Below are 144104 nucleotides of genomic sequence, written 5' to 3' on the forward strand. Positions count from 1 at the left end.
AACTTCTTATATTTACTTCCACCTTTTCTAAATGCTCTTTTGAATCTCTTGACTATCATAGCCATATCTTCATCATCATCACTTGAAGCACTTGAATCATCACTTGAACTAGCTTTGAAAGCAACACTTTTCTTTTTCTTATCTACCTTTTCGGATATGAAGGCTATACCTTTCTTTTTCTTTTGATCACCTTCTTTCTCATCTTTCTTGTAGATCATCTCATGTGCAATGAGAGAACCAATTAGCTCATCATAGGTGTATTTTCTGAAATCCTTGGTGTCTTGAATAACAGTGGTCTTTGCTTTCCATGACTTTGGAAGAGATCTCAAAATTTTTGTTACAAGTTCCTGTTCCTCAAATCTCTTTCCAAGAGCTTTAAGAAGATTAACAAGATCTGTGAATCTGGTACTCATTTCAGCAATAGTTTCACCAGGTTTCATCTCAAATAACTCATAATCACGGATGAGGAGATTTGCTTTTGACTCTTTCACCACATCGATTCCTTCATATGTGACTTCTAGTTTGTCCCATATTTCTTTTGCAGTTTGAAACCCTGAAATACAATTATATTCATTAATATCAAGAGCACAATGAAGAATGTTAATAGCTTTGGCATTTGTAGAAATTTTCTTCCAATCATTGTCATCAAATTCAACTTCACCTTTAGGAATTTGCACAGTTCCTTCACTAGTTTTATAGGAAATATAAAGACCATCTTTAATTATTCGCCAAGCGTCAATATCAACAGATTGTATAAAGTTTCTCATTCTAGTTTTTCAAAAAGAGTAATTTGTGCCATTAAAAAGTGGTGGTTTAGTGATTGAATAACCTTCAGCTAAGGGGGCAGGTATACCAGCCGAGTTTCTAGATGAACCAGCCATGTGAATGGATCACTCTAAGGTATTTAATCCTCAAGCAAGAGAGACCAGCTCTGATACCAAATTGATGTCCTAAAATATGTCCAAGAGGGGGTTAAATTGGACTCTGAAAATAATTTTTCGATTCTTGCTTAAAATCTTTGAAAAATTGCAGCTTGGTTCAACCTAATTTTCTAATATGAAATATGAACAATACAACTCAATTGATAAGTTGATTCAAAGTTGGGTCATAAGCAATTAGTATATTGATCTAATAGAATATATTGGCATTCAGTAAAAATTTCAGTAATCTGAATAAGTTCACAACACAGCAAACAGAGCAGTACACCAGATATATTAGTTAACAACAAATAAAATAATAAGCAAATTAAATCAGATATCAGCAGATTCAGCAGTAAACCAATTTTCTCAGTTTGCAGCAAGGTAAATATTAAACAGTATCAATTTTTATGTCAACAAAGACACTTTAATCATAAAGTTAAAATGCATAAACGTAAAGAGTAAGGGTTAATAAAATTGAACACTGAATTTTTATAGTGGTTCGGCTCAACTAGCCTACATCCACTCTCTCAAAGATCTCACTTTGAGTCTTCACTCCACTAATCTTCTCTTTTAAAGGTAAGAGACAAAAACCCTTTACAAATCTTCTCACCAAAGCTTTTACAAGTAGCTTCACACTTCTACCAAGTGTTATCCCAAACACTTTTCACAATCAAGCTTCATAGGTGCTTGAATGACCTCTCATAAATGATAAGAAAGTGTTTAAAACTCAATCTCACTCAATACAACAGAATCTATAAAGAAGAGATGAGTAGGTAAGCCAATGCTGAATAATAAAAGCAATTTTGAGCACTTTGAATGAAAGCTTTAATGATCTTAAATGGTTAAGAACAGTAGAGAGACTTTCATTAAGTGCAAAATGGCCAAGGATAGGTGTATTTATAGCTTTGGAATGTTTTTTACCGTTTGAAAACTCATTTGAACGTTATAATTTCAAATTTCAAGAAAATAACAGTTATTTTGTCTTTTTCTGCGATGTTGTGCAGAGTTGAGACAGTTAGCATACCAGAAAAAGTAGTAAACCAGTTAGCATACCAAAACATGTAGCAAACCAGTTAGCATATCATGAAAACTTTTCTGCATAACTTTGAATACTTTAAAACTTTACACCAAATCATAATCAAATACTTTTAGGCCATTGATGATATTTAAAAGAAAATAATTGAGGGACTAAAAACAAGTATCATTAGCTTCTACTCCTCAATTCTTTTCACAAGCAATCCTAAAAGTTTAAAACTAACTTCTATACTACATGTACCTTCAAATTTGATCTTCAATTCAGCTTTGAAAGGTAGCATTTTCTTCCTTTATCTCCTTTGATTCGTCATGTGTTATCTTAAAATGTTATCTTTTCTTTAAAAGCACGAATCCATCATGAATTCATTGAGTATTTTTTTTTTGTTCTTTGAGAAGCACAACACTTAACACAATGTTAGTTTGATTCTAGTTGATTTTTGTTATCATCAAAATCTATACTCCTTTGAGCTCATGGGGTCAACATTATGATATATATATTCTCTTAATGAGAAATACATATTTGATTAAGAGTGCAATGATTGGAAATACATATTTTCTCTTCATGAGAAAATCAAAATTTAATAATTTCTAGATTGGACTCGTAAAAAGAGTATAAAATCGAATAATAATAGATTCCAACCAAACTAGTCAAACCCTAACCCTAAAAACTAAAGGACCCAAATCAAGAACCCCACCTTCTGGGGCGCCACGCATCGTCGAGTTTGGGTTGCAAGTATTGCCATAAGCCAGAGAGGATGATTTCTCTTGTCAAAGCCTTACTAATTAGAGCAAAATCTGCCAATGACCTTAAAAAACCCATTAAACCAAAAACAATCATCACTTCGAGCAAAAATTCAGGCTCAAACTAACCATTAATCAAGAGGAAGAGGAGAGCAGTGGACATGATATTTTAGCCATAGAAAAACTAGTCATAGACCCTTAGGCGTCGGCTCTAAACCTTAAAAATCATCTTCCTTGATTCAACTCTCGAGTCAACGCCTGCTTAATGTACACTAATTAGATTTTACGTTCTATGATTCACTTTTACTCGCATGTCTTCGTTTTTACCTAGATTATCATTTCATGTAGAATTATTTATATGAAATCATAGTTGATGGACAATAATGCCTCCAACACATGCGGCGCACTCCTATTAGTGCGGGTCCCTTTCTCTCAATGTTACGTGTAAGTGCAAGCAAATTATACAACTGATTCTATAATTAAAAAAAAAAAAAAACTAACTAATAGTAAAGTAGTTTAATTTCGTCTCAAACATGGAAGTTGTTTCGTAATTAATGCAAACGATATCTATCTAACATTTAACTTTTCTTTTGAAAAAATGACTTTAATTATTGTAATTGATGTGCAAATTTACTCTTATTTTAATCTAAATATAGTAATTAAATCATTAAAAAATAGACTTTGTATATAAGTTTTGTCTTTTACTTTGATTATAATTAATTATTAAAATTTAATTTAATTGATAAAATAAATTAATAAAAAATAAATTGAAGATGGAATAATTATAAAAATAACATTAGAAATTAATTATAAATATTTGATTAAATTTTTAAATAATTAATCTTGCTAAATTTTTAAATGGTAAAGTGGTGACGGTAATAATAGAGGTGACTAGGTGGTGTTGGTTTGATGATAATATTAATAATAAATAAAAAAATAAAATAAATAATCATAATAACATATAATTTTATATATAATAATAATTATGTTAGCATAATTACAGTAATTAGCTTGATTATAGAATATTTGTGTAGCATAATTACAACAATTAGCATGATTATAGGAGATTTGTGTAGCATAATTACAACAATTAGCATGATTATAGGAGATTTGTATAGCATAATTACAGCAATTATTATTATTGTCTAAATTAGCTCATATTCTCATGTATAAATAGATGTAATATCTCTGTAAATCATACACAGATAAATACACAATCCTTTCCTTCATTACTTGTATTATTTCTTCTAACATGGTATCAGAGCAGTAAAGCTTTTATTTCTAGTTTCTAGGGTCTCTCTTTTCTCTCTACAACCTGTTCTGGTTCATTCTTTCATTTATGTTATTATACCATTTTTTTTTCTCCTCATCTTGTTATTAATGGAGAAATCTGATATTTCAAAACCTATTGCAACAGTTCTGACTGGTTCCAACTATAATCTTTGGGTTCAAGGAATGAAAAGTTTTTTGATAGGTCACAAGTTTTGGCGTATTATTACCGGAGATATCACTACGCCGATAAGAGAGAATGATGAAACTAATGTAAAATTTGCTGACTGTCTTGAGGATTGGGATAGTAAAAATCATCAGATCATCACCTGGTTTCGCAATACCTCTGTCTCGTCCATCCACATCCCACATCCAATTTGCTAATTATGACTCTACAAAAAAAATCCGAGATTTTTTTGCTAATCGATATCAGACCACTGGACTTGCCCACTATTATCAGTTGTGGACTACTATTCATAATCTGAAACAAGAAGCAGGTCAATCTGTGAATGATTTTCTTGCCAAGGTCCAACCCATTTGGAATCAAATATCTCAGGCCAAAATCAGTGAAGATCATCTTCATCTCATTCAAGTTCTAATGGCTCTTCGATCAGAATATGAGGCCGTTCGAGCGTCCCTGCTAATCGAAATCCACTCCCATCATTGGATACTGCTATTCAAGAGATTATTTTTGAAGAGACTCGTTTTAGTTTGGATAAAACTCCTCAATTTAAAACTGCTCTTGCAACTACTCAATCCTCACATCAGAAATCTGGCAATCAACTCTGTAAGAATTGTAATCAAATTGGTCATGCTTTTGCATATTGTCCTACTATAGAATGCAGATATTATCATGGTTACGATCATATTCTTGAACATTGTCCCACACATCCTCTAAGACCAAAAGAAGGATATTCTAAATTCAAGAATGTCTCAAAGCCTGGATCTTCCTCTATCACTACTGTTGCTGCTACTGAGGGTTCTATTGCCACACCATGAGTGATCTTGAGGTACTATTCAAACATGTTATCTCTTCTAATTCTCCTGCTGCCATGTCTGTTACTCCGGGTAATTCTTATTGGCTTTTTGACTTTGCATGTTGTAATCATATGACCACTAATTTTAAATTCTTGTCTTCTGCAAAACCTGTATCTTCCTTACCACCAATCCATATTGCAAATGGTACTAAAATGAACATCACACACACTGGTCATGTGTGTACCTCAAATCTTCATCTCTCTGACACCTATTATATCCCTAATTTGGCACTCAATCTTATTTCTGTTGGTCAGTTGTGTGAAAAAGGACTAAATATTATTTTTTCTCCCTATGGTGTCCAGGTACAGGATCCACAAATGGGACAGATTCTTGGGGAGGGTCGCAGAGTGGGTTGATTATTTGAGTTTGCATCTTTACATCTTCCTCAGAGATTTGTGTCTGCAGCTACAATCCCTAATTCCTCCATTCACCAATAGCGTCTTCGTCTTAGTCATGCTTCTGCCAGTAAAATTCAACCTTTAATTTCTCGTGGATTATTAGGATCTACTAAGTTTGAGTCATTTAATTGTTTAAACTGTTAGCTTGCAAAATAACCTGCATTATCTTTTTCTCATAATAATACTACTTCAGATACTCCTTTTGGTTTAATTCATTCTGATATTTGGGGTCCTTCTCCTATTTCTTCAATAAATGATTTTTGTTATTTTGTGATATTTATTAATGATTATTCTCGGTTTACTTAGATATATTTTTTGAAACATCGATCTAAGTTATCACAAATTTACATCACATTTGCAAAAATGATTAAAACTCAGTTCTCTTGTGACATTAAAATTCTCTGAACAGACAATGCCATAGAATATCGGGATTCTTCTTTACTTCAGTTTCTTAATCAACAAGGCACCGTTGTTCAACTTTCTTGTCCTCACACCTCTCAATAGAATGGGCGAGCCAAACGCAAGCATCGCCATATTCTTGATTCTGTACGTAATCTTCTTCTTTCTGCCTCATGTCCAGAAAAATTTTGGGGAGAAGCAGCTCTTCATGCTTTTTATATTATTAACCGTCTTCCTACCTTGGTTCTTCATAATTTATCTCCTTTTGAAAAGTTGTTTGGACAACCTCCTGACTATTCCATCCTTAAACCTTTTGGATGTGTTTCTTTTGTTCTTTTACAACCTCATGAACATACCAAATTAGAACCCCGTACTCGTCTATGTTGTTTTCTTGGTTATGGCATTGAACACAATGGGTATCATTGTTGGGATCCTGTTTCTAATAAGTTACGCATCTCTCGTCATGTTACCTTTTGGGACAATACTATGTTCTCTTCTCTTTCCAAATTTCATCACTCTGTCAATATTGACTCTCTATTTTTCACTGACTCCTCCAAAGAGCTGTTTCCAAGTCCAGATCCAGGTGATTGTGATGTGCTCAATATTAGCCCAACTACACCTGCCCCTGTTGAATCTACACCAGTTGTTGATCCAGTACCTGCGCCTGCATCTCCTCCTAGCACTACTCTTCGTCATTCTACCCGTGTAAGAGAAACTCCTCATTATCTTTCTGATTTTCGCTGTTACTCTACTATTGCAACCCTTCATGAGCCTCGTTCTTATTGTGAGGCAAGTACTAACCCTCTTTGGCAGCAAGCTATGACTGACGAACTTTAGGCTTTAGAGAAAACTCATACTTAGGATTTGGTTAATCTTCCACCAAATAAGACCCCTATTGGTTGTAAATGGATTTACAAAATCAAGACCCGTTCTGATGGAACTATTAAATGCTACAAAGCTCGTTTAGTAGCCAAAGGGTACACTCAAGAGTATGGTATCGACTATGAAGAAACTTTTGCTCTAGTGGCCCGATTAATATCTATTCGCAGTCTCTTAGCTATTACTGCAGTTCGTAAATAGAAACTTTTCCAGATGGATGTCAAAAATGGTTTTCTTCATGGTGATTTAACAAAAGAGGTTTATATGCATCCTCTTCCTGGTTGTCATTCTCCTCATAAGGTTTGCAAACTTCGGCGAGCCTTATATGGATTAAAACAAGCTCCCAGGGCCTGGTTTGCCAAATTTAGTTCCACTCTTGCTCAACTTAGTTTTCTCTCTAGTCCACATGATTATGCATTATTCACTTGCCCAACTGACAGTGGTATTGTTCTTCTGTCGCTTTATGTTGATGATATGATAATAACATAAGATGATTCATCTGGTATTTCAGAGTTACAACATTATCTCAATCAGCATTTTGAAATGAAAGACCTGGGTTCTCTCAGCTATTTTTTTGGTCTTGAAGTTTCTCAAAATTCTGATGGCCATTATCTATCTCAAGCCAAGTATGCATCCGACTTACTTTCTCGAGCAGGCATCACTGATAGCAAAACAGTATCAACCCCATTGGAGCTCAATTGCAAACTTACACCTCTTGATGGCACTCCTCTTGATGATCCTACTTTATATCGACAGCTTGTCAGGAGTCTTGTTTATCTCACAGTTACTCGACTTGATATTTCATATGCTGTTCATCTGATCAGCTAGTTTATATCTACTCCTCGCTCAACTCATTTCTCTGCAGTACTTCAAATCCTTCGTTATATCAAAGGCACTCTTTTTCATGGTTTGCACTTTTTTGCTACCTCCTCCCTAGTATTATCTGGCTACTCTGATACTGATTGGGCTGGTGATCTGACAGATCGTCGCTTTACAACTGGTTATTGTTTCTTCTTGGGTAATTCTCTTATCTCTTAGCGTAGCAAAAAGCAAACTGTTGTTGCACGTTCTAGCACAGAATCTGTTTATCGTGCTCTTGCTGATGCTACATCTGAATTACTTTGGTTACGGTGGTTATTAACTGATTTGGGTGTCACTCATTCTTCTGCCACAATGCTTCATTGCGATAATAGAAGTGCCATACAGATTTCTCATAATGATGTATTTCATGAGCGTACCAAACACATCGAAATGGATTATCATTTTGTACGTCATCATGTTGCTCATGGCACCATATATTTGATTCATGTCTCCTCTGTCAGCCAAACCGCTGATATATTCACCAAAACGCATCTTCCCGCTCACTTTCAGGATTTCTCAAGCAAACTCAAGTTGGCACCTGTGCTACCACCTTGAGTTTGAGGGGGGGTGTTAGCATAATTATAGCAATTAACTTGATTATAGGAGATTTGTGTAGCATAATTATAGCAATTAGCATGATTATAGGAGATTTGTGTAGCATAATTACAACAATTATTATTCTTGTCTAAATTAGCTCATATTCTCATGTATAAATAGATATAATATCTCTGTAAATCAGTCACAGATAAATATACAATCATTTCCTTTATTACTTGTATTCTTTCTTCAAACAAATTAAATTATTTAAAATATAATTAATTATATTATATAATTATTATTTTATTATATTATATTTTTTATTACGTTATACCTAATACACTATAAAAGGAGCGGGCTCCTAAATGAGAAACACATGTACTGGGTATGGGAGGTCACGAGTAACATATCTTCATCTCCTGCCAAAAGGACACCAACTTTGAACACTAGCAGGGAGGACACACTATGACCATGGGGAAGAAAAAAAGTCGGTTATCACTTTTTCCTTAAGACTCGACCTACGGTACCATCACTAGAACTGGGGCATTATCTCCTCCCAAGTCAGCAGAGGACCTGCTCCACGACTTAGAATTAATGGCTGTTAGATAGAACGAAGAGTGGAGTATATGCGCGATCCGATCATAAGGAATGTAACGGAGTTCTGCACACAATAATAAATTGTTATGACATATATGATACAAAATATCTGTAATAATGGATGACTTAACCGGTTCCCAACGTAACAACCCAAAACAATATGAAAATCTAGTGAACTCAGTCTAAGGGAGTATAATTTGATAATAAACATAATTTTTGACTTGAGTTCATTCATGTTGACCGATTCAATTATAACCTCTTTAGTAAATAGGTCAATATAGTCAATTAACTCAAATAAATTAGTCGAATAAAAGATTCACAATGACTAGCTGATTGAGAGTCGATAATAGTGCACACAAAATATCAGACTTATTCCTACTCAAACTAAATTACATTTTGAAATGGGCATCTGTGATGGAGACAGTTCACTTACGAGAGCTTTACACTTATCAAGTAAATATCGATTACTTAGCACTATAAGTAAAAGTCCTCCCCCAGTGGAAGGAATTAAAATTTACTTGCCCTTATTCTGTCCCAATTGAACCCCCTAGTTAAAACTTCAACAGAGTCATACAGTTGTAAAGCAATCGCAACAAGCCAAAGAATTTTCACTTATTCATATTGATCCCATATCTCTTAATCACATGTCAAAATGACATATGGCAGTCAAATTTAAATTTATTATATTTTTTTTATAAATAACTTAAATTTATAAATAAATAATATAAATAAATTATTATATATGTATATTTTTACTCATAAAATTATATTGTAATACTCTTAAATCCAATAGAGTAAATAAAATTGTAAGAAATGTAATTCAACCAAATCATCGAATTAATTAATATTCATTCAAAGTGAAATTATTTAATACATTCAATGTATGCGTTTTTCATTTATTTAGAAGTAGAGTGCACTTTCCTTATTTACCCATTTTTAAGCTCCGACTGCACTCTAGAATTATCCTACCCTTAACAAGACAAAAAAGCAATAAAACGTTTACCAGATAATGCAAACATAAGCGTCGCTCTATAATTGGTTGGAGAGTTCGCAATTTTCCTACAACCCATCCTTGTAGTATTGCTGCGGGCTGTACAGTCCACGTGTCGATTCTTTTTGGCCGATTGATGGAATGCTCACGAGTTTTCATTTTTGTCAATTTAAGAAAATTTTTTTTAATAGAGATTTTTCTATTTAATTTAACTCGAAATGACCATTTTAGTCCCTTCAAAATTGAAAATAATTGGCCTTTATCGTAACTTTACATGCGTTACCTTTTCCTTCCTTTTATTAAACTGCGAGCGAGCTGGGCGTGAACAAATAACGTGCCAAAATAATGACCGTTGATCTTACTCGACTAACGATGAAAGACAACTTTTGGACGTGGCAATTTATCGTTTGCTTTGTGTAATTATTATTAGAGGTTTTCCTTATGGCAAATCATACATGGTTTAGCACATTTGGAAGAAAAGTCAAATTCTACCTAATGCAGCAATGCCCACACCCCGCTTCTTTCAAACCCGCCACGTAGCTCCTAATCAAGGCTACGTAGTCTGTACCATTTGCTTGGGTCCACCTAACGCTTACCTTATAGATTCCTCTTACGCAAGAAACATCTTTTTACCTGCAAGGCTGCATTTTTATATAACAGCCCAATCAGAATCCGCCGCGTCATCTGATTAAGGCTTTTCTGTTCTTTTGCATAAACTGAGCTATCATATAGATCAAAAGGGTCGTGACACGTAACGGCTTTGTTGCCGGTGCAGGATCTTTATTATGAGCAATACACTAGACCATCTATTCTCGCACAATAATTCTATTCTCGTCCGCAAAGTCCACCAGAGTGGCACCGCCAGATCATGAACAGACACGTGGCGGAGCCGTATCCGAAAAAGAAATTGAGTACGACCTTACATAAAATACAGTGGATTGTGCCTGGTATTTTTCAAAATTTTCCAATTTCGCTACACAAAGAAGCGTGTATCGACTCAATATCCCTCACACGTGTCAATCTCCTGTCTGTCCCTTCTCCTTCGCTTGCCTTCTTTAATCTCCTCTTTCTTCCCCCCTTTTTTCTTTTCTCTTGTCTCTCACTAGTAACTGAATGGAACATTCAGAGGACGAGCAGCTCCAGCGAGTCGACTCACTTCCTGACGCCGAGCTAGCATCAACGAGCTCTGGCTTCTCCTCAATACTAAGCACTGAAGATACTCAAAGTGCTACGAGCCCTGGAGACATCTCTACCATTAGCGGGAGTTCCGGTGAGATTCCAGCCGCGGTGGTGGCGGATGCTGTCGTGCCGAGGTACATGGAGCCTGCGAGAGAAGGGGAGCTCACCGCTGGGACGGTAAGGGACAGGTGTGTGGGAAGGAATAATAAAGGAGTGAGCTGGGGGTTCACGTCGGTGATTGGGAGAAGGCGGGAGATGGAGGATGCCGTTTCCGTTATACCGGGATTTATGTCACGCACGTGCGATCACGTGGGCGGATGTACGGCTCCTGGTTCAAGAACTTCCGCCGAGATCTCGCCAATCCATTTCTTCGGCGTCTACGATGGTCATGGTGGCTCCCAGGTATTCTACAGTATTCTCTACAGTGTACACTTTACGCTTCAAAAACTTTTACATTCCTTCATGTTCTCTAGTCTAAAACTAAAATAATTAGGTTAAGTATGCTACACAAATTGATTGAAAGTTAGCTAACGATCGGCGAGGGATGGCATTTTTTTTTTATCTGCGGATTAGCCTACAATTAAGATCAAATCAAACAAATAACTAATCATTTTTAAAATAATAATTTTTAATATTAAAAAAAAATACAATATAAATGGTTGATGCAATGCCATTTATTTGATGGAAAAATTAAAATCTTAGATTAAATGGATGAGAAAAAAAAATCAGAGTACGGAATTTATTTAATGATCTATGATTATAATAATTACTGACAAGGTAACAGTCAAGACACGCGTCTTCCCTGCACTGGTCCACATCTCTAGGCTTTATGGACTACTTCTCTAATTTTTATGTATACGTGTCCTTAAAGACCGTGAAAAAATTTTCTTTGCTGGAAAACGTTTAAGCGTCCGCTATAATCGTCATCACAGACGCATCATCAATACGTTTACAATTATTTGCGAGAGAATAATATATTTTATTATAATGTAGTGGATGATTGATTGAGGGTGGGTGTCGTAGTGAGATGTTTATGCTAGCTGGGGTTATTCTTGGAACAGTATGAACCATGAGTACATAGTTCTTCCTTCTTTGTTGGAAGCAACAAATGTATGTGGGACCAAAAGATGTATGATTGCTCGCCACGTGTAGGTTGTGTGCAGGAACGGTGGTTCCTTAGTCCCTTTATATTCTTGTTTGACTATGACAGCTTTGCTGTATCATGATGGATCGGACTCACCTAAAACAGAATTTTTATAGTGGTCACAGGGATGCCTCCTGTTTTGTCATTATTGGCTTTCCTCCATTACGCCATTCTTTGTCTCTCTCTCTCTCTCTCTCTCTCTCTCTCTCTCAAATTATTTACACATTTTTACTTCTAAATCAACCTCATTGCTTAATAATAGTCTGTCTTTGTGTTCAAATGCTTGCTTGCTATGATTGTTGACTTCTATCCAATGCTTAACACAGCATCTTAGAAAATAACCATTTTCAATAATCATGGGATTACAATACTAATAACGTTAACTTCCACCAAAGTTTTATTTGCATGATTGAATTTTAGTTTTTTTTTAATCATTTTTAATCATGTATTTATGGCCAGAATTTCTCACCAGAATGTTGATATGAATATATTAAGGTCGATCAATTCTTTTTAGTGCAGAGCAAAACTTATTCTGTTAAAAATAATCTTTCACTTTTCCAAAATTCGGAGGGGCATTTGATATTTTGTGACTTGTGAGTTCAGTTCTTGAGGAGCAACATTATGTTTGTTCTGTTTATTGCTTTACTATTAATTAGAAGGTAAAAGTTACATAAATAAAAGTTAATCATATGCAAACATAATCTATCAAGAAACATTTGAAAGCCCTCCATCGTGTTGTTTTTGGTGATTAATTAGGTGGCTAATTATTGTAAAAGGAGAATGCATGAAGTTGTAGCAGAGGAATTGGATCGTGAAAGTACAATTGATGGCAATGAATGGCAGAGAAGGTGGGAAGTTGCTTTTTCCAGTGGTTTTGAGAAGGCAGACAATGAGGTCTTGACAGAGGCACCGGAAATGGTCGGATCCACAGCAGTAGTGGTGGTTTTATCCGGTTGCCAGATTATCACGTCAAACTGTGGTGACTCAAGGGCGGTGCTCTGCCGTGGGAATCAAACTATTCCCTTAACTGTCGATCACAAGGTCATATATCAAAATCTCTTCTAATTCTTTTTGTTACTCTATCCCCTTTTTGGAATGTATAATTTTACAAGAATTTAATTCAATTAAATTTTTTTTTCAATTTTCATATTTAGAATGAAAGAATTTAATTCATTTAATTTAAAAAAAAGTACATTTTCAATTGAATTATTTGTTTACAAATAATTTATTTCAAAGGAAGCCTATAATTATATTTAAAGTTCATTCAAATAACAATGGCCGGTGAAATTGAACTCAATTTGTTTGTTGCAAGAAACATGGCCTCCAACAGCTGAGGTCAATAGTGTAAAATGTTGAAAATGTCAATAAGAAATATGGCATGGGAGCTCGATCTATGAAATTGCATGGCCAATTGCTGACAGCTTATTGACGCTCAATATTGTCTCTTGTAATTTCGTTCTTAAATATTCGTTTGATATGCAACATCAGTAGTATGTGATGTTGTTTCTTTTGCAGCCGGATAGACAAGACGAACTCATGAGAATTGAAGGAGTGGGAGGGAAAGTCATAAGCTGGAATGGTGCGAGGGTGTTTGGAGTCCTTGCTATGTCCCGAGCCATAGGTTTTCTTCTTTCTCTACTTCAAATCTCTTCTCAATTTTTTCTGCTTTCGCAAACTATTTACCTCTTCCAATATGTAATTTATACTGAAGTTTTGGAGATAATGTTGGATTTCTTAAGACTAGAGGAATATTGTTTGATTGTTAATTTGTATGCTAGAGCATTATAATTTGCATTACTTGTTATTGATCAGAGAGGACTATGAAGATAAATTAATATGCATGTTGAGTCATTACTTGGTCGAAAAACTCGAGAATCAAACCAATTTAAGTTTTGCCAGTTAATAAGAAGAAACCCAGCATGCGTAGGAGTTACGAACGCCACTGAGATTTATGAAGAACTAGATAATTGCAATGGTACACACTTTGGTGCATCCTCAATATGTTGGGATTTTCGTGGTCCCGTTCTGTATGCCATTGTACATTATCTAGGGCTTATTCATATATGGTGCCCATATGATGTATTCAAATATTATCTTTTTTTTATTTTTTTATTTTTTATATGTAGTTTTAGTTATTAATTAACCCAGAAACACATGTTTAGATATGAACATGCACATTTGCTTGACACTATCAGATTGGTAAGTGTTGGTAGGAATGATCATTGCTCAAGGTGTGGCGTGGAGGAGGAATTAATGGTCAAGGTTTCGGCAATCTTCAAATTGTAAGCTCAATTATGATTTCCCCTAGCATAGATGTCGCATATAGGAAAGAAGGATTATAACCCCTTGCTTGAATAAATAAGCCATGATGCTACGTATCGGTTACTGCAAAAGTAAAACCTTGCCAAGTGTAGGTGTGCTTTTTAATCTAATCTACACCCATAGATTCTTGAGCAGCAAGAACATTATTGGATACTGGCCTTACTCTTTAATTAGATTCTTTCGTAAATCATCCGGATTCCTATTATTTACGTTCCACAGAATTAACAACACAACTGCACTATATAATTTTATGATTTTTTTGTGGTTGTAGACTTTTGATATCTTGCATTATTTACTTCATGCATCATCCTGAAAGTGAAGCACAACATTATTGTTGGTATTGTATTATTATATTATAGTTATGATGGTCATTTTGATTCTTAACCCGTCATTATCGCCGCCATGAGAATTCTTAAAGTATTGTCTCTGCCTTACTGTTTTGTTGTGTAATTGCTTGACTATAATTTAACATTAGGTGTTCTCATTTGATGTTTTTTTTTCAATTAATCCTTCAGAAAAATGGAACTTCCACATTAGAGGAAAATAATTCTTTTTTAGATTATAGGAACATACTTTCTGCGTTTAGGTAGTTTAAAAGGTTTAACTTGCAATGAAACCATTCTAGTTTTATTTTTCATATTATGTTTTGATTTCCTTCGTTTGATCTTTTATTTCTTATTTTTCGTTATAAGTCTATATAAATCATGTACATAATGAAAAGACTGTCATAATGCTTTTATTTCTTAGGCATGCATTGTTCAATGGTCGCTAGTAAATGAATCTTAAAACATGAGCACTTCCGTTTGAACTGCTATCGGTATGACGATAATTACTCTATGTCACTCTAGCTCTTTTTTGGTGTTTTAGGTGATAGGTATTTAAGGCCATCGATAATTCCAGTGCCTGAGATCACTTTCATGACAAGGACTGATGATGATGAATGCTTGATTCTGGCAAGTGATGGTCTGTGGGATGTAATGACAAATGAAGAGGTAGGGGATGTGGCTCGCCGACTCTTAAGAAGGTGGCGCAGAACAATGGTGTCCGATGAAATTTCTCCGGCACAAGCTGTGGCTGATAATCTCACTGAAATAGCTTACAGCAAAAACAGCTGCGACAACATATCTATCATTGTTGTTGATCTAAAACCCCAGAGAAAGCGCCAGGTGAGGCAGTGAATTAAAAAGGGGAGTGGAAAGTCATTATTTGTTCTTCCTCTCCAGTTTTCCCTGAATTATCCTATTGTCTCTCACCCTTTTTAAGTCGGAGATGATAAAGGCAGGGATATTATACTTCTGATGTGACTCAAATAGACAGCTAGAAGCAACTACTACCCCTGACCACTGGCAACTGGCAAGCAAGCAAACTGCTGCTCCATAACAGCCTGAATCTGTTGTTATTTGCAAGAAGGCTAAATCCTTGCCTGCAAGTGGTTTGGGTTATAAAAAACTAATTTGAAGAACAGGAAAAAAAAAATTGTTGCATAATATATACGTCCAAGCAAATAAAGGAAATTAAGGATTAAAAAAAAAGAAAAGGGCAAGGAAGATTATTTTTATTATTATTTTTTAATTTTTCATATGTACAAGTATCTTTAATTATTACATTTTTTTTTCTCTTATTTTAAAGCTGTTGCATTTCCTATCCTTCCTTCAGTGCTATAGTGCAAGGGAGACGAAATACAGTTGGGTAAAAATTCGTCTCAATTGTGTTCATAGTTTTCTTTTCTGTACCCTTAGAAAAGAGAGATTGTATGAAAGTTGTTGGCATATTTTATGTTTATATTTTCTTCTTCGTGTTTTAATCCACCTCCGGCACGGATAATTAAAATAATGCAAATTTTTTTCCTCTCTCTCTCTCTCTCTCTCAGGGGTTATATATTTATATTCTGTCACTTGCCATGTTGAATCAATTGTAAACAAGACAGTTTGCCTGTAAGGAGAATATTGTTCATTTTCTAATTCTCTTCCTCCCTCCCCATCAGTCCAGTAGTAGATTACCAAATATCAAGAAATCATTTCGTGCTGTTTGGTTTCAGGGTTAAAATTATTTTCCGGAGAAAAAAAATATTATTTTGAATATTTTTTAAAAAATATTAAAAAACTTATTTTATCATTTTAATGTTTTAATAATTAAAATTTATTAAATTTAATTTTAAATTATTTTTTAAATGATGCTCTGGAATTAATATATTTAAAAGAATAAATTTTTTGAATAGCAATTTCAACAGTGTCAAACAGAGCTTTAGGATAAGAACTCAAAGTTATAAATGAACCTTAAAAGTAGTTTGTATTCATTCTTGGACAAATCTAGGAAGCTCAATTTCTTTAATATTTTTAATAATAAAAAATATTAGTATGTATTAAGCAATAAAAAAAATTAAATTGATTTCCAAATAATATATAATCAGTCGCACTATTAAATAATTTGTAAATTTTAATATTTTGACATCTTTATTTGTATTTATATTATTTTTTTATTTTAATTATAATATGAAATATATACAAAATATTTATTCTATTAAATTTTTTATAATATATAAAAAAGTGAAAAATAGATTAATGAGATGGAAAAAATATTATTTTTTAATTAATAATGATAAATTATCTTCTATTTTGATAGGCTATAATATAATGTAGAAATTTGTTATTATTTTAAAAAATTTTTAATGAAAGTAGTTAGATTAATTTTCTATATTAAGAATGTAATTATGTTAAGAGTTTTTTTAACCCAATTAAAAATTAAATTAATTAATATATACAGTTAATTAAATTTGATTAGCTCAAATTTAAGTAAAATGGAAACATTAAATTAATAATGACCTACAACAATGATGATTCATTTTAATAATATCAGACATATTCTAAATATAATACTAATTATAATTAAAAATGTACTATGAAATTTAAGAGTTCCTTTAAATTATTATATACATAACGTCTAAAGTGCAAAATTAATAAACTAGCTGAAAGCAATTAAGAAAGCTAAGACCCATAGAATTCTAATCCTAAGTGCAATCAAAATGATACCTGAAAGAAACTATACTGATAAAAAAAATAATTTTTTTAAAAAAAAAAACTACTTTACAAAATTATGTATAACCTTATGTAAAATGACAAGATAAATACATAAATTTGTTAAAATATAAATTTATTTATAAAATGAAAAAATTTTACTTTATATTAGATAAAATAATCAGAAAAATTATCAAACATAAATATAACACCATATTTTTGTGACATTAATTTCTATTTTCACTTTTTTAAACGTTTCTTAAAACAATTTCTCTTTGTTAAAGTTTTACATAAAAAAAATAATAAAAAAATTAAAAGCAAATATATAGTGAGAAGAGTTAAGCTAAATTGACTTAAGTCATTTTGGTAGAAATAATCCTAAACTAAAACAATTGAACCGTACTCATAGTGTTTTAGTACTCTCTCGAATGGAGAAAATTTCACAAAACTACCATTTAAGAGAAAAAAAAAAAATAATTATCCTCATTTTGAGTGCAGGATCAACCATTCCTTTATTTTAAAGCAATTATTGTAATTTGCAAACAAAATTTATCAACAGCACAAACATGGTTTAATTATGAATCTTCATGCATTCATTCCATGATCTACACCAAACATGTAAAATCCACTCACTCCCATCAAAAGTTATTGTGCATGGATCGATCGCACTGAATTATTTTCTGCACAGAGAATGGTTTTCTTGCTTTTAGAAATAGTTAATGCATGTTCATGTTCATACAAATGTTGTGTTGGTTACTATATATATATATATATATATTCTCCGTTTTGGTTTCTCAATTTCGTATCCAATTTCTCTTGTTTCTTTGAAATGGATAAAAATACCTTGACACAGCAAATTGCTAACATGAGGCAATCTCTTCTCAATGAGGTTTTTTCCTTTTCCCAATATTTTAATTTAAGAAAAAAAAAATATCTTTTAATTTTATTTTCTTACAAGTCATTTTATCATTATCATTATGGATAATTTTTCCGCTCATTTTCAATGCAGGGAACTCTGGGCTCAAACTTTGTTCATCTGGAGCAGCTTCAAGGCCCTAATAACCCAAACTCTCTAGAGGTGTCAGTTGGTTTGTTCTTCAGAGATTCAGTGAACAGTATAAATAAAATAGAGCGGAAGATGTAAGTAGAATATATACATATAATTATTCTGTTTCTTAATATTTAAGTTTAAATATTAATCATTTAACCCAACAAGACAATTGTAATTATTTTTCCATTTTCTGGGCAGCGACAATAGCCCTGTTGATTTCTCATCAATCTACAGATTGATCCAGGAGTTAAGGGCAGAAAGCACTAGGTATATATAACGTTAGTGATAAACTTATTTATTCATGAGCTAAGGTTATGGATTCCTGCTACAAGAATAGTTTGCAATCTTATGCAGAATAGGGGCCCCAAAAATTACAGAGAAGGTGTATACAGTGTGGGACGACTGCAACGAAGATACTATGGAAAGGTATAAATTAATAATGTTCGACTCTATATTTCACTTTCTTAAAACAAGAAAACTATATAGCAATCCACTTTTTGTATATATATATACATATATATGTGAATTGTTAAACAGTTTCAAGGCATCTCTCGAGGAGCTGAAGCTGGAGATTGAGACCCTCAGGCGAAAGCTTGAGACTTATTTTGCGGTACTCACACAACGGGGAATTTAATTAATTTTTTCTCTGTTTAACTGGAGATGTATTGATTCTTCTGTCTTTTTCTTTGGGCAGCTGGTGAGGCAAGCCCGCCCTGCTAATGGAGCAGGGCCTTCACGATGAAGTTATCACTGGAAGTAGAAAGAGTGACAAGTTGGTGGGCATGTTGATCTGCAAATCCTCTATTTTTATCTCTAACTTAGCAATTAAATAAACTCCAATGGATCTGTTTCCTTGTGTGCTCCTTATTTTCCCTTTTTAATAATTAATTAAAGGGTTGTTTTCTCTTGGGAAACTCCTCTTAATTGCTTTTAAGAATATGTAATCTTTTAATTCATATTATAAAATTAAGTTTGCTTTTCTATTTTTCTATATATATATATATATATATATATATATATATATATATATATATATATATATATATTAGTTTTATATCTATTTTATATATTAGAATATAAAATAAATAAATTTACTGAAGATAATGTGAAATTTAAAGAAACTAACCTTCTAATTCAACAATCTTGATTGCCATTTTCATGGATATCATAATTTTTATGTAAAAACACGACTAAGATCAAATGGAATCTTTAAATTTTATGAAATTATAAAAAATTTAATAAAATAAAAATTCAAATATTATAAAATTTTAATTTCATAAAATCTCTTATGATATGCAAATGCAAGTCAAATTCACACATGAAACTGAGAATTATTGTAAAATAAAAAGATCATAAGATCCATCATCCATTCATTGAAATTTGAAATGGAGAATTTCACAAAAACTCATATTCTAAATAGATGAATAAGGGATTTTTTTCATATTTACATGAATATGAGTCATTTTATAAATTATATAAAAAAAGGTTTTATATGTATATTAGTAAAAGAAAATATACATTAGATGTGTTCTATAATTTATCAATAGGAGCAATGTTATCAATAATTTCTTTATTTTAAAGTAATTATTTTAAGGGGCATCTATTTCCATAACCTAAGTTATTAAGGCATCAACCAATTTAATAAATAATACATAAAGAGTCTGAAACACCTTTATATAATTTTTTTAATAAATTAAAAAATATTTAAATCCAATTCAAAATAGTTCTGCATATATTTATATCTTTAAATAAAATATTAGTAAATTAAAAAAAATAACGACATAATTCTCAATATATATATATATAGAAAAAAAAATTAATATGAATATGTTAAAGAAAATATGTAATTAATATTTAAAAGTTCTATTTTTCAATGATTCAATACTTTTTTGAAAAATGTTTTTTAATGAATCATTATTTATTTAAAAATAATTGATAATTTTTTTTTAAAACAGTTGATAGTGGTAATTTAAATAAAAAGGATAATCTAATTTACTTGGAGATTTATGAAGAATAAAGGTGTAAAACTTTTTAATAAGTTGCAATGTTTTTTTTTTTAATAATTCGCTATATTTTAAAGTTGACTGTAGGAAACATAGGATATAAATATAATATCAATTTTAAATGAGGTTTCCCTATTTGTTTTATTTAATTTATAAATAATAAATATTTAAGGGTGTTTTAGTCTTTTCCTTATTTTAACTTTGACCCTAATGGAAATAGGGATTCCCTTCTTTTAAAAGTTATTAGAATACTAGTCCATAACTCAACTAGGAAAATTTCAATGTTGTGATTGCACAGATTTACATAATATTACCATTTTACCATGTATTATCATCTGTACCTTTATTTGTATGTGATTTAATCATTAGTTATGATTATGCAACATAGTATTTTGGATTATTTAATATAATAATAAACATTAATAATAGGTTAATAGTATCGGCAGCACTGAATTATTTTTTACACACAGAATGATAATCTTGTTTTGAGAATGGTAATCTTGCTTTACAGAAATAGTAAATGCATGTTGATGCTCATTCAAATGCTGTGTTGGTTACTATATATATATATATATATATATATATTGTCCTATTTGGTTTCTCAATTTTGCATCCAATTTCTCCAAAACCTTGTTTGTTTGAAATGGAGAACGATCCCTTGAGACAGCAAATTGCCTCCGTGAAGCAATCTCTCTTGAATGAGGTTTTTTATATATATATATGTATCTATTAATTTTATTTTCTTAACGTCATTTTGTCATTATCATTATGGATAATTTTTCTGCTCATTTTCAATGCAGGGAACTCTGGACTCAAACTTTTTTCATCTAGAGCAGCTTCAAGGCCCTAATAACCCAAACTCTCTAGAGTTGTTAGCTAGTTTGTTCCTCAGAGATTCAGTGAACAATATAATTAAAATTGAGCGGAAGATGTAAGTATTATGTTTCTTAATATTTAAGTTGAAATATTAAACATTTAACCAACCAGACAATTTTAATTATTTTTTTTTTTGTTTCTGGGCAGCAACAGTAGCCCTGTTGATTTCTCATCAATCGAGAGATTGATCCAGGAGTTAAGGGCAAAAAGCTCTAGGTATATATAACGTTAATGATAAACTTATTTATTTATGAACTAAGGTTATGGATTCGAGCGACAAGAATAGTTTGCAATCTTTCGCAGAATAGGGGCCCCAAGAGTTAGCGATAAGCTGTATGCAGTGTGGAACAACTGCAACGAAGATACTGTGGAAAGGTATAAATTAATAATGTTCGACTCTATATTTCACTTTCTTAAAACAAGAAAACTATATAGCAATCCACTTTTTGTACATATATATATATATATATATATATATATATATATATATATATATATATATATATATATATATATATATGAATTGTTAAACAGTTTCAAGGCATCTCTCCAGGAGCTGAAGCTGGAGATTGAGACCCTCAGCCTAAAGCTTGCGACTTATTTTGCGGTACTCACACAACAGGAAATTTAATTTATTTTTCCTCTCTGTTTAATTGGAGATGTATTGATTCTTTTGTCTTTTTTTTTTTTTTTTTTTTGGCAGCTGGTGAGGCAAACCCATCCTAATGGAGTAGGGCCTTCTCGCTAAGCTATCGCTGGAAGTAGAAGGGTGACAAGTTGGTGGGCATACAACACTAGTTGATATGCAAATCGTCTATTTTTATCTCTAAATTGGCAATCAAATAAACTCCAAAGGATACTGTTTCCTGTGTGCTCCTTATTTTCTCTTTTTAATAATTAAGGGGTTATTTTCCTTTAGAAGACTCTTCTTAATTGCTCTTTAAGGATATATGAACTTTCAATTCCTATTGTGAAATTAAGTTTGCTTTTCTATTTTTCTATATATTTCATTTTTATTCTCTTTTTTAGCTTCATATGTATTTTATATATGAGAATATATATTAAATAAATTGATCGAAGATAATGTGAAATTGAATCAAACTAACTTTCTAATTCAAAATTTTAATTGCCAAATTCATGCTGATACCAAGATAAGGTGAGATTGACAATTTCAGAAGGAGAAGGAGTCTGGAGATGAGTTTCAGCAACAGAGTTAGGTGTTTGACAAGCCATGTTTGGTACGTGGCGTTGTGGCTAGAGATCGCTCTACCTTCTAGGAAGGAATTAAGCAGTTACTCGTTTCCAGCCGATATACCAAGATAAGAGAAGATGGTAGAAAACAGTGATACAGAAGTTAAGAGAAATACCAAAGGTTGAAAGCTTCTCCCCTACTCACCAATGAAGTGTGTATAATACAATCATAATCAGGCTTTGATACCAGTTGAACCGAAAAGGATATCCTGTCCAGTCAAGGCACCGAAATCCTCTTAAGTCCCATCCACGGGCCCAAACCAAGACAAAATGTACCATGATCCTCCTCCTCAGCATATGGTGTCTATACCCCCCTGAATCAGAAGACAACTCTTCAGATGACTCATCTGGAAATGACAGTGAGGATGGACGAATGGATATCACGTAAAAGCATAATTAAGATCAAATAGAGTCTTTAAATTTTATGAAATTATAAAAAAAATTAATAAAATATAAATTCAAATATTATTAAATTTTAATTTCATAAATTTATAAAATCTCTTATGATATGCAAATGTAAGTCAAATTCATACATAAAACTGAGAATTATTTTAAAATAAAAAGATGATAAAATCCACCATTCATTCATTGAAAAACATATCACTTTAAGTCAAATTTATGAGATAAAAGACATCAATTTTATAAAGTTTAATTTTTTATAAAATAAAATATTTTTTCTTTATTTTGGATAAAATAATCATAAAATTATCCAAACATAAATATAACCGTGACATTAAATTTCTATTTTCACTTTTTATTGACTTTTTTTTTCAAAAAAATTATATTTTTTTCTACAAGGTAAAGACGGCCATTCAAGGGCAAAAAAAAATTATATAATTATTCCAATACTACGTTTGGGTGCTTTGACAGCTTTTGTTTAAATTTTTAAATGTCAAGTTAAGGAGAAAATTACCGAATTTATTCAGAGTATTAAATTTTAATATTTTTTATACTAACATAAATATGAATTATTTTATAAATTATAAAAAAAGTAAATCTTATATTTAAGTGAGTAAAATAAAATATACTTTAGATGTAATCTAAAATTTATTAATAGGAGGAGATTTAATTGCCTTTGGTAAATGGCAAAGAAGGATTTGTAAAAGCGATGATATCAATAATTTCTTTATTTTAAAGCAATTATTTTGAGGGGTATCTATTTTCACAATCTAATTTATTAGTACCTCAATCAATTTAATAAAAAATACATAAAGAGTCTAAAACTTTAACCTTTAATAAATTTTTTAATAAAAAAAAAATTGAATCTAATTTAAAATAACTTGTCATATTAGCAGTGTCTATTATTTTTTTATTTCTATCTTTAAATAAAATATTAATAAAATAAAAAATAATAAATTTTCCTTTATTTATTTATTTTAGAAAATCTGTTAAAAGTAGTTTTTGTTAATTAATATAGATCATTTTATGTTCATATTTTATAAAATATCTATATCAACTTATAACTTATTAATGAAGTGTGTGCATATATATATTTATTATTTAAAAATTTTATTTTCAATGATTCAATATTTTTTTGAAAAATGTTTTTACAGGATTATTCTAAAAATTATTGACTCATGAATAATTAAATATTTATTAATATTAAAAATAATTACATATAAAATAATGAGTGAATAATATATATCTTAGTAATCGTGTGTTATTAACATTTTTTCTGATAAGAGTCAATGGATGATCATTTAATATTTTTGTAAGTTATTTAAAAATAATTAATAATTAAAAAAAATGAATAGTGGTAATTTAAATAAAAAGGGTTAATTTATTTAGAAAATTATTAATTTATCAAGAATAAAGGTGTAAAATAATTTTATAAGCCTCAATAATTAATATTTAAGGGTATTTTAATCTTTATTAATTGCAACCCTAACATATTTAGTAGTCCAAATAGGGATTTGACCAATAAAAAATGGTTTAATTATGAATCTTCATGCATTTATTCCATGATGTACATATAACATGTAAAATCTATTTATAGAAAAATTCTTATCTACACTCGATTTATTATGAAATTAAGACATAAAAATATAAAATTTATATATTTAATATATAGATCTCACTGTACATCTTATGTCGTTAAGACATAAGATTAGGTTGAGGCAAAAAAATTCTAACTCTATCAAAGTTATTAGGATGCTAATCAATAACTCCAGCAGGAAAATTTCAATGTTGTGATTGTACAGAATTACATATTGTTGCTGCTAAATTGACCATCATTTACTTCACGAATTATCACCTGTACCATTATTCATATGTGGTTTAATAATTGGTTAAGATTATACAACATAATGTTTTGATTATTTAATATAATAATAAACACTAATAATAAGTCAGTAAGCACTGAATTATTTTTTACACTAAGAATGGTAATCTTGCTTTATAGAAATAGTAAATGCATGTTGATGCTCATACAAATGTTGTGTTGGTTACTATATGTATATTATCCTATTTGGTTTCTCAATTTTGTATCCAATTTCTCCTAAACTTTGTTTGAAATGGAGAACGATCCCTTGAGACAGCAGATTGCCACCATGAAGCAATCTCTTTTGAATGAGGTGTGTTTTTTTTTTCCAATCTTTTAATATTAGAAATTTTACCCCTTCAAGTGATGGGTATAGTCCAATAATTACTGTATATATATTGACTCTGAGAAATAAAATCAATTATCTCCTTATCTCTTCTCGAATCAAAATTTTTTTAATTATTTTCTTCGAAGACAACAAAAATTGCAATACGTATGAATTTTTTTTTACTATTTAACTTTATTTAAAATAAATTTTGTATGGGTATTTAAAAAATTATATATATATATATATATATATATTAAAATTAGTTTCTTACGCATTAATTTTCCCTTTGATGATGGATTCTTTTTGTGCTCATTAACACAGGGAACTGTGGACTCTCACTTTTTTCGTGTGGAGCAACGTCAAAGCCCTGATGACCAAGACGTTCTAGAGAAGGCAATTAGTTTGCTCTACACCGATTCAAAGAACACTACAAATAATATAGAGCAGCAGCTGTAAGTTGAATATATAATTATTCTGTTACTTAATATTTAACTTTAAATTAATCATTTAACCAACAAGACAATTATAATTATTTTTATTTTCTCTGGGAAGCGAGAACGACCCTGTTGATTTCACAGCAATTATGAGATTGGTCAAGCAGCTAAGGGAAAAATGTGGCAGGTAAATATAATATTGATTGTAAAAGTTATTTTATTTAGAAAAATTTACAATTTAATTTTTAAATTTTATTATTAAATACTATTTAATTTTTATATTTTAAAAAATTAAACAATTTAATCTCTAACTCATTCACTGTCTTCCTTCTATGGTATGATATTTATTAAAATTTTCAGGACATGCATGTATGATGGTTAGTCGGTAAGCTTAAATCCCATTCCAGCAGAGCCTGAATTTTGGGAAAGGCTTGGTTTTGCTCTTTCTTAGAGTACATACGCGATCACCAAGATATAATAATTGAATAATTGAAAGGCCCACTTCCTCTCTTTGGCGAGAAGAGCTTTCGGAGAAGAGAACGGAAGCGGGCACGGAGCTGTTGAAGAGAGATGGGGAGAGGGAAGAATTAGGGCTTCTTTTTTTTTTTTTTTCTAATTATTTACTCGAACTTAAAAATGGTAGATTTGGTTTTTTTAGCAATGCACTGAAGGCAAAATAGACCGAAGTAACTTCAATTTTAACACAAACATAAGTCAGAAATTAAATTGTTTAATTTTTAAAATATAAAAATTAAATAGTGATTAATAATAAAATTTAGAGATTAAATTATAAATTCTCTCATTTATTTACTATTCATATTATTAAAGATTGCAATTTTTTGCAGACTAGGGGCCCAAAAAGTCATGGAAAAGGCGATCGCATTGTTGGGCAACTGCAGCGAATGTCATGTGGAACGGTACAAATTAATAATGTTCTACTCTATATTTCACTTTCTTAAAACAAGCAGAAAACTATATATCAATCCACTTTTTGCGCATATTAAATCATATATATCTTTATCTGAATTGGTAAAAACAGTAGCAAGGCCTCTCTCCAAATGCTGAAGCTGGAGATTGAGACCCTCAAGGCAAAGCTTGACCCTTATTTTCAGGTGAATACACAACAGACAATTTAATTTGTTTTTCCTCTTTGTTTAATTGGAGATGTATTGGTTCTTTTGTTTTTTTCTTTGGGCAGCTGGTGAGGCAAGCTCGCCTTGCTAATGAAGTAGGAGCAGGGCCTCCACAGTGAAGTTATCACTGGAAGTAGAAGGGTGACAAGTTGGCGGGCATACAACACTGGTTGATATGCAAATCCTCCATTTTTTTCTCTCTAAATTAGCAGTTAAATAAACTAGAAGAAGAAATGTTTCCATGTGTGCTCCTTATCTTCCAATTTTGCTTGGTTATGGTTTCCTATGAGAAACTTTAGGACTTGTCATCTGTTCCTCTCTTTTCAATAATTAATTAAGGGGTTGTTTTCTTTTGAGAGACTGCTTTTAATTGCTTTTAAAAATATGTAAGCTTATAATTTCTATCATCAAATTAGGTTTGTCTTTCTATTTTTCTATATATTTTATTTTTTTAGCTTTATATCTATTTTACATATGAGAATATAAAATAAATAAACTTACCAAGAATAATGTGAAATTAACCAAACTAATCTTCTAATTCAAAAATCTTAAGCCAAATTGCCAATGTCTCAAATATCAAGGAATCATATAGGCTAAAAGCTTAGAGTGTGTTAGGTAGATGGTTAAAAAATTAATGATTAAATGTTATCTTTATAAGTTATAACTTTTAAAGAGAATAATTATTAATTTAGACCTCTCAAGATTAACATTTAGTCTTTCAAAATGTATAAATATTAATGAGATAAAAAATTAATCTTGCCTTTCAAATATTCAAATAACATAAATGAGAGATTAAAAGTTATAAAGGTAACAATTACCTCTTATTAACCTCATACTAAACATCCCTTTTAAGGTTGTAAATAAAAACTTACAAGTAGTTTATATTCATGGATGAATGAAGGGCCCTTAGCCCAAGCCTAATTTCTTTTAATATTTTTAATATTAAAAATTAGTATGTATTAAGTAAGTCTTCCATGCATCGTGTGTGTGCATTTCTTGAAATTAATTATAAAAAAAATAAAATTAAATTGGTCTCCAAATAACGTAATGCCAATCGAACTATTAAATAATTTATAAATTTTAATATTTCAAAATCTTTATATATATATATATATTTCAATTTCTCTTTACTTTAATGGTCATATATATGAAATTTATAAAAAATTTCCATTCTCTTTAATTTTAAGAAAAAAAAAGAAAGAATGATAAAGAAAACAATTATATACACTTTTTATGAGAGGAATAAAAGTTAGAATAATTGCTCTAAGATAGGGTGGCTTTGTTTTAAATAACGTCGAATTCTAATTGAATTATAACTTCAATTTGAAAAAGAGTTGAACTATTTATTTCAATTTAAATTTAATTATCAATTGTAATACTAATTTAACCAGAATTCAATAAATGTGCTTATAAAAATAAGTTCTTTTCATTATTTTTATTATAATTATTCTCAAACAAATATAGTATTAAAAATAAGATTCATGAAAGTTTATCAAAAAGCGATTTTAAATTATGAATATATATACTCTCAATCTGTTTTTTTCATATTAATTTATAAGTAGAAATTTTAATTAAAAAAATTAGTGGTGTTATATGCAGTCAAACTTTTTTCTTTTGGTGATTTCCTTTACATAGTTGATTATTTTTCCCATAAGCAAAAGCAGTTGATTTTAACAATAAGAAATTTAATTTAAAATTTAAACACAAGTGAAACGGCAGGTGCTTCTTATTTTGCGTAATATATATAAAAAAAAATAAAAACAATTTAATAGTATAATTGTAAATAACTGATCCTAATTCATTGGGATAAGCCAAGCCACATTCACTTTAAATGAATTTTAAAAATTTAATTAAATTTTATGATTTATCTATTTATTTTTAAAAATTTAATTTCATTAATTGGATATAAGTAAATAATTTTCTATTAATTTCATGAAATTTACATAAATAAATTATTTTGACTATATTTTATTCTCATTTATCTATCCTTTTTATTTATTTCTTCTACCATTCTGCCTCTTTATTGTTAAAAAAAAATTATATTTTTTAATATCTATTATGAAGCATATAATTTTATTTTATGAATCCTGCAAACATATATATATATATATATATATATATATATATATATATATATATATATATATTATGAGATGCGTAGATTTGTTGTTAATAAATGACTAATTGATTCATAAAAAATTTAGTTAAATTTTATAATTTATGTATTTATTTTTTAAAATTAAAAGTTAATTTTAAAAATTTAATTTCATTAATTGGATATAATTAAAATAAATCTTTATTAATTTCATGAAACTTATATAAATAAATTATTTTGGCTATAGTTTATTCTCATCCATCTGTCTTTTTTATTTATTTCTCTTACTGTTCTGCCTTTTTATTTTTAAAAAAATTATATTTCTTAAGATATATTGTAAAGCATATAAATTTATTTTATGAATCTTGCAGATATATATATATATATATATATATATATATATATATATTATGAGATACGTAGATTTATCGTTAATAAATGACTGATTGATTCATAAGTTTATTAATTATTATAAATTTATATTAGATCTAAGATGTTTTAATAAAAAAGAAATTATAATTTTTATTTTGTTATTTATGATAGTATAGTAAACTAAATAAGAATACATGAATTCCAATTATGAAATTATAAAATTATATATGAAATTTAATTAAATTTTATATTTTAAATTATATTATATGATTAAATAATAATTTTCATTTTTAAATAATTTTATTTTAACTGAATTATAAATTGGTAATTAATTTTAACACTTGAGCAATTGTGAAGTCATCTTCCTTCGATCTCTAAATTTTACAATCTGGATTTGGATATGAACAATCTGGTGTCACATTCATATCATTTGACTATCAAGATAATCAAATTCATGTGTACATACTGTGAATTACATTTTTTAAATTTAATTTTGAAAGTGCTAATACTAAATTAAAAGAATTATTTTTAGTTTTAAGTAATAAAATTTTATGTTAGTCCATATAGTAATTAATGTAAATATAGCCAAAAAAATAATTTGAAAATATGAATATTTAATCTTAAAAATATGAAATTTTAATTATAAAAATGATATAATTTTAAAACTTTATAAAATTTTAATTATAAATTCAATATTATCATAAATTTTAGATTTAGATATCACCTTTTAGAGCTATACTAATGATTGTTTACTACATGCACCATTAGGTTGTGTACTAAAATTCGATTTTTTGGCTTAAAGTTGATTTATTTTCCTTTAGGCTTAGTTTTATCAATTGTCTCTTAATTTTAAGGTTTTTTTTTTTTTATCACTCTCTCTTAATTTTGATTTAATATATCTAAAATTCCTCTGGTCAAATTATGTTTATAATAAAATAAGAAACTGACCTAAATATGCCTAGAAGTATTAGACATAATAAAAAATATTTTTCTATCTATCACATGAAGAGAATAGCTTCTCTAATTGTAATTGAAATATTACTAACTCTTTCATTTTATCTAATTTTTTTTCCTTGTCTTTAGACAAATTAAAACTTGACTTATTTTTTTATTGTATTTTTAATTATTTTTTCTCTAAGGCTAATTTTGCAAGTAAATTAAGTTTGACCTGGGAATAACAATAAGTAGGATACCTGATGAGTCATATTTTAAAATATAACAACAGGCAAGGTTGTGGCGAAGACATAGGCATGGCCATGGACAATGAGCTATCCAAATTCTGATTATTAATCTGATTGGGTTTTATTCCCTATTTGGAGGAGAGTCTCCTAAGGCCAAAAGAACTCTAAATAAGGCAGAGATTACCCTATTTAAGCATCATGGGAGGCGACACCTAAGGAGAGGGAGGAAATCAGCATAAAATTGGCAAAGGAAACTCAAAATCAAAGCTACAAACTGAGTTTGATTTTCTTTATTTCAGTTTCTTAGATGTATTTTCATCTTGTTTTCTTTGATTTTCCAACTCCGTGATGGAGTAAACTCTTGTTTTTTATAGAAAGAAGAATCCTAACCTTTGATGTGAATACTTTAATCTCAATGCTAGTTTTCTTTCATTAGGTTATTCAATATTTGGGTGTAATACTTTATTACTTTGGTTGTGTGATGATTCTAGTAAGATTCGAACAAAGAAACTAGGGTTTCATTGCTCAATTGAATGAATAATTGATTTTGAGTTTAAATATCGAATTTCATAATAGGACCAGGTTACCTGAACAAGGACCCTATAAATAGTGTGGTTTGTTTAATTCATAAGTCGAGTTAACTATGAAGAATTCTTATTCTTATGCATCTAGATTTCTACTTACATGAATAAGGATGTAGACCCCTATTTTTGTGACTTTGTGGGTATGTGCATTGAGGCCGTGAGAAACCTGATGATGAAAAAATTGTATGACTGTGAGATATATTTAGAGGCATTAAAAATGAATAATCATATATATGGCATATTTCTTGAAAAAAAATTTTTTTTGAAAAGTAAAAAAGTGTTTAATTAAATTTAAATAAAATTTATATGTTGTTTAAATTTAATTTTGAAAATTTGTTTTATAAAAAAAAATCTAATTAGACTTAATTGGACTTTCTAAGGCCAATAAAGCCCATTCGAGAATTTTGATTAAATAAATAAAAGCCCCTAGTTCCTTTTTAAAAGGAAAATACAAAAGATTAAAGAAGAGGTTTCCTATTTAAGACTCCTTAAATCTTCTTATTTAGGAATTACATAAACTTTATATATAATATTTTAACTTAAACTCTATAAATACCTCATAGAAAAAAAAGAAAAAAGGGATAGAAAAGGAGGAGAGGAGGGAACAACACAACACAACACATTAAAAAACTCTTACTCCATCTGGCCAATTTGGTAAGCTTTCCCCATCTCTATCTTTCTTTCTTCTTCTTTATGTCTTCCTTTTTTTTTCAAGAAACTTTCAATATTTCTTTAAAGTATGTGTTCTAAATTATGAATATTTAAGAAATATGTCATACATTTATGTTTTCATGTTTATGTGCCTTTAGATGGTCTTATATGTTCGCAATATTTATGTATATGTGAAAAATTTGAGAGTGATAACAACTCTGCGTGTAACACCCCTCACCCGTCTACAGTGTAACCGAGCAAGGTGTGCTACACTCGGTGCCGGAGCACCCTATCCTGTCTTATCATGTACAATAATAATTTAATTATATTATCTTACGTATAAAAATTTTTTTTTTCTCATTTTATTTTTTTTATAGAGACTCGGGTATAGTCTCTTCTATTCTTAATTAATGTATGGCAGGTTTTACTGTTACCTGTTAAAATAATTTATATCCATTTCATCTATTCATTCATCACATCATGTCCCATTTGCTTATATAAATTTTTCAAGAAAATAGAATAACTCATTTCATTCATATAAAGTCAAGTACCATATTTACAATTTATATACAATCCACAAATGATTTACATCATTTAATTACATACAATACCAAAATGCAAAATCTAGCTATACATGAGCCTTACCAAAATGACAGATGAGGTGACAATCTACACTGTAGCAGATATGCTCAAGTCCTGTCTAGGCTCTACTGCTTTGTTGTGGGTCTCCTGCACCTACATGATGGAAAAAATTAACGCGCTAAGCATAACGCTTAGTGGTGCATATATAAAGAAAAATAACTAAACAATTTAAAATAATTATTTTAAGTATAACCTTACAAGGTAACATACAATTATATAATTTACAGTCCTCTTTTTTTTTTTTCATGCTTATCAAACTTTGTAAGCAATTAAATTAATCGGGATCTTTTTATTCATGTAATTTATATTCGGTCTTATATAATTTATATTAATGGTTCTCTCATGTACTTGTTTGAATTTAAAATTTTATTTCTCATAACTGTGCCCAAGTAATCTATGACTGACTATAAAGACTGGATACTCGAGAGTATACTGGTTAGACATCCGTATGTCAATCCAATATACAACAGTCATGTCAGACACAAGGCTAGTGGGTAGGCATAAGCCAGTAATAATGAAAATTGACACTATGGCCATCAGGCAGGTATAAAGCCAGTAGAACAATCATCTTAGACATTATGTTATCTGTAAATGATTATCCCTGTGGGTAGTACTGTATTAAGTAGTCCCTAATTGGTATACCAATTGATCCAAACTATATAAATGAGTCTAGGTGTACTTTGGGCAGAATAATATTATTAAGTATTTATAATTTCATTAATTCATGTTATTTTTATGTTTAACAATTTATTCTAATTCATTTCATCTCATATAGTCAGTTATTTTATGGACCTTTCTCAAGGTCCAGATTTAGTGTCTTCAATTCATCTAACTAATTGGTCAAGATGTGGTCACTGTTTGGCTATACTTCTTTCATGGAAGTTGTCCCTCCATGTCTTATCTTTGTTTTCCTTTTTGAATCATGTCATTTGAAGTTTTAGAACTCAAGTTATGGTCAAATAACTATAACTGATTCACTGTCCCTTTCTGGGTCCAGAATTAGGTGGATTCTGGAGTCTGTCTTGGTCTAATTAATTGTACCTATTACAGTCATTTTTAGGCCTAATATTCTCCATAAAAGTTATTACCCTATATCTTATGGTCACTCAAAAATTTTAATCACAATTTTTCAAATTTTGTAGAATTATTTATGGCCAAATCATTGGCCTGGACTCAGGTACCCTGTGTCTTCAGGGTCCAAGTTCAGGTCACTCATTTTAGGGTTCTTATGTTCATAAGTTGAGGACCATGTCTGAGATAAAGTTTGAGCCCTGTTTCTTAGGGTTCCAGATCAGTATGGCTCATCCCTATTGGAGTTTTCTAGTGGTAGATATGACTAAATGAGTGTTTTGGGGTCAAATGGTCACTTAGGTAATTTTCAAAATTCTTATACTGAATTAACCTAGTAAATTGACCTAGTTTCCTTCATTTTTGGGTTTTGGTCAAATCATCAATGTTGTAGATCTATGTCTTGTGGAAATGTTGCCACTGGTTTTATTGGATTTGGGTTTTTATAGACCAAGTTACTACCATTTTGCCAAAACTGGTCGAGTAGTCTTATGTCCAGAAAATTCTGGGCAGAATGGATTCTGGTAAGTTTGGTGACCTCACTTAGGCAAGAAATTTCATTTATTTAGAGGCATTTCTGAGCCTGATGTTCTTAAAGAGAGTTATAGTCCTATAGACTAAGCTTTCCAATGGTATAAAATTCATGTCATTTGGACCTGTCTAGAGGGAGTTATGGTCAAATGAATATGTACTGTTCATTTGATCATTTTTCTGGGTTCAGTGTATGGATATTCGAATTGAGACAGTAAATTGGTTAAGATTTGGACAGAATTCAGGCATATTTTCCTCATGAAAAATGGGGTATTTTGAGTCTAGTTTTACCTTCAATTAGCCTCATACCAATTGGAGTCACACGATTTCAGTTATAGCTTAAACAAGACACTAGACTCATAGGTCCAAATTTCCTAAAAAGAACATGCACTCCCTATATTCATTCCTCCTTACTCCCAAACTACAATTTATTATTCATAGCACTTCAATTAAGCAACAATCAGTCTCAATTTAATCAATTCAAGCACATAACATAAAAGCCCTAATAGTTAGGTCAAACCCTAATTCAATTGTCCAACTTATGCAACACACTTCATTCAACTTCTAATACACTTAATATCATTAATCATCATCACTAAACAAAGTAAAGTAAATCAAAATAATCAAGATCTTATGGTCACCAAGGCTGCCAAAAATTTAATTTCCCACATACTTAAAATTTTCTTTTAATTTCATAAAAATTATACTTAATTTAGCATGCTTTAACTAGTTAAGGAAGAAAGGAAGGATGTTTAGTGCACTAACCTTGATCAAGCAAATTCCAAGCTCTCAAAACCTCAAATTTTCCACTTCTTTTTGGTACTAGTAAACTTTTCAAGGTATGAGGATAAATTTTTGTGAAGGACAATTAGGGTTTTGGGGTGAAGAAATGAGAGATTTCAAGCTTTGAAAAGCTTGAAAATGGGAGAGCTTCTTTCTATGGAGGTTTGGCCACCTTAAAGAAAATGAAGAAGATGGCTTTTTAATTGTTAATTTGTCTCTTTCAACTCTCTCTTATCTCTTTATATGTATTTGTTGAATTTCCATTGGTCAAACTTTTTAATTTTTTGTATTTATGACATCATAAATCTTATTTCTTTTCTTATTTCTTTCTTTTATTTTCTTTTACTTTTTCTACCATCATTCATCATTTTAATTTACTTTATGTATTTTTTTTAATTTATCTCATTTTAATTGGCATTTAGGTCAAAATTCAATTATGGGGTTGAAAATGACCAAAATGCCCTTCATTAGGCTCACCAGGTTATTTTTGGTCTATACCGATAAATAAAATTTCCTGAATTTTCTTTGACATTTCTAATATCATTTAAACCTCAATAACTATTCATTGGAGTCCCAAAAATTATTTCCCTAGGGTTTCTCGTAGGTCTGGGGTCAGCAATTGTCTTCACAGTCGCTTCCCCGTACAATCACCCATCGCCGCTGTGACCCCGGCTCGTTTAACTCATATGTAATTCATTTCTTTTATTTTTCCTTAATTTTTCTTGGTCTTTATTCGGTTAATTTATGCTTTCTCACTCAAGTTTGAGTATAGTTTCAGATATCCTAGATGTCCAAACAGACGTCAGTCGTCAAAACAGTAGAATGTATAGACTACTTAAAGTGAGGGCGTTGCACTGTACATGTTCAGTTTTCTGTCTTCCATGTTTTTATTACTTTTCGTTATTTTCTAAATCTGTAAAAATTTTATAAAAATTATATTCATATTCGACACAAAATTTTATTAATTTTAGGCTCAAGAATCTCTGGAAAAGCTTTTATATTTTGTAAGTTATGGCTATTTAAAATTAGGGTTCCTATAAAATTTGAATTGTAGGATACCAAAATTTTGAAGCCCATATCTCCCTTGTTTCCTAATATTCTTATATGAATCTTGTGTCTAAAATTAAGTTCGGAATCTTCCGAATCTTTTTCAATTAGTTTCGCATTCATATCTATTGTGGTCGGTGAGTTATTAACTTTACAAAAAGTAGTGTGATTCTATCACTGGGAAAAGTTATGATTTGTGCAGACTATTCAGTTAGGGTTTTGTTTGGTCTATAAATTTTATGATCTCGTATGATGTTTCAGCTATCTTCTGTAAATTTTTCATGACTTTTAGGCATGCCTAATTATTTTTCAAAAATCAGATATTTTACTACTATCAATCTGTCAGAATCTAATAATTGTATATTTATACATGTTCTTGTATGTTTTTTGATTCCAATTGATATTTGATCTATTTTTCTGTATTTTTTTAATTCAATAAGTATTATAAAGTGTTTGAATTATGTTAGATAACCTGGACCCTAGGTAGCTGTAACTAATTAGGAATTTTAACCCTTTAGGAGACTAGAGTTAGAATTCAATGTGAATTGTTATTAGTATTTTCTTAATTTTTTTACTTCCTTTATTTTCTTTATTTTTTATTACAAACAAAACTGATAAATAGCCCCAAGGTAAGTACCAAAGAGAGCATTTGCGTGGAACTTACGTGGAGCTAAACAGGAGGAAGCCAATGATATTATTGCTATACTAGAAGAGAAGATAATTTTTTAAGGGTAGCTTGTCACAATGGCAACTGCAATTACTAACAAGTAAGTAATCCTAAATCCCTAGAATAACCATTGGCATGAAATTGTAGTAATAATAGGATTTTTATTTGATAAATTAAAATTAACTTTGTTTTTAATTTAATCGACTTTTGCATGTAATTAATTTAAATAACTACTTGGCAAATTAAAATTAATATTGTTTGTAAATTAAACTAACCTTGGCATATAAAATAAATTTAATTAAATACTTGGTAATGGTAAAATAAATTAACATATTAGAAATCTTTATTAAGTTATGATTGTTTGGGCCTTATGTGATATTAGAATAAATTATACATGTATATAATTAATTTAGTTTAATTATCCTTAGAGTAACTTGGTAAAAAATTAATTAATTAGGTTAAATAGAAACTTAAGGTTATTTGAAATTGAATTTATTTGTAAATTAAATTCTCAATAATAAATTAATTTTAGTCATCTAGTAAATATCATTTAAATAATTAGCAACCCCATAGATGATAATTATTTGTGCATAAAAACTGTTTGTAAACAATAACCCTTCTGTGAATTACTTGCGTGTGTAGGATTAGAATTGTATTTTTAGGATAAAGTTTAATAGAAGAATAATAAATAATACTTCTAGAAACATTAGTAGAGAACTAGCACTCGAATTAATGAGGTTAGACCACGCGTAAGGGGTGCCTAACACTTTCCCTTTATGTACTCACTATCTCAAACCTAGACATTGAGCTATGGTAATGATGGTCGTAGAAACTCTGTAAGGAGTAAATTGCCATCCATGACTCTCGGAAGAAATACTGAATATGTCTCAGTTATTACCTGGGTGACGACTCCTGTCTATCTATGCTTTCGTAGCATAAATCCTTAGTACCGTGATAGTGTTATAAAAAGACGGTACTTACTAGTGGTTCGATTTTATTAGGATTGTATAAAGTGCATGTCAAGAAAATGTTGTCTAAAGAGGTAGTACTTAAGTGAAACCAATGTAACTCCATCATCTTTCTTGGGTATTACCTAGTGCATTTTATATAATTCTAGTGAATGATATTTTGCCTCACGCCTTACTACGATCTAGGTTAATATTTTACTTGCAAAGGAAAATTGGCCTTTGTGAATTCTACCAACTGATGAACTAAAATTGCTTTGATTTGGTATTCATACTTAGGTGAAGGTAAAATCTGATTCTAATGCTTTTCACTTTATAGAAAGTTTCTCTAAAGAATTGATTAGTTTGCTCTTATTACTTAAATTTAGTTATTTCTTTTTATTCAATTGTCAAGTTTAAATTTTAGTTCAATCAAAAATTTGTTTTTTCAAATAACATTAAGGAAATTTTAGATTGATGACAAATTTATATTGATTCCTCATGGGACAATCTCTTTTTCACTACTTTATTAGTTGAACGACTAGTGCATTTCCTATTGTTAACTAGAACGCATCATTACTCGTGAAAATCATCATACTCAAACCCATACCTAATTATATTCACATTATTTGAACACGATTAAATTTTATCATCAACCATCTTGAATTAGTTCCAAACCTGATTATTATTACTTGAATAATACCCAAACTTGTTTAGTTTTTTTTAATTAATAATCTACATAAAAAATTGTATTTAATAATTTATAATAGTTCAATAAAATATTTAAATTCTATTTATTCAAAATATAACATAAAAAATTATAAGTATTATTATAAAAATATATATTTTATATTTAATTAATTATTTATATACATGGATTTGGGTAAATGGGTATAAAACATTCAAAATCCGAATCCAACATGAATCTGCAATAGGTATTATTCTTCAAATTCAAACCTAATTATATATTACCAAAATCTATCCATGTGAAATCGACGTACGCATAAAACCACAAAAAAGAAAAAGAGATATCATAATTATATATGCAAAATAAGTACAATACTATAATTTTTCATCAAATATAATATTAAATATTTATGCATGCTATTATTCAATTTTGTTAATGTTTTATCTTTTCAAATATAGATTAAACAAGATATCATTAGTGCATGGAGAGATTTAGTTGATAATGATGAAGAAGTTCTTGAGGTTCTACCTAATAAAGTGATTAATGAAAAACACTCTCTCAAATATTATGGCTTTATTTTACAATGGTATATATACAAGACACATATATATTATTAATATTGAAATACTAACTATACTTCAAAAATTACAGTTAATATTCAATTGAGTATGACTACAACTACTATAATAGAAATTAATCTAACTCTATATGAAGTTGAAATCCTACAAGAATTATAATTCATTATTGTTGTGCATTAAAATTTAAGAGGTCTAACTTAGCTTGATCCAATGCCTAAAATTATATTACTCACCTGATAAAGTTATATTTAAATATCCAATCTACCATTTCTCTCTATTAAATAAACAAATAAATAAATAAAATTAAGACTTAAAAGGAGTTGTGTCAAAAGAAGAAGTAAGTAAGGAGGAATTAGAAGAAGAGGACGCTTCCAATGAAAGTAAACTAAAAGATTTTATTTTTACTATTATTTATATAATTTAACTACTTTTTCTTTTAAACGAAGGAATGAAAATGAAAATATAAATATAAGACCTTTTCCTTTTTTTTTTTTTAAAGCACAGAAATGTATTAAAAAATATGAGAATCTAATATATTGTAGCATGACATTAAATTATTAGAAAAAAATGCATAAATTTTCTTATTTTATTAAATAATTTTATAAGTTAAAATTATCATAAATTCATGAGTCGTGCAATTAAATTATAAATATTATTAAAAAAATAAAAATAATTATATTCAAATATTTTTTAAAGAAATTATGTACACACTTGCAACACACGTTAAAAAAATTAGTAATTTTAAAAAGTGTCATCAACTTTTTATTATTTTAATAATTTTTTATAATTTATGAAAAATATGTCACTTTAAGTTAAATTTATGAGATAAAATACATAAATTTTATAATTTTTTTTATAAAATAAAATATTTTTTCTTTATTTTAGATAAAATAATCATAAAATTATGACATTAAATTTCTATTTTCACTTTTTGTTACTTTAAAAAAAATAATAAGAATTTCCTCTGCGAGCTAAAGACCACCATTACGGGAAAAAATTATATAATTATTTCGATATTACATTTGTGTGCTTTGGCAGCTCCCCAATATGGCTTAAATTTTTAAATTTCAAGTTATTGAGTGTATTCAGAACATTAAAAATTTAATATTTTTTATACTTACATAAATATGAATCATTTATATAAATTATAAAAAAAATAGGTCTTATATTCATGTGAGTAAAAGAAAATATATTTTAGATTTATTTTATAATTTATCAATATATTGAAGGAGATTTAATTGCCTTAGGTATGTGAAGGAGGGTTCGTAAAAGCAATGGTATCAATAATTTCTTTATTTTAAAGCAAATATTTTGAGGGTTATCTATTTCCACAATATAATTCATTAGTACCTTAACCAGTTTAATAAATAATACATAAAGAGCCTAAAACACCCTTAAATAAATTTTTAATATATATATGTAGATCACTTAATTAATTGGTGCCTAAAGTTCTCAATTTTTATATATTTATATAAAAAAAATTAATATATGTTAAAGAAAATGTGTAATTAATATTTAAATATTTATTTAAAAGTTTTATTTTCAATGATTCAATATTTTTTGAAAAATATTTTTAACAGGATTACTCTAAAAATTATTTACTCATGAATAATTAAATATTTATTAATATTAAAAACAATTATATATAAAATAATGAGTGAATAATTTATATATCAGTAAGAGTATATTATTAACATTTCTCTTGACAAGAGTCAATGAATCATCATTTTGTATTTTTGTAAGTTATTTAAAAATAACTGATAATTAAAAAAAAGTTGATAGTGATAATTTAAGTAGAAAGGAATAATTTATTTGGAGAATTATTAATTTATCAAGAATAAAAGTGTAAAATTTTTTTTTTTAAAAACTGTAATTATTTTTTATAATTCGCTATATTTTAAAGTTAACCAATAACTTTTGGAGGAAACATAAGATATAAATATAGTATTAATTTTAAATGAAATTGTCATGTGTTGTTGAAATATATAGGGACTCCCTTCTTTTAATTAAAAAAAAAAAAAGAAATTATGAACAACATAAAATGGTTTAATTATGAATCTCCATGCATTTATTCAATGATCTACACATAAAATGTACAATCTATTCATTTCTATCAAAGTTATTAGAATACTAGTCCATAACTTAACTGGGAAAATTTCAATGTTGTGATTGTACAAATTTACATATTGTTGCTGCTAAATTAACCATTCACCACGTATTATTTTAATTTAAAAAAAGAAATTATAAACAACATAAATGGATTTATCATGAATCTCCATGCATTTATTCCATGAACTACACCTAACATGAAAAATCTATTCATTTCTATCAAAGTTATTAGAATACTAATCCATAACTCAACTGGGAAAATTTCTTACAGATTTACATATTGTTGTTGCTAAATTGATCATTCACTACGTATTATTATCTGTACCATTATTCATATGTGGTTTAATTATTGATTATAATTATGCAACGTAGTGTTTTGACCATTTAATATGGTAATAAACACTAATAATAGGTCAGTAGTATCATAACTGAATTATTTTTTACACTAAGAATGGTAATCTTGCTTTTTAAAAATAGTTGATGCATGTTCGTGTTCATGTTCATACAAATGTTGTGTTGGTTACTATATATATTCTCCTATTTGGTTTCTCAATTTTGTATCCAATTTCTCCTATAACCTTGTTTGTTTGAAATGGAGAACGATCCCTTAAGACAGCAAATTGCCACCATGAAGCAATCTCTTTTGGACGAGGTTTTTTTTTAATCCTTTAATATTAAAAATTTTACCATTTTAAGCCATGGACATAGTTCAATAATATATATATATATATATATATATATATATATATATATATATATATATATGCCGAGTCTGAGAAATCGGATCGACGATCTCTTACCTCTTTTCCTATTAAAATTTTTTAATTGTTTTGTTAAAAAATAGTAAAACTCAAAAAATAACTTTTTACTTTATTTTTATATATATTGCAAATTTGCAATAATTTATTTTTTATTTAAAAGGATTAAATTTTAACACTAAAATAATTAAAATCAACTATATAATTTTTTTTAACCATTTAACTTTATTTAAAATTAATTTCGTATTAAAATTTAAAAAATTTTATATTTTTTAATATTACTTTATTTTTCCTTAATTATGGATCCTTTTTCTGCTTATTAACACAGGGAACTGTGGAGTCACACTTTTTTCATTTGGAGCAACTTCAAAGCCCTGAAGACCCAAACTTTCTAGAGAGGGCAATTGGTTTGCTTTACACCGATTCAATGAAAGTTACAAATGATATGGAGCGGCTGCTGTAAGTTGAATATATAATTTTTCTGTCTCTTAATATTTAAGTTGAAATCAATCATTAACCAACGAGACAATTCTAACTATTTTTGTTTTCTCTGGGAAGCGAGAACCACCCTGTTGATTTCGCAGCAATTATAAGGTTGGTCCAGCAGCTAAGGGGTATGAGTGCCAGGTAAATTTAATATTAATGATAAAAAGTTATTTTATTTAGAGAAATTTATAATTTAAATTTTGTGAAAGGCTTGGTTTTGCTCTTTCATAGAGTGTGTACGTGATGATTAAGAAATAATAATTGAATAATTGAAAGGCCCACTTCCTCTCTTTGGCGAGAAGAGCTTTCGGAGAAGAGATGGGGAGGGGTACAGGGAGCCGTTGAAGAGAGATGGGAAGAGGGAAGAATAGGGCTTTTTCTTCATAGATGGTAATATTGTTTTTTAACAATCTACTGAACTCAAAATAGAAGGAGGTAACATAAATCAGGGATTAAATTGTTTAATTTTTAAATATATGGATCAAATAGTGATTAATAATAAAATTTAAGAATTAAATTGTAAATTTTTTATGCATTTGTCATATTATTTATTATTCTTATTAAAGATTGCAATTTTTTTGCAGTCTAGGGGCCCAAAAAGTTAAGGAAAGGGTGCTTGCATTGTTGGGCAACTGCGAGGAAGGTCATGTAGAACGGTATAAATTAATACTATTCCACTCTATATTTCACTTTCTTGAAACAAGCAGAAAACTATATAGCAATCCACTTTTTGTACTTATTATAATCATATATATCTTTATCTGAATTGGTAAACAGTAGCAAGGCCTCTCTCCAAGTGCTGAAGCTGGAGCTTGGGACCCTCAAGGCAAGGCTTGACCCTTATTTTCAGGTAATTAATTACACAACAGGCAGTTTAATTTGTTTTTCCTCTTTATTTAATTGGAGACGTATTGACTCTTTCGTCTTTTTCTTTGGGCAGTTGGTGAGGCAAGTCCGCCCTGCTAATGGAGCAGGAGGAGGCCCACCGTGAACTTATCACTGGAAGCAGAAGGGTGACAAGTTGGTGTGCATGCCACACTAGTTGATATGCAAATCGTCTATTTTTATCTCTAAATTAGCAGTTAAATAAACTCTAAGGGGATATTGTTTCCTTGTGTGCTTCTTATTTTCCATTTTTGCCTGGTTCCTATGGGAAATTCTAGGACTTGTCGTTTGCTTCTCTCTTTTGAATAATTAATTAAGGTGTTGTTTTCTTCTGGGAAACTCCTCTTAATTGCTTTTAAGAATATGTAAGCTTTTAATTTCTATCATGCAATTAAATTTGCCTTTTTATTCTTCTTATGTATTTCTTTTTTTTTTCAACTTTATATTTATATTATATATAAAAAATAAAATAAAATAAAATAAATAAATTTACTGAAGATAATGTTAAATTTAACCAAACTAACGTTCTAATTCAAAAATCTGAAGCCAAATTACTAATGTCTCGAATATCAAGAAATCATAGGGGGTAAAAGCTTAAGGTGGCTTTTAATCTTTATACAAAAATTTCATTCTATTTAATTTCAAGAAAAAACCAAGAATGATAAAAAAAATTATATATATGTTTTATGAGAGGAATTAAAGTTGGATTTCCATCTTTCTAATATAATAATTGCTCTAAAATATGGTGGCCTTGTTTTATATAGATCACTTAATTAATTGTGTCTAAAATTCTTAATTTTTACATATTTATAGGAAAAAATTAATATGAATATGTTAAAGAAAATGTGTAATTGATATTTAAATATTTATTTAAAAGTTTTATTTTCAATGATTCGATATTTTTTTGAAAAATATTTTTTATAAGATTATTCTAAAAATTATTTACTCATGAATAATTAAATATTTATTAATATTAAAAATAATTATACGTAAAACAATGTGTGAATAATGTATATCTCAATAAGAGTGTAATATTAACATTTTTCTTGAAAAGAGGCAATGAATTATCATTTTATATTTTTGTAAGTTATTTAAAAATAATTGATAATTAAAAAAAGAGTTGATAGTGATAATTTAAGTAGAAATTGTTAATTTATTTGGAGAATTATTAATTTATCAAGAATAAAGGTACAACTTTTTTTTTTTATAAATTGCAATGTTTTTTTAATAATTCGCTACATTTTAAAGTTAACTAATAAATGTAGAAGGAAATATAGGATATAAATATAGCATTAATTTTAAATGAAATTGCCAGTTTTACTTAAATTATAAATGATTAATATTTAGTTGTTGAAATATATTGTAATACCCTGAACCTCCGAATAGTACCATTTTTTGTCTATGACTAGTACTATTCAAAAACACTCTGAGGAACAAAAATAAAAGGAAAATTAATTAAGATAAACACAATAAAAATTTAAGCGAACCAAATACCTAAGAACTCATCGAGTATTATGAAAAAGAAGGATTATGACCCGATGAGGGGCATTTTGGTTAATTCACTTCAAGAGTTAATTTTTTACTAAAATATCAATTAAATTAAATAAAAATAATATATTGAATTATGAAGAAATTTCGAGGAAAAATTAAGTGTAAATGTAAAAAGAAAATAAAAGAAATAAAAATTTATGGCACAATTAAAATTTTAATTTAAATAAACTAATTTTTGGAGATAAATATATAAGAGACAAGACAATTAACTAAAATTTAAAAAAAAAAAAAAAGCTATTTCCCTTCTTCTTTCCTTCATGTGACGCCACCCTCTCCCACACTCTCTCTTTCTTTTCTTCAATCCACCATCAACAATCCCTCTCAACCCTTGATTTCCCACCTTTCATCCATGGGTTTTCCACCTAATTAGTAGAAAATAACAAAGTGCTCTTTGATTGAAGGATTTAAGCAAGAAGAATAAGAGATTTGGAAGAGAAATTGAAGATTGGAAAAGCTCAATTAGAGGTAAGTCTCCCTTCTAACCTAAATTAGCTTATGCTCATGGAATTAGGGTTGAACTAGTGAAAATAACATGAAAAATGAAAGAATTGTTAATTGAAATTTACACCATGAAATTTTGGTCCACTTTGGGAAAACTTAGGATTTGATGTGTTTTAGCTAAATTGATGATGAATTCAAGTTTAATTGAAGCAGTATACATGCTTGGGGTAGTGATATTTCACGGAAATTTCATAAATTAGAAAATGGAAGATTAGGGTTCATGGGAAATTAGGGCTTTTATGTAGTGCTATGCAATTGAGGTTTATAGGACCTAATTATGGTAATTTGAGGTGCCTTGAGGCTGAATTGACATTTATAAGATGAATGGAAGTAATGAAATGGTATGGATTGAGGAAATTACAAACTAGGGTTTCAAAAAATTTGGAGGTTTTGGAAAATGATGTATTAATATCAAATTATAGTCATTTGGGGTGAATTAAATTTAATTTGATGTTGGTGAGTGAAGTGCTGCTTAGCTCTCTTCTTTCATCTTTCAAAGCATGTGGAATTGAGTTGAATTTCCATGAAAATTTAAGAAAATGAAAAGTATTTAGGGAAGGTGAAATTTGGCAGCCTTGATGTATGAGAGTATGATGAGTAATTGATATTAAAATTGCTTAGAAATGGTATTAGATGTATATATGTTGATTTGGTATAAGTTGCATGAAATGTGATTATGGAGGTTAGGGTTTTGCATGAAAATTTGTAAACTTCCTGATATGCTACTCAAATGAGGTAGTTAAGGTCAATTAGTGATCATTTGAGATAGTTTGACCATGTATTAAAGTTGGTTGGTGGAAGGAGTTAAGGGAATTAAAAAGGGATAAGTTGCTGAAATTTCTGGACTCTAAGTCCAGCATGTTTAGACAGTCATAAGTTGAGTTACACAACTCTAATTGGTGTGAAACTAATTGGAAATGACACTTAAGACATAAGACTAGAATTTTTATGAAGATACCTTGATCAGAAAATGACCATAAGCTACCCTAAATGAGCCTTGAACCTGGAGGTGGAATTCTGGACACTGGTAGTGTGACCACATAAATAGTAAATTTTGCATTATCATAACTCTCTCTAGAAAACTCCAATTTAGCTAATTCTTGAACCGATGGAAATTTGAAACATAGAAGAATATTTCATATGAAGAACTTAAGACCAAATTATGAACTTAATCTAACCAAATTGCTGCGCAAATTTGGGTCAACCAATCTGCCAAAACCTAGAAGCTGCAGAATTGGTGCACGTGATAAGTAAATTTTGAATTATCATAACTCACTCTAAAAAACTCCAATTTAGGTGATTCTTAAATTGATGGAAAACTGAAACATATTAAAACATTTCATATGAAGAACTTAAGGCTAAATTATAAACTTAACTCAATCAAATTACTGAGCAAAATTGGGTCAACAAATCTGTCAAAATCTGCTCACGTAAATAGTAACTATTGATTTAATCATAACTTGAGCTACAGAACTCCAAATTAGATGATTCAAAAAGAAAAATAAATTTGAGACCTAGAGGAACAATTTTCATGAAGAACACCTAATCAAATTATGATTGAAATTAGGTAAAAATTTGATTCAAATATTGGGGCACCAAGCTATCCAAAATCCAAAACTGTTTAAAATTTACAAAGCTAACTTCGGATGCATTAGACATTCATGCAATGAGTACTTGGCAATAATTGAGATGAGTATTGAGGTATTCTATTTGTGTGTTTTTATTAGAAAAAGAAGTTAGGACGGACAAGGAGAAGTAAGTAATGAGAAAAGAGAATTATTGAAGGTTTGTGCACAATTAATATTTTTCTTTATTTTAGCTTTGTAAATTGATTTGAATGAGTTTATTTTGAATGAGATATGGTTTTTCTCTTGCATTTGAGAAATTTGTATGTTGCCACATCTATATGAATTTTATGATGATTTGAATGTGTTTATTGGTTTGCAAATGTTATTGTTGATTGAGAAATTTTTGAAAATTGTTTTAAAATCATAGTTAGCATGACAGTCCCTTTTGAAACTCTCCAGTACTAACGGCTACTTGGGGTTTGATATTTGATTATGATTATGTCCCCCATTAATAACGGTTAGTGGGGTGAGACTATATGAGTACTCATTAGCTAGCTAGCCCTTCCCTCATTAATAACGATTGGTGAGGTTGATTTGCTTTGTCGTGGAGTACAATACGGCATTGATCGTGAAATTTTGTGTCATGGTCTAAACTGTGAGTTGATGTTGACAACACTTATGATTTGTGAATTGTGATTTGTGAATTATAAGCTCTTCATTGAAAGGTGATTTCAAAAAATGGTTCTTATGGTGATGTTTTCGTAATCATGGAAAATGTGATTTGTTATATTTTGATAAGTTGTGTTTTACTTTAAGTTTTAAAATTATGGTTGTGCACCACTGAATGATATACTCAACGATAGCTTATTTATGCTGTCGCAGATAAGGGAAAGGATAATGCTGCCGAGTGAGAGACTTGGGAGCAGCTTTTGTATTGAATTTGGATATTTACATTAGGTATACCCCTGTAATTCTTTTGATGTATTTTATAGCTATATGTATGATGTACGGATATTGAACAGTTTGTATTAAAAAGCATTACATTGCTAAAGCAATTTGAGTTTATAAATATTTGTACTTCATTTTGAGACTTACGTAAATATAACTTTTGTAATATTAAGTTTATTTTCTCTAATGAATGTCTACTTGAAATATAATTGAATTTATTATGCTTGTGAAACGGGTTGTAGGAAATCTTTTACTTGATTTATTTTATGATTTCAACAGGTTATAAATTTTGGGTTTTGCTAAAATTTTAACCACCACCATGTAGTTTTCAGCAATATAAGAGTAAAATAAAATGTTATGTTCTGTTTAAAATTTTTTGTAGTATATTTAATGGGTCATCGGTAGGTGTAGTTCGATAATTCATTATAAATGCTGCGAGAACATGTCATACCTTACAAAAGATAAAGTGTAACATATATAGGGATTCCCTTATTTTAATTTGCAACAACACAAAATGGTTTAATTATGAATATCCATGCATTTATTCCATGATCTACACGTAAAATCTATTCATTTCTATCAAAGTTATTAGAATACTAATCCATAACTCAACTGGAAAAATTTCAATGTTGTAATTGTACAAATTCACATATTGTTGCCACTAAATTGATCATCATTTACTTCACTACGTATCATCATCTATACCCTTGCTCATATGTGGTTTAATCATTGGTTATGATTATGCAACTTAATGTTTTGATTATTTAATATAATAATAAACACTAATAATTGGTTAATAGTATCGACCACACTGAATTATTTTTTACACAGAATGATAATCTTGTTTTGAGAATGGTAATCTTGCTTTACAGAAATAGTAAATGCATGTTGATGCTCATTCAAATGCTGTGCTGGTTACTATATATATATATATATATATATATATATATATATATATATATATATTCTCCTATTTGGTTTCTCAATTTCGTATCCAATTTCTCCTAAACTTTGTTTGAAATGGAGAACGATCCCTTGAGACAGCAAATTGCCGCCATGAAGCAATCTCTTTTGAATGAGGTTTTTTTTTTTTTTCCTCCTCCTTTAATATTAGAAATTTTACCCTTTTAAGTGATGGGCATAATTTAATAATAACTGTATATGTATATATTAGAAATCCTATCCTGTTTCTGCTGATTAAAACAGGGAACTGTGGAGTCGCACTTTTTTCATATGGAGCAACATCAAAGTTCTAAAGACCCAAATATTCTAGAGAGGGAAATTGGTTTGCTTTACACCAATTCAATGAACATTACAAATAATATAGAGCAGCAGCTGTAAGTTGAATATATAATTTTTCTCTTTCTTAATATTTAAGTTGAAATTTATCATTTAACCAACAAGACAATTCTAACTATTTTTATTTTTCTGGGAAGCGAGAACCACCCCGTTGATTTCACAGCAATTACAGAGTTGGTCCAGCAGCTAAGGGGTATGAGTGCCAGGTAAATTTAATATTAATGATAAAAAGTTATTTTATTTAGAAAAATTTATAATTTAAATTTTGTGAAAGGCTTGGTTTTGCTCTTCATAGAGTGTATAAGTGATGACTAAGAAGTAACAATTGAATAATTGAAAGGCCTACTTCCTCCCTTTGGCGAGAAGAGCTATCGGAGAAGAGATGGGGAGGGGGAGAGGGAGCTGACGAAGAGAGATGGGGACGGGGGAGAATATGGCTTTTTTTTTTTTTTTTTTAAATTATTAAGTCTAACATAAAAATGGTAGTTTTGTTTTTTATCAATCCGTGAAGGTAAACATAAATAGGGACTAAATTATTTAATTTTTAAATATATATATTAAATAGTGATTAATAATAAAATTTAAGAATTAAATTATAAATTTTCCATATTATTTATTATTCATATTAAAGATTGCAATTTTTTGTAGGCTAGGGACCAAAAAAGTCATGGAAAGGGTGCTTGCATTGTTGGCCTGTTGCCACGAACGTCATGTGCAACGGTATAAATTAATAATGTTCTACTCTATATTTCACTTTCTTAAAACAAGCAGAAAACTATCAATCCACTTTTTGTACATATTATAATCATATATATCTTTATCTGAATTGTTAAACAGTAGCAAGCTCTCTCTCCCAGTGCTGAAGTTGGAGCTTGAGACCCTCAAGGCAAGGCTTGACTCTTATTTTCAGGTAATTAATTACACAACAGAGTTTAATTTGTTTTTCCTCTTTGTTTAACTGGAGATGTATTGATTCTTTTGTCTTTTTCTTTGGGCAGCTGGTGAGGCAAGCCCGCCCTGCCAATGAAGCAGAAGCAGGGCCTTCACAGTGATGTTATCACTGGAAGTAGAAGGGTGACAAGTTGGTGGCCATAGAACACTAGTTGATATGCAAATAAACTCTAAATTAGCAGTTAAATAAATCTAAGGGGACACTGTTCCCTTGTATGATCCTTATTTTCCATTTTTGCTTGGTTATGGCTTCCTATGAGAAACTTTTGGACTTGTCATTTGCTTCTCTCTTTTCAATAATTAATTAAGGGGTCCTCTTCTTTTAGGAGACTCCTCTTATTTGTTTTCAAGAATATGTAAGCTTTTAATTTCTATCAAGAAATTAAGTTTGTCTTTCTATTTTCTATGTATTTCTTTTTTTTTTCTTTTTCAATTTCATATTTATTTTATATATGAGAATATAAAATAAATAAATTTACTGAAGATAATGTGAAATTGAACCAAACTAACCTTCTAATTTAAAAATGTGAAGCCAAATTGCCAATGTCTCGAATATCAAGAAATCATATAGGCTGAAAGCCTAAGGTGGCTTTTAATCTTTATACAAAATTTTCATTCTATTTAATTTCAAGAAAAAAGCAAGAATGATAAAAAAAAAAAAACAATTATATATATTTTTTATGAAAGAAATTGAAGTTGGATTTCGATCTTTCTAATATAATAATTGCTTTAAAATAAGGTGACTTGGTTTTAAAAAAAGTCGAATTACTTTGATTTAACAAAAAATTAATTTCATTATATTTTTACGTTTTTATTTCATAAATTTTACGCAAAAGAATACTTAATTTCTATAAAACAATAATTTTACAAGAAAAAAAATTAAATCAGAAAAATGATAATGTATATTTTAAAAATAAATAAAAATAAATAATTTTTTAAATTGATATATTGAGACATTATGTTAAATTAATTGAATTATTTACTTTTAATAATATAAATATAATTAATACCATTATTATTAATTTATAAGAAATGCTTATAAAATAATTTTTCTTTATTTTACATAAAATTTATCCAAAAATAAATATAACACCATATGTTTGCGACATTAAATTTTTATTTTCACCTTTTGTAGACATTTCTTTAAAAAAAAAACAATTAACAATTTTCTCTACGAAGTAAGTAAGACTACCATTTAAGGGCAAAAAATTATATAATTATCCAATATTACATTTGTGTTTTTCGGCAGCTTTCTTCAATGGTTTAAAATTTTAGATTTCAAGTTAAAGGACAAAATTATTGAGTCTATTCAGAGTATTAAATTTTAATAATTTTATACTTACATAAATATGAGTCATTTTATAAATTATAAAAAATAAGTCCTATATTTATATGAGTAGATAAACACATATGTCAGAAGTATTTTATAATTTCTCAATTAGAGGAGATTTAATTGCCTTGGGTAAACGGTGAAGAAGGGTTTGTTAAAGTATCAATAATTTCTTTATTTTAAAGAAAATTTTAAAGCAATTATTTTAACTTGCAAACAAAATTTATCAAGAACACAAACTTGGTTAAATTATTAATCTCCATGCATTCATTCCATGATGCACACAAAACATGTAAATTTTATTCACCTGTTCATGTTCATATAGTTAATGCATGTTCATGTTTCATTCAAATGATGTTCATGTTTCATTCAAATGTGGTGTTATAGATATATATATTCTCCTATTTGGTTTCTCAGTTTTGTATTCAATTTCTCCTAGCTCTTATTTCTTTGAAATGGAGGACAATGCCTTGACGCAGCAAATTGCCACCATGAGGCAATCTCTTTTCAATGAGGTTTTTTTTCTTTTTTTCCTTTAATATTGTTTTTTTTTTAACATATTATTTTGTCCTGATCATTATGGATCCTTCTTCTATTCATTAAAATAGGGAACTCTAGACTCAAACTTTGATAATATGGAGGAACTTCAAGGCCCTGATAACCCAAACTTTGTAGAGGAGGTAATTAGTGTGTTCTTCACACGGTCATCGAACAATATAAATAATATAGAGCAGCAACTGTAAGTAGAATATATAACTAATCTGTTTCTTAATATTTAAGTTGAAATTAATCATTAAACCAACAAAACAATTGTAATTAGTTTTACGTTCTCTGGGCAGCGAGAACAGCCCTGTTAATTTCGCAGCAATCGAAAGAGTGGTCCATCAGCTAAGGGGAGGAGGCGCCGGGTATATATAAAAGATTAATTTATGTTTTTTTTTTTAATTACACATATAAAGATTGAAATTCTTTTTGCAGCATAGGGGCCCCAAAAGTCAGGGACAAGGCGGCTGCATTGTTGAACAACTGCATGGCATGTAATGTGGAAGGGTATAAATTAATAATGTTCTACTCTAATATATTTCACTGTCTTAAAACAAGAAAATTATATAACCTTGTGTATCTTTATCTGAATTGTTAAACAGTTGCAAGGCCTCTCTCGAAGAGCTGAAGCTAGAGATGGAGACTCTCAAAGGAAAGCTTCAGCCTTATTTTCAGGTGCTCACACAAAGGGCAGTTTAATTTGTTTTTTCCTCTCTGTTTAATTGGAGATGTGTTGATTCTTTTATCTTTTTCTTTGGGCAGCTGGTAAGGGAAGCCCGCCCTGCCAATGGAGCAGTGCCTCCACAGTGAAGTTATCAATTGAAGTAGAAAGGGTGACAAGTTGGTGGGCATACAGCACGAGTTGATATGCAAAATCCTCTATTTTTATCTCTAAATTAGCAGAATAAACTCCCATGGGATGCTGTTTCTTTTTGTGCTTCTGGTTTTCCCTTTTTGCTTGGTTCTCTATGAAAAATTAGACTTGTCATTTGCTTATCTCTTTTCAATAATTAATTAAGGGGTTGTTTTCTTTCATGCGACTCCTCTTAATTGCTTTCAATAATGTGTAGTCCTACATTTATTTATCATAAAATAAACAAATTGACTAGAAATAATATAAATTTTTTGTCTAACCTCACTTTTTCCGGTAATTAAAAGTATATTATCAGGGGTGAAGTCAGAAAATTCAGAAAATTGATCCAATAAGATCAAAAAATTTTATTTTACTCTATTTAATAAAAAATATATATATACAATAAGCTATCCATAATGCATTTAAAATTTTAATATATAATATTAATTGAATAAAAAATAATTTCATAAAATAATAATTGTTACTATAATTCTAAATTTACAATTGTCTTCCACAAGTTTTTCGTTATTAATGCCATCAAAATATCTTTCTCAATGTATGTAATTAAAGAATTATTTAATAAATTTTCTTTTGTTCACTTTAATTATTAAGGAGTTCTTTTATAAGACAAATTTCTAAACTAAAAGGATGTGAGTAATCCTTTTTAAATAGGGATATTGTATATTACATATATCAACACTTAAAAAAAATAAAAGAATAGGCTCTGCTAGTATTGAAGAATCTGGTGAGTAAGGTCCATTGTAGACCCTTTATCATTAAAATGGCAAAACCTACTCTCAATTCAACAATTAAAACTTTAATATATATGCAAATTTAAAAAAAAAAAAATTGGGTGAAGTCAATTGACCCCACTCATATGAATGTGATTTTGCCTTTACATATTATTTATCTGACAGATGTTATGTTTAATTTTCTACTCCTCTAATTCTCTGAAAAAGTCTTAATTGTCAATTTTATGTTATTTTGAAATATAGAGATGATAATTTATATATGAACTGATAATTAAGATGGAAAACAACCTTTAAACTTTATAAAATTATCAATTTATCAAAATAAAAATTCAAATTATAAAATTTTAATTTCATAAATTTATAAAGTATCTTATAATGATGTGCAAGACGTACATGATCATAAAAGAAAAACTTATAATTATTTTAAAATAAAAAAGATTATAAAAATCCATCATTCATTCATTGAAATTTGAAATGAAGAATTTCACAAAAACTCATGTTCTAAAATAACAAATAGGAGGTGTATATATATATAATGAATTTGGCACATAGGTATTAGGGAGCTCCTCGATTGCTGGTATATGTGGTCAGCATTTTTTTTTCTCTATATCCAAGAGCATTTTGGTTTGAGCCGTGGACTCATTCAATGAAGAAAAAAAAAAAAAAAAACATTATAAATAAATTAAAAATAAAAAAGGCATTGGGATTCAGAAGTATAAGAAGATAACTATCTGCTGCCCGAATTGAACCAACTTTCAATTTTGAAGGCCTTCTATGGAATGGTAACAAATAGGGTGTTTACGAGTATCTGACTCAGTTGAATGCCAAAGAAATAAGTTTAAATAATATGTAATTAAATTTGAGATAAATTTAAATTTAAAAAATAATATTTGTGATGATTTGGATTTACAATTTTTAATATTAATTGTCTAAATTATTTATATAAATAATTAACTAAATATAATAATATATATTTTTATAATAATATTTATAAATTTTATATATTATATTTTAAATAAATAGAATTTAAATATTTTATAAAATTATTAAATTTTTAAAATATAAATAATTAATAAATTTTTTATATAAATTATTAATTAAAATATATAAAATAAATTGGTTCGAGTAATTTTTCACATAGTAATAATTAGATTTAGAATAGATTTAAATTGTTGAGAATAAAATTTTAATTGAGTTTGGGATGAGTTTAAGTTTGACAGAATAATTTTCATGGATGCTCTATTTATTTCTATTTTCACTTATATTTAATTTGGTTCAATTTAATTTTATTGCCTCTTTTATTTCGATTTCTTATAAAATACATTTTCATTTTTCTTTTTTTTTAGTAATAATTTGATTTTGGAACCTAATCAATTGATTGTATATCCTATTAAATTGACAATTAAGGTTATCATTATTCAATTTGAATCAAATTATCAAATAATCTCCGTAATTAAACTTTTTTTTTATTTTTTAAATTATTCGATTTTATATTAAATTTGAAAAAATTCAGTTTATTTGATTTAATTTTATTTTTTATAAAAAAAATATGTCAAATTGAAAAATGTTTGAATGAGTCTTTAACGTAAATGCTAAAAATAATAATAATAATAATAATAATAATAATAAAAGACCCCAACAATTCATTTCATATTATAAATATGTCTTATTCAACTTTGCAACTCTATTCTCTCCTCTCTCCAGCGAGAACAAGAAATTATAAAGTATTATTGTGATTTTATGTATCATTTAATATGGACTAACAAATCACGTTCTGTTTATTTTTCAAAAAATAATTTATATATTTTTTACAAATAATATTTTTTTAAAAATTATTTTTCTCCCACATGAAATAAACAGGTTGAAGGAACGGAAGCGTGAAAAACACAAGATTATACCATTGAATTCAAAAATTTTCACCTAGGGTCACAAGCACCATGCAAGATTTATTTTTATCTATTTGATTTCAATGATAAACAACATATTAAAACTCTTTTAATATGTTTTTGGATCTGTATTTGCCATTTAAGATTTTAAAATTAATCAGATTAATTTTAGAACCCTAGATTAAATCAAGAACGATTACACTAACCTCTTGATGTATGTTGTCCTCTAGCTTGTCCACACCAAGAACACCTATGGCAGTCTAAAGCCTTTTCTATTAATTAGAAATTCAAGTTTTTAAGAGATTAGAGATACACTAGAAACAATTTCTAGTGTTCTTAATTCAAGAGATTGATGGCTAATCTCTTTGAATTGATGAGAGATGAAGAGAAATAGCTGAGAGGCTCAAAGTGGCGTGACATATGAGAGGAGAGGCTGCTGGTTGTGTTTTCTTTTCATAACCCCACTTAAATAGCTAGGTTAACACATTAAACCCTAGCCACATGTCACCTTTTGATTAGCTCTAGGTTTAAGTGACCCAATCACATTGTGCCAAGTGTCAAACCTATATTTAATCTTGATTTTAATCATCTTACATGATTAAAATTATTTGGCAAGCTTATGTGTTATGCCATGTGTAACCATCTCATGGTGCCACGTGTCAAATGACCAAAATGGTCTTAATTTTGAGTTCTTAACCCAAAATAATTATTTTCTTCTTCTAATTAATTTAGATCAAATATAAATTAATTAATTGATCTCTAGTCCGTTAGTTCTCTTCAATTAAATTCATAGGTAGACAGTTTAAATTTAAGTGTAGTTTATACTACACATCCAATAATCTAGATTTGGTTTCAAGTCATGCTAGGACTTTGCAATTTTATTGCAAACCAAATCTATTTAATTAATCAATTAAACTCTTTAATTAATTAATTAAATCATATTTAAATAGGTGATAACTTGTGTATGTGTGTGACTTACTAGGCTCATCACTAATTGGCAATGAGACATGATATCAACTCTTAATATCATCTGAACTCTTTCTTACCATAAATGATTTCTCTAAATCATTTTATGAACCTCATAGACCATGGTTAACACCTAGCATAGCATGCCATGGCCACCCAATTAGTAATAAGATTTACCTTAAATGAACCTATAATCATATGTTACCATGCACTAGAATCTCAAATCCCAACTCAGTCATGGTTTATGTCAAACTCCATTTGCTATGAATATTATGTTCTCTTTTAATTCCAGTCTTGATTAAAAGATTTTTCTCATCAACTCTTTTATAAATCTATCGAACTTGAAACATCAAGAACAATTAAATGAACATAGGATTTTATCTCTATTTACTTAGAGGAACAGATTCCATCTTGATCAACACCTACCTCCATATATAACTAGTAGGAGCCAACACATGCCCATATACCCATACATAGTACAAGTATGAAAGCAGTATCAAACTCAAACTACCTATATACAAGATAAAAGATTATATGTATGATTTATGACAAAATATTGACAAGAGTAAACTCCATGTGCTTGTCATACTTATCATTTATAAGTGCCTATCATGTTTGTTATATGGCATGAGACTCACCATTCCATCTTATTTATATCTCATATAAATAACTTGGGAACAAACATGAATACAATCTTTCTGGATAAGTCATGTCCTTATTATGAAGTATCCTCGATTGTGAACCTATTTATGATACTGAAATATTGTCACTCATATTCTTAACAACTTAAGAATAATATTTCTAACAAAATATCAATGGACCTTTTCTATTACACATAAATATATTATGTAAACGGAAAAGTGGAAATGCCTTTATTAATAAAAATATGTACAAGATACATACTAAATGATATGCTCTAGGGCATATTACTAACACAGGTAGCATATAATTTCTCCTTCATAGCAACCTTATATTTCTCTTTTCTGATTTCTTACTTTCCATCCTTTTTTTTTTTAATTCTACACTACAATCTCTCTGGTTTTTGGATTACCTCTTCCTTCATTGCTAGCAACGCACACAAAGTCCAACAGAGTCTCATGCCAAAATTCCCTTAAAGGGAGCAAAACCCAGAAACCATGAAAGTTCTACCTCTCTTGCATGCAAGACACTTAGCGAACTCAGCACTATCGCACAGAGCATCGCCATGATCACCTCGTCATTCAGTGCCTTTGCCTCCCTTCATCTCTCTCCTTGACAAAATTGCATGTTGGTTATCGCATCATAATCCACTCAATTGTCTCCACAAAGACTAAGAAGAGGAAGAGAATGCAGCTGCCGATGATGGCATTAGAGCTTAATTAGGTTACCCCCATCATCAAGTTCAAAGAGGTCGCTATCACCACCAGTGAGAAACACAAATTGTATGGACTTTCACTTTCCTTTGTATACTCTTTTTCTAGGTTTTTCCTTCTTCTCATTGTCAAAAAAGAATTTTTTTACATCGAGTTTCTTGAAATTCATTAAATTTGCTGAAGCATAATAAATGTGGCAAGGTTCCTAAAATTGAAAATTAAAATTGTTGCTCTCCTGTTCGTTACTTTAATTTGTTTTTTTAATGTTTTGGGAATTAAATTGATTATAGTTATTTATATAATACACGGATAGCACTGACTTTTAGTATTTCTTTAAACATAATTCTTACCTTTTTCATATTTAGAAATTGAGATTTATAATTTTATATGAAAAAGGACGTGCTACGGTAACATACAATAATTTTTCAAAATTAATAATTGAATATATATTATTTTATTAACTTTTTTAAATTTACAATAATTATGATAATTAATTGAAAGATAGAATTATTAAATATTACAGCACTTAATATTTTATAATAAAATTATAAATTATTTTTATTAATTTACAAAAAAAAATGTGACGAAGCCGGTTTTTAAGATGAAATCTGCATGCTCACTTTTGATGTGAGAGAAAGAGATTGTAGTCTGATAATTGTAATTTTCAAGGAATCATTAGCTAAGCGTCAAATCAAAATCCAAATCATTATCAGCAAACATTTGAGCACTAGATGATTTTGATGTGACTGTCTCAAGAAGGTGCAAATTATTATTCCCAGGCTTTCTACCAGAGAAAGTAACTTTTTTTTTTTTATCAGAAGAGAAATTAACTGAGGAATTAAAACTTATCAACAGTGGCATTAGGTTTTTGCTTCATAAATAAATGTGTCAGAAATTTATGTTCAATCATATAATATTATAAATTCTACAATTGGAATTTTCCATTGATGAAGGGATGATATTCCATCATTAGAACACCAATCTGGACTCTTGAATCACAAGCAATGAGAAAATTCTAACAATAGTTCAACACAATTTCAAATTTCTTATATTTCTGTTACTTACCCTTTTCCACACAGGCATCCAAGAGATCACCAAAAACAAATACCTACCTTTCACCATACCTACCTTTCACCACCACGTCTGCAATTATTTTCGCTCTAGTTCTCTTGCAAATTCTGTGTATCTATCAAGCTTACCCAACACCGCATTCTTGAAATTTACAGCTTCTTGAAATTGTGAGCAAGACCTCTGGATTCTAACCCCACTTGTACTATTTCTTGACTCCATCAACTCATTGAGTGACAGCCTCTTTTTTGGCCCAGGTTCAGGCCTCTGCTTTGGAGCACTATGTGATCTCACTTTAGCCTTGAAAGATTGAGTATTAGCCATATAATTAGGTGAATTCCCATATTGTCTAAGGAGATTATCCGCACACATAGTCTTAGCAGGTGTAATAGAAGCATTAGATCCTCCTGAATTGAGAAACCGAGGAGTGCTTTGTGCAGTAGAGAACCTACATTCATCACCCGTTAAGCCCCAGTATGAATCTTGATAGTTTCGGGCATGAAGCATCGATAAAAGTGGTGGAATTCCTGATGGAAGTGGAGAGGAGAGGATTTGGTAAAATGGGTCATCGCCGAAATCAGAAACTGAGGTGTTAGTTCTGCGAGATCTTGATTTTGGCCTGCACCCTGTATCAACCTCCACTATCTTTGGACTTTCATTAATGGGGCTTATTAACGTGGTGTCTAGTGATGTTGAAAGCCTTCTACTGTGGATTGAAGCTGTGTGTTCACTCCTTGTTTCGTCAAATGTCTCCTGCAAATCAATTAAAGAGGAGAACATGTAAGACCGGAGAGTGAATTAATTAATTAAAGATAACAAGATAAAGATATTCAATTTCTTGCTACAAAAGTTTTTGAATTTGGGCCTTTTTACCAAGGATTTTCGAGCTCGAATCTCGAATCGGTTATCAGTTCTTGTGAGATTTCTGGCTCTGTGGGAACGGATGGTGGCCTGTGCTCTAATAAGAGCCTCCATACTTTGAAGTGTTGCAGTTGCTTGTTTTCTTACCAGGTATCCTCTAACACGGGCTTGTAACTTCACCAATCCTTTTAATGCTCGCAATGCCTTTCTGGCCTATTTAGAATCCAAAACCAAATGAAAGAAAGTTGAATTTACTCGAATGCAAGCAGAATTAGAAGCAGAGATAGATATAATATACATTACTACTAAGCCAAAACCTTTCTATTTAGATTTTCATCAAGCAAGCAAACTCTCCGAGCACAACCCTCTCGGCACCCTCCCCTCCCCCCACCCCAAACCAAATCCTGTTTAAAAGAGAAATTTACAAGTTTTTGTGGTACAAAATTTCAGACAGTGAAAACCAGAAAGGCATATGCCGTTTGAAACGTTTATAATTGAAAGGAAACCCACTCACCAAATAACCCCTGAAAACAGTTTGAATCTTGACAGCAGCCCACCTCTCCCGTCCACCACCAAACATGGTACCTCTGCCATGGCTAGTTAGCCTCACCACCGCCACCGCTGCCTGGGCTGCAGCAACTGCCGCATCAGCTGCAGCAGCTGTGGCTGCTGCCACCACTATAGCGTGCTTGTTCTGTTCCTTCTCAGTGTCATTGTAATATGACCTTAGCCAAGCAGCTTCTGCTGGGGAAATATTGGGTGGTATAGTAGCCGGATTGTGACATAGCCCTGTTGAGTCCCTAGCCGAACTACAACGCTTCTTATCTCTCCGATCACAAATGTCCTTATTGCTGTTGTTCTTTATCCCAAACAGGCTCTTTAGCCATCTTGTAGCTCTGCCCATTTGTTGGTTGTTGCTCTGCGTACTAGAACTACAAAGTGGGTAGAGAGACAGAGTGAGAAAGCGAGAGAAACCAGGAAACGTTAACCGTTACAAAAAGAAAGAGACCCATTTGGACAAAAGAAAAGAAGAGGCTGTTCAGCTTGGTAGCTCACAATCTCAAGCGATGATAATATTTTGTAGAAAGACTTGGAAATCTACTAATAAAATAGGAAAAAGCGGCAATGTTTCAAAAGATGGAAATCAAAAAGGCAAAGGAAAGGAATAAAAATACTGTCGACTCCTCGTGAAGATGTGCATTAGCTGACAAAAACACGCCGCTGGAACATGCAGAGAGGTTGTGGGAATTTATTATATTAATTGAAACAAGAAAAGCATAATCAATATATAGGAATTAAAATAATCAGAATATGTGGGAACGTAATCATAAAGAAAAGGCTAAGTTGCTGTGATAGAATCAGATTCTTGTATACGAAAAGAGAGAGGAAAAAACAAAAGAAGAAGAAGAAGAAGGATGAGGAAGAAAAGTAAACAGAAAGGCAGGGAAAAAGGGAAATTTCTTTGAATTTTCCATGCTCCAATGAGGAACGGAAATACTTTATTTCCATTAAAATTTTCAATTATTAAAAAAAAAAAAAAAAGAGAGAACACTCGCCAAGGCCTGGTTATCGGTCTGCTCCGGATCAATTTTGAGCAAGAATCGAGGGTTAGAATTTAATTAGGAAATTATTAGAATCGGATTGACTGGTTACGATTTTAACCGTTCGATATCGACTTTAATTTTAAACTATATTAATTTTAATTTAAAAATAATTTAATTTATAAGGTGCTTTTTAAAGCTGATATTTATTTTTTTTTTAAATAGTTTGACTTCAATTGTTAAACCGAAAACAATTCCTTATAGCGAGTTTGAATCTAATTTAAGTCCTTAAATGATTGACTCAAAACAAATTTGAAATGTTACTCGAGTCTGACCCAGTCCGGTTCAATATATAAACCGATCCCCGGTCTACACTCTTTCATTACATTTTGGTCCTTTTGGAGGGATGTGTCCAGAAAAAGAAAGATACCTCAGAGTCTGACAATATGGTGAAGCCATACATTTTTATAAAAAAACCCACTTAATTTCAAGCATTTATTTTTCTCTCATCAAATGAAATATTTAGTAAAGTACTAAATTTTCCTTCTCTAGCTCTCAATAAGCAAATAATCGAAGAAAAGTGTGTGTGTTGTGCAAATTGCCTTTAAACTGTAAAAAGAAAGCAAATCATATGTCACTGTAATATTTCTTTTTCTCTCCATAGCCTTTAAAGGACACACCCAATGAAACTTGCTTTTCTTGATGAGTTTCCTGTTCTTGCTCGACTCTTTATTGATAATAGCTATGGAGGAGGAGGAGGAGGAGGAGGCCCAGCTATATATTGCCACTATGCAACCCTTTCTTTATTCTCTGTGCTTATGTGTGTGTGTCTTTTTAGGGTTTGACAAGATCTTTCAGTTGGTTTTGCAGGATTTAAACTGCGATTTCACTGAGAATTATTTTCACTGTTTCCTTCTTTTTTCAATTGTTCTTCATTTATTTGGGCACTAAGTCCACTCTCTCTTGTCAATAATTTATTTTATTTTTTCACTGCGGCTCCTTTTATCTGCAACTTTGTTACACAAGGCTTGAAGATTGAAAACAGTCTCTTCAACCTTGCTCGTACTTTTTTAACCAGACCTCAGTCACTTCGTTATCACAAAAATTTTATTATCTCTGCCAAGTTATTTTATTTATCTAGCAGTAGTTTTTTTTGTTTTATCATAATGAATCAGACAAAAGGCAGAGAAATGTCCATTTCCACTGAAGGGTTAATGGGGATAAAAATGTACGAAAGAGGTTGATAAGAGCTATGTGTGTCTCTTAGATAGCTGGCTGGCTGGCTGGCTGGCTGGCTGGCTAAGAAGCTTTGCCAAGAAAAGCGTATCTAAGGCTAGGTTTCATTTGATATTGGAATGGCAATTGAAAGAGAGGTTAAAGCAAATGAGAAGTACATGTTAAAAAAAGGTTAGGATGTTGCGTCATCTTGTACGGATTCCACGAACCATTGGTCTTTGCGAATCATTGCTTTGGCCGGCGGAGAATTTGCCTTCCAGTGATTTGTCAATTTTTGGAAACCAAAACTAGCATGGCTCGATTAAATCGATTTTTATTAATATGATGATAGCATATGATTGAATTTTGATTCTGAGATTGCACTTGATTGTGTTTTCCGGAAAAATGGCAAGTGGGGTTGACTGGAGGGAGATGGAGAGTGAGACGAGTAAATGAGAGAAAGGTTGATGGTAAGGGTATTTTAATCCTTTTATTTAAAATAAAATTTAAATGATACCAACCCAACATATTATTTAGAAACTGATTATAATAGGTAATAAAGAGTTTTACTCAAAAAGTTTAATGATATAAATTAAAATTTAAAGACGATAATGTTATATTATTTAAAATTTAAAGATAATAAGTGAAATTTATTCTATGTTTTATAGTTAATTATATTCATGTGAAAATAATGGTAAAAAAGACTATAATTATATAGCACTATTTAGTTAAAAACAAAATTTATATTCTATTTGGATAAAAAAAATAATTTTTATTAAATTAAAAAAATACACATTACTTTAGACTTTTGAGTGATAAACACAATATATTGCACTGATGAAAAATGTTGCACCATTTTTTGTCTTATTCAAATAAAAATAAAATTACCGTCTTAAATTTATTTTCCAATAAAAAAAAACAGTGGTAAATCAAGCAAATTATTGGTGATATAAAGAAATTACCAATACTAAATTTTAGTTCAGTTATATTAGAATCGTCACGATAATGTATAATTTCAAAATTTTTAATATATATATTCTTTTTTATTTTTAATATTCAATTAATAAAATTGATATTTTAAAAATGCCTCTCTTAAAATTAAGTCAATTTCCTAACTACACATTTTAATTTACTTTCTATTGAAGTCATAAAATTATACAAATAAAACGATTTTTTTTTCAATTAAAACAATTTTACTTTCTATTTTTAATTTTTAATTAAAATGTATCTCATAAAATTAAATCAATTTCCCTTCAAACTAAATTTTTTAATTATATATAATCTCAATTGGAGGCCTATTTCCATTAAAATGATTCCAATTCTGGTACTATGTCGAATCATATATATTTACACCCATATTGGATTTAAGATTAAAAAGGTTACAAAAATTATTTCAGATGATATTTAAAAAAATAATTTTAAAAAAGTATTAATTGTTTTAAAATTAATATAATTAAAATATGTCAAATTTAATTTTAAATTAAATTTTAATATTTTTTAATTAACATATTTAAAGAAATAATTTTCTCAATAATAATCCTAATATTAATGCCGAACGTTTCTTATATCTTACATTAACTAATAGACGTAAGTGGGAAAAATAAGGTCAATTAAATTTAATTATTGAATTTTTTTTATTGAATCTTAAAAATAAAGAGGAAGATTTTTGTTATAGGATTAATAATTGTATAATTTTTAATAATTTTTAAGTATTAGATAAAATTATAAAGTCTGATTATAAAATATTAATATTATATTTTTTATGTTTTATAGTATTAATTTATTTTTTATAAAGTTGAAAAAAAAAAGCACCACAGCATACATAATCCACACGAGAAGAAAATGGCTTAAACTATAAGGATCGTAAAAAAATTAAAAAAGAAAAACTATATAAGATTAGAATATGATCAGTAGCACGTACAATCAAGACCATTATTTAGCATAAATGTAATTAACTTAATTTACACCACATTAGGCTAATAATCTAATTTATCAAATATATCCACCTTATAATGCAGGAGTTATAAACTCTAAATAATAATAATAATAATAATTAACCCTACGCGCCATGCATTTGATAGGCATAGATTAGGTGGTGGAAGTTATTGCCTGGAATTTCTCTGAAGGAAAAGCTTGTTTATTATTATTAAATAAAAATAATTATAGGTTTTCTTCGCTCCTACATCTCGCGTTTTCATTGCAGCCTCTTTGCCATTCATTCACGGGTTTATCTTCATTTGTGACGTCACCATCTCCAGCCTCCACTTCTCCCAAGTGCCTCGCCATTACCGTAGTTGAGGAGCTCAACAAAAGCATGCAAATTGAGAAAACTATCTATCCCTTAGTTAGACTCATTTTTAACAATTGCCAATTTGTATATATTTTCTTCTTCTTTTTAGATTGTGTTCAGGTCGTAATTAGTAGAGATATTTATAGGAACTCTGATTGAAAATATTGAGGTGTTTGCGCTAATTAGGCATGATTTTTAGTTGTTTAATTGTAAAATATGTATCCTGCAATAATGTCCATGAAAATTTGCGTTAGCTATTAAGTGCTTTCCGAGTTTTAATGTCATTTCCTCATTTATCCAACTACAAGGCATGCCCAAGTAACGTTCAATTTTATTAATATGATAAATATGATAAAATTTGTAATAAATTAGGTTTAAAAAATAATTAATTATTTATATGGGCCTAATTATTTTAAATTTTTATTTAATTTAATTATGTGAATTTTAATTAATTAAATTATTAATATTAATTAATAAAAAATATGACTTTCGAAGGGAAAGAGATTAATTTTGATTTTAAATCTAAAAGTTTGAGTTAATTAAATAAAAATATAAAATTGACAAAATTAAAATAAATAAATAAAAATTAGGGGGTAAAAAAGGAATTTTACTGCAAGTAAACTAGGGGCGAAATGGATGATGGCCTGTGTATTCGAAAACACACAAATGGTGTAGCCACTAATTAATCAGGACAGCTACCTCATGATATAGGGTCCTATAGGTGCAGGGCTTTTGCTCGATTTGTCATGTCCCTCTTCGACTTTTCCTTAAACCACAGTGCCTACTGTGGCACCTAGACATGGCTCTTATCAGGGCTTGGGACAGGAATCGAACTGGATCCAGAAAGAATAGGACCGATTTAGGTTAAATTTATTTTTTCCTTTTTTAATTGGAAATTAGGGGAGGGACTCAAACGTTTAAAATTTTCTTAAATTTTGAATTAAATTAAAATTATTGGTCCAATCAATTGATTTGATTTAGCTTGAATTTTATTTTTTTTAATTTTATATAAATCTTAATAATTAAAAAAATTTAATTGTCTTTCCAAATAATATTGTATATTTAACTAAAATTGCAAAACAAAATATTTTGATTATATTTTTTAAAATTACATAATTAAGTCGATTTTTATTTTTAATTTTCAATCAATAAAATCGTCATTCTATTCTCAATTTTTAATTAACATGCCTATCTCAAAGTTAAGTCTATTTCTTAATCACATGTTTTAATTGACTTTTCTATTAAGATATGAATTACAAAATTAAGTCAATCTTTTTTATCAATGAGGAAAAACACATGACTATTAATATATATATATATATATATATATATATATATATATATATATATATATATATATATATATATATATATATATATATAAAAATAATATAATGTTGTAAAATTTTTATTAATTATTAAAATTTTAATTTTATTATTTTTATCTTTCAAATTATTTTAATAAAAAATTTATAATAAAATTAAATAAAGTTTATAATAACAATAATTAAAATCTATCTATATATAATATAAATATATGTAATTAATATATGTTACAATATATTGTAAGTTATCTTATAAGAATTTTTATTTATTATAGTATTAATGGAATAACCATTAAAGAACTTATAACTTATATATGATAGAAAATGTCATTTGACAATATTATAAAAAAAAATGTCACATGTCAAACTCTTAAAAATACTTTTCTACTTTATATATAGATAAATTAATATATATATATATATATATATATATATATATATATATATATATGTAACACCCTCCTCCCTATAGCAATTTCGTACAGTCTACTGTTTCGGTGATCAATGTCGGTCCGAACAGCTAGAACGTTTGGAAAATTATTTAAACTAAAGTGAAGAACCATAATTAACTCAAATATTAATAAGAAAAATTTAGGAAAAATTTTAGAAATAAAATACAACCAAGTTAAATGAGCCGGTGCCCTAACGATGGGTAACCTAGTGAGAAGTTGCGGTTCTCGCAACTAGGAGCCCTAGACCCAGGAGAAAAATTATAAAATAATTATTGGGACTCTAGAGAAGGGTTATTGAGGTTCTCATGGCATTAGAATGCCAAGAAAATATTTAGAAAAAATTTTCAATTGGTACAGACAATTTTGGCTCGTTAAGCCAAACGGAGGGCATTTTGGTCATTTCATTTTCAGAGATGATTTTTGGCCAACTTGTCCAGTTAAATAAATAATTTATATAACATGAAATATGAATAAATGTTGTTAAAAATTTAATTGAAATTAATTAGATAATAAATGAAAAGAAAAGGAAAGAAAATGACATTATGACATCATAATGATGTCATTAAAGTTCTCTCAACCTATCCCATATGGACACATGGCTTAACTTTATTTAAAATAGACTTAATGGGCTGGAAATGGAAGAAAAATCAGAATTCTCTCCCTTCTTCATTTCCTTGCCGTAAACCATTCCTTCCCTAACCTTCATGAATAAGCTTTTTCAAGCTCGATTTTCCCTAGCTTCCACACCATAAAAGCCCTAATTGTCTTTACAAAAAATTCACCCCACACCTTGAGGAAGCTTTGGGCAGCAAAATTTTGAAGAAAAACTGAAGTTTTGCAAGACCCAAACTTAGTTCCAAAGAGGTTAGTGCCAATTCCTTCTAGAAATTTTATGTATATCATTTGTGGAGTAGGAATTAAGTGTGAAAATTAAGTGAAATTAAACAAAAGTTGCATGATGAATTTTTACAATTTTTGGCAGCCATGAACTTATGAGAGTTTTGATGATTTTTTTTAGATTAAAAGAGTATATAAGATGTCCTTTGATATGAAATTAACACTTAGCACCTTATATTGTAAGTTAATGGAAGAATAGAGGAATTGAGGATTTAGGATTTTGACCAAATTAAGGTTTTAATCCTATAATGGTGCAGGAACATTTTAATGGTCAATTAGTGACCATTTGGTTATTGGTAAACAAAAAATGAAGTGTGTTTAGTGATGGGATTTGGGTTTAGTGTGGCTGCCCTAGTTGACCTGCAGAATTGGACATGAGTCCAGCAGGTTTGGGCAGCCATAACTTGAATTGTAGAGGTTCAATTGGTGTAAGGCCAATTGGACATGAAACTAGACACATAATGGCACAACTTTGGTGAAAAAATCATGCCCATAAGACCAAACCAAGTGGACCAAAAGCTTGCCCCAATCCGGGTGACCTGCAATCTGTTTCTGCAGAATGATCAAATGAATAGTATTTGGTTATTTGGCCATAACTCAGTGTAGAATGGTCCAATTGACCTGAAATTTTACCAGAAACAAGCTAAGATATAGACCAACAACTTTCATGAAGAAACCTACCCCAAATTATGACCAGAACCTATCCAACAAGGGAGTTGCAGTCACTATTCACTGTACTGTAGATATGGTCAGTCCAGAAAAATTCCAATCCGGCCAGTTGTGGTTTTTGAACCATAACTTGAGTTACAAAACTCCAAATGGAGTGATTCAAGAAAGGAAATTCAACTAGACAAAATAAGGAACAACTTTCATGTTGATTATTTTGCCAAATTCCCACTGCAAAAATGACTAATGGAATAGTAAAGATAAGGTATGAAAACTGAAAATTCTGCTCAATTAACTTTAAGCTTAGAAATGGTATTGGCAATCAATACCAACAAATTTTGAATGTAAAATGTGGTACGTTGGGAGTATTAAAACCAATGTACCTATTTTCTATGCAAAAGTCAATATTTTGGTTGACTAATGAAGTGAATAGTAACACCAAAACTTGAAATTCAAAAATTGTAAAACTCAAAAGTGTAAAATGCCCTAGTATACCTAACAAGATTGGTTTGGATAGCTTGGCATGCCAATAGGGTTCGATTAAAGATCGCACATGGCATTATGCCATTCTATGATTTTATGGCTTTTAGCCATTCGACATTATGTTGATACTTGGCCTTGTGCCTAATGTTATTACACTTATTAGCCGCATTGCACACCGGGAGATACATATGTGACCGATGGTGTGACGGCCCGAGGTACTTGACACCCAGTACCAGTTTACCCGTTTATCCAGTCCAATCGTCCAGTATAGGTTACTTGGGCAACCAAAAATGAAAGTGGATAAATTTAATGAAATAATGAATATAACAAGTACAAAATAAGTAAGACTATAAATACTCAACGAAAATTTATTTGCAATGAGACATCAATACATTCACTGCATATTTATTTTCTGTTATTTCTTTTTATTTTATTATTGGCACCACTAAGCATTATTGCTTAGCGCATTGCTTTTGCCACGCGTAGGTTCTGGAGAGACCGATGGAGAGTCCAGTAGACCACAGACAGGGTGAGACCATCTGCAGCTCTGCATAGTGTCCGTGTCACCTCACCGTCATCAGTGCATTGGTAGGACACTAGGTTTTATTTTGATATTTTGTAATTAACTTTTATTTTCTCATATGTAATTGAAACTTATGTAATGTATCTTGGTATTAATGTAAATAGTGGAAATTGTGTTTATGAATAGAAAATTTGAGTATTTATTTATTGCTTATATATGAATACCATGAGAAATGAATGATTGAGAAATGGAAATGTTGTGGAAAATATTGAGATTTTGATAATTATTGGAGTTTGAGAATGATTGGAAATGATTATTGGAAGTGTTTTTAACAGGTTCCAAAGAACTGTTTTCTCCATTTTTAGCCAGTACTCTGCCGGATTTTCTATAAAATTTGTGGAACCTCAAATAAATTTATGACTTCAATAAATGACTTAAATGAATTATATTTCACAAAATATATTCAAAACTATGATAAAAATAAATTAAGGAAGAATAAAAATAATTGAGATAAAATACAGTGTTCCGGTACACTGTGTAACATATCTTACTCGGATATACTGTAGACGGGTAAGGGGTGTCACATTTAGTGGTATCAGAGCACGGTTTAGGAGTTTCTGGGCCTAGATTGAGTCCATACCATACATTGCATTTGTAAGAGTCGAGGTGACACTAATGCATATCTGTTTGTCTTTGTTATTTTGATTAGGATATGAACCCCACATCTCAGAGGGCAGTTGAGGAGGAAGTGGAGAGTCATGCTCCACTGCCGGCAGAGGCGGGGTAGGGGAGAACCTGCTCCACCAGCTCCAGCAGAGCCTACTTAGCCTCCACAGGTCGTGTTCCAGCAAATAGCAGAATTCTTCAAACAAATGGCTGGGGTAATGCCACCACCACCACCACCTCCACAGCAGAAATCACACTTGGAAAGACTAAGAAAATTTGGAGCAGTGGATTTCTTTGGCAAGAGAGAAGATGATTCTGTTGCAGCTGAAAATTGGTTAAACAGAACAGGAAGGATTTTAAAACAACTCCACTGCACTCCATAGCAAAACCTAGAAGCTGCCATATCTCTGTTGCAAGATGATGCATATGAATGGTGGGATATGTTGTCTAGTGAAGTGCAACCAGAAGTAATAACTTGGGACTTCTTCCTCTTAGAATTCAAGAAGAAATATGTGCGTAGTGTATACCTGGAAGAGAGAAGAAGAGAGTTCATTAACCTGAGGCAGAGACAGCTGATAGTAGCCGAGTATGAAAAGGAATTTATCAGATTGAGCCGCTACGGAAGGGAGATAGTCCCTAATGAGGCCGAAAGGTGTAAGAGATTTGAAGAGGAATTAAATGACAACATAAAGATCATGATTACTGCCTTGGGAATCACCGACTTCACCAAGTTAGTGAAAGTTGCAATAAAAGTTGAAAAGGTTAGAATAAGTGAGCAGACCAGAAGAGAGAAACAGCAGAAGAGGGGCCCGGGTCAATCTAGTTCATCTCCTACACCTGGGAAGAAGTTCAAAGGTGCACAGAGTTCAGGTCAACCACAAGGTCAAGGTCAGGGTCAGGGGCCCAGGCCACAGTTTACCCCTAGGAGAGGTCAGTCCACACCATCAGTGGGTAGCTCTCCAGGGATGGGGTTCAGGGGACTAGCCCCAGCATCTTCTGCATATCCACATTGCCTGAAGTGGCATAAGGGGGAGTGTTGGAGAGTGACTGGTGCCTGCTTAAGGTGTGGGTCGACAGAGCATCAGCTGAGGAACTGTCCACGCAGAACTACTACAGCTGCTCCAACACAAGTAGACAGACCTGCTCCTGCACCACAAAGGGGAAGGAAATCTGGCAAATCTGAGGCAGTGGGACCATCACAAAGGCCTACATCTGAGCCAGCAGAGAGGCCTGAGGGCAGACTACCTGCCAGAGCCTATGCCATGAGAGCTCAGGAGGAGCAAGATGCTCCGGACATCATCAGGGGTACGTTCTCCCTCTACAATACATCTGTGCATGCATTGGTGGATCCAAGATCCGCTCATTCATACATCTGCATCAACCTACCCGTAGAAAGGGGAATACTAGTAGGGGAGAGTGACCAAGACATTCTAGTCACTAATCCATTGGGCCACAGTGTAGTGGTGAACAAAGTGTACAAGGGTTACCCGTTAAGGATTCAGGAGTATGAATTCTTAGCAGACCTAATTGAGTTGCCTTTCCATGAGTTTGACGTGATTTTGGGAATGGACTGGTTGTCACGTCATCAGGTAATGGTTGATTGTAAACCGAAGAGGATTCTTTGAAAACTCCTGAGGGTAATGAGATTACAGTTATAGGGGAAAGGACAGATTTCTTGTCCAATGTCATCTCAGCCACAGTTGTAAGAAAACTGATGAGAAAAGGCTGTGAAGCCTACCTAGCACATGTGGTGGATACTAGGCAGGCTAAGCCAGATCTGTGTGACATACCCACAGTAAAAGACTTCCCAGATGTATTCCCTGAAGAATTGCCTGGTTTGCCACCAGAAAGAGAAGTTGAATTTGCTATTGAGACACTGCCGGGTACAGCACCAATCTCTATTGCTCCTTATAGGATGGCACCCATAGAATTGAAGGAACTGAAAATCCAGTTACAGGAGTTACTGGATAAGGGATTCATATGCCCCAGTGTGTCACCATGGGGAGCTCCAGTGCTGTTTGTGAAAAAGAAGGATGGGACTTTGAGGTTATGCATTGATTACTGGCAGTTGAATAAAGTGAAAGTGAAAAATAAGTATCCATTACCTAGAATTGCCTCAGACAGACAGAAATCCTATGCTGACTTGAAGAGAAAAGAAATAGAATATGCAGTTGGCGATAAAGTGTTCCTCAAGGTGTCACCGTGGAAGAAGGTACTAAGGTTTAGAAGAAAAGGTAAGTTAAGCCCTAGGTTCATTGGCTCATATAAAGTCATTGAATGTGTGGGACCAGTAGCTTATAGGTTAGCTTTACCACCATAGCTATACAAGATCCACAATGTGTTCCACGTGTCTATACTAAGAAGATACCGCTCAGATCCTTCACATATCATCTCCATGGAAGAAATTGAAGTACAACCGGATTTGACATATGAAGAAGAACCCATAAGGATTCTGGCTCAGGAAGTGAAAGAGTTGAGGAATAAGCAGATTCCACTGGTGAAAGTGCTTTGGAGGCACCACAACACCGAGGAGGCAACTTGGGAAAGTGAAGAGACGATGAGGCAACAGTTCCCTCAACTGTTTGCATCAGGTAAATTTCGAGGACGAAATTTAAATTAGAGGGGAAGAGTTGTAACACCCTCCCTGTAGCAATTAAAATGCATCTTTGTTTGATGACCAATGTCGATCCAACAGTTAGAACGTTTGGAAAAATATTTAAACTAAAGTGAAGAACCATAATTAACTCAAATATTAATAAGAAAAATTTAGGAAAAATTTTAGAAATAAAATACAACCAAGTTAAATGAGCCGGTGCCCTAACGATGGGTAACCTAGTGAGAAGTTGCGGTTCTCGTAACTAGGAGCCCTAGACCCAGGAGAAAAATTATAAAATAATTATTGGGACTCCAAAGAAGGGTTATTGAGGTTCTCATGGCATTAGAATGCCAAGAAAATACTTAGAAAAATTTTTCAATCGGTACAGACAATTTTGGCCCGTTAAGCCAAACGGAGGGCATTTTGGTCATTTCATTTTCAGAGATAATTTTTTGCCAACTTGTCCAGTTAAATATATAATTTATATAACATGAAATATGAATAAATGTTGTTAAAAATTTAATTGAAATTAATTAGATAAGAAATGAAAAGAAAAGGAAAGAAAATGACATTATGACATCATAATGATGTCATTAAAGTTCTCTCAACCTATCCCATATGGACACATGGCTTAACTTTATTTAAAATAGACTTAATGGGCTGGAAATGGAAGAAAAATCAGAATTCTCTCCCTTCTTCATTTCCTTGCCGTAAACCATTCCTTCCCTAACCTCCATGAACAAGCTTTTTCAAGCTCGATTTTCCCTAGCTTCCACACCATAAAAGCCCTAGTTGTCTTCACAAAAAATTCACCCCACACCTTGAGGAAGCTTTGGGCAGCAAAATTTTGAAGAAAAACTAAAGTTTTGCAAGACCCAAACTTAGTTCCAAAGAGATTAGTGCCAATTCCTTTTAGAAATTTTATGTATATCATATGTGGAGTAGGAATTAAGTGTGAAAATTAAGTGAAATTAAACAAAAGTTGCCTGATGAATTTTTACCATTTTTGGCAGCCATGAACTTATGAGAGTTTTGATGATTTTTTTTAGATTAAAAGAGTATATAAGCTGTCCTTTGATATGAAATTAACACTTAGCACCTTATATTATAAGTTAATGGAAGAATAGAGGAATTGAGAATTTAGGATTTTGACCAAATTAAGGTTTTAATCCTATAATGGTGTAGGAACATTTTAATGGTCAATTAGTGACCATTTCGTTATTGGTAAACAAGAAATGAAGTGTGTTTATTGATGGGATTTGGGTTTAGTGTAGCCGCCCTAGGTGACCTGCAGAATTGGACATGAGTCCAGCAGGTTTGGGCAGCCATAACTTGAATTGTAGAGGTTAAATTGGTGTAAGGCCAATTGGACATGAAACTAGACACATAATGGCACAACTTTGGTAAAGAAACCATGCCCATAAGACCAAACCAAGTGGACCAAAAGCTTGCCCCAATCCGGGTGACCTGCAATCTTTTTCTGCAGAATAACCAAATGAATAACAAGGGAGTTGCAGTCACTGTTCACTGTACTGTAGATATGGTCAGTCCAGAAAAATTTCAATCCGACCAGTTGTGGTTTTTGGACCATAACTTGAGCTACAAAACTCCAAATGGAGTGATTCAAAAAAGGAAATTCAACTAGACAAAATAAGGAACAACTTTCATGTTGATCATTTTGCTAAATTCCCACTGAAAAAATGACTAATGGAATAGTAAATATAAGGTATGAAAACTGAAAATTCTGCTCAATTAACTTTAAGCTTAGAAATGGTATTGGCAACCAATACCAACAAATTTTGAATGTAAAATGTGGTATGTTGGGAGTATTAAAACCAATGTACCTATTGTCTATGTAAAAGTCAACATTTTAGTTGACTAATGAAGTAAATAGTAACACCAAAACTTGAAATTCAAAAATTGTAAAACTCTAAAGTGTAAAATGCCCTAGTATACCTAACAAGATTGGTTTGGATAGCTTGGCATGCCAATAGGGTTCAGTTAGCAGCACTGCACATGGCATTATGCCATTCTGTGATTTTATGGCTTTTAGCCATTTTGACATTATATTGATACTTGGCCTTGTGCCTAATGTTATTACAGCTTATTAGCTGTTCTGTTGCATACCGAGAGATACATATGTGACCGATGGTGTGACGGCCCGAGATACTTAATAACCAGTGCCAGTTTACCCGTTTATCCAGTCCAGTCATCCAGTATAGGTTACTTGGGTAACCAAAAATGAAAGTGGATAAATTTAATGAAATAATGAATATAACAAGTACAAAATAAGTAAAACTACAAATACTCAACGAAAATTTATTTGCAATGAGACATCAATACATTCACTGCATATTTATTTTCTGTTATTTCTTTTTATTTTATTATTGGCACCACGAAGCATTATTGCTTAGTGCGTTGCTTTTGCCACGCGTAGGTTCTGGAGAGACCGATGGAGAGCCCAGTAGACCACAGACTGGGTGAGACCATCTGCAGCTCTGCATAGTGTCCGTGTCATCTCACCGTCATCAGTGCATTGATAGGACACTAGGTTTTATTTTGATATTTTGTAATTAACTATTATTTTCTCATATGTAATTGAAACTTATGTAATGTATTTTGGTATTAATGTAAATAGTGGAAATTGTGTTTATGAATGGAAAAATTGAGTATTTATTTATTGCTTATATATGAATACCATGAGAAATGAATGATTGAGAAATGAAAATGTTGTGGAAAATATTGGAGTTTGAGAATGATTGGAAATGATTATTGGAAGTGTTTTTAACAGGTTCCGAAGAACTGTTTTCTCCATTTTTAGCCGGAACTCTGCCGAATTTTCTATAAAATTTGTGGAACCTCAAATAAATTTATGACTTCAATAAATGACTTAAATGAATTATATTTCACAAAATATATTCAAAACTATGATAAAAATAAATTAAAGAAGAATAAAAATAATTGAGATAAAATACGGTGTTCCGGTATACTGTGTGACATATCTTACTAGGATATACTGTAGACGGGTAAGGGGTGTCAAAAAAAAAATATATATATATATATGTATTAAGACGATTAACTTTCTATTTTGATTTATAGTTAAAATATCTCTCACAAATTTAAATAAAATTATATTTAAATTTGAAAATTTTAATTAATGACCTCAATTAAAGGCCTATTCCATTAAAATTAAACATTTTAATTTTTTTAAGGAATTAAACATTTTAATTGACTTTCTATTGTAATTGAATACAACCGAAACGAATTATTCATAAACTCAAATTAGAAAAGTTAAGGTTAGAACCATGAGGAATTGGGCTTAGCCGGTCCAATCCAGCCACTCCCCTGCCTAAATCGAAATCACCTATCCGATTTCAATTCCGATTATGGCCTAAATCGGACCGCAACTATGTCGAATGTAATCGGCTTCCCATTTGGAGTTAAGATTATAAGGTTAAAAAATATATATTTTATATGATATTGGAAAAAAAAATTATTTACTAGATTTGTTATGACTAAGATGTGCCAAATTTAATTTTAAATAAAATTCTTATACTCTCTAATTAAGTATTTAGAAATACTTTTCTAACAACAACTTCAATAACAAATATATCCTACATCCAATAGCAGATGTAAATCGTCATATATATATATATAATTATTAATTTTTTTATAAAATTAAAAATAAAAAGTAATATTTTTTATAACACTAACAATGATATAATGCTTGATAGTTTTTGTAATATACTAATATCGTATTATTGATAATTTATAGTATTTTATTATTTATTTTTTTATAAATTTACTTTAATTTTTTTAAAATTCGCAACTGCATGCATTTTACTTTTTTACTTTATTGCTTTATTTAATCCATGTGAGAAGAAAATGGATTAAATTAAAAAGGATAAAAAAATTAAAATAAAAACAAATTATGAGATTAGAATATGATCATTAATTAGCACATATAATCAGGCATTTATTTAGTAATAAGTGTAACACCTCTTACCCAATTTACAGTGTAGTCGAGCAAAAAATACTACATTCTGTGCCAGAACACCTTATATTCTCTTACTTTATTCACTTTCTATTTTAATGACATTTTTATATATTGCTTAATTTATTTTCATTGAAGAAATTGACGGAGTTTTTCCTGTTTTATTAACATTTGACGTATTATACTATTTACCTGTTTTAAGAATTCAATCTATATTATCATATTTCCAATCCATAATCTCATAATTATTCTCAAATTCAAATCACAAAATCATTCAAATTCTCATTCATTCATACTCAAGTGATACATGAAATACTCAAATTTCATTAATTTCATCAATGTACAATTTATTACAAAAATTTTATAGTTTACATCATATACAAACTCTTATACAAAATTATATATTACATTACAACCTTAATGTTTGAGTACAATGTACAAAAATTAACTACTATGGCCTAGCAGATCTTATAAAATGCACTGCGAAGTGAGGTGACACGCTCGATACTGGCTGCAGATTCGTACTCCCAAAAATCCCAGTCTAGAGTCCACTGGATTTTATTTTCAGTACCTATGCATGGAAAATCCAACGCGCTAAGCATTTTTACTTGGTGGTGCAATAATAGAATGAAAATATAATATACAAGTAAAATTAATAATTTCAAGATTTTTGTACTTATAAGGCAAATACATATTTAATGAATTATGGATTGATTTAAGGCTATTTAAGATTTATGATATCAATTCTTTCTAACATTATATTGATTGATCCTATAATGATCTTAAACCTCATTTAACCTTTTACTCATTTTACTGATCTTTGGTAACATTTATTCTATTAGGATCTTTCTTTTTCTTTATCTTGATATTTAATTTCCTTATTTCATTTCAATACATATTTAATCTCATTAATATTTTTCAATGCCTAAGTAACCTATAATAGATTGACTGGACTAGATAAGTAGGTAAATTAGCACTAGACACTCTTGTGCCTCAGGTCGTCATACCGTGGCACACATAATGTCAACTAGGTATGCAACAGAATGTCTAAAAAGCCATAGTAGCAATCGGGCATAAAGCCATATACATCATCATGTAACAGAATGGCTAGAAGCCATGATAACAGAATGGCATAAAAGCCATGATAACAGAATGACACAAAGCCATAAGCAGTACTACAAATAGAATCCTATTGGCATGCCAATCTATCCAACCCATACAAGCATATGTAGGCATACATGGGTAATTAGTATTCTTAGACATTCATAAGTCACATAATTTTTACCATATGTTGTGTTCATGCTTCATAGCATTTTTGTTTCAATCATGTTGGGAACATGAGTCCCAAATACATATTCATGTTCAATGATTCATTAGCATTAAGTACCAAACATATTTCAATTTATTGTGAGTGTACCTCATGAATTTCAGACTTTCAGTCTTAATTTCATTCTCATTTTAGGTTAAGCTACAGTAGTAATTTGACCACACTTTCTTCATGAAAATTGTTCTTTATTGTCTTATGTTTAATTTTCTTTTTGAATCATTCAATTTGGAGTTTCCTAGCTCTAGTTATGGACAATTTACCAAGTACTGGTCTAGTGACCAATACTGTTCCAGAACAGGGCAGATTCTGGAACTCAATTTTGTCAAGTTATTTGGACTAGTTACAGCCATAATTTGGCTTAGTGTTCTTCATATGAGTTGTTTCTCTATGTCTCATGGTTACACAGGTTCAAGAATCACTAAATTTGTGGTTGTATAGGGTGAGTTATGGCTAATTAACCAACCTAGACTCCTAACCCTGTCCATGCAGGATTTCAGGTTCAAGTCAGTATTTGCAACTCATTTCTGAAGTCCTTACACTCAAAATTTGAGTAAGGGTTCTAAACCAAAATTGTTGCTCTATTTCTTAAGTTTCCAAATCAATTTGGCCCATCCTGATTGGAGTTTTCTACTAGAAGTTATGGTTCATTTACTATCCGAGTGTCAAATAGTCAATTTGTCTAAGTGCAGGAATTTCCAGATTGGTAATTCCTAATTTCTCCTAATAATTTCCTTAAGTTTCATTTGGTTCTAAGTTCTGGTCAAAACATCAAAATTATAGTTCTAAGTCTTATGAAGATTTTGGCTTTTGAATCACTACATTTGCAGTTTTGTGGACTGAGTTATGGCATTTTTGCCACAACTGGTCAGATGGCCTAAAGTTCAGAATTTCTAGGTTAGTTTTGATCCAGGCAGATTTGATAACCTGACTTTACCTAGCAAATTGGTTTGGTTAGGGTCAGAATTAGGGTTCCTAATCTTTATGAAAAATGTTCTACTATGTCTAAGCTTTTCATTGGTTCAAGAAGCAGGTCATTTGGAGCTTTCTACAATGAGTTATGCCTATTTGAACATTTACTGTTTATATGGTCATTTTTACTGGTCTAGATTAGGTCATTCCGGATTCAAGCAAAATTTAAGGTAATTTGTGATCAGTTTCTAGGTAAGGTTTCTTCATGGGATTTGTGGTTTTAGGTCTTAGTTTCACCTCTAATTGGCCTTATACCAATTAGAGCTATCTAGCTCTACTTATGGCCGGCCATACAAATGCACTGGACTCAAGGTCCAAAATCCCTGCATGGAAATAACACTTCCAATGCAACAATTCAACACTACTACCAACTTTAAAACTCAACCAATTCTCATCAAATGGTCAAGAATTGACCTCAACTACCTCATTTGAGTATCATATCAACAAATTCCCAAATTTCATGCAAAACCCTAACCTCCATAATCACATCTCATGCAACCTAAACCGAATCAATATATCCATCACATATACACATCTAATGCCATCTCTAGGCAAGTTTAATGTCAATTAAACTTATCATACTCTCATACATCAAGGCTGCCGAAATTTCACCTTCCCAAATACTTATCATTTTCTTAATTTTTCATGCAAATTCAACTCAATTCCACATGCTTTAAAAGATTAAAGAAGAGATATGTAATTGATGCATGCATTTTATATCATCATTTAGTTATAATTTTTGTATATAATTTACCCTTGTTCATAGCTATTACTATAGATATTAACATATATTTAGTCAATTTTACAATTTTACACTTCTTAGTTTAATTTTTGGAATTTATTTGTTTTGTAGGTTAAATTTGGAGAAATTTGGTGTATTTTAATCAGAGCAGCCATTTGGAGGAAATTAGAGTTGAATTGCAAAAATTTTGAAGTTGAGTTAAAAAAGGCCGAGAGTGACACAACCTGCAGCACAACCGATTTAGCTTATGTCGCAGGTTGTGTCGATCGTCAGATATGCAGTTTTTCTCAAGCAGCAGGTTTCACAACCTGCGACACAACCGATTCAGCTTATGTCATTTTTACTAAAAATAGCTGACGTGGCATTTTCGTTCCTCTGATTTAATACCTCATTTTCTTTGGAATCCTCCACCTTTTTACCCATTCTAGGGCAAATCCTGACCCATTTAAAACCTCCTTTTATCTATTTCTTTCCATAAGAAGGAAGGGAGAGATTTTTTGGCAAAAGAAAGAAGGAGGAAGAGACGCATTTTTTGGCAAGAAAGAAGGAGAGAAAGAGAGGAGGACGGGAACTATTTTCCAGCAGCAGCAGAGGCCATTTTCGGCACTCTCCAACAGCAGATTCATCAGCATTCTTCTGGGTTTTTCTATTCCTTAACTTAGATTTTCATTATTTCTTCATTTCTACACTTGGGTTTGACTTGAAACTATGATTTGTGAGTAGTTATTTGAGATTCTAGAGATGGGTTTGTAAATATTGCTTTGTATTGTGGTTTTGAACTGATTTAGTCATTTAAATGAGATTTGTTACATTTTGATTTATTGCTTGTGAGCTTGTTGCCTTGCTTGATGAATGGGCCCTCATTAAGTTAAGCTTTAATCCTTAATAGATTGACTGAAAAGTGAATATTTGGGATAGATAATCTTGCAATAAACTTAGTTTTTTTGGTGTTAGAGATAAGCTAAGAGGATTAAGGGGACTTTCCAGAAATCAATTAGAGCTTTAATTGGGTTTTTGTTAGGTTTGAAATACCGTGAAAACATGGTTTGATTTAATGAATACCAACTTTGAAATGCTTGAAAAAGGTTTCAAAGAATTAAGAATTGATTTCCCTCAAAATTGCAATTCTCATATGTTTGGCTAAATTAGGGATAAACCACATGCAAATAATATTGAAAACCGTATCTCTAGAATTGCTTTAATTTTTATTGAATTTAGATTTAATTCTTCCACATTTCACAAATAGAAATTTCAAATTAAATTTTAGTAATCTAGTTTAATTAATTTAGTTAATTGTTTGATTTAGTTTAAATTCCTCAAATACCAATTTTAATTTTAAATTTCATTTTTAATATCTTTAAATTTTATCATTCTAATTAGCTTATCCTTTTATTTCCAATTTAAGCACAATTCCCTGTGGGAACGATATTATTTTTAAAACTATACTACTGTGACCCGTGCACTTGCGGACACACTATCAAGTTTTTGGCGCCGTTGCCGGGGAGTTGTTTGTTTTTAAGTTGGATTTTAATTGTTTTAAGCTGATTAGAATTTTTATTTTCTTTTATTTTCACTGTTGTTCCTTGTGTTTTTCAGGTACTTTTTTTGTTTATGAGACGATCGAAAAACACAAGTGATACTGAATTGTTGTTCAACCCTGAAATTGAAAAATTCTGTCGAGCCAACAAAAAGGAATACAAGAGAAGAAAGGAAGCAGAAAAAGAAGAACAACAAAGATTTGAGCAAGAGGAGACAATTGAAAATATGGGGAATCAAAATACAGCTATTGGTGGAGATAATGGAGGAAATGAGCAAAATAGACAAAATGAAGTTGTTAATCAAAATGATACTCAGAGAAGATCCATGTTAGATTATGCTTTTCCTAGATGTGCTGATGTGAGAGATAACAGACCTATTATTGGAGCTAATCAATTTGAGTTAAAGACTGGTCTCATTCAAATGGTTCAGAATTCACAATTTGGAGGTAGTCCACTTGAAAATCCTCATTCTCATTTGAAGAAATTTTTGATGATATGTGGCACACAAAGACAACTTGGAGTTTTAGATGAAGTGATTCAGCTCACCTTATTTCCATTCTCTCTTCGGGATTCAGCATTGGAGTGGTATGACTCACTTCCACAAGCTACTATAGCTACTTGGGAGCAGCTATCTCAAGCTTTTCTATCTCAATTTTTCCCACCTGGGAAGACCACTCATTTGAGAAATTTGATGGTAGCTTTTAAGCCAAGAGATGATGAAACTTTATATGAATCTTGGATGAGATTTAAGGAGCTTGAAAGGCAATGTCCTCATCATGAAATACCCAAATGGATGATTGTTCAGAATTTCTATACCAGAGTTACTCCAGCCATAAGAAACACAATTGATTCACAAGCAGGAGGAGATTTCATGAGAATGACAAGTGAAGAATGCTATGATTTATTAGAGAAGATTGCTCATAATACCCATTTGTGGGGAAATCCTAGAGTACTTGAGCCAAAGAAGGCTGGAATTTATGAACTTGACTCAGTTAGCTACATGAATGTAAGATTTGATCAGTTGACTTAGCTTCTTAGTGATTTTTGCACAAAGGCAATAACCTCAACTCCTACAACTATGCAACAAGTTGCCTACACAGATGGAACCCAAAGTTGTGGAGTTGATTACTCTTCTTATGGTGATGATTATTTGCAAGAACAAGCTGCTTATGCAGGAGGTTATCAACAAAAACCTATGGGAAATTCTTACTCTAATGTGAACAAGTCAACATGGAGACCACAAGCAACTTTTGCTCAACAAGGTCAAAGCTCAAATTATACTCATAACCAATAGTATATGCAGCAAAATAAACCTCAATTTCAGCCCACAAGGCAGCCACAACCTGGATATCAAACAAGAGCACAACAATCCCTTCCACCTCATGAACCGAAGCCAACCTTGGAAAGCATGATGGAGAAATTTTTTGCTGAACAAAGAAAGATGAATAGCAAATTGGAGGAAGAAATGCAACACATGAGACAAACCATGGATCAATTACAAGTCCACAATCATATGTTGGAGACTCAATTGGCTCAACAAGCAAGCTCCTCGGGAAGCAAATCTTATAGAAAACTACCTAGCCAACCACAAAACCCTCATGAACAATGTAAGGTTATGACCTTGAGAAGTGGTAAGAAAGTTGGTCAAGAGAGTGAAAACAAGAGAGAAGAAAAAGAGAGCACAAAAGAAGAAAATTCAGTTGAGAGAAAGAAAAATGAAAAAGAAGAAGAAAGCAAAAGTGAGCAAGATGAGGGAGAGAAACCATACATCCCACTTGAAACTTACAAGCCCACCCTTCCCTACCCTCAAAGATTCATCAAGCATAAGCTAGACAAACAATTTGGCAAAATCCTTGAAGTGCTAAAGAAGTTGTATATCAATGTGCCATTCACTGAGGCACTATCCCAAATGCCAAGTTATGCCAAATTTTTGAAGGAGATTCTTACCAACAAGAAAAGGCTAGAAGATTATGACACCATCAACTTGGGAGAGCAATGCAGTGCTATAATTCAGAAGAAGTTACCTCCCAAACTCAAAGATCCGGGTGTTTTCCATTCCTTGTCATATAGGTGATAATTGTGTGGCAAATGCCTTATGTGACCTTGGAGCTAGTGTCAGCCTAATGCCTCTTTCAATATATGAGAAGTTGAATATGGGAGAGTTGAAGCCCACAAACATGTATCTTTCATTGGCTGACCGTTCAATTAAGTATCCAGAAGGCATTCTAGAAAATGTGCCTATCAAGGTTGGCAAATTCTACATTCCGATGGACTTTGTCATTTTAGATATGTAAGAAGACAAAAAAGTTCCTATCTTATTGGGAAGACCCTTTTTGGCAACAGCTGGTGCATTAATTGATGTAAAGGGTGAGAAATTGACACTTAGAGTGGTAGATGATCAAATGATATTCAACATCAATCCAGCCATGAAAAGGAAATATGAAGAAGTTGAGTCTTGTTTGCGGGTAGACATTATTGATGAGATTGTTCAAGAGCATTTCAGAAAAAGCTATCCACAAGACCCACTTGAAAATTGCTTAGTCCATGGTGGGAGCATTGATGATGATAATCACAACATAACTGCTTTTGCACAATACTTGGAGAGCTCTCCACCACATCCTGAGGCCACAATTTTTCAACTTGAAAAAGTGCAAACTTTGGAGATTAAACCACCATCATTAGAGGTAGAGGATGCCCCAAAGGTAGATCTTAAACCTCTTCCTTCCAACCTCAGTATGCTTTTCTTGGACCAAATGGAACATATCCTGTTATAATTAATGCATCTTTGACTGATATTGAGAATGAAAAATTGTTGAGAGTTTTGAGAAAATATCGAAGAGTTTTGGGTTATGCAATTGATGATATAAAGGGAATTAGTCCAACAGTCTGTATGCATAGGATTTTCCTAGAGCCAAATAGTAAACGTTCTATTGAACACCAAAGAAGATTGAATCCTACAATGAAGGATGTTGTGAAAAAGGAAATCCTAAAATTACTAGCTGCTGGAATTATTTACCCCATTTCTGACAGTGAGTGGGTGAGTCCTGTGCATGTTGTACCAAAAAAAGGTGGGGTAACAATTGTTAAAAATGAGAATAATGAATTGATACCCACTAGAACTGTTACAGGTTGGAGAATGTGCATAGACTATAGGAAGTTGAACGATGCTACAAGAAAAGATCATTTTCCCCTTCCTTTTATGGATCAAATGTTAGAGAGATTAGCCAAGCATTCTTTCTTTTGTTACTTAGATGGATATTCTGGTTTCTTTCAAATTTCAATCCATCCTGATGACTAAAAAACTACCTTTACCTGTCCCTATGGCACCTTTGCCTATCGAAGGATGCCATTCGGATTGTGTAATGCGCCTGGCACCTTTCAAAGGTGCATGATGGCCATTTTTTCTGATTTTATTGAAGAAATTATGGAGGTCTTCATGGATGACTTTTCAGTATATGGCACTAATTTTGATTCATGCTTGACTAATTTATCTAAAATCTTGCAGAGGTGTGCTGATAATGATCTGGTGTTGAATTGGGAGAAATGCCACTTTATGGTCCAAGAGGGGATCGTTTTAGGGCATTTGATCTCAAACAGGGGAATAGAAGTAGATAGAGCCAAAATAGAAATTATTGAAAAAATGCCCCCTCCAACCACTGTCAAAGGAGTGCGGAGTTTTCTTGGACATGCTGGGTTTTGCTGGCGATTTATTCAGGACTTTTTCTAAACTTGCTAAACCCTTAACAAATCTTTTGAATCATGATGTTAAATTTGATTTTAATCAAGATTGTATGGTTTCTTTTTGCAGGTTAAAGACAGCATTAACAACAACTCCTATCATGCAACCCCCGGATTGGACTTTGCCATTCGAAATCATGTGTGATGCAAGCGAGTTTGCTGTTGGAGCTGTCCTTGGCCAGCGAAAAGATAGAAAACCTTATGCCATTTACTATGCAAGCCAAACCCTTGATGAAGCTCAAGTTAATTATGCTACAACTGAAAAGGAGTTCCTTGCGGTAGTATTTGCACTCAATAAGTTTCGTTCTTATTTGGTCAACTCAAAGGTAATAGTTTTCACTGATCATGCAGTAATAAGGTATTTAATGAGCAAGAAAGAAGCTAAATCTAGGTTGATTAGATGGATTTTGTTACTTCAAGAATTTGATTTAGAAATAAGAGATAAAAAAGGTGTTGAGAATGTGGTGGCTGATCACCTTTCTAGGATAAAAACTGAAAATAAAGATGATGAAAATTGTGCTAATTTATGAGTTTTTTATGAATGAGCAGTTGTATGTGTTGAAATCTGCACTTCCATGGTTTGCTGATATTGTGAATTTCTTGTCTTGTGGTGTCTTGCCACCTGATTTATCTTGGCAGCAAAAGAAAAGATTCTTGCATGATGTTAAATTTTATTCTTGGGAAGAACCTCTTTTGTTTAGGAGATGTAATGATGGAATAATTAGGAGATGTATACCAGAGGAAGAAATAAATGATGTTATTTATCATTGTCATTCCTCTGAATATGGTGGTCATTTTAGTGTCTCAAAAATTGTTGAAAAAATCTTGACATCAGGTTTCTATTGGACTAATATGTTTAAACATGTGAGAAACTTTGTAAGCAAGTGTGATAGGTGCCAAAGGGTAGGCAATATTTCTAAGAGAGATGAGATGCCCCAACAGTCCATATTAGAAGTTGAATTGTTTGATGTGTGGGGAATTGATTTCATGGGGCCATTTCCATCCTCTTATGGGAATAAATATATCTTGGTAGGGGTGGACTATGTATCTAAATGGGTAGAAGCTATTGCTACACCTACTAATGATGCAAAAGTTGTGGTGAAATTTCTAAAAAAATTTGTTGACCAAATTTGGTGCCCCACGTGCCATAATCAGTGATGGTGGTAGCCATTTTTGCAACCACTAATTTGAAAAATTGATGAGAAAGTATGGGGTAAAGCATAGGATTGCCACACCATATCACTCTCAAACAAATTCCCAAGTAGAAATCACAAATAGAGAACTTAAGCAAATCTTGGAGAAAACTGTCAACAAGTCTAGAAAAGATTGGTACCTTAAATTAGATGACACTCTTTGGGCATATAGAACAGCCTTTAAAGCCCCCATAGGAACTACACCTTATAGGTTAGTTTTTGGGAAATTATGCCATTTGCCCGTAGAGTTAGAACATAAAGCTTATTGGGCCATTAGAGCAATCAATTTTGATTTACAAGCTGCTGGACATAAAAGACTTTTGCAACTTGATGAGTTAGAAGAATTGAGACTTGATGCTTATGAAAATGCTAGGATCTATAAAGAAAGAACTAAAAATTGGCATGATAAGTATATCAAGAAAAAGGACTTTAAAGAAGGAGATTTGGTTCTCTTATTCAATTCAAGGTTGAAATTTTTTCCAGGAAAATTAAAATCAAGGTGGTCAGGTCCATTTAAAGTTGTGAAAGTTTTCCCTTATGGTGCTGTGGAAATTTTTGGTGAAAATTCTAGTAATTTCAAGGTAAATGGGCAAAGGTTGAGGCATTATTCAGTGGATGAGCCAATTGAGAAGATAACAACCTGCTATCTCTCTCATTCTCCATAAAATTTTGATTGAGTAAGGTCAAGCTAAAGACCTAAACTTAGCATTTTTGGGCATAACCCACAAGTTTTCATTGATTCTTTATCTCTTTCATATATTTGTTTTAAATTTTTCTATACTCTTTATTCAGAGTTTGACATTGTTCTAATTTTCTTATGCAGATGGGATACAATTCATTGCAAGCAAATGAGCATTAAAAAAAAAAATTCTATTTTAGTTCTAGCTTTAAATTTTAGCTTTAAATTTTAGTTTTAAATTTGTTCACTTATGATTTTCATCTTTCTATTGTTGATTATTTGCTGGTGGATCTTGCTGGATTCCTTGCTCTTTTTATTAATTTTAAGAGAAAGTTTTTTCAAATTTTGACATCTTAGTTTAAAAGGAAAATTATTTGAATGTGGATGTGTGAATTGGTGCTTTGAAAAATTTATTTTTTATGAGTATTTGATAAATATAACAGGTTGAGCAATTAGAATTCATGTTATGAAGGTCTAATCATTTGAAATCTAAATTGTTTCAATTTTTCAGGTACTATGTAATTTTGTCAAATTTGGGCAGCAGATTTCACAACCTGCGGCATAACCGATTTTGGTTGTGTCGTCGCTTGTGTTCACTGGGCGCAATTTGGGCAGATTATTTCACAACCTGCGGCATAACCGATTTTGGTTGTGTCGTCGCTTGTGTTCACTGGGCGCAATTTGGGCAGATTATTTCACAACCTGCGGCATAACCGATTTTGGTTGTGTCGTCGCTTATGTTCACTGGGCAAAATTTGGGCAGCAGATTTCACAACTTCCGGCACAACCTCCATCCTTGTGTTCTAACTTGTGTCGTTTATTTGGTTTTGCAGGTTGACAACCCACTCCACCAGAATGGGCCCGCAACCACCCCAAGCCCAAAAAGCCCACTAACCCAATTTGATATAAAAAAAAAAAACAACTAACTAAACCAAACCCAAAAGCCCATAGCCCATCACCTTTACCCATAGCCCATAGCCCAAGCCTAAACCCAAACCCATACCCGATAACCCCACTCCCTCCTTCTTCCTCTCGGCATAGCCTCCGACACAACCAATCCCTCCTCTTCGCCGTAACCTCCACCACCCACCATCTAAACCAGCATTTTCCTTCTTTCTTCTTCTACTTCTTTGCATTCTTCTTCTTTTTCGATCCCTGTCTTCCATTTTCGCCATGCCCGATTTCCCTCTCTTGTTCGAAACTCCCCTCCCCATTCCTCACTCCCTACGCCGCAACCCCAACCCACCCAACCCATGAATGCTAACTCGCCGGCAACCCATTCCGGTGATGCCCCCATTGCTACATACAAGAAAAAGAAAGCAAAGAGTATTAAGCCACACAAAACCACAAGCGGCGCCAAGAGAAAGAAACCCGAACAGCCCACACAACCTCAACCAGTCCCGCCGCCCACTTCTGCCATACCTGGTGTTCGCCGTGGAATCCCGAAATTAGCGGTAAAGCGCCCAGGGAAATCTAAAGGTAACTTTGCTATTCCTTCATCTATGCCTACTGCTAGATAATGGGTATTGCCTACTGTCGAAATGAAAAGAAATAAGACAAGAATCGAAGCTGGAGAAATGGTTCAGACTCAGTATTTGGGTGTGTTTACACTTAAATCTTTGAATGTATATGATGAAATGCAGAATTTGTTGGATGCTTTGGGTTGGGTGAGATTTGTCCATAAGCAGAAACTGGTTTACCCCACTCTAGTGCAGGAATTTATGGCATCCCTGTCTACTAGTAAGCATAAATATGACTTGGATAATGACTTGACAATCAACTTTAGATGCCTTGGTCAAGACAGGGTGCTGTCCATGGATGATTTTCATCATATATTCGGGTTTCCTACTGATGGTTTGCTCAAAATGCCTACCAGCCGCAGGGATTATAATGGGTATGAATTTTGGCAGCAAATAGCACCCTCAGCAGGTGTTTTCAAACCGGGGCACAGTAAGGCCTCTAAAATTGAGAGTCACTCCTTGAGATTGCTTCAAAGATTAATTACAAATGCAATTTTAGGAAGAGGAACTAGTGTTGGCACAATGTCTCAATATGACCTATTTTTTCTGTGGTGTGCCAAAACTGGTAAAAAGGCTTCACCTGATTATTACTTTTGCCGTCATGTGCTCCGCCAAACTACTAGGGGTACTGGTAAGATTGTGTTTGGAGGTTTGGTCACACCCATTGCACATTATTTTGGTTTTAACCCTCAAGTTCACAAGTGTGCTGCTGTCATAACGGGCTTGCTATATTTGGATAGACCTCATTTGGCCAACCAAAAATTTTGTGTCACACCTTACCCCTCTGCAAGGCATAACATGATCCCGTAGAATACCTAATGAACTACCGAACTTCACCTACCGATAACTCATTAAGTACCCTACAAGGGATTTTAAAACAATTTTCTTACTTTTGACAAGTGGTGAGCATTTTCTAATAAGTACTTAAAACATTTAGTTAAAATTAAAACTAGTTAATATTTTTGGCCCATTTTATTTTTACGCAAACTTTATAAAAATTTTGATAGAGTTCCCTCTGTATTTTGAGAAAACAGTTCTTCAAATATCTGTAAAAAGCACTTCTAAAAATTTTTCTCAACAACTGCTTCAATTTCATACTCAATCTCAATCAATTTCTCAACACATTTATCAACTTTCAAATTTCAAATCCACTATCCAATTATCATCAAAATACTAGCAATCCATTTCATTCAAATTAAATAAAATAGTTTCATTCATATTTCATTAGAGACAAAACAATTTAGACACATCATTACAAAATTTACATTAAGAGAATTTCAAACTACAATATATATTACAACTTTATACAAATTTTATACAAACTGCTCAAGACCCATTTTTACATGTCCATACATTTATGTGTAATATATACATCAAAAGAAATATTTACGGTTAGGGTATAAATTATACCTGAAGACTTCAAGCTGAATGATCTTCAATCTTTAGCAGCTCAGTCTGCTGCTCCTCTAATCTCTAAATCTACGACAGCAATAAAAACTATCGCTGAGTACTAGGACTCAGTGGTGCACAACATACTAAAATAATCTTTATGCGGAATTTAAATCACATTTATTCGAAATTTTAACTGAACATGAAAATTAAATACAAATCATGCATTATGAGATTTTAATCCCAAACAATTTCATTTTGAAGTATCAAATCACATTTCATAAAACCCACAGTTAGATCATGCCATTCGAAACAAATAGAATCTCAATAGCCAGAGGCTAAAGAGAAATCATATCACAAGGCTAGCTAGCTCAAATATATGGATATCTATTCACATCCTCTTCTACTGGCACACCTCAACACTTCTCCAGATAAGGAATCAAAATTCGAAACTAATTACCCCCACTAGTAGTGCTAGTGAGGTGTTCAAATATATGGTCATGATACTGTGGTTTCAAAACTTATCTTAACAATTTGCTAAACATTGTTATTTCAAATATACACAATAACTTTCAACAATTTCGATTAAAGCATTATAAATAATGTCTCAATTCACTTTTTAAAATCATTCAAAACAATATGCAGCAAATAATTTATAAAAATTACACGTTGTGCACAAACCTCAAGCGAGTCACCTCTTGGCCTTGACTCGGTTCCTTGGGTCCTTTTTCGGTATTCTTTTCAACTGAAACACATAATTTTACAGTGTTTCAGTACCATAACTTAGCATAAATCTAAAAATAAATTTAATTTCACTTCTACCTAGCTCTAACGTGTTAAATTCGACGTTTTTGAAATTTTGTGTTTCGAGTTACTATTCACTATACTATTCAAGTCAAATTGTTGACTTTCTAAGGCTTAATAGGTATGAGAATTCCAACTTCACCCACATACCACATTTTGGTCACTAAATTTATTGGTTTTGGTTTTTTTCTCAAAACTTAGGTCTTTTAGGCAAAATTTTCAATTTTCATTTTTGGAGTTCTAAGTTGCACTATTCCATTAGTCACTTTACTGTTGGAATTTGGCAAAACTTTCTTCATAGAAAATGTTTCCTATTATCTTAAGTTTATTCTCCTTTTGAATCACCCCAATTGGAGTTTTGTAGCTCAAGTTATAGCCAAAATACAGTTACTGTTCATGCTACAGAATTTGGTTCTGCAGATTTATTCATCTAACTTCGTTCAGTAATTTGATCAAGTTAAGTCCATAATTTGGTCTAATTTTCTTCATATGAAATGTTATAATATGTCTTAGGTTTCCATCGGTTCAAGAATCACCTAAATCGGAGTTTTCTAGAGAGAGTTATAGCCATTGAAACTTTACTGTTCATATGGCAAATCTGCAGTTTTGCAGGTTCAGGTCACCAATTTTGCTCAGTAATTTGAGTGGGTTAATGGCATAATTTGAGTTTGTGTTCTCCATGAAAGTTTTAGGCCTATATCTCATCTAACCACTGGTAAAATTTCAGGTCATTTTGACCTGCCTAGCTCGAGTTATGACCAAATAAATAAACACTATTCATTTGGTCAGTTTGTGCAGAGGCAGACTGTGATTTCTCAACTTTGGTCAATTTGTTCACTAGGTTTTAGTCACTTTTTGGGCATGCTTCCTAAATGAAAATTGTGTCATTTAGTGCCTATTTTCATTCCCAATTGGTCCCATATCAATTTGACTTGTAAAAATCCATTTTTGGTCCCTCAAAGTTGACTTTTGGTCATGGTGCATACCCAATCCGAATTTGGCTTTGATTCAAACACTTCTAACACACTTAATTAGGTCACAAATGGCCATTTCTTTCCTTAGACTATGTCAAAGACATTATTTAGCACTTCTTCACATTTTTGGTCCCTAAACCCTAATGTCCAAACCCTAATTCACACTAATTTTTGCATTTAACTACCTTCAAAGCTTTTAATCCTAACCATTCAACTAACTAAAGTTTCTAAACCCATTCAAACCATTCAAATCATGTAAATCACCCTCCCCTTCATGCTGGCCAAATTTCAGCTTAGTCCCTCTACATGAAAATTTTTCATGCTTTTATGTAATTAAAATCTTGTTTAACCATAATTTCATACTAAAAATTCAATTCAAATTCAAATTAAAAGAGGAAACTTACCTTAATTGAAGCTTTTTCAATCTCCCTCAAATCTTCAAATTCTTTTAATTTCTTGCTCCAAATCTTCTTCTTGAGGGTCAATTTAATAATTTCTATAATTATTCTCAAGGATTAAGGGGTGAAATCTAAAGTTTAAGAAGCTTAAATCTAAGCTTTAATGGTGGAACAAAATAAGAAGAGAGGGAGAGGAGAGAGATACGGGAATAAGAAAAAGAAGAAGTAAAAAAAATCTTTTTGAATTTTTATTTATATGCCACATAATTGACTTGGTCAAAGATTAAATTAAATAGAATTTATTTTTAATGTCATGCATGATGTCATTTGGGTGATATCATAATCCTATTTTCTTTTCCTTTTTTTTTGTAATTATTTAGCTATTTGACTTGGTCAAAAAGTTGGAAAATTAAAATTAATTTTGACATCTTATATGATGTCATCATCATGATGTAATAAGTCTCATTTTTATTCTTTTTCTTTTTCTTTAATTCTTCAATAGTTTTTTAATTTAATTCTTGATCCCGAAATTTTCTTTTCTTCGATTTTATTTGACAGTTAGGTCAGGAGTCAGCTCTCGGGGTCAATTGACCAAATTGCCCCTCCCTGGTTCATCTCGGTTTGCAATTAATTCCATATTTCTTCTGGCTCCCTAACCTAATTATTTGACTGGCTTAACAGTTCTTTTTCGTGATTTCCTCTTTTCCACTGTATTTATAAGGGTCCTAAGGACAGCGGCGTCACATTTTACGATTCGAAATTTGAGTTTAAAATGACTTCGCAGTCATTCCCGAGAATGTCACCCATCGCTGTGACTCTCGGCTCGTTTAACTTCTTCTGTTCTGTTTTTCTTGTTTATACTTAACTAATTGGACATTACTAATTATTTGTGTTTATGGTTTATCTAGTTATCTTAAGTATGGTTCTAATCCCCTTAATTGTCTGGACCGACGCCAGTCACCGGAACAGTGAAATATACCAGGCTATACAAATGGGGGTGTTACATTTTGTATTAAAAATGAGGCTACACAGCTTTATGAGATTCCTGCACCAACAGCAACACCACCAGGCTCCCCTACTGCAATTAACTCCTCCTCAGCATCTGAGAAACCATCTGAGCAGCCTTCTACACAACCTCCACGCCAAGCTCCACCAGCTGCACAACCTGCTTCATCAACAGCTTCTGGACCCTCCATGGCAACCCTTCTGACATTTATGGAGAATCTCAGTGATGAGATCTACTCCTTTCGACAAATGACAGATGTCAATTTTCAAACATTAAGGGATTTAGCTGATATATATTTGGATAGAAGTGCTGAAATGCAAGACGAGTTGAAAGCCATGCGAGCTAAGCTAGAGCAGATCGAAACTAACCAGGCACTCATTTTGAGCATCATTTCTCCACAGCAACCACCAAAAGCACCACCACCTCCACAAGATGGCAAGGGCAAAGGAGTTATCATTCATGACAGACCAGCTTTTATTTTTAGTTTACATACCTCATGTCTTTATTTTAATTGCTTCATTAATTAGTGTTTTTAGTAGCTTGTTTAATTAATATTTTGCTTGTGTTGCTTTTTTTTTACTTGAAACATTGCTTATTCAGTATTTTTTTTAGTTCCTCATACAGTACGTTTTTCTTTTGAATCTTTAGTACTTTTCTCACTTGCGTTGATATCCTACTTCGGATTTACACTTGATGGTTATATTTTTAAGCTTAACTTCCCTATTTCAACTTTTTGAGTTTAATTGATTTAATAGATTCCATTCCACTGTTTCTTTTGCAATGAGTGCAGCAGCTGTCCAAATTTTATTTAATTAAATTGGCTGCACCTTCAATGAGGTAACAATTCTTATCTCAACTTGTGTCACTTTCAACACAAGTTGTGCTATCACTTATGAAACAGGGTAATAATTCTTTATGCACATATAGCCAAATTATCTCATTCCTTGCAATCTTTTAACATTGAGGACAATCTTTATTCTGAGTATGGGGGAGAGGGTAAATTTTTTGCAAAAATTATTTTTCCTTTTCATTTGCATATAGTGACATACTTATTAATTTGTACTTGTACATATTCACATACATACACTGCATATAGCTTCATACACTTAGTTATGCAGTAATACTTGCACTAACCTCTTTTGAGCCAATTCCAAGCTTCCCAAATCTTCAAGTTTTCCACATTTTTTTTTTTTATTTCTAATCTCTTTAGCAAGGTCAATTATCAAGTTTTAGTGTTTGGAGTTAAGGGAAATATGGAGAGTGGAGTAAGAAATTAAAGCTTGAAAGCTTGACAATGGTAGAAATGGTGGAGTAAGGTGGTTCGGCCAAGGCTTGGATGGAAGAAGAAGATAACTTTGGTTGCTTTTGATTAATTTGTTATCTTATGCTATGTATTTATCCTCATTTAATTGAATTAAGTTTTTAATGACATCATCATGAAATCATGCTTAGATCATAAATGGAATTAAATTTTCTTTTCTTTCTTTTTCTTCTTTCCATTACATGTTTCTATTTAAATTTTCTTCATATTTTATTGCATAAATTTTCACTTAATTTAATTGATATTTTGGTAAAAAGTCAACTCTAAGGGTTAAATGACCAAAATGCTCTTCATTGTGTTCATCACATCATAATTGCCTTTACTAATTGGCATAGATTTTCTTGCATTCACTTAACATTTTTATTGTCATTGATCCTCATAAATTCTTCAATTTAGTCCCAAATAATTATCTCACAGGGCTCCTCACGAGCCTGGGATTGGCAACCGTATCCACAGTTTCTTCCCGATAGGGTTACCCATTGCCGGAACCTTATGCTCCTTTAACCCCTTTACATTTCATTTCTTTCATTTCTCTTTAACCTTGCTTAATCGTTATTTAGTTTATTTATCGCTCCTCACTCTAGTTTAAATATAATTCTAGACATTCTAACTGTCTGATCAGACATTAGTCATCGGAACAGTAGAATGTATAGAACTACCTAAAACAGGATATCACAATAAGTGTATTTAACTTAATTTACACCGCATTAGACTAATAATCTTATTTATGAAATATATACATCTACCATATAATGCTGAAGTTATAACTCTAAATAGTTATCTCCCTTACGAAAACACTCAAAATATTAAAACATAATGACAAGAATAATAATAATTAACCCTACACACCATGCGTTTAATAGACATAGGTGGTGTGGAAGTTATTGCCTTGAATTCCTCTGAAGGAAAGCTTGTTTATTATTATTAAATAATAATAATTATTGGTTATCTTCGTTCCTACATCTCATGTTTTCATTGCAACCCCTTTGCCATTCTGCAGGATTCAAGGGTTCATGCTCATTTATTGCGGCACCATCTCCAGCCTCCACTTCTCCCAAGCGCCTCGCCATTACCATAGTTGAGGAGCTCACCAAAAGCATGCAAATTGTGAAAACGATCAATCCCTTAGCTAGACTCATTTTTAACTGTTGTCCGTTTGTCTATATATATTTTTTCTTCTTTTTCGATTGTATTCAAATAGTAATTAATAGAAATATTTATAGAAACTATTATGGTGTTTTGCGTTAATTAGGTATGTTTCTTGTAATAATATCCATGAAAGTTTGTGTTAGCTATTAAGTGCTTTCCGAATTTTGATGTCATACGTTGATCTATCAGACTACATGGCGTGCTCAAATGTTAAAGAAATAGTCAAGCAGGTGAAATTATTAGGTAATTTTATTACGACCATAATCATTGTTTCATACTGCTTCTATGGGCCAGTAAAGAATTGACCTACCTCGCGGGCTCAAATATGTATGGGCTATTTGTTTTGTTCAATCTAATGGGTTGTCCAAATATCATTATTGGTACAAGGCCCAATCCCTATCGGCCGCTTAGAGTAGCCTGCACGGCTGGAATCACATCGAACAAACAAATCTATAAATAGATTCATGAAATACTGCAAAATAGGAAGATCTCAAAATTGAGTTTCTTCATTTACTTATTCTAGGGTTTATCACCTTCTAGTGAGAAGGGAAGATAGTTAACTTTCGTTATATAGTTTCTAACTGTTATCTTTTCCCATCCTATTGGGTTTTCATTGATTTTTTTTTTTTTTTTTTTAAAAAAGTAAACGACTATGTTGGCATTTTGAAAGAAATTTTGATGATAGTTGTATACTAGTTTAAAATGAAATGGTTAGTCTTTCATTTTAGTAGTATATGTGTTAATTAAGCTAAGTTGATATACAGAATTAATAGTGAGATTGTCAAATTAAGTTTTTTTTTTTTTGGATGAACAAAAAAGATAATAAAAAAGAAGGACTTGTTGTCGACTAGAATTAAGTAAGTTAGATCAGGGATAATTTTAATAATGGGTTTATTCTTGGCGGGCCTCTCTTTGAACACTGAACAAAGTCTTCCCCACTTTTTATGTAAAATATCGGAATAAAATCTTTCAAATGGTCCCTTGAGACTGGCCGTAGTGATTGGAGGTGGCTGGTGGGATTTGAACTTCGCTAGTTTCGTCATGAGAGGGTATGTTTGAATCTACAGAGTCCAGAAGCTTTCATTATTGAAATATACATTCTAATCATACGTAACTGACTGTAATTAAACGACACAAAACATACGCAGATGGAATTATAATCCAGTGTCTTCTTTTTCTTGATTGAAAATGCTGGTTTTGGATTCTTTCCCTGTGCTGCAAGACGTGGGAGTTCCATATTAATATTGGAAGCCCATCACTGCTCTTATCAGATATAATCGATCTCCATATAGATTAAAGCACAATATATTTAGAGCCGAAACATATCTGTGGAAATAGAAATACAATATCATTCTTACCATAACTTGATATATATGGGGAAATTAAAATATATCCTGAAACGTAAATGTATATGTTATTGTTTCTCGACTTACCATTTCCATGATGAAATAATATATTGTAGCTATAGAGAAGAGGGCCCAGATGCTAGCCACTGAGGGTGTAAAGAGTGATGGGTGAGCCAATAAAAGCCTACCGCATGCTACAACAGTGAGCTATTGGGAAAGAGATTAGCTTTCTCTGGTCTTCCTCAAGGGAAACATGTCATGCCAATTGGAGAAAATAAAGAGGACACTGAGTTGAACAAATCATGGAACTAAACCCTACTCATGCAGAGCTAAGCCCACAAAGAATATTCCAATGTACACTACACACAGCTTTATATAATTATATACATATATATATGGTTGCAAGCAAGGTGGACAAGAAGCTAAGCTAGCTAGCCCTATATAAACATTTCCATATGTAGCAAGTGATGGGAGTGGTTTTGAATGATAATGGCGTGTCCTTGGTGCTTCGAAAGAATGGCAAGAAGCTTTTTGAAAAAGCAAAAAGATATGTTAGATAGGGGACAAGAAAAAGAGAGAGAGATTAATTGAAGGAAAGGAATGGGGTGGTTGCTCAAAATGGTAGCCATGTGAGAAGCATTATGCTCTAGAATGATGTTGTCTTTAATTTTAAATCATTATTATATGTGTATAAATATAAATATGGTATTCTATTCTTGTATTCTATATTAATTACTAGCATAGGAATGGCAACCATGACCCCTTCATTTCTTCAGTAACCCAAATGTGGGGACTCTCTCTATATATCTCATCAGTGGATAGATCCAATCTAGGCTCTGTTTTCATTAGTTGCTTATTATTCTACTGCCTACATTGCCCTAACATATCTGTGGGAGTTAAAGACAACATCATTGAATAGGCTTCTGTGCATGTGTACAAGGACAATTTGATGATGGAGGCGCAGTTGTGTAGGTTCAACTTGTAAACGATGATTAACTCGAGGAAGCTGTAATCGAATCAAGACATGTATCAACTATTATTTTTTCTACCCCAATGTCTATTTACATTGTTTTCAGTGACCCAATTATACCCTAGTAATATAAGTATATATAAAAGCTGCTGTTGGGGAGACAGGATATATATATATATATATAGGGAAAGGAGTGAGCTAAAGTAGGTGCTGGTATATGCATTATTTGATGTGCATATGCTCTAGAGTGATTATGTACCTATGAGTGTGGCCTTTGTGGCCTAGCCTTGTAAGGGCAACTTTAATCAAGACAATGGTAATTGGCGTTTGATAGATCAGAGAAGCTGGCTCTGGCAAGTTGAAGAAGCATCAAACAAGTTACAAGATGTGCATGCTTAGTTTAATGGTATATATATGTAACACCCCTTACTCAGTCTACAGTGTAATCGAACAAAACGTCCTACATTCGGTGCCGGAGCAGCCTATCCTGTCCTGTCGTATATAATATTAATTTTAATGTCTCTTTTATTTATAATATTCTATGTATAACTTTTTTTTTATCCCATTTCATTTTTATGGAAACCCAGACAGAGTCCCCTCTGTTCTATTAGTGCATGGTGAGTTTTCATATTACCTGTTAAAATAATTTATATCCTTTACATCTATTCATTCATCATATTATTCCTCATGCTCATATCAATTTTTCAAGAAAATAGAATAACTCATTTCATTCATATAAAGTCAAGTACAATATCTATAACTTATATACAATCCAAAATTATTTACATCATTTAATTACATACAATATCAAAATGCAAAATCTAATATGTACATGAGCCCTACCAAAAATAACTGATAAGATGACAAACCCACACTGTAGCAGATCTGGTCCAAGTCCGGTCTAGGCCCTACTGCTGCTGCTACTCTCCAGTACCTACGCGTGGTAAGAACCAACGCGCTAAACATAACGCTTAGTAGTGTATAAATAAGGAAAAATATCTAAACAATTTAAAATAATTATTTCACGTATAACCTTATAAATAAATATCAATTTTTATCTATTTAAAATCTTTTACATATTTTCTAGAAATAAACTAATAGGGATCTTTTCTGTGCATATACCTTATATTCAGTCTTATAAAATTCATATTAATAATTTTTTCATGTACTTATTTATATTTAAAGCTTATTGCTTTTATCTGTGCCCAAGTAACCTATGACAGACTATACAGACTAGATATACGGGAGTATATAACGATCATGTCAGACACTACGCCAGCGGGCAGGCATAAGCCAATAATAATAATAATAGGCACTATAGCCATCTGGCAGGCAAAAAGTCAGTAGAACAATCATCTTAGACATATGTTATCTGTCAATGATCATTCATGTGGGCAGTATTGCAATTTATAGTCCCTAATTGGTATACTAATCGATCTATACTATATAAATGAGTCTAGGCATACTTTGGGTAGAATAGTATTATTAAGTATTTATAATTTCATTCATATTATTTTTATGCTTAACAAATTATTCTAATTCATTTCATCTCATATGCCTAGTTATTTTATGGACCTTTCCTTAGGTCTATATTTAGTGCACTGTCTTTACATGGCAAATTGACTAGGATGTGGCCACTGTTTGGCCACACTCCCTTCATAGAATTTGTTCCTCTATGTCTTGTCTTTGTTTTTCTTTTTGAATCATATTAATTGGAGTTTTAGAACTCAAGTTATGGTTAAATAACCATAACTGGCTCACTATCTCTTTTTGGGTCCAAAATTAGGTAGATTCTGGAGTCTATTTTGTCTAATTAATTGGATAAGTTACAGTCATGTTTAGGCCTAATATTCTTCATAAAAGTTCTTACCCTATGTCTTTTAGTCCCTCAGAAATTTTAATTACAATTTTTCAAATTTTGTAAAATTAGTTATGGCTAAATCACTAGCCTGGACTCAGGTACCCTATGTCCTCAGGGTCCAGGTTCAGGTCAGTAACTTTGACCTCTATTTTAGGATTCTTATATTCATAGTTTGAAGACTATGTCTAAAACAAAGTTGGAGCCCTGTTTCTTAAGGTTCCAGATCAGTATGACTCATCCTAATTGGAGTTTTCTAGTGAAATATATACTAAAAATACTATTATGGGGTCAAGTGTAGTTTGGTCAAACTCCAGATTTTGATGTGTTAACTTCTTCTAACCATTTGACCTAGTTCCTTTGGGTTTTGGGTTTTGGTCAAAAGATCAATATTGTAGACCTATGTCTTATAAAAATTTTTCCATTGGTTTCATTGCATTTGGATTTTTATAGACTATTTTGCCAAAACTGGTCGAGTGGTCTATGTCTAGGAAATTCTGGGCAGAATTGATTCTGGTCAATTTGGTGACCTAACTTTGGTAAGTAATTTCATTTGCTTAGAGGCATTTCTGGGCTTGGTGTTCTCAATGAAAGTTGTAGTCCTATGTCTAATATTTCTAATGGTATAAAATTCAAGTTATTTGGACCTGTCTAAAGAGAGTTATGGCCAAATGAAACTGTTCATTTGGTCATTTTTCTGGGTTTAGTATTTGAATATCCGGATTGGGACAGTAAATTGACCAAGATTTTGACAGAATTTGGGCAAGGTTTCTTCATGAAAAATGGGGCATTTTGAGTCTAGTTTCACCTCAATTGGCCTCACACCAATTGGAGTCACACAACTTCAGTTATAACTCAAAAAATATACTGGACTCATAGGTCTGAATTCCTGCAAAAGAGAAGCACTCCCAATATTCATTCCTCCTTACTCCCAAACTACAATTAGTCATTTAGAGCACTTCTAAACATCATCAAGCAATCTAAATCTGGTCAATTTCAAAAGCATTCAATTCTTCAATCTAAACACACCCTCTCACATGAAAAATTAAAATCAATGAAATAAATTTGTTATATCACCTCAACCACTTATAAGAATGAAAATCAAGAGATGAACTTCTTTAAATGTTGTCCTGATGTAGAATGTAAGCTCTTAACAACAACTCTCCTTCTTACCAATTTGACAAAATATGTTAACCTGCAATTTTGCATTTTCCATCTTATAAGCATCTGTGCAAGATAAAATGAGACAATTATCAAAAATTGAATCTAGGCATGATTGAAAACAAAGCAAAACAAAACAAATAAAATGAAATGTGCTCATGCAGCATCTTATGCAGAGTCAAAACTAGAAAGAATGAGTGAAGACAGGTTTTGTTTGAAATGAAATGCACTTAAACTAAAATGCTAATTTTTTTTAAGCAAAAATAATGAAAAATCTTATATACACCTCTAAACTCAAAGCAGACATTGTCCTTAATATCAAAATAAATTTCAAGATAAGATGGAATGCAAGAAGTTGGTGCATGAAAGTGCAACAAATTTATGAAATATAAGTAAGTGCTAAAATAAAGAATTCCGGAGAATGAGCAGTAAGACTTACTTGTAATTGCAAGAATTGAAAATATATCGTATAAATGGAATGGAAAATTTTAAGGGTTTAATGGAGCATTTGGAGGTAATTGACACATAAAAAGATCCCTCAACAACACTATTAAAGAGAATGAATATCATAGAAAAAGTAGTGCTACACAGGATAAGTTGCATAGGTTGTGTAGGAGTTGTTGTAAAGAGTAAATTTTATAGATTTTACTCAATGAATAGTATTTTCTATAGAATTAGCCTTGCAATAGTAAAACTGCATAAGTTATACATTAGGATATGCAGTTTTTAGCAAAATGAATAAAAAGGCATAAACAATATTGCAAACTTAAAAATTGATATATAGTATTTCTATAAAGTTAATTATATTAACTCATGTAAATATTTAGTTTTTTTTAAATTAATTTTAATTACATTTTTATAGTTTTACTTAGCTAAAAGTTAATTTCTCTCTTTTTAATTGATATTTGTTCTTTTTAAAAAAAATTATAAAGATTAGTGAAAGTTGGAGAAAAGTCTAAAATAAGGCAGAAAATCTCACCTCTAGCCATGAGATTCACATGGTCAGCTATGGGATTGAAGAAATAAGCATGGCCTCTCGTGGGATGATTGTAGGGCACATGGCCAGCCATGAGAATGCATCCTACACGCATGGCTGGCCATGAGATAGTCTTTTGAGGGTATTTTTCACCGAATAGACTTCTGACACATCACCAAGTGAAGGGGAAGAGTCAAAATTGAAGTTAGTTGGAGAATTTTTGCAATGGGAAGGGGAAGAGCATTTTTGGAGTCTCCCAAAACACTAAAAAAACACACAATTTCTACTAGAGCAAGGAATTGGAAAAGAGATTTTGGAAGCTTGAAGGAGAAAGACATCAATCTCCATCCTAGAGAGTTTTTATTTTCTTCTCTTTTAATTTCTTTTCTTTGGGAGAAAACCCATTTTTATTGAATGATATTGAGTTTTGATTGTTTGAGTTTTATTATGGTTTTTGACGTTATGCGTGGCTAGATACTTTAGCTAGGAATTTGATATAGCTTGACTTGATTTAATATCTATATTTTGATATAATTTGCTCTACTTTGCTAATAGTTGTTATTTTTAAGTTTAATGTTTTTGAGTATCTTGGCCAAATATATGAATGATTTTAAAATTATAATCTATGGTTGGAAAACATGATTATGAATTTGATTTGATAACAACTATCATAGATTTTAATTAAGAGTGGAAACTAAAATTGGGTCTATGAGATTTTGTTGAAATAGTATTTTTTTTCTTAATACTCTAATTAATTGAGTAATTCTCCATTGGGAAATAGGGGTTAATTCTTAAATTAGAAAGACTGATAATGCTCGGAAGGGATTATTAAATGCTTTTGATTATTTACACTTGCAAGAGTAATTAAAATTAATTATTAAACAAATTTGATTAAGGTTAATTATTGGGTCAAGTGAAATCAATATCCCTAGCCACTTTTATTTGATTTTGATACCAAAATTTTCATTGCTTTTATTAGTTAATTTCATCTTTAGCTCAATTTTAATTTCTTGAATTTAATCCAATTTGATAGTCTAGATATTAGTAAAATTAACATAGATTTTGATTATTAAAGATAATCCTCGTAGGGATGATAATTTACTCACTCTTTATTATTTGTACGATTCTGTGTATTTGCGGACGCGTATCAAAAATGCATTCCAAAAACAATTGCTAGTGCCTAAAACTCAATTAAAATGAAAAATTTCAGTTGCATGAACTTCATTAACACTAAAATTAAGACTAAACATGAACAAATACACTATTTATGCAAAGTAAAAGCACTAAATTCTTTTGTAAATAGTAATTTTTGCATAAATATGCATGTGAAATTACCAATTTCTGCAGAATTGCTCTGTGAATATTAAATTCTATAGAATTCTGCAGATTCTCATTTTCTTATTAAGCAAATATCATTAACACATTAAGAACCATCTAAAAAAAATGCAAGCATACTCTCATTGAAAATATACACTCTAAAACCTTTTAAAAAAAATTCTCCAAATAAGAATTTGCAATAAGAAATATCCACAAGTTTCACAACACATGAAATTCTTATTCACTTTGATTTCTAACATATACAATCTCATCACAAGTCCTCACTAACTAATTTAAAACTATTAAAGTCATCAATTTCATACAACTCTCATGGCTGCCGAAAATTTAAGTTCCCATATACTTGATATTTTCTTCAATTTCATGTCATACTAACTCGATTTAGCATGCTTATAACACTTAAAGGAAAGAAGTAGGATGATTATAGCACTAACTTTGTTTAAGAGGTATCCAAGCTTGTAAAACTCTAAATTCTTTGCTTCTTGTTGCTACTAATAAACTCTCTAAGATATAAAATTAAGTTTTAATGAAGAGACTAGGAAATTTTATGGTGAGAATTGGTAAGATTTGAAGCTTGGAGGAAGAGTATCAATGGAGGAAAGGAGAAGCAATGGTTTGGCTATTCTTGGAAAAGAAGAAGAAAAGTTGAATTTTTAATGAAATTTGTCTCTATTTAAACTCTTCCTTATCCCTTTTAATGGTGTGTTAATTTTCCATTGGTTATCTCTTTTTATGATGTCATTATGACATCATATAAGCTTATGTCGTAAATGTAAATTTTTCTTTTCTTTCATTTCTTTTCTTTTCTATTTTTTCATTAATTTTTTTAAAAATATTTATTCATATTTTATGTTATATAATTTATTTACTTAATTAGACAAATTGGCCAAAAATCGTCTCTAAAGGCGAAATGACAAAAATGCCCTTCGTTTAGCATAACGAGCTAAAATTGTCTGCACCAATTTAAAAATTTTTCTAAGCATTTTCTTGGTATTCTAATGCTATCTAGGGCACCGTAACTCTTCTCTAGCATCCCAGAAATTATTTCATAAGGTTTTCCTCAGGTTTAAGATTACTAGCTGTATTCACCGCTACTTCAAGGTAGGTCACCCATCACCGAAGCATCGGCTCACTTAACTTTATTGTATTTTATTTCTAACATTTTTCCTAAATTTTTCTTTTCATTATTTGAGTTATTTATGACTTCTCACTCTAGTTGGAGTGTAGTTCCAGTCATCCTGACTATCCGGATAGACGTTAATCGCTAGAATAGTAGAATGTACGAACTACCTAAAGTGAGGGCATTACAATTCTCCCTCTCTAATAAAAATTTCATCCTCGAAATTTATCCGGTTTAAATAATTGAGGCACTGCTATCTCCTTAGTCTGTTTTACTAGTTCTGGTTTTACATTCTTATTCTCAACTAATTCTGCACCTATCTTATCTCATCTTATTTACAGGGTTTATTATTACATATACTAAAGGATTATAAAGAGAAAGTATACCTCTAACAACATTTGTCGGCTCTGGCTCCTCCTGTGCCCTCATAGCATATATACGAGGTACTACTCGGGTCTTGGGTCGCTCAATGGTCTCAGAAGCCAGTCTCTGTGATGTACCCATCGCCTCTGGCCTCATAGGTTGTCTACCGTTCTGAGCTACAGGGGTAGATCTCTTAGTCGGTGGTGGGGCAGTGGGAGCACTCCTATGGGGACAATCCCGTAAAAAATGATTAGTAGCTCCGCATCGAAAGTGTCCCCCGGTCAACAACTGGAACTCTCCTCGGTGCCTCCTCTCACAGTAGGTGCATAACGGTATGGAGGTTAATCCCTCTACTGTGGTGCCTGGAGAACTTCCAACTGATACTCTAGACTGTCCTCCTCTCTATATAAACTGAAACCTTTGTCTCTGGCCCTGACCTGGTGAACTCTTAGGCCTCTTACCCTCAGAAACTGGTGTACTGGACTGACCTTGTCCAGAACTCCTCTTTTGGTGTCTATCTCTCCTATACTGCTCCTCATTTCGTACTCTCTCCACATTAAGTGATGCAGCTACTAACCGGGAGAAATTCGTATACCCATGTGCCGTCACTATAATTATGATATTATCATTTAGTCCATCCTCAAACCTACGGCAACTCTCTTCCTCTGTAGGCATTACTTCCCGTGCATATCTACCCAGCCTCACAAACTCCCTCTCATACTCAGAGACTGTGAACTGCCTCTGCCTTAGAGTTAAGAACTCTCTCCTTCTGGCCTTGAAGTATATATGACTAATATACTTCTTCTTGAACTCAGTCAAGAAGAAATCCCAAGTAAGCTCCGTCAGCTGTACCGCTCTGGAAACCGTATCCCACCACTGATAGGCTTCCTCCTGCAATAACGACAGAGCACACTCTAGATGCTGCTCTGGCATGCAATGTAACTGCTTCAGCACTCTCTCAGTCCGCTCTAGCAATGCTCAGCAGCAGCTGGGTCGTCCTCTTTATCCATAAAGTTGACAGCCTAATATTTTCTCAACTTCTCTAGTGGGGACTGTTGTACTGGTTGTGGCTGTAGCTACGGCTGTGGAATAGCCCCGGTAAACTAGTGAAGCATTTGGGTAATCTGCTCCAAGAATGCCTGTTGTGTTTTACCCGCTATAACCTGGGATGACTCCTCTCTCCTGTCTCGCCCCTGACTGCGGACAGGTGCATGACTACCAATCTCCTCCTCCTCCACTAGTCGGTAAGACCCTTCCTCTGAAGGATCGGACTCCATCAATCTTATAAAACAAACAAAGAACATATCTGCATTAGTGTCACCTCGACTCCTAAATAAGGGCTCATACATGTTATGCACACTATATCTTTCTATCCACCTATGCCTAGGAATGCCTAAACCTTTGGTCTAATACCAATAAATGTAATACCCCTTACCCGATCTACAGTGTAATCGAGCAAGGTGTGCTATATTCGGCGCCGGAGCACCCTATCCTATCCTATCGTATATAATATTAATTTTAATGTCTCCTTTATTTATAATATTCCATGTATAAATTTTTTTTTATCCCATTTTATTTTTATGGAGACTCAGACAGAGTCCCCTCTATTCTATTAGTTCATGGTAGGTTTCATGTTACCTGTTAAAACAATTCATATCCTTCACATCTATACATTCATCATATTATTCCTCATGCTCGTATCAATTTTTCAAGAAAATAGAATAACTCATTTCATTCATATAGAGTCAAGTACAATATCTATAATTTATATACAATCTAAAATTATTTACATCATTTAATTACATACAATATCAAAATGCAAAATCTAATATGTATATGAGCCCTACCTAAAATAACTGATAAGGTGACAAACCCACACTGTAGCAGATCTGGTCCAAGTCTGGTCTAGGCCCTACTACTACTGCTGCTCTCCAGTACCTACGAGTGGTAAGAACCAATGCGCTAAGCATAACGCTTAGTGGTGCATAAATAAGAAAAAATAACTAAATAATTTAAAATAATTATTTCACATATAACCTTATAAATAAATATTAATTTTTATGTATTTAAAATCTTTTATATGTTTTCTAGAACTTTGGAAGTAAATAAGCTAATAAGGATCTTTTCTGTGCATATACCTTATATTCAGTCTTATAAAATTCATATTAATGATTTCCTCATATACTTATTTATATTTAAGGCTTATTGCTTTTATCTGTGTCCAAGTAACCTCTGACAGACTATAAAGACTAGATACACGGGAGTATACTAGTTAGACATCCGTATGTCTACCCAGTATACAATGGTCATGTCAGGCACTAGGCCAGTGGGCAGGCATAAGCCAGTAATAATAATAATAGGTACTATGGCCATCGGGCAGGCATAAAGCTAGTAGAATAATCATCTTAGACATATGTTGTCTGTCAATGATCATTAATGTGGGCAGTACTGCAATCTGTAGTCCCTAATTGGTATAGCAATCAATCTATAAATGAGTCTAGGCATACTTTGGGTAGAATAATATTATTAAGTATTTATAATTTCACTAATTCATGTTATTTTTATGCTTAACAATTTATTCTAATTCATTTAATCTCATATGCCTAGTTTTTTTATGGACCTTTCTTTAGGTCCAGATTTAGTGCACTGTCTTTACATAGCAAATTGACAAGGATGTGGCCACTGTTTGGCCACACTCCCTTCATAGAATTTGTTCCTCTATGTCTTGTATTTGTTTTCCTTTTTGAATCATATTAATTGGAGTTTTAGAACTCAAGTTATGGTTAAATAACCATAACTAGCTCACTATCTCTTTCTAGGTCTAGAATTAGGTAGATTATAGAGTTTGTCTTTGTCTAATTAATTGGATATGTTACAATCATTTTTAGGCCTAATATTCCTCATAAAAGTTATTACCCTATGTCTTATGGTCCCTCAAAAATTTTAATTACAATTTTCCAAATTTTGTAGAATTAGTTATGGCTAAATCACTGGCCTGGACTTAGGTACCCTGTGTCCTTAGGGTCCAGGTTCAAGTCAGTAACTTTGACCTCCATTTTAGGGTTCTTATGTTTATAGTTTGAAGACCATGTCTAAAATAAAGTTAGAGCCCTGTTTCTTAGGATTCCAGATCAGTATGGCTCATCCTAATTGGAGTTTCCTAGTGGAATATATACTATAAAAACTATTCTAGGGTCAAGTGTAATTTGGTCAAACTCCAAATTTTGATGTGTTAATTTCTTCTAACCATTTGACCTAGTTCATTTGGGTTTTGGGTTTTGGTCAAAAGACCAATATTGTAAACCTATGTCTTATAAAAAATTTTCTTTTAGTTTCATTGCATTTGGATTTTTATAGACCAAGTTATGACTATTTTGCCAAAACTGATCGAGTGATCTATGTCCAGGAAATTTTGGGCAGAATTAATTCTGGTCAGTTTGGTGACCTAATTTTGGTCAGTAATTTCATTTGGTTAGAGGCATTTCTGGGCTTGGTGTTCTAATAAAAGTTGTAGTCCTATGTCTATTCTTTCTAATGGTATAAAATTCAGGTCATTTGGACCTGTCTAGAGGGAGTTATGGCCAAATATACACGTACTGTTCATTTGGTCATTTTTCTGGGTTCAGTGTTTGGATATTCGAATTGGGACAATAAATTGACCAAGATTTTGACAGAATTTGAGCAGGGTTTCTCTATGAAAAATGGGGTATTTTGAGTCTAGTTTCATCTCCGATTGGCCTCACACCAATTGGAGTCACACAACTTCATTTATAACTCAAAAAATATATTGGACTCATAGGTCCGAATTCCTGCATAAGAGAAGCACTCCCAATATTCATTCCTCCTTACTTCCAAACTACAATTTGTTATTTATAGCACTTTTAAACATCATCAAGAAATCTCAATTTGGTCAATTTCAAACAATTTCACAAAATTCCCAAATAGTTGGGTCTAAAACCCTAACTCAAGGTTCACAACACAGAAATTCTTATTCACTTTGATTTCTAACATATACAATCTCATCACAAGTCCTCACTAACTAATTTAAAACCATTAAAGTCATCAATTTCATACAACCCTCATGGCTGCCGAAAATTTAAGTTCCCATATACTTGATATTTTCTTCAATTTCATGTCATACTAACTTAATTTAGCATGCTTATAACACTTAAACGAAAGAAGTAGGATGATTATAACACTAACCTTGTTCAAGAGGTATCCAAGCTTGTAAAACTCCAAATTTTTTGCTTCTTGTTGCTGCTAATAAACTCTCTAAGGTATAAAATTAAGTTTTAATGAAGAGACTAGGAAATTTTATGGTGAGAATTGATAAGATTTGAAGCTTGGAGGAAGAGTATCAATGGAGGAAAGGAGAAGCAATGGTTCGGCCATTCTGGGAAAAGAAGAAGAAAAATTGAATTTTTAATGAAATTTGTCTCTATTTAAACTCTTCCTTATCCCTTTTATTGGTGTGTTAATTTCCCATTGGTTATCTCTTTTTATGATATCATTATGACATCATATAAGCTTATGTCATAAATGTAAATTTTTCTTTTCTTTCATTTCATTTTTTTTTATTTTTCCATTAATTTTTTTAAAAAATATTTATTCATATTTTATGTCATATAATTTATTTACTTAATCGGACAAGTTGGCAAAAAATCGTCTCTGAAGGAAAATGACCAAAATGCCCTCTGTTTAGCTTAACGAGCTAAAATTATCTATACTGATTTAAAAATTTTTCTAAATATTTTCTTGGCATTCTAATGCTATTTAGGGCACCGTAACTTTTCTCTGGCATCCCAGAAATTATTTCATAGGGTTCTTCTCGAGTTTAGGGTTACTAGCTATCTTTACCGCTACTTCCCGGTAGGTCATCCATCGCCGAAACATCGGCTCACTTAACTTTATTATATTTTATTTCTAAAATTTTTCCTAAATTTTTCTTATCGTTATTTGAGTTATTTATAACTCCTCACTCCAGTTGGAGTGTAGTTCCAGTCATCCTGGCTGTCCGAATAAACGTTAGTCGCCGGAACAATAGAATATACGGACTACCTAAAGTGAGGGCATTACACATCTTCTAATTCGGACAAAAATTCAAGTTTTTGTTCTTCTCATTTAAAGAGAATAAGAAATATCAATTATTATTCAATACATTAAGTTTTCATTGAATTATATAAAAGAATAAGAAACATCAACCAGAAAATATATAGAGGTATGAAAAATTATTTACAATGTGATCTTGAATTCGAACTTTAATCGAAGATAAATGAAATAAGAAAGAGTGATTGATAATACATTTGACAAAAATATTTTAATATATGTAAAAATAAATAATTTTACAAATTTTATTTTTTAACAAAATAAGATAAGAGTGATAAAATAAAAGAAATAGTCTCTATATTAAAATGGACCATGGTCTCGGAGGTTTATAATTTGAAAGGGAAGAGTATTAATTTGGACAAGTTCCTATTGATAATCTTTAGATAAGAGATATTTTAAATATATCTTAAATACAAAATAAAATTATCAAAATTTCTATTAGAAAGAAAATTTATTAAGATTTCCTTTAAAATAAATGATTTATAATAAAATAATTTAATTAAATTTTCATATAATTATTCTTAATCTTTTTAAATAAAATTTTTTAAATTGACAAAAAATTAAATTCTTTCATTTCAAATGTAAAAATTAATAATAATAATAATAATAATAATAATAATAATAATAATAATAATAATTAAAAATCAGTTCTATGTCTATATGAAAATTACTGATTTTTGACAACACGATAGGTCCCTTTCTTTAACATGATGTGGTAAAAAATGTCCAAACTCAAAGGAAATGGCATTTCCATGAATGATGAAGAAAAGGAGTTCTGATAAATGACAACCTTTTGGAACCAAGAAAGGATACTAATTATTTCATCTAGCAACGTTGTGGCGCCCAAATTGATGTCCTTTCCTATGAGCAATTGCATCATATCTGTAGCTAACCCTGCTATCGCACATAGCACATATTGATCAATCAAGAACCTAGAATCAGCAGAACCCACATAGGTTTGGAGCAGGCCAAGCTTTCTTTTTGATGATTATCATGCAGTGCTGTCCAGCCAAATTACATTATTATTCTTCACTGCTTCTGCTTGCAATTATTACAAGAATATTATTATTTTTGGATGATATTTATAATGCATATTTGCATGTTAGTTGAAAAAACAAACATGCCTCACAAAAAGCTGCATGTGTTCTTAGACCCTAGACAACCCTTCCTAATTCTTAATCCATGCGACAATCCTTTACAGTTCAAACTGTATACGACGAATTAAGCCGACCAATCAGCTATAAACTTTGAATTTTATTGAGATTTGAGAAACCCATTAAATCAATCCCTTTGCAGCGAACACATTGATGGAAAACTTTGTTATTTAGTGCTTGTTAAATCGAACAAGTTCATGATTCATGAGGATGATTTTTCTTATTCAAAACCATAGTTTATAATGAACAAGTCCCTTTGAATAGGTTGCTAAATGAAGTCATAATCATTGACCAAAGTCAATGAGCAATAAAGTCTAAAATAATGCAGCTGAGTGTGATAAGGTTTACAATAATTCGTGTAAATCGTGAGCTTAGGTACTGACAATTTTGAAAACTACATTGAAAAAACATGTTTCACGCTAAATAAACAGACGAGGAAAATGATTTAGAAAGAGACTCTGGGTATACACACGCAGTCAATTTACAAATGTTACATTATATAAAATCATAACAGAGTCGAATAAAAATGAAAGAATTGATTGATTTCCATTGTCTGTAGCTAATACTGCTAATCCTATTCTCTCACAAGGCAAATAAGCAGAAAGTTTAGGGAAAAAAAATAAAATGGGAAAGTGTCAGATGGCATGGATTTGGATGAAAAAAAAACAGATGGATATGATGGGATGTAACCCACAAGACAGAGGAGGGTGCAGGGTGGTGTGCTTGGGAGTATTCAAGCAAAATCAGGATAAAAGCAGGGAGATTTTACACTAAGAAGGGGAGATGAATAAGAGTGATGAGAAGGAAGTGATGTAAAGAAAGGTACCGTAAGGCGTCCATGAGAAAGCAACAAAATAAGTGGAGTTGAGCAGTGAACTGGAAGTCCCTCGTGCGCCTCCTGCACAAATACCTTCCAACACTTATAAATACTGACAAGACGTCTTTTGTTTTTTAATTATTTCCTTTTCACTGCTCCCATGGCCAATGCCTTTTTTATTTTTTTCCTCTTCTTCCATGCATATCATAGCCAGTCTTTTGTTTTCTTCTTCACTCCTGCCCTCCTTTATCCTTTACATGGGGACCCAAATCAACCACCAAAATTTTCTTTCAAGTACTCGAAACAACACACAATTTCTACTACTGTGCATAACATTTACAGCATTTTTATGTACTCTTAATTAATTACTAAATGATCACACTGTTAAACCCATGCATCTCTCCCCAACCTTGGCATCAACTCAAGCACTGCCTCAGGAAAATGTAAGAGATTCAGCTAAATTTTACGGTCACTGGGGAGGACTACAGTAAAAAACTTAGTATTGGAGGAAAATGGCAGCAGGGTGCCAAGTGTTAGTTGGTGATTGGAAGTTATACATTGACAGTTGCAAGAGGCTCGTCTTCTCAGCAATACCCAGCCGAGAAATTAAAAGACCAAACATGTCTGAATTTTTTAGACACTCTCCTCAACAATGAATGCTCTCTTGCCTAATTATTTCTGATTTTTTAACCATTAGTAAGTTTACAAATGTGTACCGTTGTCGTTTCAATTTTGCATCGTCACTTTTGACTTGTATGAATCTAATCAAAACCCAACTGGGAAGCCAAACATGAATCATAAATAAAACCAAAAATTTTTCTTTATAATATTCTTTATGCAAAGTTCTCTTTCAACCCAAAAAAAAATCAATAATTCACAAAATAAACCCACATGGGCCAAAAAATTTCCAAATAAGGCAAAAAAAAGGAGCAATAATTAATTTTACATTTAGACATTTAGGTGTTATCAGGCCGAAGTCACTGTAATGGAAATTGATCTCTGCTCTTCTTCGCCCTCACCTTCACTTAACAATCTCCTATTATCACAGCCGATGCACGTTAGCATGTGAGCTCTCTTAGATTCCAAATCCCAGTCGGTGGACCCCACAACGTACAGCATGAGCCCAGCACAACACACCTGGGCGGATAGAAGCCCAAGCCAAAGCCCACAAAACCCAACACCAAGCCAAAACCCAAGTCCAACGGCCACTGGCATGCCCACGAGGTAGAATGCGCCTAGGTTCACGTTGGCTGCTTTGGACGGGCGTGCACTCCCTCTCAGGACTCCACACCCTACCGTTTGTGGACAGTTACCGAGCTCGCATAGCCCCAGGATTGGCAGTGCAGCAGATGTAAGCCGTAGGGTCTCCCAATCGCTCGTGAACATCTGGCCCCACCTATCTCTCATTCCCGATGCGAAAGTGGAAGCCGTTAGGCCCATCATCGCTGAAATAAACACTGCCACCACAGCGGATAATTTGGCATTGTGAGGACGGTTTGCCCCGAGTTCATTACCCACCCGAGCGGAAACAGCAAATCCAAGCGAACTAGGGAAAACATAAAGCAACGACGTCGTTTGTATTAGGATGCCCATAGAAGCAACCGTTGATTTCGGGTTGGCTAAGAGCCCACACAAAACGATCATGATCTCGTACCACCACCACTCCAAACAAACTGAGACACAGCTCGGCCCTGCTAGCCGGATTAGCGGCTTCCAGCCACTGAAACATTCTCTGCTGGGCCTGGTCCACGTTGGCTCGTGCAAACCAGAAAACCACACGTAAGAAACTAAAGACAAGAGCACAAAGAAGTTGGAAGCGGCGGCTGCAGCTGCGACGCCGGAGACCCCGAGCTTCAAATGATTGACGAGTAAAAGGTTAACAGGTAAATGAAGAATCGTGCCGGTAAGAGATGCTATAGTTAAAGGGTGGGTAATACCTTGAGCGCGAAGGTAAATGCGGATTGGGTGGACGAAAGAGTTGGTTAAAAGGTCAGGAGCGAGAAGAGAAAATAAGTGTGAGCGAGACGTGTGATGTTGGGATCTTGATGAAGATAGAGAAGAATTTTGGACATGTTAAGCCATAGAAGAGAAATGGGTATTGAGGAGACTAGAAGGAAAATCACAGAGCGATGAAGGGTTACAGAGAGGAGCTTTGGACGTTGAGCGCCAAAAGCCTGAGAACAGAGAGGTTCCATGCCCAGAGCCAGGCCAGAGAGAACAGAGTAACCAGTGATGTTAGCGAAGGCAATAGCAAGAGAGCCAGCGGCGAGCTCGAGGTCACCCAGATGGCCCAGGAAGAGCATAGAGAGAATGGAGCGAGAGTAAATAATGATAGCGGTTAGGGCTATAGGGAAGGCGAGTTTGAAAAGTGATTTAGTTTCAGAGATTAAGTCTGAAACAGAAGGGTGTATTTCTGGCGGCGGCGGTGGTGGTGGTGGATTTGTTTTGAGATTTTCCAGGCTTTTAATGGTGGTGGGGAGTGATAAGAGATCCAAGTAATTGTAAAGATGAGTTCGTGGCTTCTGTGGTGGTTTCTCGGTCAACAGGGTAGTGGTGTTGTCTGGATTACACATAATGATGATGATGATGATGTTCGATCAAGCTACTAAAAAAATCTTGTTTCCTCCTCTGCTAACCCACCGTCCAGAGCTACTCTCATGAAGAGCACCCTCTCTCTCTCTCTCTCTCTCTCAAAATGTATGTATGTAGCTAAATTTCAAGGCCAGGGATAGATATAGATGAATGGTTTATTGCCGTAGAGGGGGAGGGGTATTAATAGAGGAGTTAAGATGGGGTTGTGCTTTGGAATTTCATTTTCTTATTCTCTGTTGATTGAGAAGGAGTAGTAGTATTAATGAATTATTTACTATCATGTAACTTTAAATTTGGACTCTTTTCTTGTCTTTTTTTTTTTTTTTTATCTTTGTAAATTTCTTAAATTTAATACAATGCATGCATGAAAATTAATTATTTTATATATTGTGTCAATTGAAAAAAAATTAGGTGTAATAATTTTGTTACTTTATCTGGTTTGAAGAAAGAGACGTCAGATTGTCAGAATCTGAGAGGTTCAATTTCCGATGAGTAAAATGGTATTTTGAGGGTTGATTTTTCTGTTGCTGATTATTTTCGTGTCTTCCGGCTCCTCCCTCTCTGATCCCTCCTTTCTCCCCTTTATAGTTACGTAAATTATTACTACACTATTACTACAACTCCTCTTAAATCTACTTCCTTTCTATTTTTCTGGGACCCACCTCACTATCAGGGCGGGGAAATTGTAAAAAAGAAAATTTTTGTATGCATCAGGGAGTATGCATACATATATATACATACCAACAAAAAAGTTAATAAATTATAACTTTAAGTAAATCTTATTACGATTTTAAATAAGATCATCATAATTTTATATAATTTAGTATTTATAAATTAATTAGTTATATACACTTAATATAAATAAAATTTATTATGTAAAATAATAGTGTATCGAATATTATAAAAAATTAATTAAATTATAAATTTAAAATATTAAATTCATTTTTTATAAAATATATATCGAATACACTTAATAATTTTTTTAAAAGAAGGGTAAGTTCTCATCCTTTGTATGATGCCTAGCAATAGAGAATTTTCCTGTTAAAACTTTTGGGTAATGAAAACCTTAAATAGGGGTATATGCTTATATTTATGGCATTAATTAAGTATAAAACGTCTGAAATTATTCTCTGTGATTACATTGTTTTTGTTTGGGTGGAGTTACCCCTTTTCCCACTATAACACAGATTGCTCCAATTGTTCAGACATTTTATGGGCCAATTTAATCTCACTTATTATAGCCAACTTATCACTTTATGTTGCGCTTTAAATCAACAAGGACGCATAAAATACATATTCAACTACTTCATTTTTTTACATCGAACATAGTATATAATAAATTAGGATATCCTTATTAGTTTTTCTCCGTTTTTAAAAATTTTAAATTTAAGTTTTTCTATCTATTTATTTTAAAATTATTTACTTTTTATAATAAAAAAAAAAAAGAAGAACTACTTTCTTCTATGTGATTCACAAAATATTACTCGATTTATCATACCTCAATCTTTAACTCATTTACAGAACATATGAATTAGTTATAGGATAAGTTTTCTCTTTTTTTTTTTTTTGAAAAAAGTAATGGCAATGGAAAATGACACGTGAGGGTAACACGTGCTCTTGGAGCTTTAGATCCTTTTGGTCTGCAATACTTTCCGTTTGGCACAGAGATGGCAGAGACTTTTTATTTTTAACTGCAGAGACAGAGAGAAGTGTGATTGGGCTACTGAAATTTCCCTTGTGAAAAATAAAAAAATGAGCACACACAGGGGTCAGACTCAACACATCAGCAAAAGCAACCGGAAACTAAAGTGGTATTTTACAGCCAAAAATGCTTTCGTTGGGTTCTGCCGTCCAAGGACTTTAACCACGTCATTAATTTCCTCGTATTTATCCCTCCAAAAATCAAACCAAACCCACAATCGATTTAGAAACATCCAAGGATGGTTTTAGTTAAATTATTAGTTACCTATTCATCTGATTCTCATGTATAGTACCATTGTACTCCAGGGGTTGGGAGATTTATTTTTCAAAAAGTGAACTACTAATATAGATGGTTCCAAAATCCAATCAAAAATGGATCAAACTCGGTGACAATTCGGTCCGTGCATGGTAAATTAGACCCTGACCCAGTCAACCTCTGCTAAGAGAGATCGAGCTAGCGTACCGCAAAGAGATCCCCCCACATACTAGACACCAACTTTGCCAAACTCCAGCTTGGCATAATGTGGGTTCGAGAATAATGCGATTAAATACGAAAAAGTGTAATTCTCAGTATAAATCATGAAATTTGATACAATGTGTGTTTGAGAATAATTCAATTAAATACAAAAAAGTGAATAATTAAACTGTATCTATAAGGAATCTGAAACCTTAGATATTTGTCTCAAAAATCCCTCAAATAGCACCAATGATTATAAAAAAGCAAAATATTGTTATCAAGCACATTTTACGATCACAACTAATTTCTATATTCTATGGCTTGAGTCCACATATTGTATAAAGACTATTTAGAAGGAAGATCTTAAAATTTATAGCATAATCGGCTATTACAAATAAATTTTAATTTAATGATATTAAAGTCGGTATTTAGGATTGTGACGTTTTATATTTAAATTTTAATTAGAATATTTTAGAGAGGGTGAGGGCGTTGAATTAATGCAAGAAGAGGGGGGAGGGGTCATGGAGAGTGACATTAAGGGACGTTCACATGTTAGGGTCAAAAATCAAGAATGTTTGATAACGTAAATAAGTAGCAAGACAGTTGGCAATAATAGTAATAATAATAAAGATTTTGAAAGATTTTGAACGAAGGAAAGAAAGTACGAGATCAACGGAGGAATAAATATATAAGATCGGCGGTGTTTTCCCAAACAGATAGAAGAAAGGAGACATATCCCTCTCACCCTTATTAAATTTTACCCCCCTTAATCTCTGCAAATTATTTAATTTTCTCTTATTAAATTTTGTATTTTCTTTCAATCTTTCTTTCTTTCTCTGTCTTGTTGAGTTGGGTGTAATTGACTGTTGTTGTCGTTTCCAAATGAGACTTGTGAGGCTTGGCGAGCAGGAGCAGCTGCTTGCTGGATGGCTCACATATTGAAACAAATTAGTTGAGTGAGACAGCAGCGGCCACCCTAACCCTTAGTAAATTGCAAAAATGAACATGATCCACTCATTCCTAATCTGACACCAACAAGACTTCTTGTGTTTCTTTTACGGGAACGCGTTGCGTGTTCCCTATTCCGTGGCGTTTCAATTGGTCCTCTCATCTCTTCCCGCCTTTCTAAAATCTCTCTCTTTTTAGCTATTTTATTTTCCACCGCTTCACTTTCACATTTTATCAAACACCTCTCAATCACGTAATTAGTGTACTGTTGTAAGATAGACTAAAACAGTGGTCAAAAGGAGAGCTAGCTAAACTTAAACTAAAGACAGTTGTACAAGTTAAAGCTTGCTGGCGTGTGGAAAAGTTTTCTTGGCTTTTGACGGTTGAAGGCTATAGCTTTGCTTTGCCCTAATTAAGGAATGTATATTGAGATATTGTGGGTGGCTGGGTTCCACGTCAAAACTTAGGAATGGGTATCTTTTCTAGTGATGGGCATCTACTCCAACCAATAACTATTTCATGGAGGCACATGTTCATGTTCTTCTTCTTTTTTTTTGAAAAGACTCTCTCTGCCTCCTGCATGAGTTGGTGATGAGGACCTTCTACCTAGCCTCATAGCTGCACCGCATGTATCAATTCTTGGTGGTCTTTGTCTCACTTCATTCGCGCATATATACAAAAGACCACGCAATTGGCTTTTCTTTCTTCTATTCATCACCCACTAAGCTATCTTCATTTAGAAAATGAAAAATTATGTCTCTCTGTTGCAAAATGATTTTCTTTACTCTCACGATTTTGGTTTTAACATATTAATTACTCTCCTTTTACTGGGTCAAATTTAAATTTGTTTCCCTGATCAGGGAAACAGTGAATCCAGCATGAATTGATGGTCAACTTAACTAATTAATTTTGCCATTACATAATTCAAATTATTAATCATATATAGATGCAATCAACTTGAGCATTTAAAGATATGCTTAGTGATGGAGTGTTGACCGCATTTAGCACTCCTTGATGATTCTTCTTCCACTTGATCAAACATAATCAAAATATGATTAGATTTCTAATTATTGAGTCTGTACTAAAATTTTATTCCTTTTTTTTTTCTTCTTCTTCTCAACTGTGTTACATGGGGTCCATTATGCATTATTTGAAAAATAATTTAATAGATAAGATAAATAATTCTTTGAAATATTTTAAATTGACTTGCCTTTCCTCTCCTTTTTGTGTTTTGAAAGTTTTAGTGGCAATTGACATTTTGTGGATGTGTATAACTTTCCATGGTTTGGAGATTTCAATATCTCCCCAACAACCATCACAAAAGGAATTTATATTTATTTTTATATGTGCATTTTCATTTTTCCATATATACATATATTTATCAGTACGGGACAGGTGGCAACACCCCAGATGCAAGGGCGGCAAGGGAAGAATAACAGGGTACTTTTATCATAAAATCCCTTTTAACATATTTCAGATAACTTTTGCCAAAAAGCTCTGCAAAAAGCCTACACACAAGCAGCATAAATCTATATCAGCACAAAAAGCATATATATACATATCACACCATACTCGGATCTTGTTTTCTTATATATATATATATATATATATTTCTTTATCTTGCTATCAATCTTTATTAGTTACCTTTTAGTAGATCTTGGGAAGAAAGGCATCTCGAGGGCATTAATTCAATTCCATTTCCACTTTGTCTTAGAGTAATTAATCATCAGCGGTGAAGGCAACTTTAATTAGGGGTTTTTTTTTTTTTTTTTTTTCGAATTTGCATCAAAACGTAGCCTCGAGGGCATATTGTGACGGTTGGTGGGACAGTTGATGATGATGATGACTAAAATAGAGAGCTAATGTATTATTAACTAATATTAAAATAATTATGAATAATTAAGTTGGTTAAATAAATGTATAAATAGATATAAAATTTCTATATATTATCCTGAACATGTGGGATATATAGCCTGTTCCAGAAATTATTATATTATTTTATAAAAAAACGTAAAAAGAAATAAACAACAGAGAAGAAAAGAGAATGATAGAATTAATAAAGAAGAAAAATGGACACGTGATAGAAGAGAAGGTGCTGCAGAAGGGTGTTTAATTACGAATCCAGCTACTTGCCTCGCACGTACAGCTCATCTCCACCTCTGTGTAAACCTCCATTGAAAAAGCTTAAGAAATATATATATACCCATTAGTTTTAGGTTAGAGAAATTTAAATTATTTTTAAAATTATGTGATTTTAAATAAAGATTAAAGAATAAAAATAAAAAAAGAGAGAAAGAAAGCTGAAGAGGGTAAGTTTTAAAGAAGTAGAGAGAGAACGAGAAGTGTATAGGTTTCTTTCCTGAAACGTTAATGTTGAAAAGAATCAAAACCAGAATCAAGTCGGAAGAGAGAGTAGAGACCCACACGCATGCCTTATCCACGTGGGCGGCATTGCTGCACATGGTTTGTGAGACATTCTTGTCCAAATCCAAACCATTTCGTTTTCATTCTCTCTTTTGGAAAATTCTTCTTTCTTTTTAAATTACCTATCTCATCCCTCCAAGTTACCTACCTTTGCATTCCTGCCCCTTCTTTTTTTTTTCTCTATTTACGCAGCCATGTTGTGTTTTCAGAACGCAACTTGAAAGTTGAAAGTTTTTTAACTAATTGCCATGTGATTCTCTCCCACCATCATGTTGGAATTGATGATAAAAAAAAAAAAAAAAAGATTTTGTTATGATGGGATCCCCCAATCAATGCAATTTTCAAGGCAGTGAGCAAAGATTTGCTGCAATGATTTATCTTCTGATCTTGCCATTAGAATATTAACATCATCTTTTGTCCCGCAATTAGCGATGCCATTAACGTAATAGTAATATTAACTTAATTATCACTAAATTAAATTCGTGGGTGTAATTAAAATTAGTGTTTAACATTGAAAATGAATTAAACTTTGTCGTATATATGCTTTAATTTCAACAATTATAAGGAGCAAGTCAACTATGCATGATTACACTTGCATTGACAATTGAATAAAAAGATAAAATTTTAATTAGAAAGAATTTATAATTACAAAAATGATGGACATTCGATTTGATAGGATTTGGAGGGGTCGACTTGAATGGACTAACAATATTAAAGAGAAATTATTGGTCGAATTGAACAAAAGAAAAGGGGCATAAGATTCTAAGATCATAAGATCATTCCTTATAGAAAACAAATCAATTCTAACATAAGATTTTAAGTTTGAATTTCCATTAAAGAGAGACTAATGAGTTGGAAATCTATGAAGTCACCCTTACCACATCATTTTTATTGAATCTAAAGAGATCCCACAAAAGGGTCATGACTACACACTCACTATATCCACCCAATATATATATACACGTCAAGTCAAAAACATTTGCTGCCTAACTTTTATGATTGATGAGTTCTTTCTTTTTATTTTCTCTTTGAAGCTCCAAGAAACATTTCCCTGTTCACATTTCACACCCCCCACTTTGCCTCCCTCATCAATAATCTTCCATTATTTCTTGCTTATCCTATGAATGGGAAGTGCGCCTATGTGCATCTTTTTTGGGAGCAAAATATTGATTGATTAATATATTATATAACCATGTTTTTCTCCTAGTGATTAATTAATTTGTTGAATTTTGACACTTCATAATTGCGTACGTAATATTTTAAATTAATATCTATATTTTTGTTATTATATATAAATAATTTAATTTATTATTATTTTAAAAATAAAATTTTACTAATTTTGTTATTAAATATAAAATTATATTTCACTTTATATGAATATGAAGGTTTTTTGTATATAAACACCAGCTGGATATGCTTGTGCCATGGCCCATGGGCTAGACTTCCATGAAGGTGGGGCGGGCTGGTCTTGGCTATCTATTTGGGTCAGGCTGTATAGAATAAGTAGATAAGTGGATAGTGCCGAACTGCAGCCAGTTGGGCTAAATCAATAATAAATTCAATTTTTGATGAAAATCAATAATAAAAAATTTTTAATTTTTGAGTTAAATTGAATTTAAATAAAAAATTTTAAATTAACTTAAATAAAAAATAAAAAAAATTGGCTAAATTATAGCTCCCAATAAATTCTTAGCCTCTACTTTTTGTTTGTCATAAGATGCAATACCAAGAGCTTGAAAGTACGGCGCATGGTCAGTCAGAATTAGGTGACCCGGCCTGGTAGATATTCCAACACGTCCAAGAACTGGTTTGATGGTGACAGTTCCATCCACTTCCAGAATCTTTTCTCTTGTTGATGATGGAACATCATAAAGAAGTGACGACCCTGACTGGCTCTTCATCTTTTTTCATCGCAGGATAATCGGTTTCTTTGGGGATGAGATTGAGGAATGCGCAACTCACAAGCAAGCTACACTATTTTCGAATAGTTCTTTCTGCACTTGAATTTTGGCATCTTTCAATTTCAATAACAAGGTTTAGCCAAATAGGAAAAGCAGGACAGTATTTTAAATTTAATTCTTAGAATATGCATAAACTCTAATATGATTAACAGAGAACTATAATGCGTTTGTAGATTCCTTGCTTTGCTTGCCTGCCCAGAAGAAATATCAGCAAATTTTTTTGAAATAACTTGAACCGGTTTGGTTTGCAATATTCGTATTTGATTATAAAATGACAAATATAAATTTAAAAAAATTATTATTTAATCTTTTTATTATAGCAAAATTAATAACTTAGATATTTACACTGTTTTTAAATTTTAATTCAACTTTAAATTTGGAGTCATTTATTAAAACTAATTGGGTCAGCATTTCATTCAGCAATTCTTACACTTTGACGACGAAAGAAACAAGTAGATCAAAGATCTATTTGACAGTGTTGTTAGAATTGCTCTTAAAAAAATCATATTTTAAAATATATATTAAAAAATAATTTAAAATTAAATTTAAAAATATTAAAATAATAAAATAACTTTATCCTCTATTATTACTCTATTAGGACCACTAATTTCTTATAGTGCTTTTATCTATTCATTGATTTGTTTTTTTGTAAACTAATAAATATTTTCGTTTTTAAGTTTTCATAATTATAAATATTTTCGTTTATAAACTTTTATTATTAACAATACTTTTTGCTATTTTTATAATATTTTAATTTTTTGATTAATAGTTAAATTAATGAAAATAAAAAATTAAATAATAAATAAAATTAAATATGAGAAATTCAATAATATTTTTTTAAATATAATAATTAAAATAATTATAAAGAGCTTATTTTGAGATACCATCGTACTGAAATATGAAGCCACGTAAAAGGCAAGACAAGTACCTACAGGACAAGAACCTAAGTTGGAGGGTAGGGCACCCTACATCATAGTTAGTACTTAAATTTTTTATATTTTAAAAATTAATAAAAATATCTTTAAATTTTAATTTTATTATAATTTTTTTCTTAATTTATTTTTATTCTAGGCAAAAAAAAATATTTTTATCAATAAACTATTAGTCAATGTGCGTATAAAGTATTAATAATAACAATAATTCAAAATGAAAATATTTATAATAATTAAAATTTTTAAAAAATGATAATTAATTTTACATTTTATAAGATATCTTATTTGTTAGGAAAGTAAATAAACTCTAATCCTATAATAATTGTTCTCACTAAGCATCCAGCTTTGAGATCATGTGACTTGTCCACTTTCTTATTGCTTCATTTTTCATCCTTAAATTAATAATAAATTGTCACGACCCAACCTACGGACAAGACTAGACTGGCCACTTAAAGCCCCGAGGCCCGTAGTAAGCCTAACTGCTCATTAACCCAACTCTAAGGCCCATTTGGACCTAATTTCAAGAAAACAAACTGACAGAGTCCCGCCATAAAATGGACTTCTACCAACGGAGTTTTCGACTCACCCACTAAACACAATAAACAATCCAGTGGGGAGATCAGCTCACCCTCCACATACTCATCAACATAATAATAAATGGGAGCTCAGCTCCCTCATCAAATCCATCAAAATAGACTTAAAACATTAAGTTTACAGGTCCATCATGATAATAATATTACGGACCAAATTCAAATAATTACGCTAACACATGCGGAAATTCTAGAGTAATTAAAATTACACAATATTGATAAACAACTGCGAGGTAGAAAAGCACGTTAACCTGCAACAAAATATCCTCTCGTGGCTCTGTAAAAATTTTTGAACAGAGTGAGCGTCGACTCGAGAGTAAAATATCAATCTTAACTATAATCTCTATAACTATCTCAAACTAATGCAACTGTAGAGTGAAATGCAACATCAACATCATATTCACATCATAGCATCAAAAGGTAATTTGGAGCACTCACGCACTCGTAACATCATTCATAATATATGGGAGTTGATCCCTATACGCCTCTCTTAATTCCAACTCGTGCCGTGAAGAACTCATTTCGGACTTCCACTTAATTACCAAATCGGGTCCCAATAAGAACTCAAGCCGTGTCTACTCAAGGACCGGTCCCAACAAGAACTCAAGCCGTGTCTACCCGCCCTATCCATAGTCCACACCACATCACACGACGCCAACGCACGCACACCGCCTCCAAATTACCACAACAACATACATGGCACTTTAACATTTAACAATGCCTCAAAAATCGTGCCTAGAGTTTAACTACATAAATAGAGGCATAGAAGTGATGCATGAGCATGCTGAACATATAATAATATCGAAATTACAATTAAAATTAATATTCTACTCACAGACTTGACGACAATCACTGTGGCGGCTGGGCGGAGGAAGAAGGCTGTCCCGACTCACCTGACAATTATATTACAATTATTTAATACAAATTTGACTCAATACAACAAAGAAAAAGACCAATACGTCTTAAGTCGTAGAAAATCCAGCAGAGTCTCCCTATACCAGGACCTACCCAACCCGCAAAAGGGCTAAAAACGCATTTCTATATTCACAATCCATATATCAACGGTTTAATCATATCACACAGCCCCTCCCGGCCCATCAAATCAATCACCCATCACAATACGCAAAATTTCAATTTAGTCCTTATTATTGATCATTTTTGCAAAACCGCCAAACAAGCTCTAAAATTATAAAACTTTGCCCCGCGTCCTTAGCAATATTACTAAGCTATTGCAAAAAGAATCGTAATTTTCTAAGCTACCATGAATATTTTATGGATTTTTAATCCTATTTAAGCACTAGAAAATTACGAAAAAGCAAGGTTCGGGTTTACCTTTGCTGATTCCGACTTCGGGAACGCGCTCGGGACGTCTGACAATGGGAGGCTAGCCAAAACCTCGATCCAATTCGGGGACTTTTCCGGTAACGGGTCTGTCTGGCCCGAAATTTGCAGACCTGGTCAACTGTCGAATTTCCGCGAATCGAGGATACCTACACAAAGCCCATAACACGGGGGTTAGTACATAAATTTTTCAGAATTTTCTAAGCTCATTAAATGCTCGAAAATACACTGCGAAGTTCCATGGGACCCACCGAAAAACGGTGTCGAAAAAATTCGAAATTTATGTCGTTGCGAAACTCTTGACGAATGGAGCGTGCTGGTGGCCTCGGTTTTCTCGTGGGATTCACGGTTTTCGAGAAATCTAGCCCAAAAGTCGAAATGGGCTAAAATCTTCCCGAGCAAAAATCGGACAATCCGCTCGATGGATTTCGGCGTTCTTGGTGTCTATGGAAAGCTCTCGCCGAGTAGATGATTTTGGACACAAGACCGGCCAATTGGCCTTGGCCGATCGGAAGTCGGGCGCCGCGAGGGCGTTCGCGCCGTTCGGCCCATTGGCGCGGCCGGCCATTGGCCGGTTGGCTGCCGCGCTGGCCGTCATTGGCCGGCTGGTGGCACGGGCGGCTAAGCGAGAGGAGAGAGAAACGAGAGAGAAGAAAGGAGAGGCGTCGCGCGGAGGAAGAAAAAGAGAAGAGACGGTCCGATTCGACCGGTCCGATCGATCCGATTCGGTCGATTCGGCCGGTTCGATTCGAATACAAAATTTTGAATTTTTATCGCCTCGGACCAAAACGAGGTCCAAAAATTCAAAAATTCCGTAAAACTCGAGAAAAATACGTAGACTCCAAATATATTTTTAGTTTTGCCACGTGGTCTTTAAATTAATTTTTAAAATCATCAAAGTTTATATTTTCTAAAATCGAACCCGATTTTTAAAATCCAAAAATCTCAAAAATTCCTAAAATTCAAATAAAATTAAAATACCAAAAATACTCATAAATAATAAAATTTTGGGGTGTTACATTCTTCCCCCTTACGTAAAATTCGCCTCGAATTTTTACACAAGGCGAATAAAGTACATTATTATACATTGAACAAGTAAGGGTACTTGCTACGCATGTCCCGCTCGACTGTGTGCACTCTTCCACCGATCGACTCTCCACAAAACCTTAACCATAGGGATCTGTTTTGATCTCACTGCCTTACTTGGTAGTCCACTATGGCTACAGTCGCTCCTCAAATGACAAATTCTCTTTAGCTCTATCACATCATTGTAGTACATGAGAAGGATCTGAATGTATTTCTGAGCATGGAGATGTGAAACACGGATGAACGTGAGAAAGGTTGGGTGGTAGCTCCAACCGTAGGCAATCGCTCCAACTCTATCCGTAACCTCAAAAGGTCCAATATACCGAGGTGCCAACTTGCCCTTCTTTTCCAATCTCATGACTCCTTCATTGGAGATACCTTCAGAATACATAGTCGCCATCGCAAACTCCACATCCTCCGTCTGGGTGCATAACTCTTCTGCTTCATCGAAAGCCGCCTCGCCGTTCTCGATTAAAGGAACTACCTCAAGTGTCTTGCACTAGGTCTACATCATGCACCCTTGCTTCCCCATTTCTGCCCAACACAGAGGAGACCTACAATTTCTTCCATATAATGCCTCATAGGTGCCATCCCTATCTTTGGAGTGATAATCGTTGTTATAGGCAAACTCCACCAAAGCTAGCCGCTCATCCCATTGACCTCCAAAATCCAAGACACTCATGCGAAGCATGTCTTCCGATGTTTGGATTGTCCTTTCGACCGCCCGTCATGCGAGGGTGGAAAGTCAGCATCAAGTTCAATTGTGTGCCAAGTGCCTCAACTTTCTCCAAAACCGAGAAGTGAATCAGCCCTCTGTCGGATATTATGGGCGGAACTCCATGCAATCGACTATTTCTCGAATGTAGAGCGCATAATGTGCCACGAGTATGTAGTCTTCTGGTAAGAAGTGAGCTGATTTGGTCAAGCGATCTACAATTACCCATATCGAGTCATATCCTCGCGTGGTACGAGGCAACCCACCACAAAATCCATAGTGATCATTTCCCACTTCCATTCTCGGGATAGGGAGCTCTTGCAGCTTCCCGACGGTCTCGGTGTTCAAACTTCACCTTCCGACAAGTCAAGCACTTGGACACAAAGTCCGCTATGTCTCTCTTCATGCCATTCCACCGAGCTATCTTTCACATCATGGTACATCTTGGTGGAACCTGGGTGGACACTGTATAGTGTGTAGTGTGCTTCTCGCATGATTTCATTCCTGAGGTTGTCTACATCGGGCACACATATCCTAGAACCTTGTACTAGGGCGCCATCATTGGCAAACCCAAACTCACCACCTTCACCTTGCTGTACTCTTTCTATGATCTTCATCAGTTGTTGGTCTCTGTGGTGTGAAAATCTAACTCTGTCCCTCAAGTCTGGCCTCACTGAAAAGTGAGCCAACAATACCCCCTCATCTGACAGATCTAGGATTAAACCTTGATCCATCAACTCATGTGTCTCCTGAATCAGTGGTCTCTTCTCTACTGAAATGTGCGCCAAACTGCCAGAAGATTTTCTGCTCAAGGCATCTGCCACAACATTGGCCTTTCAGGTGGTACCGATGGTGCAATCATAGTCTTTCAGAAGCTCCATCCATCTCCTCTGTCTCAAGTTTAAGTCCCTCTGTTGGAAGATGTACTTTAAACTCTTGTGGTCGGTGTATATCTCGCACACTTCGCCATACAGGTAGTGTCTCTAGATTTTTAGTGCAAAGATTACAGCCGCCATTTCCAAATCATGGGTGGGGTAGTTCTGTTCATGCCTCTTCAGCTGCCTTGAAGCATAAGCCACTACCTTTCCACTCTGCATCAAAACACACCCTAGGCCAACTCTGGAGACGTCACAATACACGGTGTATCCTTCACCACTCACGGTAGTGTCAACACAGGCGTGGTTAAACACTCCTTAAGCTTCGAAACTCACCTCACGATCATCTGTCCAAATGAATGGAACATTATTCTGGTCAACTTAGTTAGGGAGCCGCTATCTGGAGAAATCTTGTACAAAACGCCTATAGTAGCACTAAACCCGTAAAACTTCGCACCTCGGATCATGTAGGCCTAAGCCAATCGCCATTCTGACTTCAATTTTCTTGGGATCCACTTGAATGCCGCCACTAGAAACCACGTGTCCCAAGAATGAGATGCTTTCTAGCCAAAATTCACATTTTGAAAATTTGGCATATAGCTGGTGCTCCCTCAACGTCTGCAACACCATCCTCAAGTGCCACACGTGTTCTTCCTCGTTCTGAGAATATACCAAAATGTCATCTATGAATACGATGACAAAACGGTCCAAAAATGGCTTGAACACCCTGTTCATCAAGTCCATAAAGGTCTTTGGTGCATTAGTGAGTCCAAAAGACATCACCAAGAACTCATAATGACCATACCTTGTCCTCGAATGCCGCTTTTGGACACGTCCTCACTCGATTCTCAATCGATGGTAGCCCGATCGCAGTCTATCTTGGAAAAGAATCTAGCTCCTTGGAGCTGATCAAACAAATCATCAATCCGAGGAAGTGGATACTTGTTCTTCACTGTCACCTTGTTCAGCTGTCTGTAGTCGATACACAATCTCAATGACCCATCCTTCTTTCTCACAAATAAAACAGGAGCGCCCCAAGGTGAAGTGCTCGGACGTATAAAACCCTTGTCCAAAAGCTCCTGTAGTTGCTCCTTCACTCTTTCAATTCTTTGGTGCCATCCTGTAAGGTGGCATCGATATGGGGTTTGTACCCGGCACAACATCAATGCAAAACTCTATTTCCCTTCCTGGTGGCAACCCTGGAAGCTCCTCTGGGAAGACATCCATAAATTCTCTGACAACAGGAACATTTTCCATGCTGACACCTTCTACAGATGTATCTCTCACCAATGCCAAATACCCTTGGCATCCACGCCTCAACATTTTTCTGGCACTAATTGCTGACACCAAATTATATGGAGCCACGCTCCTGTCACCATCACAGCTAAACTCTTCCACACGGTATGTGGAAGTATATCTTTGTTCTGCATCTAAGGTGGCATAATGAGTTGCCAACTATCCATCCCGTGATTACATCGAAATCCATTGCGGTAGAGGAACCAAGTCTGTGGGAGGATCTTTCCATCCACTACCACTGGGCTACCCGGAAATACCATGTCTACATCTATGTTATCACTAAGTGGGGTAGCTACTGACAAAGGGCACTCTAAAGTTGTAGGGTTTCTACCCAACCTCATGGCAAACACAGGGGAGACAAATGAGTGCGTAGCACCCGGATCTATCAAAACACGAGCCTCATAAGAACAGACCAGAAGAATACCTGCCACAACTGCATTTGAAGCTTGAGCATCCTGGTGGGTCAGGGTGAAAACTCGAGCTTGACTTACCCCGAGTGGCGTAACCACGACATCGACTTCTACCTCCCGACCGCCTCCAAATCGACGTCCCCCTTGTCCTCGGCCCTGTTGGCCATCGAATCGATCGCACGCCATGTTGGAAGCACCGGATACAATCGCGAGGAACATTTGCAATGTAACCTCGTGACCCCATCTGTGGCTAGTGAACACGGCAATCCCTAGCAAAGTGACTTGGTTGGCCACACTGAAGCATACTCCTGATCCCATAAAACAAGGTCCTCAATGTCCTCTTACACACAGAGCACACGGTGCCAAAGAGGATCTGAACTGAGCCGAATCGCTGTGCTCGAATCGTACCATCAGCTGGATCCGCACTGTCCGAACCCTCGGATTTGTCTCTAAAACTACTCCTCTTATTTCTGCTTCTTCCTCTGTAAGTAGTTTGGCCACCACTATCCGTAATACCCATGTGGGGAACACCTGAAGAACCCTCTGCTCTGTTTTTCTTTGCTCTTCCGCTGTCATCCACAGCATAGCTTATCTCAATCTGCCTGGCTCGATCAACCACCACATCAAAAGACGATCGACATCATGGCCAGTTCGCATACCTCCGCCAAGCCCCTTTAGGAACCTCTTCACCTTCATAGTCTCTCAGAGCTACTGTAGGGGCATATCTGCTCAATTCGAAATTCTGTAGCATATTCATCTACTGCACTGCCATTCGCCTTAGGGCCTCAAAGGCCCACTGCTTTCGATCTCTCAAGCTTTCGCACAAACCGATTGATGAACAGTTCCACAAACTGAGCCCATGTCAAACCCTCCATCCGGGGTAACACGTAGTCATTCATCCATTGTCTAGGCATGGGCCCCATGACGTGCTGCATACACTCTATCAATCTTCTATCAGTCAACTGTAATTCTGTTCTTGCCTGTCTGCAGAAATCCAAAAACCGATATGCATCGTCTGACACATCATAGGTACCAGGCACCAACTTCTTGAAATTTATGATCTGTTTATAAGATTCCTCTCTTGGTGCGGTGGACTGCTGCTGCTGTGGAGGGTGGACCATATACTGCGCCATCATGTCGATGGTTCTCTGCAGACCAGCTAGAGTAGCTGCTATGGGGTCCATGGGACCCTGTGCCATAAAGGATCGATCTCAGATCGGGTGGCTGCTCCTCTACTTGAGCAGCTCTAGGCCTCCTACCCCGCCTCCTCGGGGCAAGCGCCTCATCCTGTGCCGACACCTCGTCGGGCACATCTGCTCGTGCGTGATGACTCTCCCGCTTCTACGCATTTTCCGAAATTCAGAAAGATTAGCCCACAAAAATTCAAAACTGCTCATTACACAGCTCTATAGACTCATATTTATACATAACATATGGAGCAGAAACTAGAAGCAAAGATGACAATGCAAGACGAATGTGGACCCTATATTTCCGCATGTGACTCCTAGTAGACTCTTCCCAACACTTTAGACAACATTCCCTAAGAATCTGGAGCCTAAGCTCTGATACCACATCTGTCACGACCCAACCTAAGGGCCGGACTAAGACTAGGACTCGGCCACTTTAAAGCCCCCGAGGCCCGTAGTAAGCCTAACTGTTCATTAACCCAACTCTAAGGCCCATTTGGGCCCAATTTCAAGAAAACAAACGGACAGAGTCCGGCCATAAAATGGACTTACCAACGGGGAGTTTTCGACTCACCCGACCTGTAAACACAATAAACAATCCATTGGGGAGCTCAGCTCACCCTCCACATACTCATCAACATAATAATAAATGGGAGCTCACTCCTCATCCAATCCATCAAAATAGACTTAAAACATTAAGTTTACGGTGTCCAACATGATAATAATATTACATCAAATTCAAATAATTACCGCTAACACATGCGGAAATTCTAGGAGTAATTAAAATTACACAATATTGATAAACAACCTGCGAGGTAGAAAAGCAGGTTAACCCAGAACAAAATATCCTCCTGTGGCCTGTAAAAATTTTTGAACAGGAGTGAGCGTTCGACTCAGAGAGTAAAATATCAATCTTAACTATAATCTCTATAACTATCTGAAACTAATGCAACCTGTAGAGTGAAATACAACATCAACATCATATTCACATCATAGCATCAAAAAGGTAATTTGGAGCACTCACTCACCCTGTAACATCATTCATAATATATGGGAGCTGATCCTATCTGACTCTCTTAATTCCAACCTCGTGCGTGAAGAACTCATTTCGGACTTCCACTTAATTACCAAATCGGGTCCCAGTGAAGAACTCAAGCCGTGTCTACCCCGAAGGACCGGTCCCAAAGAAAGAACTCAAGCCGTGTCTACCCGTCCTATCCATAGTCCACACCACATCACACGCACGCCAACGCACGCACACTGCTCCAAATTACCACAACAACATACATGGCACTTTAACATTTATCAATGCATCAAAAATCGTGCCTAGAGTTTAACTACATAAATATATGCATATAAGTGATGCATGAGCATGCTGAACATATAATAATATCGAAATTACAATTAAAATTAATATTCTACTCACAGACTTGACGACAATCACTGTGGCGGCTGGGCGGAGGAAGAAGGCTGTCCCGGCTCACCTGACAATTATATTACAATTATTTAATACAAATTTGACTCAATACAACAAAGATAAAGACCAATACTTCCAAAGTCGTGCCGAAAATCCGGCAGAGTCTCCCTATACCTGGACCTACCCAACCCGCAAAAGGGCTAAAAACGCACTTCTATATTCACAATCCATATATCAGCTCAATCATATCACACAGCTCCTCTGGGCCCATCAAATCAATCACCCATCACAATACGCAAAATTTCAATTTAGTCCTTATTATTGATCATTTTTGCAAAATCGCCAAACAAGCTCTAAAAATTATAAAACTTTGCCCCGCTGTCCTTAGCAATATTACTAAGCTATTGCAAAAGAATCGTAATTTTCTAAGCTACCACGAATATTTTATGGATTTTTAATCCTATTTAAGCACTAGAAAATTATGAAAAGCAAGGTTCGGTTTACCTTTGCCGATTCCGACTTCGGAACGCGCTCGACGTTTGACAATGGGGCTAGCCAAAACCTCGATCCAATTCGGGACTTTTTTGAAGTCCGTTCGCCCAAATTTGCACTGGTCAATCGTCGAATTTCGCGAATCGAGGATACCTACACGGCCCATAACACGGGGTTAGTACATAAATTTTTCAGAATTTTCTAAGCTCATTAAATGCTCGAAAATACACCGCGGTTCCGTGGACCCACCAAAAACGGTGTCGGAAAAATTCAAATTTATGTCGTAAGCTCTTGACGAATGGAGAGGCCGGTGGCCTCGCTTTTCGTGGATTCACTTGTTCGAGAAATCTAGCCCAAAAATCGAAATGGGCTAAAATCTTCCCGAGCAAAAATCGGACAATCCGCTCGATGGATTTCGCGTTTGGTGTCTATGGAAAGCTCGCCGAGTAGATGATTTTGGACACAAGAGACCGGTCAATTGGTGGCCGGACGCACGGATGGCCGAGGAAGTCGGCTGGCGGCGCGCGCAGGGACGTTGCACGCGGGCGTTTTACATCGGGCATGGCGCTACTGGTGCCGGCTGGCTGGTCGGTACCGGGCGCTAGGGCGGAGAGGAGAGAGAAACGAGAGAGAAGAGAGGAGAGGGCGTTGCGCGCGGGAGGAAGAAAAAGAGAAGAGACCGGTCCGATTCGACCGGTCCGATCCGGTCCGGTTCGATTCGGCCGGTTCGATTCGAAATACAAAATTTTGAATTTTTACTCTGCCTCGGGACCGAAAACGAGGTCCAAAAATTCCAAAAAAAATTCCGTAAAACTCAGAAAAATACGTAGACTCCAAATATATTTTTAGTTTTGCCACGTGGTCTTTAAATTAATTTTTAAAAATCATCAAAGTTTATATTTTCGGAAAATCGAACTCGATTTTTAAAATCCGAAAAATCTCAAAAAAATTCCTAAAATTCAAATAAAATTAAAATACCAAAAATACTCATAAATAATAAAATTTTGGGGTGTTACATAAATAAATACTTATAATTTTATCATTTAATTTTAATAAAAAATTTAAATTCAAAATTTTATAATTTAAAGAATTATTTTAATAATACGAATTTATTATTGAAGTGGATTGATATAAACATTTACGTTGTAGAAATTAAAAAGGGATTATTAAAGAGAGGTGGTGGCCAACTTGGAAGCAATTTGAAATTCAAAATGGATGACTAGCCGCTGAATCGGATTAATTGGTCAATTTTGGACGATTTCTTCAAAATCTGACTGTTTACCACTTCATCTTAGACAACAATTTCGGCTCTAAATTATTTTGGATAAGAGACCAACCAATGCCAAAAATACCTAATTCTTTTTTTTTTTAATTAATTTTAAATAAAATATTAACTTTCTAAATTCAAACAAATAAAATATTTCTTCAATTAATATCTCCATCCTTTTGCTTAGAGTTAGATTCCAACTTCACATGTGCGCACGTGCCAAGAGGGAAGATATACTACTGTACATGCCCACATAATTTGGCTTCCCTTTGTTTTCATAAATCGTTAAACAACAAAAACCACGTCCGTCTAGATAAAGCGGCTGACGGATGACGTTGACACGTCACTCAAATGATGGTACTCTCGTAATTTTAACCCAATACCATGACCACTTTCTCCCTAAAAACATTATCTCGATACGATATATTAATACTCGTACACTGCCAACAAAAACAACAAGCAAACAATTTTTACACTCATTTCCCGAGAAAATCCTGCTGAATCCCAGAGAAAATCGTTTCCCTTTCTTTTTTTTTTTTTAATTATATACTATAATAATATAAATCCCTCTATTGCCTCTATCTTCATCTCAACATCTTAAAAGAATAAAAAAGATCCAACGGGAGCAAGCCATCAGACATTTCATATTTTACAGAGGCAGGTGTGAGCTGTTTTATTGCTGCTAGTGCTCATGGGAAAGGTGACGGTGGGTGCGGCGGTGGTCTGTGCGGCGGCTGTCTGTGCTGCGGCGGCCCTTGTGGTCAGGCACAGGATGCGCTGTTCGGGGAAGTGGGCCAGGGCCATGGCCATACTCAGGGAGTTCGAGGAAAAGTGTGGGACCCCCTCAGGAAAGCTACGCCAGGTGGCTGATGCTATGACCGTTGAGATGCATGCCGGTCTTGCATCGGAGGGTGGAAGCAAGCTTAAGATGCTCATCAGCTACGTTGACAATCTTCCCACCGGGTATCAACTGCTGAAAAGCTTCTTCTTTAATTATTTCACATCTATTTGGATTTGGATTTAGATTTAGAGTTTGTTTTAGGTGTTCAAGGATGCGATATGTTATTTTCCTTAACTAATAATTCCATAATTGTTTGGATGATTTTGATTGATTTGCTTGAATAATCAATTATTGAGGTTTGTTCATTGTGGATTGTGCATTGTGGTTATTGTTAGTCTTGAATTTACACTTATCGTATTTCTTTACTATCGCCAATGGGAAAAAAGAGCTGCTTTTTATTTCTTAGGCGTTTCGTGTCTGTGTATGTCTCTCAATGTTTAGTTCTCTGTTTTTTTTTTTTAATCATTTTATAAGAGTTTTCTATGGGATGCAAAAAATGAGTCTTGTTATCCTTTTTAACTCAATGCATAAGAATGTTTAATGGTTTCGGTTGCCTCTTTTGTGGCCCACTAGAATTTGATGGAATCGGCTTGCTTACATGGTTCAGATGAAATTTCCCATTGAAAAAGGCATATTCCCTTATCTCGAATTTTTTTTTTTGAGTTTGACGTCTTTCACTTGTGATGTGTAAGAACTCTAAGGTATTTCTGCCATTTGCTTTTTAAGTTGCCTTTTTCGTTGTTCATCCAAATTTTATAAGCATGTTTATCTATTGGATATTGCTTATGATTTCTTCCCCCTTTTCAAAAAAGATTTTTTTTTTTCTTTGGATTGCATTTTACTAATTTTTGTTACCGTACAACCATCTAAAGCTCTGCTACTTTGCTTTTTAACGTTAAACCTTCTGTCTAGTTCCTTGATTGTTTGGTCTCCATTTTCTCTCCACTTCTCATAAAACTTTGATAATGAAAATTCTCTGGGCAATAATTTCTCTGATGTTCCATCTGTAAATAATCATGATGAACTGGATTAATAAGGTCTGAAGTTTTTGAAGTGGAAGATCATTTTACTCTGTTCATAAGAAAACAAACTGAATTCATCTCACATTGAGAGAATATTTCTCAACTTATGTTTTTGATTTATTTCTTGTGGAATATGGTTACTTCATGACAGTTGGCAGCAGTGAATTGTTAATAAAGACCAACTTCCTATTTTGTGTTAAGTTCCTCTGCGTCTCTACCTTACCTAATTTAGAACTGTACATTTATTGTTTGGTTCATGGACCCTGTTTGCATAGAAGCTGTTTTAAATCGATATTTATTGATATGGTTTATCAAGAATTAACAAAATAAAGACTACAGAAAAAGAGAAGACAGTAATTTCTTAAGATAAAAAAGGTTTTTTTTATTTATTTTTTATTTTTTAAAAAGAATTTGTATTATTTAGCAATTCTGTTTGTTTAGATCTTTTACATTTACGAAAAGAAAGCTAGCTAAAAGTTCCAGTCACTTCTGCTTATTGTCTTCAGGGATGAGAAGGGGCTGTTTTATGCATTAGACCTTGGTGGCACAAATTTTCGTGTTCTACGGGTGGTATTGGGTGGGAAAGATGATCGTGTTGTCAAAAAAGAATTTGAGGAAGTTTCAATTCCTCCACACTTGATGACTGGATCTTCAGATGTGAGTATGATTTCAAAGTAGCCTAACAATTTTGACTCTAAGTAGATTAGTTCACAATCTGAATCCTTGTAAATGATGGTGATTTCAGGCTTTGTTCGATTATATTGCTGAAGCACTTGCTAAATTTGTTGCTAAAGAAGGTGAAGGTTTGCATCCTTCGCCTGGTCAACAAAGGGAACTGGGCTTTACCTTCTCGTTTCCAGTTCGGCAAACATCAATAGCATCAGGAAATCTTATAAAATGGACAAAAGGCTTCTCCATAGAGGACACGGTTAATCCTAATTACTTTGTCATGTTTCACAATCTTTATACTTTCTTACAATCAATGTTTGCAGTGTGCGTGTGTGTATATATATATATATATATTATCTTGGCGCATTTCCCTGATTTAGCATTGAATCTTTGAATAAATTCTTCTATAATCTAAAATATTACTCATGATTTGCTCCTTGCCACTAAAATATGTTAATTCAATTTCATTGGAATAAATACAATGCTATTAGAAACTTCTCATATCTGTTATGAATGTCCTTTGATCTGTATGCAGCTGAGAAACATTCAATTTATTGCCTGGAGACCTCATTTAAAACTCAATACCCAAACTTCAGGACCAAAGGTTCTGTCATTTGTCTGGAGACTCTGGGCTCTGGAATGGTTTATTCTCTCTGTATTTTCATCAGGATGCATACTGGCATTGGGCCTGGAATTTTTCATTTCCTCTTAAAATCTCAGTGCAGCTTTCATGCTTAAATTTGCAGGCATATGCTAATTTATAGACTTATGACAAATGTATGGATCCTTGTGGAACTACTTATGTATGAAATGTTGAGCATTTAGACAACTGTACCAATTCCTGTATTGAGTGAGGGGAAAGCTCAGAGCAATTCCTATTTAATGCCAGATCTTGCTAGGTTTTGGTTGTACTGTTCTGTGACAAATACTAAACATTTAGGTGTAACAAGCAAGCAGTTTCTTAGTAAATCCCCTTTTGTGAGGTTCAGAAATTTTGGGCCATGGATTACAGGTTATTCCACTTAGACGTGGGATGTATTTCCATGCTTTATTCAATAATGCAACTTCCAACTCTGTTAACTTCTTTTTAACTGTTTGTGATTTTATCTCATGGCTGGTCATGGTACAGGTTGGGCAGGATGTGGTGGGGGAGTTGACAAAAGCCATGGAAAGAGTTGGCCTTGACATGCGTGTGGCTGCTTTGGTAAGTTAAATTTGGTTTTTTTGCTTTCAGAAGCTCTGTTTGGCTTTTCCTATTATATGCCAAGAAATCTAATTTCCATATTGGTGCTGACACAAGTTACTTGCTTACTGCAATCACTAATTTGGACAATGAAGCGACTTTGTTAACTTGCTGAGATGTTGTAGGTCAATGATACGATTGGAACATTAGCTGGAGGTAGATACTGCAACCAGGACGTTATTGCTGCTGTAATCTTGGGAACTGGAACAAATGCAGCATATGTAGAGCGAGCACAAGCAATTCCCAAGTGGCATGGTCTTCTACCTAAATCTGGAGAAATGGTTGGTTTTTTTGAGATGATTATTTTTCACTGTTATTCTTATATTTCCTAACATATTATCTGTTTACATTTAGCCATCATATTTCTGTGGCAGGATCTCTTCTTATGATTTGAAATGAGCATAAAATCATACTAAAGCATTCTTTATTACTTAGGTTATCAACATGGAGTGGGGTAACTTTCGGTCATCACACCTTCCATTAACAGAATATGATCAAGCCCTGGATGTTGAGTCTCTGAACCCTGGGGAACAGGTAAGCTTAACTTTGTCTTTTGTTTTCATCTTACTGCTAAATATTGATGTAATCACTCTTAAGATCTTTGTGACTATTGTCTGCAGATTTTTGAGAAGATAATTTCTGGTATGTATTTGGGAGAGATTGTACGCAGAGTTCTATTGAGAATGGCTCAGGAAGCTGACTTCTTTGGTGATGTTGTTCCACCAAAACTGGAGATTCCATTTATCTTAAGGTATGCTAGATACTATTAGGTTGTGAGATATTTGTTATTTAGTCCTCCTTGTCTGTTTAGGCTTTGGCTTTTTTATGTTTGTCTATGTTTGGGATGTTTCACTAATGCATATGTACTTACCTGTATGTTAAAATGACACTAGCTGTGCACCCGACTCTTTAAGAATGGGATTTGGCAAAAAATCCTTCTCTCTCTCTCTCCTCTTCAGTATCCTTTCATGCAAGGCCTATTGAGTTTCATAGGGATGAATAGGTTAATTTTGTCATCTGAATGGTCTAACATGCTTATAAAGGACATGCCAAGTGCTGTTAATTTTGTGACTGATAAGAGCTTTCTGGCTGTCACTTTTCTGCTATAAAATATGCAGGACCCCACACATGTCTGCAATGCATCATGATACATCTTCAGATCTTAAAGTTGTTGGAAGCAAATTAAAGGATATCCTAGAGGTATTTATGCCCTTCTGATGCGGTTTTGAACCTGCATCTGTACTTTCTAATTAAATGTTTGTAAGATAATTCAAGTGTTAAAGCTTTTTTTGCTTCATATAGAAGTTAACAGAAGAGTAGCAAATTTTCAATCTACATGTGAATTTAGCAATTATAGGACAGCAAAAATAATTTATGGTTTTTGCAGTAGATTTCGTGATATAGTTTTTTTTTTTTTGCTTAGATATCAAATACCTCCCTGAAAATGAGGAAAGCTATTGTTAACCTCTGTGATATTGTTGCCACTCGTGGTGCCCGGCTATCAGCTGCTGGAATCGTAGGCATCATCAAGAAACTGGGAAGAGACACAGTGAGGGATGGGGAAAAGCAGAAGTCAGTAATAGCGTTGGATGGTGGGCTGTTTGAGCACTATACTAAATTTCGTATCTCCATGGAGAGCACTCTCAAGGAGTTGCTGGGAGAGGAGGTTTCTGAAAGCATCGTTGTTGAGCACTCAAATGATGGCTCAGGCATTGGAGCGGCTCTCCTGGCAGCTTCCCACTCCCAATACCTGGAGGTCGCAGAAGCTTAATAAAGTATAGGCATATGAGAATATTTTTCAATTTTTGTATATTAGTCCTTTCCCCTCATAACACTTACTCCAGATCATCTAGAGCTAGTGTTGTCTCTCAGTTTATAGAGTTTATAACTGAGTGATGGATCAAATGGTCCCAATCCCAGGCTTCCTTGCTGAGGCCTGCCTTTTTGATCCCTTATCTCCTTTTTTTTTTTTTTTTTTTTTACCCATTGACGAGTTAGCAAATAAAGTGGGGGATGTAAACTATTATTTGAGTTGCTGCATTCGGCAAAATATGTTTGTGGCTTCTAATGGAAATAAAAAGTGGATTTTGCTGTCATTAGCATTTAGCAGCATAGGCTGGTGAAGATTTTTGCGCTGTCTTTTTAACTGCATCCTATTCCATCGTTTGCAAGTCACCTTTCTGTTTGGAGTAATTATATGGCGACTCGGCTATTCCAACTTTTAAGTAGATTTTACTATTAAGTAGTTTTTAAGGGAGTTAACATTCTCAATCAAGACTTCTGTGCATAACAGGAAGAGCTCTGTTTTCTTTAAACCCTGGAGCTTGGTAGGTTGAAGTGTGAGAACTGACCTTGGGAGCCAATGGACTGTCTTCATTGTCTATCCTTCCGTGGACATTGTTATTTATGAAACTACAGAATCTAACTGGTTCAATTTTCATGGAGATCTTGTAATAAAACAACATTATAAAACTATTGATGGATTATCAATGCATCCGTTCTATTTAAAATGAAATTGCGATGGCTGATTATGAGAGAAATAAGATAGGTGCAAAATGTAGTATAATGAACTCTTTACAATGCCATCGAGTTTGCTTGGAATGCGGAAGTCTTAGAAAGAACAACTGCACGACGGCTGCTGAGTTGCACACAGTTTTCATAAAAGCTTACGGGTTATCTGACGCTCTAGCTAAAATTTGCTTGCATAAGACTATTTAGCTTGTTTCTGCTAAAAACATCAATTTTTTTTATAATACAATTGAATATTATTGGGACTTGAACTCAGATTTGATAGACTTGGACATTGACCCAAAGCTCATTGGGCTTTGAATTAAGTGCAAGTGTACCAACGGGGAGAGCTTAGACATTATCATTTTTTTTTCTGATGCACGTCCATGCTTTGAATTCAATGCCCGTATTCATGCGGATGACTGTATTGAACTAGGATTTGAAAGACCTCTCGCATAGAAGGCCTATCAGATGGCTGTTTGCTTGTACACTTAACCCCAAGTATAAAAACACTGATCATTTCATCCTAGCAAGAACATCCCATGATCTCCTTGTCCAAAGCATCGACTATAAGTCTGCCTTCAATCATGTGACGGAATGCTCATTCTGCTAGGCATGTATTTTCATCCCCTAAATGAGCCTCCTTCCCAGTTGTTAGCTCAAGAAGGACAACCCCAAAGCTGTAAACATCAATTTTCTCTTTCACTTTGGCTGTGTGAGCATATTCTGCAATTCAACTTCATTCTTTAGTAATGGAAAAAGAGGGGGGGAGGGAGCATAGTCTGCTATTCAAGTTGATTCTTTAGTAAGGAAAAAGGTGGAGATCAAAACAAATCCTTAATTATGGAACTTACCCGGAGCTATGTAGCCGAAAGAGCCAGCCACAACAGATACTGAAGTTTCTCCTTTCTTAACCACCAGCCTGGCCAAACCAAAATCAGCAATTTTTGCATTGAAAGCAGAATCTAGCAGCATATTGCTTGATTTCACATCTCGATGAATAATGGGCGGCAAGCAGTCATGGTGCAGGTAGGACAGGCCCCGTGCTGCTCCCATTGCAATCCAGAACCTTGTAGGCCTGTCCAAGTAGACTGAACCCGAGACTCTTGTTGATCTCTTCTTCACATGCAGCCATTGGTCCAGGCTATATCTCTCCATATATTCATAGACCAGAAGTTTTGAATCGTCATTGCAAATACAGCAAAGCAGCTTCACAATGTTCAAATGCCTTATTCTACCCAATATCTGAACTTCTGCATGGAACTGTTTCTCAAGTTTTTGGTCTAACTTGTTGTCATTACAAATTCTTTTCACAAAGAACAAGACTTGATCGATGCATAGCAACACGGTATACTTTTCTTGATCCTCCGCTCGATCAGATTGGTTTCTATTAAACCCGACAATATATCGATTCGAGAAATCAATTTCGATTAGAAAATTAACGACCATTGACCCGGTCGGTGTGTCGCTGGCGTGGGCTCCAGTTGTCATCCCTTGGGTTCGCTCCCAAAGCGCTGCGCAGTTGACCCCGCATATATGGCCCGATTCCCTTCTCCCATTTCAGTGTGGGACACCGAAATGGGGAAGGCGATCGCGCCATATTTGGGAGCGAACGTCCTAAGGGACAATCCGTGAGGCCCACGCCAAAGCGACAATCGACCGGGTCAATGGTCATAAATGGTATCGGCCGGACTCCTCCATGACGAGTGGGTGCGAGGACGCCCCCAGCGGAAGCTGGTGGGTTGTAACGGACTGTGGGGACGCGACACGTAACCGCAGTGCCACCGTCCCACATCTAAATGGGAGAAGGGAATCGGGCCATATATGTGGGGTCACCAAACTAGTCGCGCTTTTGGGAGCGAAACCTCCCAAGGGACAAATCCGTGAGGCCCACGGGCCAGCGACAATACCGGGCCAGGGTGGGTCGTTACAAATGGTATCGAGCCGACTCCTCCAGACGCAGTGGGTGCGAGGACGCCCCCAGCGGAAGCTGGTGGGTTGTAACGGATCAGGGGACGGCGACACGTAACGCCCGCAGTGCCGCCGTCCACATCGGAAATGGGAGAAGGGAATCTGACCATATATGTAGGGTCACCTAAACTAGTCAGCGCTTTTGGGAGCGAAACCTCCCAAGGGACAATCCGTGAGGCCCACGCCAAAGCGACAATACCGACCGGGTCGGGTTCTGAAATGAGGTGAGCTTCCATGTTGAATTTAGTGCACGCTTTTTCTTTTGGTAGAATCTTATCACAAAGAATGAGAGTAGCAAAGCTAACACAAAGGCTGTTGCCAAAATACTTGATATCGAGCTATGGTTTGGGTTGAATTTTTGCTTGACTTTTGGGCATTGTAATTGCATAAATTAAGGCTTAGCAATGAACTTCGCACAGAGACCGTGATTGTTCAAGAAGTCGCTATTATAAGCAATGTTTTCTAAACTGCTTGGGATTTCCCCTGTGAGATGATTGAAAGAGAGATTAAGAAAAATAAGCTTCAGGGAGCTAAACTTAGGTGGAATTTGGCCAGAAAAGTGGTTATTTGACAAGTCTAGTTGGTGAAGATTATGTAGAAAACCAATATCCTCTCGGGATATGTCCCAAAGTTGATTTTGGCTCATGTTTAATAGTTAATGACTTCCATGGACTATATCGATGGAAGGGCTCCAATGAGTTGGTTCCTATCAAGTCAAGAGTAGTGAGAAGAGGAGGAGCAATTCTTGAGGGATTGTGCCAGAAAACAAGTTATAACTAGCATTAAAAACATCGATTCCTCCAAGAAGCACCAAGTGGGGATTTTGCCAGAAAACCTGTTGTAGACCGATCTCTAGCCTTCTAAGATTCCTTGACACTTCATTAGGCAGCTCACCCATGAATAAATTATCGCTTAGCATCGATATGCCAAATTCAAACCTGTCCATAAACCAACAGGAATATTGCCAGAATGCATTACGTGAAATACCCAACATCAACAAACTACCGCAATTCCCAAGTGATTCGGCAACTCTCCGTTGCGATTGTTATCGCAGACTACCACTCTTGCTAACTTTCCTCCATTGCATAAAAATTCAGTACCGCCAAGAAGCCATTGGATGAAGCCTCAACTGTTTTGAGCATTTGTAGACATCATATTTTGGCAGATCTTCAAAGTCATAACTCGTATAATTGCAATTCAATCGATCTCCCTTGTAGGTGTTTATCCGATCTCAACCAGTTACCTAACTCCACGTCATTTCCTTTGAACTAGTAACCTCCCAGATAAATAATAAATTTCAAGTTTATTCGACCTCATGTACGCTCAAACCAAGTGTTTTCCGATCTCCCCGTCTACTCAACCTGTTTTGATTAATCGTTAGAACATCTGATTTTATATTTTGTTTTCCGATCTCTTCATGTTCAAAAACAAATTCCAGGACGTTTTGTGATAAGGTATCTCGCTCGAATTGTTCAAGTATATAACCAAGTTAATATTTTAACCGATCTCTAAATAAGTGGTCCCGAACTTAACAAATTCAGACTAGAACCCATTCTCAAATCATTTTTTTGTATGTTTCCAAATTTTAATCAATTTTCGGTTACAAGGTTTTCCGATCTCGCATTCGCGATTAATAATATCCGATCTCTTTAAGCAGTTATGTTTCATAATTAATCTTAGGTCCTGTGTTCGAGCTTATCCGATCAAGTGAGAGTTGATTCAATACTCATCCATACTTAGTTTGATATTTTCTGATCTCATCAGGATTTGATCACAAAAAACTTTAAAATTCATTTCAAGAAATAAAATATACAAGTCATTCAGCAGGAGGGTCTTCCCTAGCCTGCTCTTCAGGTACACTTACAATGTTCTCTCCTTCTTCTCTCTCTTGCTCCTCCTCACTCTCGGCCTTGACTCCCGAGGCGAGCTTCTCCAGCCAAGTGAAGTCCTCCTCAGGGTAGCGCTTCACTAGCTCGGCTAGTAGATTACTATAGGCGTTCACATATGCACCAGGTTCCTTCACCAAAGCCTCGTCTTCCTTGGCTTTTATCAAATCAGAAAATCGAGCCAAATCAGCAGCTTCACGAGCTTGAGAGTCTTCAAGTTCCTGCTCCAGTTCAGCCATCCTTTCCTCGTAAGATTTCACTTGATCTTCTAAGTCAGCGATCCGATCATTGGCCGCCGAGAGTTGAGTCTTTGTAATTGCCGCATCCTAGACCTTCTTGATGATCTCCCTCCTTAAGAGATTGACCTTCTCTCTGATCACGTGCTGGTTTGCAACCGCCTCCAGGCTCAAACTCATGGTCTGAGTCAAAAGGTCATCGATGCTATCTTGGGCCAGCCGAGTCCGATCTTCCTAAAAATAGATTGAAGCACCCAAAACCTTAGCTAGATCGAGATTTCCCCGAACGGAGCGGTTCCTCTCCAAGGATTGAAGTAGGACCTGAGCACCTCACGAAAGCGGTCGAAAAGTCGAGATGGCTGGTCCAGAAGAGTCGCCTTCTGCTCCCGAAGAGACCAGAGGAAGAGAGGGAGCTTCAGCTAGTCGAGGTGAAGGCTCTGAAACGACTTCTGAGGCTGGCTGATCTTGAGGTCTGAAAGGGGAGCTCGGCACTTCCACCAAAACCCGACCCTGAGCTTGGGAAGTGGCAGCAGCTTCTTTCATCTCCAGCACTTTTCGGGAGAGCTCCCTCTTCCTCTTGCGACTCTCCTTTGCGGATTCACCCCCAGCCATACCTGCACATAAAAAGTTAGTGAGTTCGCTAAGACTAGGGAACCTAAGGTTCAGGTTTTACCGGTCCCAGGTCTGAGGTTAGGGAGTTGCAGTTCATAATTCTCGCGGGCGATCACTCGCATCATTCACCATTTTAGTTCAGCCATAATCACATCTGGACACGAATATTTGCAAGTGATCGCCTGGTTCTTTAGTTCCTTTACCATGGCATCCTCGTCACTGTTCAGAGTAGTCTTCTTGGGTGCTTCGGGGACCAAATAATTCCAATTATGGGGAACGCCCTCGAAGCTATTAGGATCTTTACTCCTCAGTATAAAAAATCGATCTTTCTAGTTCTTTAGTGAAGAGGGGAGATCGGTGAAGAGCCCGTAGTTCGGCTTAGCTTGGAAAAACCAATATTCACCATCTTTTCTCTGAGTAAGCCTGTGTAGTTCAGCAAAAACCTTCATTGTGGGTTCAAGTCCTTTAGCCTGGCAAAGACCTCTGAAGGCCACCATAGTCCGCCAAGAATTTTGACGTACTTGAGCTACATTGACTGGTGGAAATTCAGAACGTCTTTATAAAATACATCCAAGGGAAACTGAAGCCCAACCTTTAATTGCTCTTTGTACACTATAATTTGATTGGTTTCATCAAAGAAGTGATAGGCTCGAAGACCCTCATGGC

At 33.1% G+C, this 144104-nt stretch overlaps 10 protein-coding genes, 1 non-coding gene and 1 pseudogene across 13 annotated transcripts; 8 read left to right on the top strand and 4 right to left on the bottom strand.

Annotated features, from left to right (window-relative positions):
- The first annotated feature begins 10650 nt into the window (after positions 1-10650).
- Positions 10651-16092, top strand: LOC110659164 (protein phosphatase 2C 56). The gene is made up of 4 exons (XM_058129693.1): positions 10651-11246; positions 12745-13029; positions 13504-13609; positions 15178-16092. Exons 1-4 carry the CDS (start codon positions 10779-10781, stop codon positions 15486-15488), a joined length of 1170 nt encoding a protein of 389 aa, XP_057985676.1. The 5' UTR covers positions 10651-10778; the 3' UTR covers positions 15489-16092.
- A 2003-nt stretch (positions 16093-18095) lies between these two features.
- Positions 18096-19358, top strand: LOC131170403 (pseudo histidine-containing phosphotransfer protein 2-like). The gene is made up of 6 exons (XM_058129451.1): positions 18096-18213; positions 18334-18464; positions 18574-18642; positions 18730-18801; positions 18913-18985; positions 19070-19358. Exons 1-6 carry the CDS (start codon positions 18154-18156, stop codon positions 19115-19117), a joined length of 453 nt encoding a protein of 150 aa, XP_057985434.1. The 5' UTR covers positions 18096-18153; the 3' UTR covers positions 19118-19358.
- A 1640-nt stretch (positions 19359-20998) lies between these two features.
- LOC110659143 (pseudo histidine-containing phosphotransfer protein 2-like) lies at positions 20999-22154 on the top strand. The gene is made up of 6 exons (XM_058129452.1): positions 20999-21081; positions 21179-21309; positions 21402-21470; positions 21558-21629; positions 21789-21861; positions 21958-22154. The coding sequence occupies exons 1-6, from the start codon at positions 21022-21024 to the stop codon at positions 22000-22002; spliced, it is 450 nt and encodes a 149-aa protein (XP_057985435.1). The 5' UTR covers positions 20999-21021; the 3' UTR covers positions 22003-22154.
- A 2823-nt stretch (positions 22155-24977) lies between these two features.
- Positions 24978-27099, top strand: LOC110652074 (pseudo histidine-containing phosphotransfer protein 1). The gene is made up of 5 exons (XM_058129453.1): positions 24978-25078; positions 25415-25714; positions 26373-26444; positions 26567-26639; positions 26726-27099. Exons 2-5 carry the CDS (start codon positions 25677-25679, stop codon positions 26777-26779), a joined length of 237 nt encoding a protein of 78 aa, XP_057985436.1. The 5' UTR covers positions 24978-25078; positions 25415-25676; the 3' UTR covers positions 26780-27099.
- A 14051-nt stretch (positions 27100-41150) lies between these two features.
- Positions 41151-43146, top strand: LOC110651208 (pseudo histidine-containing phosphotransfer protein 2-like). Its single transcript, XM_058129454.1, has 6 exons — positions 41151-41252; positions 41687-41817; positions 41917-41985; positions 42429-42500; positions 42622-42694; positions 42785-43146. Exons 1-6 carry the CDS (start codon positions 41193-41195, stop codon positions 42833-42835), a joined length of 456 nt encoding a protein of 151 aa, XP_057985437.1. The 5' UTR covers positions 41151-41192; the 3' UTR covers positions 42836-43146.
- A 5134-nt stretch (positions 43147-48280) lies between these two features.
- On the top strand, positions 48281-49900 carry LOC110642745 (pseudo histidine-containing phosphotransfer protein 5-like). Of its 2 annotated transcripts, none has more exons than XM_058129455.1 (6): positions 48281-48377; positions 48504-48634; positions 48734-48802; positions 49245-49316; positions 49434-49506; positions 49595-49900. In XM_058129455.1, the coding sequence occupies exons 1-6, from the start codon at positions 48318-48320 to the stop codon at positions 49646-49648; spliced, it is 459 nt and encodes a 152-aa protein (XP_057985438.1). In that variant the 5' UTR covers positions 48281-48317; the 3' UTR covers positions 49649-49900. The 2 variants fall into 2 exon arrangements, with proteins under 2 accessions (XP_057985438.1, XP_057985439.1); XM_058129456.1 differs by having other exon boundaries at positions 49437-49506.
- Positions 49901-51317: 1417 nt separating this feature from the next.
- Positions 51318-52553, top strand: LOC110642748 (pseudo histidine-containing phosphotransfer protein 2-like). The gene is made up of 6 exons (XM_021794883.2): positions 51318-51392; positions 51486-51616; positions 51717-51785; positions 51856-51927; positions 52023-52095; positions 52183-52553. The coding sequence occupies exons 1-6, from the start codon at positions 51333-51335 to the stop codon at positions 52228-52230; spliced, it is 453 nt and encodes a 150-aa protein (XP_021650575.2). The 5' UTR covers positions 51318-51332; the 3' UTR covers positions 52231-52553.
- A 5562-nt stretch (positions 52554-58115) lies between these two features.
- Positions 58116-60604, bottom strand: LOC110642744 (protein IQ-domain 26). Its single transcript, XM_021794880.2, has 4 exons — positions 60334-60604; positions 59673-60090; positions 59171-59371; positions 58116-59050 (listed from the first exon to the last, which is right to left on the bottom strand). Exons 1-4 carry the CDS (start codon positions 60357-60359, stop codon positions 58379-58381), a joined length of 1317 nt encoding a protein of 438 aa, XP_021650572.1. The 5' UTR covers positions 60360-60604; the 3' UTR covers positions 58116-58378.
- Positions 60605-81058: 20454 nt separating this feature from the next.
- On the bottom strand, positions 81059-81165 carry LOC131170804 (small nucleolar RNA R71). The gene has a single exon (XR_009141571.1). It is a non-coding gene; the product is annotated as a small nucleolar RNA R71 (small nucleolar RNA).
- A 30396-nt stretch (positions 81166-111561) lies between these two features.
- Positions 111562-113556, bottom strand: LOC110655097 (protein DETOXIFICATION 51). Its single transcript, XM_021811273.2, is given in 2 exon segments — positions 111562-112756; positions 112759-113556. Coding segments are annotated over 2 exon segments (1605 nt in total). The 5' UTR covers positions 113333-113556; the 3' UTR covers positions 111562-111725.
- Positions 113557-132909: 19353 nt separating this feature from the next.
- On the top strand, positions 132910-138321 carry LOC131170521 (hexokinase-1-like). 2 transcript variants are annotated; one of them, XM_058129694.1, is made up of 9 exons: positions 132910-133413; positions 134820-134970; positions 135059-135241; positions 136112-136186; positions 136351-136506; positions 136661-136759; positions 136846-136976; positions 137344-137425; positions 137649-138321. In XM_058129694.1, exons 1-9 carry the CDS (start codon positions 133142-133144, stop codon positions 137994-137996), a joined length of 1497 nt encoding a protein of 498 aa, XP_057985677.1. In that variant the 5' UTR covers positions 132910-133141; the 3' UTR covers positions 137997-138321. The 2 variants fall into 2 exon arrangements, with proteins under 2 accessions (XP_057985677.1, XP_057985678.1); XM_058129695.1 differs by having other exon boundaries at positions 133092-133413; positions 137746-137927.
- Positions 138322-139130: 809 nt separating this feature from the next.
- LOC131170621 (receptor-like protein kinase 5) lies at positions 139131-142021 on the bottom strand (annotated as a pseudogene).
- Positions 142022-144104: the final 2083 nt, after the last annotated feature.

The sequence above is a fragment of the Hevea brasiliensis genome, chromosome 11 (genome assembly GCF_030052815.1).
Source record: "Hevea brasiliensis isolate MT/VB/25A 57/8 chromosome 11, ASM3005281v1, whole genome shotgun sequence".
Classification (NCBI taxonomy): domain Eukaryota; kingdom Viridiplantae; phylum Streptophyta; class Magnoliopsida; order Malpighiales; family Euphorbiaceae; genus Hevea; species Hevea brasiliensis.

Excerpts from the sequence above, each read along its gene's own strand:
- LOC110659164 (XM_058129693.1), top strand. The coding sequence starts at position 10,779 with ATGGAACATTCAGAGGACGAGCAGCTCCAGCGAGTCGACTCACTTCCT. Across the intron at positions 11,247-12,744 it reads ATGGTCATGGTGGCTCCCAG|GTGGCTAATTATTGTAAAAG; the intron begins GTATTCTACAGT and ends GTGATTAATTAG. Across the intron at positions 13,610-15,177 it reads TGCTATGTCCCGAGCCATAG|GTGATAGGTATTTAAGGCCA; the intron begins GTTTTCTTCTTT and ends TTGGTGTTTTAG.
- LOC131170521 (XM_058129694.1), top strand. The coding sequence starts at position 133,142 with ATGGGAAAGGTGACGGTGGGTGCGGCGGTGGTCTGTGCGGCGGCTGTC. Across the intron at positions 133,414-134,819 it reads GTTGACAATCTTCCCACCGG|GGATGAGAAGGGGCTGTTTT; the intron begins GTATCAACTGCT and ends TATTGTCTTCAG. Across the intron at positions 136,187-136,350 it reads ACATGCGTGTGGCTGCTTTG|GTCAATGATACGATTGGAAC; the intron begins GTAAGTTAAATT and ends GAGATGTTGTAG.
- LOC131170403 (XM_058129451.1), top strand. The coding sequence starts at position 18,154 with ATGGATAAAAATACCTTGACACAGCAAATTGCTAACATGAGGCAATCT. Across the intron at positions 18,465-18,573 it reads AATAAAATAGAGCGGAAGAT|CGACAATAGCCCTGTTGATT; the intron begins GTAAGTAGAATA and ends TTTTCTGGGCAG. Across the intron at positions 18,802-18,912 it reads AACGAAGATACTATGGAAAG|TTTCAAGGCATCTCTCGAGG; the intron begins GTATAAATTAAT and ends ATTGTTAAACAG.
- LOC110651208 (XM_058129454.1), top strand. The coding sequence starts at position 41,193 with ATGGAGAACGATCCCTTAAGACAGCAAATTGCCACCATGAAGCAATCT. Across the intron at positions 41,253-41,686 it reads AGCAATCTCTTTTGGACGAG|GGAACTGTGGAGTCACACTT; the intron begins GTTTTTTTTTAA and ends TTATTAACACAG. Across the intron at positions 42,695-42,784 it reads GGCTTGACCCTTATTTTCAG|TTGGTGAGGCAAGTCCGCCC; the intron begins GTAATTAATTAC and ends TTCTTTGGGCAG.
- LOC110652074 (XM_058129453.1), top strand. The coding sequence starts at position 25,677 with ATGAGATTGGTCAAGCAGCTAAGGGAAAAATGTGGCAG. Across the intron at positions 25,715-26,372 it reads CTAAGGGAAAAATGTGGCAG|ACTAGGGGCCCAAAAAGTCA; the intron begins GTAAATATAATA and ends AATTTTTTGCAG. Across the intron at positions 26,640-26,725 it reads AGCTTGACCCTTATTTTCAG|CTGGTGAGGCAAGCTCGCCT; the intron begins GTGAATACACAA and ends TTCTTTGGGCAG.
- LOC110659143 (XM_058129452.1), top strand. The coding sequence starts at position 21,022 with ATGGAGAACGATCCCTTGAGACAGCAAATTGCCTCCGTGAAGCAATCT. Across the intron at positions 21,471-21,557 it reads TTAAGGGCAAAAAGCTCTAG|AATAGGGGCCCCAAGAGTTA; the intron begins GTATATATAACG and ends AATCTTTCGCAG. Across the intron at positions 21,862-21,957 it reads AGCTTGCGACTTATTTTGCG|CTGGTGAGGCAAACCCATCC; the intron begins GTACTCACACAA and ends TTTTTTTGGCAG.
- LOC110642744 (XM_021794880.2), bottom strand. The coding sequence starts at position 60,359 with ATGCACATCTTCACGAGGAGTCGACA. Across the intron at positions 59,372-59,672 it reads CTGTTTTCAGGGGTTATTTG|GCCAGAAAGGCATTGCGAGC; the intron begins GTGAGTGGGTTT and ends GATTCTAAATAG. Across the intron at positions 59,051-59,170 it reads TTCGAGCTCGAAAATCCTTG|GAGACATTTGACGAAACAAG; the intron begins GTAAAAAGGCCC and ends ATTGATTTGCAG.
- LOC110642748 (XM_021794883.2), top strand. The coding sequence starts at position 51,333 with ATGGAGGACAATGCCTTGACGCAGCAAATTGCCACCATGAGGCAATCT. Across the intron at positions 51,617-51,716 it reads AATAATATAGAGCAGCAACT|CGAGAACAGCCCTGTTAATT; the intron begins GTAAGTAGAATA and ends TTCTCTGGGCAG. Across the intron at positions 52,096-52,182 it reads AGCTTCAGCCTTATTTTCAG|CTGGTAAGGGAAGCCCGCCC; the intron begins GTGCTCACACAA and ends TTCTTTGGGCAG.
- LOC110642745 (XM_058129455.1), top strand. The coding sequence starts at position 48,318 with ATGGAGAACGATCCCTTGAGACAGCAAATTGCCGCCATGAAGCAATCT. Across the intron at positions 49,317-49,433 it reads CACGAACGTCATGTGCAACG|TAGCAAGCTCTCTCTCCCAG; the intron begins GTATAAATTAAT and ends ATTGTTAAACAG. Across the intron at positions 49,507-49,594 it reads GGCTTGACTCTTATTTTCAG|CTGGTGAGGCAAGCCCGCCC; the intron begins GTAATTAATTAC and ends TTCTTTGGGCAG.